Below are 113,340 nucleotides of genomic sequence, written 5' to 3' on the forward strand. Positions count from 1 at the left end.
AACAGACGATGATGGATGAGGATGGCCGCAATCAGGGCCAGTGCCCAGATTAGGCACCAAACGTCCACATTTTGCTTTTAAATACAAGTGGCAGCAAAGACGCTGTGAAGATGCCGGGGCACCTCCTTGTGAGGTAACGGTCTGCGCTTTATAAACTTCAGTATGATTATTATTAAGATGGCGGCTACGCACAGGGACATTATGTACACTGTGAGATTGCTGCTATATACAAGGGAAACATTTTAGGCACGTTTGAATAACTTTCTGAGCCCAATCGCTAGATAACAGAATAATGCACAGCGTGTGAGTCTGGAAGAGATGTGTGCTGCAAACAAGCAGAGAAGACAAAAAAAACCAGCAACCCGTAAAAAACAAAACCAGCCACAAATAACAGAGCAGGGATTCCTTGTAACTGGGGATCCACTATGAAGCAGAGAAAAGAAGAATTAAAAGTGAAATCGGAGCACACCTCAAGGGTTTCTGAAGAACATGGAGGGGCCTGGTCAAATGAAATATAAATAGTTAAGAGTCTCAGGAATGATTCTTGAGGTTGAGAATACTAAAGTATACTGAAGGGAGGCATCCAGAAGTAAACATAAGAGGCAGCAAAATTCAGGTCAGCATACCAAGTAATTAAATGTGAGAAACCGATGGTGTGCGCACAAAATCTAGAGGACAGAGTGTAACAAATGAACAAAATGAAGGAATTCTGAAAATTCTTCCAAGGTGTTACAACTGTTGAAAGCCACATTAACCAGACAGATAAATAAAACAATGACATTGACACCATCTTGCAGCAGCCACTATCATCCCACACTTAAACAAGATACTGAAGTGGGCAAGATGCAAACTTTGAGGATAAGTCCCCAACATGGGATGCTACTCCTACACGTTATCCAGCACATACTCACCTGCCTTTATCCACTGAATTGTAGGCTTTTCTCTGCCTGTGGCCGAGCAGACCACAGTCACCTCTTTATCAAACTCCATGCACTGCAGGGGCTGAGGTGGCGGCGTGAACTTCAGTTTCTCTGAAAGGAACAGGACTCTGGTTAGTCGAAGTCCCACAAGGCAACCTTACATGACATCACAGAAAGATCTTTTTTAAATATAAACCTCTACACGCGGGGATATGAGAAGAGGGTTTGACAAGCTGTGGGGTGGTCATTCATCAACTCTCTGGGGCCCTGATCTTGGCAGGGAGTATGTGCAGGTAGTGTTTCACTTCACTCAGTCATAGGGGACCCCTTATGGCCCCCTTTCACAATTCGAGGCAGGGTCCTGTCCGAGATTGTAGGGTGAATTATGAGTGAGAGAAGCTTTGCAGAAAAGCTTTGTTTATTGACAAGCGGATAAAGCAGTTAAGTATAAGAAAACACTTTGGGACGGAGATAAATGGTCCTTAAACATGGCTAGTAATACAGTCATTATTAAGAGGTGACGTACAGACTTCAACTGTTGCAAATTAACCCTTGTTGGGTGGTCTGCACCCAGTTTTTCTTTTTTTAAGGACTCACCTGAAGAAATCTTGCATTCTTATACTGGGACAGTGCTATCATGTGCCCAGTGTATGTACTGTGACCCCTAAAACATATCAAATATTGCTTAAAACCCAACTGGTACATTAAACTTTTCCTAGTAGGCCACAGTACCTGGTGCAGAAATACACCCACGCCAAAAGTTCAATGCCATTTGTGGACGGCAGCCCCCCTTGTGCCACCCTCTATAAATGTAGAGGGAAGATGGCTTTAGGCCCTGCATGTGCAGCCAGCACCATATTGAATCCTGCGGCACAGCTGTCACAAATCACCCTTTTGACGAGTAGGAGAACCTCATTTTAATTATTAAATAAGTCACACCTAAACTCAACTTGCTGCCCACAAGCTCGGGTGCATGATATTTGAGAGTGGAGCATGTGCGATGTTACAAACATGTTCCACCAGTGACTACATCTACAACAACATGGCCAACGTTCAGACAGGAGCTGGCGCACAGGGAAAGTTCAAGTATACAATATACACTTTAACCTTTGACCTGTACCAGCTACAGACCCCATTAAAATATCAATTTTTTTTACAGTTAATAAAAACATAATCTATTGGTAAAGGCAGACTTTTATTCAATACTAGCTTACCCGTCATGTGTTGCTGCGATCTCAGAAGAAAGGAAATTTAAGGAAACTTGTTATGATAACATTTAATTTACATTGTGTCATTTTTATTTAAACTTATTCATTTTAATCAGGAAAACATTTCAAAGTGTTGTTTTAATTCTGTTTATTTATTAGAGTGCTTGTGGATACACAGTATTTTTTGTTTTTCCGTCTGGTGCGTAGACGAATAAATGAGAAGGTTTTCCGACGCGTGAGCTGGCAACATACAGTTGTCCATGCGAGAAGCACGGATTCTCCAAATGTAGTCCACACGCTTGCAGCGATTGTCCTTGTGCTTTGTTGATGGTCATAGTAAAAGTGAGTCGCACCGGAAACAGTAAACGTTCAGTATTGGAAAGATTATGTGGGCCCTGGGCGGCCGGGGACAATATTTAACACATTATAATTTTTTTGCCAGAAACCTTCACTGGAGTGTACTCAACAACTTTTAACAAATTGTTTTTTTTCAAATGTATTTTTTTTGCCAGAAACCTTCGTGGAAGTGTACTCAACAACTTCTCACAGTTCCATGCCGATCGGATGAATGGTGTAGTAATGCATAAAGGACAAACAGACAGACATACATTCGTTTTTATATATATAGATATGCTAAATGCATCTTTCAGGATGTTACCGTAACCATGCCTGAAGCTTCGTGAGGCTAGGTACCTTAGTTCTCCGGCAACTGTGCAGCCGAGCTTGGTCTGAAAGAGGTGGGATCACTGCTCCCAGAGCAGAGATCACAGGCTGGGAGAGGTCAGGAGTATTCTTCCCATTGCAGACACACATTGCAGTGGCCCAGGAAGTTAGTTTACATTCAAGGGCCCATCCGCCCTACCACAAGCAAATGTTAGCGGCCATCTGGGAAGGCCCAGCTTTTGTCCCCTTCTCAGGCTAGCACAGGGTGTATCCAATCACGGCTCTATCACAGTCGGCCTCAAATTGTTCCTAGGTTTTGGGACCATTCACTATTGTTGGTAATTGCACTTTTTGGCTCTATTATAACTTAAATCTTTAAAAATTGATATTCTCTTTAATGGATTATTGCCATTTTGGTCTTATTTTACTTATACACTGTTTCTTTATTTTAAAATTGGTAGCGGAGGATTGTGTTTTCGGAGACTTTTTCTACTGTGAATGCACAGTCGAGCACGCAACCAGGGATTGAGCACAGGTTTATTTTAGTTGTGTGACATCTAGAAGGTGGTGGTGGTGTCTGTTTGTCCACCACAAATAATCCACTTTCCTATATGAATCGCTTTGAACAAGCCCTGCTCAGACAGTAACATTATAGCTCGTGGCTCCATTTGCACAGTCCTATGGCTGTGGTCCACGATAGGAATCCATATACCACTTCCTGCCTAGGAGAAGGGGAGGGCTCCCCACACAAGGGAATGTCAAGAAGAGGAAATGACGCACCTTGGGGAAGCACCTGCCCAGTGGTCTGCCAGGGAGAGCCCAATGAGACATGAGGTCTGAAGCATAAGCACATCAGACAGAATGACACTTCTCCCAGATGACCCGTCCCTCTGTGCCCCAGATGAAGGACGCTTGTACCTACCAAGGACATGCACCCGGGCCAGCTCCTCGATGCTCCCAGCGACAGTGCTGCTGATACACTTGTAGGAAGTCCCATCATACACCTCGACGCTGTTGATGCGCAACGTGCCATTCTCAAAGATTTCAAAGCGGGAATCCTATAGAAGACAGAGAAGCCATTTTTAAAAGTCTTTTTGTGTCAGTGCAACTTTACTTCAACATAGACCAGAAACACTGGCATGCCCGAGAGTAAGCATTTGAAAATGAGACTACATGTTAAAACCATTTACAGCAGGCAATGAAACAAGTGAAGATGGTTAACCTTGGCATGTGGCATCACAGCACCCTGTAGACCTTAAAGAACTTGGAAGGATTACATAAATTCTCTCCAAGAAGGGGAATAAATGCAGGATCAGCCAAGCAGCAGCGGCAGAGAATTTAAAAAGAGTTCAACACAATATGGAAGAGTATGATCTGCCAGCCAAGTCTATGGTAATCTTTTACAAAGGATTTTCTAGGTACTCACGTCAGAAATGGGATTGCTGTTGCGAAACCACACTATCCGGGGCTTCGAGGAGGCCTTGGTGAGGCAATGAAGATAACCGGGCTTGCCCTCCTCTAGAAAGCTGTCCTTGGGCTTCTCTAGCCACTTGGGGATGGCTGTGGAGAGGAAAGAGGACATTACAGTTCAGGCCTCCTGAAGGTATGCCTATGCCCAGTATGCTGAAGGCGCACTTTAAACACAGTTTAGGACCAGCACAGCTCTGGTTGGGATGGAATTAGATTAGACCCACTGGTGCAGCATCGCAGGCCTTGGGTGCAGCCTTCCTCAGTCAAGGAGGGAGCAAGAATCAAAGACGACTGACAAGCTCTTACAGTCATGGCACATTTGCAGACACGGCCTGCTTGCCACACTCTTTTGTATCTAGGTACTCACCGGTGTTACTTGCTTCATCGCACTGACAGATCTTAGGCTGACCACAGAGCTCCTCCCAGCCAAACTGGCCCCCCTAACTTTGTCTAAAGGTATCCCAAAGCTGTATTTACCTGCATCAGTCTTCTTGTGCACCTTATGCTGATTGATGACTTTTTCACTTACTTGCCACAGTTATGGTCACACTCTGCCTTCGCTCCCCGGCCTTGTTCGAAGCATAGCAAGTGTATGTTCCAGCGTCCTTTTCTTCACTCGGACTAAACACTAAGTACTTTCCATCCTGGTAGACTCTCAGATCACCGTCATCATTGGGGTCTCGCTGGACGATCCGGGTCCCTTCCCGCTCCCACCAGATACTGGGCTCGGGCACTCCCCGAGGCGGATGGCAGGTGATGCGCTCTATGGTGTTTGCCGTAAACACATGGGGTGTGATGGGCATCATGTCCTCGATATCTGAAAGAGAAGCGGCATTTTTGATGAATTAATCGCACGTTCGAAGATCATGTCCATAGTAAAGGGCAGTGGCCTGCCTCCCAAACAGGACACATGGCCTCACCAACAGGAAACACACTAGTAACACCTGACCTGCCAACCCATCATTCAAAAGCAAACCATATTCAAACCAGCTTACACAACCTCCAGAGAAAGGTTTGCTGGAATCAAAACAGTTTCAGAAGTGATAATCAAACAAGACTAAGAAACTAGAAGAAAAGGCACCATACCTCTAGTTTTAGTTCCACATCGTAGGAACATTCCTTTAAGTTTAAACAGCTTGAATAAATCCCAGCTGCGTTCATGGATCTTGAAGCTCCCTTTTGTATCATTTTCTTCTACAGTCACAGCATTAGAGAATGTCTTTGTCAATGATTTCATATTCAGATCTGTGCTAGGGAAGTCTAACTGAGGACTCATTTTTATTAAACAGTAAAATTTGCTCTTCAGATTAATTTCAAATAACTGCAATGCAGCATTCAATGGAGAAACCCCCTTTTCAGCAGAGAACACAAAGGCAAAAAAATTTCCTGCTAGTCTTACACTGAACACAGAAAAAAAGAGCTTGTCCTTTAGGCACCTGGGAGGCATCCCTTCCAAGGATGCATGACACTGGCAGTTGCCTCTCAGATCCAGTTCTTTTTAAACGTAAGGCACAGAGTATGATTATATGTACATAAATAAAATGCCCAGCATTACAGCACCCAAGAAGAATGGTGGTTCGCCTATGTCTTTGTGATAAAGTCCCTCTTTCGACATGGTTAGCCCCACGGTTGGCCCGATATTTGTTGTGGTTTTGATAGTAGTGCACATGGTCCCTGCCAACCAGGTCCCCTGTGTCGGTGCTTCTTCCCTAAATAAAACATATCCACAATTGATACTTCTGCCCCCTGCAAGTCCCTAGTAATTGATGCCCTGGGTAACTAGAGCCTGGGAGTCCCTAGGACCCCCCTCATTGGCACCATGCCACTGCCCTTTCATGTCCTTGCTATAGGAAAAATGACTAAGTCGACATGGTGAACTGCCTGGGTGCCATGCCAGCCAGCACTACCTGTAGGCATAGGTAAGCCACCCCTCTAGCAGGCCTGACAGCCATAAGGCAGGGTGCTCTATACCCCAAGCGAGGGCATATCTTCAGGAGTGTGAGAAAATGCCCTCTTTCTGTATGGTTGCCTCCACTTTTTGCCGAACTGATGATGTGCTTTGACTGAGTGTGCCCTGGGCTCCTTCTAGGGCCTATATTCTTTCCCTAAAACTGCATTGAAAGACAAACCCAGTTGGCAGGTCAGCCCCCAGTAAATGGTACCCCAGGGCACCGTGACCAAGGAAGGCCTCTAAGGGCTATACACTTATTGTGCAACCCTTAGAGGTGAGACAGACAGACAACACACACACCACCACCACCCTTTTGCAGGCTGAGTGTTTTGGTGTAGAACAAAGTGAAGAGTGGACATGGCACAGATCCCTGGGTGCCATGCCTACAACCCACTGCCTGTCATAGGTCAGTCACCCCTCTAGTTGGGAGCCCTGTACCCCTACAGTTTCTAAGTCCATTCTTAAACATTGTAGGTGCAGTGCTGCCATTAAGAGTACATGGTGTTGGGAGTCTGTCATTATGAACTCCACAGCACCATAATGGCTGCACTGAGAACTGGGAAGTTTGGTATCAAACTTCTCAGCACATTAAACCCACACAGATGCCAGGGTGGGATTTATTGAAAAAGGCACACAGCAGGGGGGGAGGGTACTAGCTGAAGCAGCATAGTACAGCTGTTCCAGGGGGGACTGGGGGGGGGGGGGGGGGGAGTGGGAGAGGGTACTGAAGCAGTGCAGTTCTTCTGAGGGAGTACTGGCTGAAGCAGCGCAGCTCTTCGGGGGTTACTGGCTGAAGTAGCGCAGCTCTTTGGGTGGGTACCGGCTGAAGCAGCGCAGCGCAGCTCTTCAGGGGTTACTGGCTGAAGCAGCGCAGCTCCTCGGGGTGGGGGAGGGTACTGGCTGAAGCAGCGCAGCTCTTCGGGGGTTACTGGCTGAAGCAGCGCAGCTCTTTGGGTGGGTACCGGCTGAAGCAGCACAGCGCAGCTCTTCAGGGGTTACTGGCTGAAGCAGCGCAGCTCTTCAGGGGTTACTGGCTGAAGCAGCGCAGCTCCTCGGGGTGGGGGAGGGTACTAGCTGAAGCAGCATAGTACAGCTGTTCCAGGGGGGACTGGGGGGGGAGGGGAGTGGGAGAGGGTACTGAAGCAGTGCAGTTCTTCTGAGGGAGTACTGGCTGAAGCAGCGCAGCTCTTCGGGTGGGTACTGGCTGAAGCAGCGCAGCTCTTCGGGGGTTACTGGCTGAAGCAGCGCAGCTCTTTGGGTGGGTACCGGCTGAAGCAGCGCAGCGCAGCTCTTCAGGGGTTACTGGCTGAAGCAGCGCAGCTCCTCGGGGTGGGGGAGGGTACTGGCTGAAGCAGCGCAGCTCTTCGGGGGTTACTGGCTGAAGCAGCGCAGCTCTCTGGGTGGGTACCGGCTGAAGCAGCACAGCGCAGCTCTTTAGGGGTTACTGGCTGAAGCAGCGCAGCTCCTCGGGGTGGGGGAGGGTACTAGCTGAAGCAGCATAGTACAGCTGTTCCAGGGGGGACTGGGGGGGAGGGGAGTGGGAGAGGGTACTGAAGCAGTGCAGTTCTTCTGAGGGAGTACTGGCTGAAGCAGCGCAGCTCTTCGGGTGGGTACTGGCTGAAGCAGCGCAGCTCTTCGGGTGGGTACTGGCTGAAGCAGCGCAGCTCTTTGGGTGGGTACCGGCTGAAGCAGCGCAGCGCAGCTCTTCAGGGGTTACTGGCTGAAGCAGCGCAGCTTTTCGGGTGGGTACTGGCTGAAGCAGCGCAGCTCTTCGGGTGGGTACTGGCTGAAGCAGCGCAGCTCTTTGGGTGGGTACCGGCTGAAGCAGCGCAGCGCAGCTCTTCAGGGGTTACTGGCTGAAGCAGCGCAGCTTTTCGGGTGGGTACTGGCTGAAGAAGCGCAGTGCAGCTCTTCAGGGGTTACTGGCTGAAGCAGCACAGCTCTTCGGGTGGGTACTGGCTGAAGCAGCACAGCTCTTCGGGTGGGTGCTGGCTGAAGCAGCGCAGCTCTTCGGTGAGTTCTGGCTGAAGCAGCGCAGCTCTTCGGGTGTGTACTGGCTGAAGCAGCGCAGCTCTTCGGGTGTGTACTGGCTGAAGCAGCGCAGCTCTTCAGGGGTTACTGGCTGAAGCAGCACAGCTCTTCGGGTGGGTGCTGGCTGAAGCAGCGCAGCTCTTCGGTGAGTTCTGGCTGAAGCAGCGCAGCTCTTCGGGTGTGTACTGGCTGAAGCAGCGCAGCTCTTCGGGTGTGTACTGGCTGAAGCAGCGCAGCTCTTCAGGGGTTACTGGCTGAAGCAGCGCAGCTCTTCGGGTGGGTACTGGCTGAAGCAGCGCAGCTCTTCGGGTGTGTACTGGCTGAAGCAGCGCAGCTCTTCAGGGGTTACTGGCTGAAGCAGCGCAGCTCTTCGGGTGGGAGGAGGGGAAGACCTCCTTGTCCCCTCACAGTACAGAAGCAGGGGACACTGAAGGTAAACATTTACAATGTACTCACAGGCTCTTTTCCACTCATAAAACGGTCTGAAATTAGGCGAAGGCCCAGTGTGAGAAAGTGCCATCTTTCTTGCATTGGTATGCTCCCATTTTCTTCTGAACTGCTGATGTGTTTTGACTGAGTGTGCCCTGGGTCCCTGCCAATCAGGTACCCAGGGCCTGTGTTCCTTCCCTAGAAAGAAAAGCTATGCTGAAACAAAATACCCAATTGGCATCTCTGGCCACCCGTCAGCCCCTAGTAAATGGTACCCTAGGTACCCAGGGCATGGTGACCAGAGAAGACCCCTGAGAGTTGCAGCACTTATTGTGCCACCCTCAGGGGCCCTGTACCCTGGCACCCCCACACTGCCTTTGCAGGCTGAGTGCCTAAGTGCAGAACTAAAACCAGAGTCAACATGGCACACATCCCTGTGTCCCATGCCCAAAGACCCCACTGCCCTGGCCTACTTCAGTCACCCTCTAGCTGGGTGCCCTATGCCAGAGGTGAGGGTACAGGTGCATGAGCCCTGTGCCCCTACAGTACCAGGGCCATTCCTGGGCCCTGTCAGTGCAGTAATGCCATTAAGAGTATATGGTGCTGGGAGTTTGTCATTACGAACTCCACAGCACCATAATGGCTACACTGAAGACTGACAAGTTTGGTACCAAACTTCTCAGCACATTAGACCCGCACTGATGCCAGCGTGGGATTTAATGTAAAATGCCCAAGATGCCATCTTCGAGATGCCCTTCAAAACCCGAACCTACAATCCACATCTGGGCTGAGTGGCTGCAGAGGCTGCCACACAGCAGACATGTTGCTGGACCCCTGGGTAGGAGAGCCCCCCCGCTCTCCTGGGCCTGCAACAATGCACATCCTGGGCGAGGTGCTATGTCTCCTCCCCCAGGATGGGCAGGGGAAGCTTTAAAGGCATGCCGCCTCAGAGCTTCTCCAGACCATTTGCTGTACCCAGCAACTAGCCCCCTACCCGTTCTATCCCCACTCTGGCGGGAAGACTGGCGGAAAACACTACGTCAGGAGGGAGGGTGTGCCAACCTATGCCAACTCCACCCCTCAGGTGGAGGAGGCGAGGTGAAGCATGACCCCGGTCTCCGGCCATCTTGTAGATGGGGAGCCCTGCTCAATCCCAGCTAGGCTCCTGCCCCCCTCCCACAGGAGAGGAGCAGGCTAGGGGGTGTCCTCACCCAAGGACAGGGACCCATTGGTCCCTGCCTTGCCCTACCTGTAACACCCCTAAATTTAGTATTTAGGGGCTCCCTGAACCTTCCTTCTTCAGATCCCGATATCAAAAGAAGAAAGAAGACCAAGAAGACGACGACCCGCCATGCAGCTGCTAACAGGACAACAACAACTGACTTGGCCCCAGCCCTACCAGCCTGTTGATCCTGGAACCTGCTCCTGCCTAAACCCGGCGACTCCCGCGGACAGCCACCTTGGGACACCCAGAGGACCTGTCTGCCTGGACCCCCTGGACAATTGGAACTCCCACCAGCAGAGGCTCTGCTGCAACAACCCACCTGGTGCCCACCAGGAAGCTCCAGACCAGCCCACTCTGCACCAGCCGAGCCCGGGCCGGGCCAACCCGAACCAAGACCACGAGGACATCCCCCCGGCGACTGGGACCCGAAGTCCAGTGCCCAAAGACTCTCCTCGACGAACCAGCCGACGCCTGCAGACTCAGAACCAGGGGGCACCCCAATCGCGACCAGCAGAGGGTAAGCTTTTCCGACCCCATTGACACCCCTGCACCCGGCGCCCTGCGGTCCTTTGTGCCTCCCTGTTAGACGGACCGGGAGGGTCGGCCGAGGATAAGGGGAGAGGTCTCCGGGGAGAGCCGTCTCCAGCGATCGTACAGACAAGTAACTTCCCCCCCCCCCACAGACGTACACCACACCAGGGTAAGGTTCAACGATACTTTATAAGCAATTCTTTAAGTACGGTAAAATGATACAAGGAGGTCTGGACTCAGGGGTCCCCTCGATTCTGGTCTCTGGATTGGGAAAAGGGTAGCGGGACAGTCTTGTTACCAATAGATGAAATAGCTCTCAATCCTCGAGCTCGGCGTTCTAGATGGACGGGCCGCGGCGGAGCCAGCAGGTCCCGAGATGGATGAAGGAAGCGACGGTCCGCGGCGGAGCCAGCAGGTCCCGATGAAGATGGTGGTTACAAACGGTCCGCGGCCACGCCAGCAGGTCCCGACGACGATGAAGGTTACGAAGGTTGCGGCAGCGCCAGCAGGCAGGACGATAGTACACAAGGCAGGGCTACGGCAGCGCCAGTAGTCCGTCAAGGATGAGTTCTTCTCTGCGTCTCTCGACTCCAGGATACAACTGCCTTCCTGCTCTGGAGCTGCCCCAGTTATAGGGCTGGTGCCCTTTGATGTCCGGACCCTCGCACTTGGAGGTCGGGAGGTCCGGGATGAGGGAGTCCAGACACCCAGCAGGGGGGTGGAGCCAGCGCCCGGGGAGGCTGGGGGCGAGCGGTACCTGGCGGGGGAGAGCCATCGACACCTCGTTCTCCCATTGACCTGCCAAGTAGTCCGCTCACCTCCTGGGTGGATGGTGGTGCCGGGATGTCTGAGGCCTGGCCAGGCCCAGGGTTAGGGTCGATCGGAGGCCACGCGGCCTCGTGGTGCAGTGTCCAAGATGGCGCCTGGGTCGGGCGCGCGGGCCGGTGGTGGATCGGGCCCAAGGGGTCGAGATGTTCAGAGGCAGGGGTCCCGGAGGGGACGGGAAACGTGAAGTGGTGGTGTGTAACACTTGAGGGACCGGGCTCGAGCCTGGTCGGGCAGAGGGGGAGCGGGCCCTTCATGTGGCCTGTCCAACATGCGTCCCCCCCAGCTGAAGGCGGGGAGAGTCACCCACCCTCTTGGGGACTCTCCTCGTCGAGGCGGAAAAAGCGTGACAGGCCATCCGCGTTGGCGTGGTCTTGCCCAGGTCGGTGTTCCACAGTGAAGTCCATCCCCTGTAGGGAGATGGACCAACGTAGTAGTTTTGGGTTCTCCCTCCGCATCTGCATCAGCCACTGCAGGGGTCGATGGTCGGTCTGAACCCGAAAGTGTGTGCCGAAGAGATAGGGCCGGAGCTTTTTGAGGGCCCATACCACGGCGAAGGCCTCCCTCTCGATGGTGCTCCAGCGTTGTTCTCGAGGCAGGAGTCGCCTGCTGATGAAGGCCACTGGCTGATCAAGGCCTTCGGGGTTCAATTGAGACAGGACCGCCCCAATGCCGTGGTCGGAGGCATCCGTCTGGACGACGAATTCCCGGCTGTAGTCGGGGGCCTGGAGCACGGGGGCGGAGCACATGGCGGCCTTCAGTTGTTCGAAGGCTGTTTGACAATCTGGGGTCCAGTTGACCTTCTTTGGTTGATTTTTGGACGTGAGTTCTGTGAGGGGCCCCACTATGCTACCATAGTCCTTCACGAACCGTCGGTAATAGCCCGTGAGTCCCAGAAAGGCGCGCACCTCGGTCTGGGTGATGGGGGGCTGCCAGGACTGGATGGCGGCGATCTTGAGCTGCAGAGGGGCCACCAGGCCGCTTCCCACCTGGTGTCCGAGGTAGGTCACGGACCCCTGACCAATCTGGCATTTGCTGGCCTTGATCGTGAGGCCAGCTCGCTGAAGGGCCTGTAGCACCTCTCGAAGGTGATGGAGGTGGTCGGACCAGTGGTGGCTGTATACAGCGATGTCGTCTAGGTAGGCGGCACTGAATCCTTCGAGTCCGGCCAAGACCTGGTTAACGAGTCGCTGAAATGTTGCTGGGGCATTCTTCATGCCGAAGGGCATGACCTTGAAATGATAATGGCCGTCAGGAGTGGAAAATGCAGATCGTTCTTGGGCCCGGGGTGTGAGGCCGATCTGCCAGTAACCCGCCGTCAGGTCGAAAATGCTGAGGAAGCGGGCAGCTCCCATGCGGTCGATTAGTTCATCTGCCCGGGGGATGGGATGTGCATCTGTTCTGGTGACGGCATTCAGGCCCCGGTAGTCGACGCAGAACCGGAGTTCCGGTGTGGTGCCGGGGGTGGCTGCTTTGGGGACCAGTACTACTGGGCTGGCCCAGGGGCTGTCTGAGGGCTCAATGACCCCGAGCGTGAGCATCTTGGTCACCTCTTCTTGGATGCAGGCCCGTACCCGATCTGGTACGCGGTAGGCCCGGTGGCGGATAGGGGGGCTGTCCCCTGTGTCCACGTCGTGCACACACCAGGAGGTGACACCTGGGGTGAGGGAGAACAGGCTGGCGAACTGCAGCAGAAGGTCTCGACATTCTTGGCGTTGTTCCAGGGTGAGGGCCTCCGAGAGTCGGACCCCGTCCACGGAGCCGTCTTTCTCCCGAGTCCGTAGGAGGTCAGGGAGAGGTTCAGAGTCTTCTTCGGCTCCATTGTCTGTGGCCATCAGGAGGCTGAGTTCTGACCGCACGAAATGGGGTTTCAGTCTATTAGCGTGGAGGACCCGGAGGGGGTTCCGTGAAGATTCCATGTCGATGAGATAGGTGACAGGGCCCTTGCGCTCGACTACTTTGAAGGGCCCCGTCCACTTGTCTTGCAGGGCGCATGGTTCGGTGGGGGACATCACCCATACTTGTTGGCCGGGTTCAAATTCGATGGAGGAGGCATTTTGGTCATACCACTTTTTCATGTCTTCTTGACTGGCCTCCAAGTTTGCTTTTGCCATTTCCCTGAATCGTCGAGTCTGGTTGCGGAGGGTTAGGAGGTATTTGAAGACATCTGGGGGGTTCTTTAGAGGGGGCATTTCCCAGCCTTCCTTGATTAGGCTGAGCGGCCCTCGCACTGGATGTCCATACAAGAGTTCGAACGGGCTGAAGCCGAGGGACTTCTGGGGGACTTCTCGGTAGGCGAAGAGAAGGCACGGTAGTAGCACATCCCACTGGCGACGGAGGGGTTCTTCCAACCCCCCGATCATCCCTTTGAGCGTGCGGTTGAACCGCTCAACGAGTCCATTTCCTTGAGGGTGATAGGGGGTCGTGAATCGGTAGGTGACCCCACACTGTTGCCAGAGGGACTTCATGTATTTTGAAATAAAGTTCGTGCCTCGGTCACTGACGACTTCTCGGGGGAAACCCACACGGGAGAAGATCCCCATCAGGGCCCGGCCGACTACCGGGGCTGTCACAGTTCGCAGGGGAACAGCCTCAGGGTAGCGGGTGGCGTGGTCCACCAGTACCAGGATGAACCGATGTCCTTGTGCTGTACGGGGGTCGAGGGGCCCCACAATGTCTATCCCCACTCTCTCGAACGGGGTGGTGACCACTGGAAATGGTTGCAGGGGGGCTTTCAGTTTGCGGCCGCTCTTCCCACTAGCTTGGCACGTGGGGCAAGATCGGCAATGCTGGAGTACGTCATTCCTCATTTTCGGCCAGAAGAAGTGGGTCACCAGGCGGCTGTAGGTTTTATCTTGGCCCAGGTGGCCAGCCAGGGGGACATCGTGGGCCAGGTTCAGCAAGAAGTCTCTAAAACAGAGAGGCACCACTAGCACTCGACTGGCCCCTAACTCCGCGATTTTTTGTTCACTGTATAGCAAATCATTGTCCCAATAGACCCAATGTGTTCCGGAAGTATCCCCTGCGCTCTGAGCGAGGGCTTGTTGGCGGAGTCCCTCGAGGGAGGGACAGGTCTTCTGTTCTTGGCGAAACTGCTCTTGGGTGGGTCCCCCCTCTTGATGCCACTGATCCAGTCCGGAAAGGTCCGGAGGTTGAGCGAGTCCCTCAGGAGCTGGTTCTGGGGGGACGGCACGGTCGGTGTCTTCTACTGGAGCGACCGGGGGAGGAGGTGCCGGCCATTCAGGTTCTTCGGGTTGGGGATTGGCACGGGCGGCCATGGACCGGGTGGTGACGCACGCCCAGTCCGGGATGCCCAACATCCCCAGGTGTTCTCTTCGTTCTACGGCGGCCCACGGAGAGCTTTCAAGGTCATTCCCCAGGAGACAGTCTACGGGGGCGTCATCTCGGACCGTCACCTTCAACATGCCGGAGACTCCTCCCCACTCGAAGGGGACGCAGGCCATCCGACACAGACTCTCCGAATTATCGGCTGAACGGACAGGGCAGAGAATGTTTGGTAGGATCTGTTCTGGGGTCACCAGGTGACAGCGGACGGCTGTTACACTGGCCCCGGTGTCACGTAGGGCTTCGGCCCGGCGTCCATTGATGCTCACCCATTGGCTGTACTTCCGGGTGTTAGCGGGTAGGGGGACCCGCGGGACCATGTCTCTCCCCCCTAAGCATGCTAAAGCCATGGCGGCTGGCTCCCATTCTTGGTGTTCTTGCTCATATTCTTCCTGCTCCTCGGAGATCTGCTCTTCCCCCAAGGCAGCGGCAGCCACCTGGCGAGGTCTCGGGCTCTGGTTCTGTGGACAATTTGGGTCGTTGGCGTAGTGGCCGACTCGCTGGCATCGGTGGCACGTGACATTGGCTCTATATCCCGGTCGTGCCGGGGCGCCGCCCCGGTTGGCCGGGGGGGTGGTGCTGGTAGTGGGGGTGGCCGGAGCGTTGTCTCTTCCTCGTCCTTGGCCCCCTCCTCCTCCTCGGGGACGGGGCTGACCGTGGTGGTTTCGGTTCTGTTCATAGGACCCATTTCGGCCTACTCTGGTGATTTCCCACCGTCAGCCTCGGCTGCGAGATGCCGTGGATCAGTCAATTTGCTGTCGAGGAGGTGCTGCCGGAGCTCGATGAAGCAATTGTTTGATAGATGCTCCCACACCATGAGATTGAAGAGCTGTTCGTAAGTGGTGACATTGCTCCCCTTGATCCAACCCTCAAAGGCTCGGCTGAAATAGTTCACGTAGTCCACCCAAGTTGTACCCGGGATGCGGGTGCAGTCTCGGAACCTCTGACGGTACATCTCGGGTGTGAGTCCATAGCGGGTGAGGAGGGCAGCTTTCATGTGGTCATAGGAGGTCATCTGATGGTGCGGGAGCTGTAGCAGGGCATCGCGGCCCTCATTGAGGAATCTCCCCCATAGACCGGCTCCCCAGTCGCTTCGATCGATCCGGTGCGCGGTCATAGCGATTTCGTAGGCCTTGAACCATTGCTGGATGTCGTCCTCTCGGAAGTATTCTCGAACGACATCCTTGGGGATGTGTACCTTTTTATCTGTTGCTCCTGGGGTGCGGGGTTGCTCGGGCACCCCTAATTCTTTGTTCTGCTTGCGTAAGTCTATCTCAGCTAAATTGCGCTCGTGTTCATATGCCAGTCTTTTTTCCTCGAGCTCTCTTTGTCTCTGCTTTTCCTCTCTTTCTTCTCGGAGCCGCAGATGTTCTAAGCTCAGTTTCTGTTCGGCCAACTTGAGTTCACCATCCATTTTGAGCCGGGCCATTTCTAGTTCATGTAGTCGTGTTCTTTCTCGTTCCTGGATCTCGTCTTGCGAGAGACCCGTTCTTCGCTCCTCCGGAGCCGTGGTGTCTTTTTCTGCTGCTGCGACATTTTGGTCCGGGGGTCTGACGGCCCCGGTTTCTGCCCAGGACTCCAGGGCATGCTTGAAATCGTCTTTGGTGCTTAGACCGGTGGTAGCGATACCTAGTTCGATGCCGAATTGTTTTAATTCCCGATGGCTGTATTCTTCCAATTTCTCCATCTGAAATTTCTCGGTGGATCCGCTTTCTTTGGTTGTCATCGTGATTTCGTCGTGGGGTGAGCTACTCTCTGTACGATTATGCGGTGATTCGGATCGCGCCGCTGGCCACCAATGTTAGACGGACCGGGAGGGTCGGCCGAGGATAAGGGGAGAGGTCTCCGGGGAGAGCCGTCTCCAGCGATCGTACAGACAAGTAACTTCCCCCCCCCACAGACGTACACCACACCAGGGTAAGGTTCAACGATACTTTATAAGCAATTCTTTAAGTACGGTAAAATGATACAAGGAGGTCTGGACTCAGGGGTCCCCTCGATTCTGGTCTCTGGATTGGGAAAAGGGTAGCGGGACAGTCTTGTTACCAATAGATGAAATAGCTCTCAATCCTCGAGCTCGGCGTTCTAGATGGACGGGCCGCGGCGGAGCCAGCAGGTCCCGAGATGGATGAAGGAAGCGACGGTCCGCGGCGGAGCCAGCAGGTCCCGATGAAGATGGTGGTTACAAACGGTCCGCGGCCACGCCAGCAGGTCCCGACGACGACGAAGGTTGCGGCAGCGCCAGCAGGCAGGACGATAGTACACAAGGCAGGGCTACGGCAGCGCCAGTAGTCCGTCAAGGATGAGTTCTTCTCTGCGTCTCTCGACTCCAGGATACAACTGCCTTCCTGCTCTGGAGCTGCCCCAGTTATAGGGCTGGTGCCCTTTGATGTCCGGACCCTCGCACTTGGAGGTCGGGAGGTCCGGGATGAGGGAGTCCAGACACCCAGCAGGGGGGTGGAGCCAGCGCCCGGGGAGGCTGGGGGCGAGCGGTACCTGGCGGGGGAGAGCCATCGACACCTCGTTCTCCCATTGACCTGCCAAGTAGTCCGCTCACCTCCTGGGTGGATGGTGGTGCCGGGATGTCTGAGGCCTGGCCAGGCCCAGGGTTAGGGTCGATCGGAGGCCACGCGGCCTCGTGGTGCAGTGTCCAAGATGGCGCCTGGGTCGGGCGCGCGGGCCGGTGGTGGATCGGGCCCAAGGGGTCGAGATGTTCAGAGGCAGGGGTCCCGGAGGGGACGGGAAACGTGAAGTGGTGGTGTGTAACACTTGAGGGACCGGGCTCAGGCCTGGTCGGGCAGAGGGGGAGCGGGCCCTTCATGTGGCCTGTCCAACACTCCCTTTGGGGTACCTACCTGTGCTCCATCATCCCAACTTACCTCTCGAAGTGCTGGTCGCCCCTGGAGAATCACCGTCCCCGAGCCTGCAGCTTTTGTTCCTTTTTCAAGATCCTCATTGGATAACATGGAGCGCACCAAGGGCTCAAAAGCACCCTGCACCCAGGCGCCCGAGTGCCGCTGGCTGTAACCCCTTGGCCCTATCCTACTTCCCCCTTGCCCTGAGCAAGTGACCTCCTGGCCCAGCTCCCAGAGCCGCGTGACCTGCTCGCCAGCAGCCACCAACCGAAGGCCCCCTTTCCCTCATTGGATATCATCAGGCCTACCTACCACTGCACCCAGCCGCCGCTGGGACTGAACTAACTGTACTCACCTGACCCTGGGGGACCCCTGAGTCTAGGCCCAGAACCCTAAATTCCTCAACCAAGTACTCACCTGGAAATCGGTAATTCACTTACCTGCCATTGGATAACATTGACCCATTATGACTCGAAAATTTTTTAAGTGTGAAGTTTTGAAAACTGAAAATATTCCTATAAAATCAACCAAAGTCCGAATTCGAGAGTACTCACCTGAGGGGAGAAGCCAGTACTGTACGTTTCAGCCCAGTACTGAACCGCAAAAGTAATCCCTAGTGGGGTTACTAGTAACCTGTATTTTCTCCATAGGAACCCATTGCCTGCTTTTTTATGAAATTTCTTCTAAGTGTCTTCTTTTGAAAACTGCAAATATTCTTTAAAAATCGTACGAAATACTGAAACGCATTTACCTACCTGTTTTGAGTTAAGACCCCAGTGCTGGCCCTGGGAGACTATTGCTGGATTACAAAAGTAACGCGATCGTACTTTACCTGCAACCTGAATTTCCTCCCATTGAATAACATAGTCAGTGACATTTTCTGAAAAGTTTATAAGTGTGAACTTTTTTAGACCCCAGGACTGAATCTAATATCTAGGCCTGGAACTAGCAAAATAATCCATAAAGTAATCAACTGTACTTGGCTATGAAACCCCATTGAGCTCAATGCTAGAGTGTGTTTCAGAACTGTGTTGCTTACTAGCTATCCTGTAAATATTGTGTGCACAAACTTTATTGCTCCTTTGCAAAGTAATTACATGAGAGTACTCACAACTTGAAAAGTATATTTTTATAACTGTTGGTTCTAAAAATAAAACAACTATATCTGTGGATATAAGAACAATTGGCCTGGAGTTCAGTCCTTAAGTGTGTGAAACCCTTTGCTGGCTGAGTGTGCACAACAAATGCTTTACACTGCCCTCTGGTACTGCTCGACCAAGCTACCACTTTAGAGAGTAAGGTCAGTCCTGACTTTAACCTCTGTTATACCTCTGGGGTTGGTGGACTCTATACACACTGTACTTCATTATTGTCCAGTATATAAAGAGCCACTTTCTCACAACCAGGGAAGAAAAAAAACGTTATACAAGATCACACATTGTGATCCCATTGAGAAGGCAGGATTTGAATTCAGATTTTCTGGTTTCAACAGCTATTGTTTGTTTTGCCCTGATATGCCTCTCTCTGCTGTGGAGTTAAAGCAGTGCAATACATTTAGAATTTGACAAGCAGGGTGGGGAATAATTCCCCCAAAAAGTGCTATTTTTTCACCCGTAAAAGTACTCTTATGGACAAGTACAGATTTTCTAGTTTTTCACAAAAATTGGCAGTGTTTCGCCTTGCCTTGCATACTCCACCCTTCTAAGGTGTCCAGGTGTATTACTGAGAAGGTGACGTAAGATAAGTTGCCATTTCCTCAATGTGTAATTATTCAGTTACACATTAACTTTATCTTCTGTAATTTTACGTTTATTTTCTAACACTAATGCTGGCAGGGCTGGTTCTTTAAAGTATTAGCGCATATCTTATGGAACGCCCGGCACCAAAGCGCATACATACTTTGCGCACACCTATTTGGCTCTACAAAAACTAACCTGGTGCAATTTGAAGTAGCAGACAGTGCATTACTGTGTAGCACTGTTTAGAAACATACTTATGCTATAAAAACATTAGCATCACAAATAAGTCTCGCTTTTGGGACATTACAAGTATTTAGTTATGCAACACAATATCCTTAAAGGAACAACATCAAGTGTTGCATGGCTAAACACTTCTAAGTCCCAAAGGCGAGGCCTATTGGCTATGCCAATGCTTGTTACTCTACTTACAGCCTACAGGGGCCACATTTACAACTTGGTGTTTGTTTTTAGGTCGTGGGGCCGCAGGCTTGGCCGTAGGCCAAGCCAGAAGTTCGGAGAATTATTGATTCTTAGAGTGGCTGCTTTATCCCGCTTCTCTTTTCGTGTCTCCTCCATTGGCTGGCTTCCTAAACTGAGGCCAGCCATTGGGGGAGAGAAGCGTCCCTCCAAAGAAGCTCAGTCTATTTCGGATTCGGGGGCGGTCTCGCTCCGTTGGTTTCACTTTTAAGCCACGCCCCCAAATCCGAAATTTGCGGAGCTTTGCGGCCGCCATTTTGCCTGGAAAACAGCGTGAGGACATGAGGTAACTATCCCTTAATGCTCCTGTTTACTATCTGGTTGCCCTTGTTTATGTACACCTTTCAGAACAGATCCCAGAGTCTTATGATCGTTGCTTTGCGTAATTCCAACAAGCAGCCTTTCTGCGATCTAAAGGTTGACATTTTACAGCCCGTGATTTCCGTGTGAGCTCTACAAGCCCCACCTCTCGCTCGGTTTCGGTTTCATTTATGCTGAGACGCTGCAAGCCTGCAATCGAGCAGAACTGAAATCCGATCTAGGGGGGCGTGGTCTGGCCACGCAGGAAGATGGCCGCCTGCTAGGGAAGCTCCGCCGAGGGACGGACCCCTGACGAGCTTCTAGGGCTCACCTGCTCCAGTGGGTCGTCCTTCCAGCGATGCCAGGGCTCCGGAGTCCGTGACTAATGCAGCGGTGGTCTTCTTTCCCGGGTAGCGGCTGTGGTTCCCTTGTTAGCGGAGTGACGGTTAGGTGAACAACGTTGGCTGTGCTCGCCTCGGCTTTCGCGCACTTCCGTGGCCGCGCCTCTCCTCAGCTGAGGCAGCGTCAGAGCTACTCCAGGGCCGCGCCTCCTCAGCTACAAGGCCGCGCCTCCTCAGACGGTGGAGGCGCGCTTTCAGACTGCTGCAGGCTGCCTTTTAGTGAACTCCCTCACTGTTCACGCACTTTTCTTGTCCCTCTACAAGTTGCCAGCAATACAGTTTAATTGGAGGATGCACCATGACAGGAATACAGGCACGGCTCACAGACTATCCCAATTATTATTCTAACGAAGAGTATTTACTCTATTAACTCTGCACATGTGCCCAGTAATCCTATCAGCTATGGCACAGCTAAATATTGCCTGACTTCTTCCTTCTACTATTTATTCTGTCAGTGGAGGCACTTTATAGCTATCATTTGAAGGGGGGAAAAGTTTAACAGTACTAGCAGATTTGCATGCAGTAGTGCTGATCCATTCTCTCCCTTTAACTTCTCACAACTGATTTTTGGTATTTTTGATTCGCTGCTTTTTGTGCCATAAGTAACGTGTCAGATTCACTTGACCTATATGTCTTGCTTCTGAGGTGATTTTGTCGCTAATTGTATGCTGTTCATGTTGGTTATTTACTGAATGCTCATATTTCATTGCCTTTTTGTTCTTTAGTGAATTTCTGTTTCCACCATTGCCTCCAATTCCTATATAACCTATTGTAGACCGCCACTACAACGGTGTGCAGCAATGTCAAATAACAAGAATGGCGGCAGGGGGCCTAAACAGAGTCTTTTCACTGAAGTAGTCAAGCAATCCTCTACTTCCACAGCTAAAGGCAATGGTTCTGCGCCACCTTCTTCTTCACAGGCTACATCACCCCAGAACGGTAAATCACTATCTGTTGGACAGGCCACATGAAAGGCTTGCTCCCTCCCCGCATGACAGGGCCCGAGCCCCGGCCCTTCAGGTGTTACCCACAGAAGCAACCCGCACCCTGTCTCATACGGGACTCTACAGTGCATTTCAACATTCTCTTTATTCATTGGCTGTTTTTTATGATGATACTTAAGATTTTCACACGTTTTGCTCAAATGTTACCTTGCTCTATTTTGGCTCGTATATTCCATATTATCCTTTGCTCTCTAGATCCCCAGTTTTCTTTCCTCAGAGGGGGTCCGATTACCCCTTGGCGCTGCTTTCAGTGCGCCCAGACCCGTAGATAACAGTCTAGGTTCTCTTCTCTTTTTCTATTTTGTTTTCTTTTGTTCATTTCCACCTGATTTGTTTATCTTAGATACTTCCTTTTACCTCTCTAAACTACCTCTGTATTTTCTTTTCCTCTTCTCTTTCTTTCTTTTTCTTCTTTTCCTTTTTCTCGACTTACTTTTTCTATTACTTCCCAGTGCAACATTTTTCTTCTCTAATTTTCGTCCATTTGCTTCCTTTCCTTTCTATTTACCTCTTGACCTTCCCTACCATGTCCTCTCCTAATTCGTTGTCAGTGATTTCCTGGAATGTTAATGGTCTCACCCATTATATTAAGCGTAAAAAAGTACTAACATACTTACGATCTAAACATGTGGACGTTGCTCTATTGCAGGAAACGCACTTAGATGACATTGAATCTAGCAAACTCAGCAGAGATTGGGTCGGTAAGGTGATTCATAGTAGTGTCTCCAAACATGATCCCACCAACCCTAACCCTGTTCGTAAGTGCGGGGTAGCCATACTTCTTCTTAAGTCCCTTCCCTTCACAATTCTCAAAACATGGTCTCACCCAGAAGGTCGGTATGTATTTGCCAAGTTGAAGATTGGAAACTCTTTTATCTGTCTTGGTTCCATTTATGCCCCATTAGGCTCCAAAAAACAGTTTTTTCTTCAACTGAACCGCCTTTTCACCGAAATCGATGCCTCCCAGTTTCTCATCGGAGGAGACTGGAATCTGGCACCAGATCCGACTCTGGACAGAACAGGTTGTTTTGACACTGTTAACGCTCCAGATCGAGCCATTTTCCAGGACATTCTTGCTGATATTGGTCTAGTTGATCATTGGAGATTGAGTCATCCTCAAAGAATATACGTTTTTCTCCCCTTCACATGGTACATTCGCACGTCTCGATTATTTTCTTCTTTCACAACGGGCAGTTCAATTGGTTACACAGTCCCAGATCCTGGAAGCGGCCATTTCCGACCATTCCCCTGTTCTCCTGTCACTTGACTTGGGTCTTTCCAAACCAGGTCGTAAACCATGGCGCTTGAATATTGCTAGGTATAGAACGCCAGCAGGTAAACTCTTTTTGCAATCTCAACTCCAAGATTATCTTATTCTCAACGATACATCAGTCTCTTCTAAGAGAATGGTTTGGGCAGCGGCCAAGGCAACGATTAGAGGTCAACTCATGCGGGACGCTGCCTTTCGCAATAAGGAAAATGCACATAAACACAATGCCCTGGAGGAGGACATCCGTCAACTTTCTCAATCATATATTTTAAATCCAACTCTTCAGGTTCGAAAATCGCTGGAGAAGGCACGAATGTCCCTTAATAGTCTCTTTACTTCTAAAGCTGAATATGCTTTACAAAGAATGAAAGGACGTCATTATGAGCAGGGGGAAAAGGCTGGTCGACTATTGGCTGCTCAATTGCGACAGAGGGAGGCCAGTATGGCTATCCCAGCTATCAAATCAAGTAATGGTGACGTGCTCACTCGGCCACAAGAGATTGTTGAAGAATTCGCTTCATTCTACAGATCTCTTTACTCTCCAAGCACTCATATTGACACAATTGCGATGTCTAATTTTTTAGATACAGTTCATCTCCCAAAACTCTCCGATGAAGGTAGAGCCCTACTGGAGGGTGTTATTACAAAGGATGAAATATCTTCAGCGATAGCGGCATTACCATATCATAAAGCTCCGGGAGATGATGGCTTTCCTCCTGAATTCTTTAAATGGACCGGTCAGAATATGATCGACACCTTACATGCAGCACTTGGGGAGGCAGTAGAGGAATCTTCTCTTGGTCCTATTTCAAACAAGGCTGTCATAGCTGTCTTACCGAAACCTGGCAAAGATCCTTTGCTGTGCAGTAGTTATAGGCCAATATCTCTCTTAAATTCTGATGTCAATATACTTGCCAGCATTCTTGCTTCACGCCTTCGTAAAGTCCTACCTTCTTTAATCCATAATTCGCAGGTAGGTTTTTTTCCGGGTAGGTCATCTCGTAATCATTTACGCACTCTGTCTCATACTTTATGGTCAGCTAAACATCTCACTGATAATGCGTTGCTTCTTTCTCTAGATGCTGAAAAAGCATTTGATCGTATTGAGTGGGAATACCTTTTTTCTGTCATGCAAAGGTTTGGGTTAGGAGATCAGTTTATAGATAAAGTACGGCTGCTTTACGATGACCCATCAGCTCAGGTCAATTGCGGCGGTTTCCTATCCACTCCATTCCCAATCAGACGAGGTACTCGTCAAGGTTGCCCACTTTCACCTCTTCTTTTTCTTCTCGCAATGGAAGCTTTAGCTGCTGCGGTACGACAATCTACTGAGGTAATAGGTGTTCCCCTTCCAATTGGTCACTCAAAAATTTATTTATATGCAGATGATGTCCTCCTCACACTCACTGATCTTCCTCGCTCCCTTCCTGCTCTCCTCCGCATCATTAATGATTTCTCTTCCTTTTCTGGTTACAAGATAAATTGGGATAAGAGTGAGGTATTACCCATGACTATTGGTACAACAAAAGATGTGATTTCTGGTTTCCCTTTTCGTTGGCAACCATCCCGGTTTAAGTACTTAGGAATCCTAATAAATAGAGGATTGAATAATATAGTCACAGACAATTTGTCTCCTCTAATCACACAAATGCAAAGAGACTTTGATAAATGGAAGGCTCTCGGTTTGTCCTTGTGGGGGCGAGTACAGGCGGTCAAAATGGTTACTCTTCCTCGCTTCCTTTATGTCTTGGGTATGCTTCCTTTTCACATCCCCTTAACCACTCTAAGATCCATTGACTCCAATATTAAGCTTTTTGTCTGGGGCACGGCTAAACCGCGTCTTGCATTTGCAAAATTAAAATCTCATCAGCTGCAAGGAGGATTGGGTCTACCTTCTATCGAACATTACTCACTTGCTCTTCATCTGTCGCAACTTGTCTTTTTTCTACCCAAATCTAAAGATATACCTCAATGGGTTCCCCTTGAACGACACTTGTTAGCCTCTGGTCCAGGTTTGTCCCTTCTCTATGGTAAAGGGGTCAGTTCTTTTGATCCTAAAAACCCTATCTTATCTGCAATGTCCAAATCTTGGCAGAGGAGTCATCGTTTACTTAAATCTAACTCACGCGTCCATATCAAAGCTCCTTTATGGGTTAATGCTGCTGTTCGGGTTGGAGGTCGCACTCTGTCCTGGCCCATTTGGCAGGAAGCTGGTATTCAGACAATAGACCAGTTGTTTAACAATAATACTTTTAAATCTTTTTCTCAACTCTGTGAGGAATTCCATCTACCATCCACTCAATCCTACAAATACACCCAGCTCCAACAAGCTCTCACAAAACATTTGGGTCCCCCGCCTGACTTGTTATCTGTATCTCCTTTTTTGTCCTATCTACACGTGTGGGGGAATCTTAAAGGTGTGACTTCTGGTCTTTATAAAACTTTTTTGCATCCTCTATTTTCACAACCTCTTTCACAAGCTCTCCAGTTGAAATGGCAGTCTCGCCTCTCGGTTACATATTCCAATACTCAATGGGATCAAATATTGGAAGGGTTACATAAGGGAGTTCGTGAAGCCCGTCTTAAATTTTGTGTTTTTAAAATTCTACATGAATGGCACTGGTCTCCGGTCAAGTTACACGATGCTAAGTTAATATCACATACTTTGTTTTGGAGGTGTTCAGCCTCTGATTGTGATATTACGCATATTGTTTGTGAATGCCCCCATACGACACCTTTTTGGCTTTTTGTACGGAAGACGTTGGTCGCTACTATGTCACTCCCTCTACCCCTTACCTCTCTGAATATTATCTTGCATGATTTTCGTGGCCTTCCGAAGCTTTCTAGACCACAAACTCGTCTTCTCCATACCGCTCTGGCAACAGCAAAAATCTGCATACTACGACATTGGAAATCTCCTCTCCCTCCTTCGCAGGAAGAGTGGCTGGTGGCGATGATGCAAACAGCTCTACATGAACGTACAATTTATAATTTGCAGGATCAAGCTTCCATTTTTCTCCAGGTGTGGTCTCCTTTCCTGGAAGCCACTGTGCATGAGGATCCTGGCCTTACTCCTTCTCCTTTGATGGTTTCTCCTTCTTAATCCTATTCTTTTGAATCCTTCCTTTCGTATTGCTCAGTTTTATATTTTCTTTCCTTACCTCTTTTTATGTAACTTTGTATTGTGTTGCTCTGGGATTCTTGTCTATTCTTTCTTTTCTTTTTTTCTCTTATTATTATTATTTTTTTCTTTTTTCCATTCTTTTTTCCTTTCCTTCATTCTGCTTTCATCTTATACTTATTTTATAATCTTTTTATAATCTCTCATCATCATTGCATTTAGGATTATGGAATATACGTTATTTTTATATTCTCATATTTATTATATTTTGTGTAGTACTTTTCTTCATCTGTACTATTTTTTACTTACCAAAGATTTTACTATGTATCATTATTTGCATCTGTACTTCTGTCTTCAAATTTCTAATAAAAAATTTCAACACAAAGAAATCCGATCTAGAAGAAAAGGCACTTACAGGTAAAATATCAACTTGAATTAATTGTAATTTAGAAATAAGATGCCTTTATGTGCGACCGGTTGTGTAAGGGTGCTTTTTCTTAAATAATATCTTATATATTTCTAAAGACCTCCTACTCCGTTCCACGAGGAGCAAGGGTTTTTAACCGTGATATATTGTTACCGGAGTCTACTCTGCTAATATTATGGGTTTAATTTTATGCAAGTTCCACCTCGGTTGTGTAAATACGCCTAAAAGGACACGCGCCAGGATATTCATGAGTAGTTGTGCGCGTAATAAATACCCATATAACATAACATAATTTAACATGAGCAATGTAAGACAGTTTGGCGGAAAAGCTAACTAATTTGAGGGGCGTAGCTTCCAATGGTGCGTCTGGTGCTGTGGAGCTGGATTCCAGAGGTTTAGGAGCCCACTGAACCCTGCTTATTGTTGTATTATACGATCTTTTCAGCCTTCACGGGTAGCGCGAACAACTGGTTAGACCAATTTACAGATTTTTTCTTTGCGTTTTGTAGACCTGATCTCACAACGTATTAATGAGCTCTACAATTATGGAATGCATCGAAAAAACAAACTGAACTGGATAGGCTACGCACGCCTCGACATGGGACTCAGAAAGGGAAAATTATGATGTTCCATTTAGTAATTTCATGTCAAGCCTCACTTTGTCGCTGAAAAACGAATAGTTTCTTACCTGTCGGTGTAGTTTTGCAGCTTGATGATCTTTCTGGATTCACTATGCTGTGCATATTCCGCGGTCTTGTGGTTGGGTCCGGATTCGTAGTCTGTTCTCTCTTTTTTTTTTTTTTTTTTGTGGCCCAGGTGGGCGTCGGCGTCACCCTTCCTTGGGTGTATTTCCGGTGACGTCGGCATGCTTCCTGCGGAAGCTCCCATCCCTGGGCGCCATCTTCGGATTCTTTTTTTCGTGTTTCCTTCGTTTCCGAAGTGATGGCAATGTTCTATGTAGGTGATTTTTCCTTAACCGCCTTGTATGTAAAATCCATTTTATCTCTTCATCTTCTTTTTTTTTTTTTTTTTGACCACCCCTTTTCTCTCCAGCCTCATCTTTCTGGCGGAGGTGGGTGGGTTCGCTAGTGAATCCAGAAAGATCATCAAGCTGCAAAACTACACCGACAGGTAAGAAACTATTCGTTTTGCAGCGTGAATCTTTCTGGATTCACTATGCTGTGCATAGATTTTGTAGCGGTTTCTCATTTCCGTGGCGGCTGGGTGGAAGATGAGTTCTGGTGTCTGAATATGTGCTGGAGCACCTTTTGTCCGACTTGCGCTTCCTTGTTCATCTGCACATCCACGCAGTAGTGTTTTGTGAACGTGTGCACTGAAGCCCATGTTGCCGCCAGGCATATGTCTTGTATGGGCGTGTTAGCCAGGAAGGCTATTGTGGCCCCCTTCTTCCTAGTGGAGTGTGCACGCACTCCCTCGTCTAGTTCCTGTCCTGCCCTGTTGTGGCAGAGCTGAATCGTCTGTGCTATCCATCGTGCAATAGTGTTCTTCGTTACTGCTTTGCCCATGTAACTGTTGGCGAATGACACAAAGAACTGCTTCGTTTTTCTGTGCTCCTTTGTCCTTTCAATGTAATGCATGACCGCCCTTCTGGCGTCTAAGGTGTGCAGAGCTCGCTCAGCGCTATTGGTTGGTTTTTGGAAAAAACTCGGTATCTGTATGGACTGGTTCATGTGGAACCTGGAGACCACCTTCGGCATGAAGTGTGGGTCCGTCCTCATCACAACCCTATCACTATGTATTTGTATGTAGGGTTCCTGTAGCGTCAGCGCTTGTAGTTCGCTTACTCTGCGTAATGACGTTATAGCAACTAGGAAGGCTGTTTTCATGGTTAGCATCTTTAAGGAGGCCCTGTGCAGTGGTTCAAAGGGCTCCTTCATGAGTTCCGTGAGAACTACGTTCAAGTTCCATGCTGGTGGTGGCACCCGCTTGGGCGGTGCGATCCTCTTCGCTCCTTCCAGGAACCTCTTGACAACCTGGGATGTGAAGAAGCTCCTGCCCATCTCACCCCTTGTGTAGGCTACTATAGCCGCTAAGTGAACCCTCAAGGAGGATGAACTGAGTTTTTTGTCCAGCAAGTGTGTCAGGTATCGCAGCACTGTGGAGTCTTTCTTCATTTTCTTGTGAAGTTGTTCACGTTTGCACCACATCGTGTATCTTTTCCATTTTGCGACATAGCACCGCCGTGTGCTCGGCCTCCGTGCCTCCCGAAGGACCCTGAGGGTGCTCTCTGGCAGTCTCAAATGTGCAAACTCTATGTCCTCAGGAGCCATGCTACTAGGCTCATGGTCTCTGGCTCTGGGTGCAGCACCTCTCCGTTCTGCATGGAGAGCAGGTCCTTTCTTCTGCCGAATCTGTGGGGTGCACTCTGTGACATCTCCATGATCTGCGAGTACCATGTCTGCCTCGCCCACTGTGGCGCGACCAGTATCAGGGTCATCTTGCTCGCTCTGCACTTGCTCAGTACTCGGTGTATCAGTGGTATCGGGGGAAAAGCGTAGGCAAATGTCCCGGACCAATCTATCCATAGGGCATTCCCAAGGGACCCCTTTTCGGGTAGTCTGGATGCGAAGTACTGGCATTTCGCATTCTGGCGTGTTGCAAACAGGTCCACTGATGGCGTTCCCCACCTGTTGAATAACCACCTCGTTTCCTGAGCATTGAGCTCCCACTCGTGGGATGCCGATGTCTGTCTGCTCAGCCAGTCTGCCTGAATGTTCTCCTTCCCTGGTAGGTGTATGGCTAGCAGGTCTATCTGTAGAGGGATGGCCCATCTCCATATCTCCTGTGCCAGTGTTGAAAGCGTTGTTGACTGTGTTCCACCCTGCTTGTTGATGTAGAACATCGCCGTGGTGTTGTATGTCTGCAGTAACACCCTTTGCTTGTACAGTCTTGTCTGGAAGGCTTTCAGTGCAAGGAAGATTGTCTTCAATTCTAGGTAATTGATATGCTTTGTCGCATCTGCTGGCGTCCACAGTCCTCTCACTTTGAGCTCCTCCATGTGAGCGCCCCATCCCTTCAGGGATGCGTCTGTGGTGATGGTCACTGTCGGAGTTGGGGGTGTTAGAGGCTTTCCCCTTGTTAGGTTCTCCATGGTCCACCATGTCATCTCCCTTTGCACTGCGTGCGTCACCACCACAAGATCCTCCCAACTGCCTGACGCCTGTGACCACTGTTCCTGGAGCCATTCCTGCATGGGTCTCATGTGTAGCCGCACATTCGGCACCAGGTGGATGCATGATGCCATCATCCCCATGATCTTGCTCGCCGTCCTCGCTGTCCGAGCTTGCCCCTTCCGGTAGAGGCGAGTTTCCTTGACCAGCGCCCTTGCTCTCTTCTCGCTGGGGAACACCTTGGCCTGCACGGTGTTGATCACTGCCCCCAGGAAGGTCTTCACTTGCTCCGGTTCCATTGACGATTTTTCCCAATGGACGGAGAACCCCAGGTTTATGAGCGTGCTCGTCACTGTCTGTGCGTGGTGTTTGCACCTTTGGTACGAACTCGCCTTCACCAACTAGTCGTCTAGATAAGGGTATACGTGTATCCCCTGTCTTCGTAGGTGTGCAGCAACTGCTGCGAGGCACTTCGTGAATACCCTTGGTGCTGATTTGAGTCCGAAGGCCAGCGTTGTGAACTGGTAGTGGCCTCCCCCGATTGTGAACCTGAGCATATGTTTGTGCTTTTTGTTCATCGGTATGTGCAAGTAGGCGTCCTTGAGGTCTATCGTGACCATGAAGTCTCCGACCTGCAGTTGCGGTAGCACCTCCTGCAGGGAGGTCATTTTGAATTTCTGTGTTCTTATGAATTTGTTGAGGAACCTCAGGTCTAGGATGGGCCTCATCTTGTCGTCTACCTTTGGTACCAGGAAGTACGTCGAGTAGACTCCCTTGTTCCTTTCCTTGAATGGGACTCGCTCTATGGCCTGCTTTTGCAGAAGTTCCTTTACTTCTTCCTGAAGCCTCGCCAGCTGGTCTCCTGCTGGCGGTCTTCCCCTTGGTTTCCTGCTTGTTGGCCTTTTCTCCAATTCCAGGCAATACCCGAATTGGATGATGTTTAGGATCCATTTGTCTGATGTGATTTCTCTCCATTCCTGGAGGTAAAATTGCAATCTTCCTCCCACTGGTGTCATGTGGTCGTAGGTGTTTTGATTGTCCCGACCCCTTGGTACGTGGTGCCCCCCCGGGTCCTTTCTGTGGCTGGGCACCCAGAGTTCTGTGGAGTCACTTCGAGGAGGGCTGCTGCCCCCCTCTCCTATTCTGGCCACGTCCGTTTCTTCCTCGAAAGGACTGACCTCTTGGTTGGTACTGCCAGGACTGTTTCTGCTGACCTTGCTGTCCCTGTGAGTCTGCCTGGTGCGTTTGCTGGAAAACCTGGTGTGATGTACCTGGTTGGTTTCCACCTCTCCCGCCGGGCCTCCGTGACGGGGTGCCTCTTCTGTTGCCTCTGAACTGCAACGCCCCCATAGACCTTGCCGTCTCATTATCTTTCTTGAGCTGGCTGAGTTTCTCGTCCACAGTTGCCCCGAAGAGCGTGTCGCCGTTGAACGGTGTGTTGAGGATACTGTGTTGCACCTCGGGTTTGAACCCTGAAATCCTGAGCCAGGCGTGTCTCCTTTCCGTGACACCCATCATCATCAGCCTGCTGGCGGTGTCTGCCCCGTCCAGGGCCGTCTTAAGGCAAGAATTTGCCGCATTTTTCCCCTCTTCGACCAACATCTCGGCCTTCTGCCTGGCCTCCTGGGGTAGGTCCTTCACCAAGTGCCCCAGGCCGTCCATGATCTGGTACATGTGCCTGTTTAGAAGAGCGTTGGAGTTAGCCATGCGCCAGTGGGTCGCAGCATTCCGTTCGATCCTTCTGCCCACCAGATCCATCCTCTTGCTCTCCTTATCCGGTGGTGTGCCCGAGGTAGTGGATACGTTGGCCCTCTTCCTAGCCGTGGCCGTGATAATGGAGTCTGCGGAGACCTCGCCTCGAATGTAGGCCGGGTCCTTCGTGGAGTGTTTGTATTTTTTCTCTGTTCTAGGGGTTACCGCCTTGCATGTTGCGGGCTCCTTGAATGCTTCTTGTCCTTGAGCCAAGACGCTCTCGAGCATTGGGAGGAACTGGCTCCTTGTCTGTGTTGGGAGCAAAGTCTCGAGCAGGAAGTCTGCTTTCTGCTTCTCCTCGTCGAGCTTTAACCTAAATGCCGCTGCGGCAGATTGTATCGCCGAATTGTATGCCCCGATGTCGTCAGGCGGCGAGGGCCTCGAGGGGTATGTGTCGACCGCCTCCTCCGGGCTCTCGGTGTCGATATCCAGGTAATCCTCCTCGATGGGGTCAGAGGTGGCCGACTCGGCGTCCAACCTACTGCCCTCCTCCTCGTCATAGCCGTAATCCTCGTAGGGATTCTCCTCATCTCCCTGGTCGTCGACCATCTCGGCGGCCGGGCCATGTCCGTCGCCGAGTTCTTCTTCCTCTTCGACCAGATCTAGCACCACGTGCTTGGTCTTGTGTGGAATTGTAAAGGTACTCATCTCTGCGTCGAAATCCTTCTTCCGCTGCAAGATGCTCGCCATCTCGGCCTCCAAACGCCGTCTTTTCTTTTCCCTTTCGGCCGCGTTCTCGGCCTCGGAACGCTCGGCCCCTCTCTTCGTCACCTGGCTCGGCGGCGAGACTCTCGGCGTCGAAGGTTTGGACGTCGAACTTGGTTTCGGGTCCTTGGACGTCGTCAAAGCTTTCGGGTCTTTCTCCCTCGACGCCGATCGGTCCCTTTCGGAGACGATCTTCGGCGCCTTCTGCTGCTCAACAGCCCGGCCCCTTTCGGAGGCGATCTTCGGAGCCTTCTGCTGTTCTACAGCTCTCGGCGCCAGGGACTCCTTCTCTGAGGATCCGCTGGGCCTGTGTGCGGTCGCGGACTGCAGATGTCGCTGCGTCGGCGCCTTCGGGGTCTGGCCCTCGTTCTTTCGAGACTCAGGGTCTCTCGTGCTCTTGTGGGACGTCGAGTCTCCTACCTTATCAGGCGTCTTCTTGGAATCGGTCTCTACGACCGTGTAGCTGTCGTGTTCGGCGGCAGCGTTGTCCTCTTCCTCTGAGGACATCCCCAGGTCGTACAGCGAAGGCGTCGGGGCTTTTCCTCCGAGGGTGGCGTGTGCTACCCTCTGGCTCTTCCTCACACGAAGGGTCTTCGCGGCGAAGACGGAGCAGGCGTTGCAGTCTTCGGTTCTGTGGTCCACCGGTAGGCAAAGGTTGCACACCGGGTGCTGATCTTTCTGCGCGTACTTGTGTCTGCAATTCGGGCAGAACTTGAACGGCGTGTTGTCCATCCTCGAGCGTTTCAGGCTTCCCTGACCGCGTGGACGTCGATGATCGTCGAAGTTCTCGACGTTCTCTCCTCCTTCTCTCTTCGCCAATGGTCTGCGAAGTCTTCCTTGGTCTTCTTCTTTTAATTTCTTCTCGAACTTCTCGCTTTGCAGTACTTTCTCCAAAAATGTCTGGAGCCCAACGGGAACGATCCAGACCCGACCGCGGAAAAAAGAATCTGAAGATGGCGCCCAGGGATGGGAGCTTCCGCAGGAAGCATGCCGACGTCACCGGAAATACACCCAAGGAAGGGTGACGCCGACGCCCACCTGGGCCACAAAAAAAAAAAAAAAAAAGAGAGAACAGACTACGAATCCGGACCCAACCACAAGACCGCGGAATATGCACAGCATAGTGAATCCAGAAAGATTCACGCTGCAAAACAAGTCCATTCGCAGTTCATGCTTCATGGAGCCTGTCCCCGCGGTCTGACTCCATCCTCGTTATCAAAATCCTCTGATTTTTTCTGATTTTAGTTTTGCTATCAACACAGCATCCCTGTCATGCCTGATACCTTACCTCAGTACAAATATTCCGTCACTTCTGTAAAATGCAACAACAGTCTACAATTTGAGGCACACATGTGAGGGGACGCTGTTCCTCTGCTTATGTCAGATTTGGAAACAGTTTTATTGTTTTATGATGTAGTCTGTCTGAAACACAAAGCACAGGGGACACTATGTTTAACACAATTACCTTTCCCTGTATGTAACTCTGCAGGCTGGCAACAAGCTTGCACTTTGGTGTATTTTAGTCACAAGGCACTGCAGTAGTCACCGCCCACTGTTGGGATGGCTAGATTGCTGACAGTGCTCCCTATTGGTTTATTTTGCCAGGGTTTGCCCATCTGTCAGAGCGCTCTGCCTGGCTCTTTCATAGTTGCGTTGCTGGCTATGATACTGTCGTAGCTCTCCGCAGCGCGGTGGTTAGCACAGACTTTCTTACAGAGGGAGCTGTGGCACTTGACAGCAGGCCCATGTGGCCAGTGCGACAGCTATCCCTTGCGGGGGGCAATGTGTGTGGGGGGGCTGTGTGTGTGGGGTGGGGGGGCTCTGTGTGTGGGGGGGCTCTGTGTGTGGGGGGGGCTCTGTGTGTGGGGGGGGCTCTGTGTGTGGGGGGGCTCTGTGTGTGGGGGGGGGCTCTGTGTGTGGGGGGGGCTCTGTGTGTGGGGGGGGGCTCTGTGTGTGGGGGGGCTCTGTGTGTGGGGGGGGCTCTGTGTGTGTGGGGGGGGCTCTGTGTGTGTGGGGGGGGCTCTGTGTGTGTGGGGGGGGCTCTGTGTGTGTGGGGGGGGCTCTGTGTGTGTGGGGGGGGCTCTGTGTGTGTGGGGGGGCTCTGTGTGTGGGGGGGGGCTCTGTGTGTGTGGGGGGGGCTCTGTGTGTGTGGGGGGGGCTCTGTGTGTGTGGGGGGGCTCTGTGTGTGTGGGGGGGCTCTGTGTGTGTGGGGGGGCTCTGTGTGTGTGGGGGGGGGCTGTGTGTGTGGGGGGGGCTGTGTGTGTGTGGGGGGCTCTGTGTGTGGGGGGGGCTCTGTGTGTGGGGGGGATCTGTGTGTGGGGGGGCTCTGTGTGTGGGGGGGCTCTGTGTGTGGGGGGGCTCTGTGTGGGGGGGGGGGCTCTGTGTGTGGGGGGGCTCTGTGTGGGGGGGGGGGCTCTGTGTGTGGGGGGGCTCTGTGTGTGGGGGGGCTCTGTGTGTGGGGGGGCTCTGTGTGTGGGGGGGCTCTGTGTGGGGGGGCTCTGTGTGGGGGGGCTCTGTGTGGGGGGCTCTGTGTGGGGGGCTGTGTGTGTGGGGGGCTGTGTGTGTGGGGGGCTGTGTGTGTGGGGGGCTGTGTGTGGGGGGGGCTGTGTGTGGGGGGGCTGTGTGTGGGGGGGCTGTGTGTGGGGGGGCTGTGTGTGGGGGCTCTATGTGGATAGCTTTTTTTGTAGGTGGCTGTATGTGTGGGTGGCTCTGTCTGTGTGAGGGTGGCTCTGTGTAGGGGGCTCTATGTGAATGACTGTGTGGGTGGCTTTGTGTTTGTGGCTCTGTGTGTGTGTGGGGCTCTGTGTATGTGTGTGTAGCTCTGTGTGGGTGCCTCTGTCTGTGTGAGGGTGGCTCTATGTGAATGACCCTGTGTGGGTGGCTCTGTATGTGTGTGGGTGGCTTTGTGTGTGTGGCTCTCTGTGGGTGTAAATGCAATAGGTCTTGCATTTGCGAACGATTAAGCTATTGGCACTGTAAATGACAATGCCATTTATTTAACGATTAAGCTATTGGCAATGTTAATGACAATGCCATTTATTTATGATTTAAAAAAAAAAGTCATGAGCAATGCCAATAGCTCTACCTTTAATAATGCAGAGACCATTGCATTGTAAATGCTTGTTCTATTCTTCAGTCCAATGTACATTGTGGAGAGTTTTCTTCGAGAAGCAGTCATTGTAAAATGAGAAACTATAAAGGCAGTGGGCGGTGCCTTCCACAGCCATGCCCTCTTCAGGTTCATTTCATATTGTAGTCTCTTTGCAGGGATCCGGGTGAGGCACAGACACTACACCACTAGATGGCAGCATATCGCAAAGCATGCTAGACATGTAAGAAGCCCACTGAAACAAGCATTGGCAAAGCCAATAGTTGCGTTTGGAGCTTATTGGCTTTGCCAATACTTTTTGGTATTGTTCTGCAGCATGGCCATTATTTTTTCTTCTATATAAAACGTGTTTGAGCGCTCATTTCACCTTTTTTAAATACATTGTTTTTATGGAGGCTGCAGCAATATGCTGCCTGGTAGCCCAAGCGCCCCTTCCCCTTGCTTTAGGGGCAACTGAAGAGCGGGGAACAGAGGCTACTGGACAGGGTAAAGGGGCACATAAGAGTACACCACAACTTCGGGGACAAAAACACGGACAAAAACGCAACCAAGAGTGAGGAGCGAGCAGCACATGGGACCGCTTTCAATGTGACAAGAGAGACAGCAAAACAGTGTACCGAAGAACATTTGTTGAGGGAAGTGAAACCACAAGAGGGCAAGAACTGGAAAACACATGCACTCTGATAGAGTGCTTCAGTAAAAAAGAAAGTAGTTCCCTCGCAGTGAGCAATGGGAGGACAGTAGCCAGTGTATCAAAGAAACAGTAACGAGGCTCTGCGCCAGGAGAGGGACCTACATTTGATGGACAAGCTGGGACAAGGAAAGGCATGGAATAAGAAGCAAGAAAATAAGTGACGGGAAAGCCGACCAATGGTAAGCAACGGGCAAGCTCTGTGCCCCTTGTAAATTCAGAGTAAGCCCACAATAGATCCTGCACTGTCTGGTACGCTCAACGTAAATAATGCGCCATGGAAACTTATCACACTGAAAGACGAGCCTACGAAGAATATGAACATAAGAAAAATAATAAACCAAACAGAGCATCACAAGTATGAACTCACCAGCCAAGCGGAGAGTGGCTTCCAGGACGGTGGGCTTGCCACGCTGCCCTCGGCCAACGCACTGGTATGTGCCAGCACTGCGTGCCTTCACCTGTGTTAGATGGAGTGTCCCGTTGGGATAAACAGTGACACTAAAGAGGAGAAGAGAAGAGACCGGCATGTTTAGACCTAAAATGTCAACCTGTCTTTAACTGTCTCTGACAATAACAAGTGTACGTACCCCAGACATATATAAGCACTGGTATACCCTCACTAGATGCACCAGACATTAACAAGCAATGGATGCACTCACCAGATGTACCAGAGAGACATTAATAAGCACCTGTATAACCTCAATAGATGCACCAGACGTTAACAAGCAACGGATGCACTCACCAGATGTACATGTGGAGAGGAGGACATGTGAACACCACTGAGAGGTAAAGGAAAGCTGCAATGAGCAGGAGAGGCGAGGGGCACATGTGAACACCACAGAGAGGCAAAGGAAAGCTGCAGTGAGCAGGAGAGGCGAGGGGCACATGTGAACACCACAGAGAGGCAACGGAAAGCTGCAATGAGCAGGAGAGGCGAGGGGCACATGTGAACACCACAGAGAGGCAACGGAAAGCTGCAATGAGCAGGAGAGGCCAGGGGCACATGTGAACACCACAGAGAGGCAAAGGAAAGCTGCAATGAGCAGGAGAGGCGAGGGGCACATGTGAACACCACAGAGAGGCAACGGAAAGCTGCAATGAGCAGGAGAGGCGAGGGGCACATGTGAACACCACAGAGAGGCGCAAAGGAAGAAAACAAGTTACTTACCTGTAACTACAGTTATCCAGTATTGGTATCTTTCATAGATGCACATGCCAGAATCATTCCCTGTCGCTGGGAGTCCCACGGTAATAATATATACAAAAGCTGTGCATTAGAAAAATTTTGTAGTTGGCTGACAAGACTATAGGCCTCAAAAGGCCCAAAACGTAGCAGCCTATCTACCTCATTATATGAAAAGAACTGAAAAAGGAGTTCCAATCAGCTGTCAGCACCCTCTAGAACCTTCCCAGCAGAGGCAGTTCACCTCAGATTTTCCCAGCACAAGTGAGAAGTATGTATCCCTAATAAAGAACTGCTCTGCCGGGGAGGAGGGTGGGTGCATGTGAATCTATGAAAGATACCAATACTGGAGAACGAATAGTTTCTTACCTGTCGGTGTAGTTTTGCAGCTTGAAGATCTTTCTGGATTCACTATGCTGTGCATTATTCCGTGGTCTTGTGGTTGGGTCCGGAATCAGTTTTTTTTGTTGTTTTTTTTCGTAGCCCAGGTGGGCGTCTACGTCCCATCTTTTGGTGTCCTTCCTGCGACGTCGGCATGCTTCCTGCTGAAGCTCCCACCATTGGGCGCCATCTTCGGATTTTTTTTCTTCCAGTGTGTGTTCTGTTTCCAAATAGTATGGCAATGTTTCAATATTTGTTTTACCGCTTTTCCCTTCAAAAGTCTGTTCAAGTCTTTCCCCCTTTTTTTACCACCTCTTTCTCCAGTCTCATCTTTCTGGTGGAGATGGGTGGGTTCGCTAATGAATCCAGAAAGATCTTCAAGCTGCAAAACTACACAGACAGTAAGAAACTATTCGTTTTGCAGCGTGAATCTTTCTGGATTCACTATGCTGTCCATAGACTTTGTAGCGGTTTGTTATATTTGTGGCGGCTGGGTGGTAGATTAGCTTTGATTTTTGAATATGTGTTGAAGCACCTTCTGTCCCACTTGTGCTTCTTAGTTAATTTGTATGTCCACACAGTAGTGTTTTGTGAACGTGTGCACTGTAGCCCAAGTAGCCGCCAGGCATATGTCCTGAATGGGAGTGTTAGCCAGGAAGGCTATTGTCGCTCCCTTTTTCCTGGTTGAGTGGGCCCGCGGCCTTTCTGCTAGTTCTTGCCCAGCTTGTTTGTGGCAGAATTGTATTGCTTGCGCGAGCCACCGTGCAATTGTCCCCTTAGCAACTGCTTTTCCCCTGAAACTGTCTGCAAATGACACAAAAAATTGTTTTCTTTTTCTGTGGTCCTTAGTTCTCTCCATGTAGTGCATGACTGCACGTCTGGCGTCCAGAGTGTGCAGTGCCCTTTCTGCGTTTGTCGTTGGCTACTGGAAGAAACTAGGTATTTGGTTAATGTGGAACTTAGACACCACCTTTGGCATAAAGTGTGGGTCCGCTCTCATCACCACCCTATCGCTGTGGATTTGTATGTAGGGTTCTTGTAGCGTTACGCCTGTAGTTCGCTCACCCTGCGCAGCGAGGTGATTGCCACCAGGAAAGTGTTTTTCAAAGTTAGCATTTGTAGGGAGGTCTTACGGATCGGTTCAAAGGGTGCTTTCATGAGTTCCGTCAGTACCAGGTTGAGGTTCCACGCTGGTGCTGGTAACCTCTTTGGTGGTGCGATCCTCTGCACCTTCCAAGAATCTTTTTACAATTTGTGAAGTAAATAAGCTTTTCCCTGTCTCTCCTCTAGTGTAAGCGACTATGGCTGCCAGGTGTACCCTTAGCGAGGATGAGCTCAGATTGGCCTCGAGGAGGTGCGTGAGGTATTTAAGCACTGTAGAGTCTCTTGTCATCTGGTTGTGCAGTTTTTCCTTTCTGCACCATAGTGTGAACCTCTTCCATTTGGCAACGTAGCACTTTCGTGTGCTAGGTCTTCTTGCCTCTCGAAGTACCCTTAGGGTGCTCTCAGGTAATTTAAGGTGTGCGAACTCTATGTCCTCAGGAGCCAGGCTGCCAGGCTGAGACTTTCCGGCTCTGGATGCAACACCTCTCCGTTTTGCATGGAGAGTAGGTCTTTCCTTCACCCAAATCTGTGTGGTGAACTCTATGTCATCTCCATAATCTGCGAGTACCAGGTCTGTCTGGCCCACTGTGGTGCCACCAGTATCAGGGTCATGTTGCTCGTCCTGCACTTGCTGAGTACCTTGTGTATCAGGGGGATCGGCGGAAAAGCGTAAGCAAATGTCTTTGACCAGCTTATCCATAGGGCATTCCCCAGGGACCCTTCCCCTGGTTGCCTGGATGCGAAGTGCTGGCATTTTGCATTCTGACGCGTTGCAAACAGGTCTATCGATGGTGTCCCCCACCTGTCAAACAGTCTCTTTGTCTCTTGGGCATTGAGCTCCCATTCGTGGGAAGCCAATATCGGTCTGCTCAGCCAGTCCGCTTCCACGTTGTCTTTCCCTGGCAGGTGAATCGCCAGTAGATCCATCTTTAGTGGGATGGCCCATCTCCATATTTCCTGCGCTAGCTCTGACAGCGGGGCTGATTGTGTTCCTCCCTGTTTGTTTATGTAGAACATCGCTGTTGTGTTGGCTGTCTGGATCAACACTGTTTGGTTGTACAGCTTTGTCTGGAATGCGTTCAGTGCAAGGAAAACGGTTTTTAGTTCCAAGTAATTGATGTGCCTGATCGCATCCGTTGGTGTCCACAGACCCCTCACTCTGAGTTTTTCCACGTGTGCTCTCCGTCCCTTCTGGGATGCGTCTGTAGTGATGGTCACTGTTGGTGTTGGTGGTGTTAGAAGTTTCCCTTTTGTTATATTTCCTTTGTTCCACCAGGATATCTCCTTGTGCACTGCGTGCGTTACAACCACTAGGTCCTCCCAACACCCTGTCGCTTGTGACCATTGGTCCTGCAGCCACTCCTGGAGTGGTCTCATGTGTAGTCGTACATTTGGTACTATGTGGATGCATGAGGCCATCATGCCCATCATTTTGCTCACCGTCCTCACTGTCAGAGCTTGCCACTTCTGGTAGAGGCGCGCCTCCCTCAACAGCGCCATCGCTCTCTTCTCGCTGGGGAACACCTACCCCTGCACGGTGTTGATCTGTGCACCCAGGAACATTTTTACTTGTTCTGGGTTCATTGAGGATTTTTCCCAGTGGATGGAGAAACCCAGAGCCATCTGTGTGTCTGTCGCTCGCTGTGCGTGCCGTTTGCATGTCTTGTATGACCTTGCCTTTATTAGCCAGTCGTCCAGGTAAGGGTATACGTGGATCCCTTCCCGCCTTAAGTGTGCTGCAACTGCTGCAAGGCACTTTGTGAATACCCGTGGTGCCGATTTCAGTCCGAATGCCAGTGCCGTGAATTGATAGTGATCTGTGTTGACCAATCTTAGCAGATGTTGCCGCCTGTTCATTGGGATGTGCAGGTAGGCATCTTTGAGGTCTATGGTGACCATGAAGTCCCCGCCTTGTATCTGTGGAAGGACCTCTTGAAGGGACGTCATTTTGGGGTTTTTATGTATTTGTTGAGGAACCTTAGGTCCAGGATGGGTCTCCTTGTTTCATCTACCTTTGGTACCAGGAAGTACGTAGAGTACACCCCCTTGTTCCACTCTATGGGAGGCACAAGCTCGATAGCTTCCTTCTGCAGGAGTTCCTGTGCTTCCTTTAGAAGTAGCGCTAGTTCCTTCTTTGGTAGTGCTCTTCTTTTTGGTTTTTTGTTTGGTGGTGTCCTTTCCAACTCTATGCAGTATCCGTACTGTATGGTGTTGAGAATCCATCTGTCTGTAATTATTTTCTTCCACTCCTGGAAGAAAAGGTTCAGTCTTCCTCCCACAGGTGTTACGTGCTCTTGGATGTTTAGTTCGAGCCACTCCTCTTTGTTGTATCTGTGCTCCACCCGTGGAGTTTTTGAAAGGGTGTGCACTGGTAGAGTGGCAGAGTCACTTGGAGGTGGATTGTTGTCCACCTCTTCTGTTTCCACGTCCATTTCCTTTCCCGCGAAAGGACTGGCCCCTCTGTTGGTATTGCCAGTGTTGTTTTTGCTGGCCTTGTTGCGTCTGGGTGTCGCCCTGGTGGGACTGGTGGAAAGTCTAGTGCGACGTTCCAGGCTGGTTGCCTCCTCTCCGACTTGGTCTCCGTAACGGGGTTCCTCTCTTGGTGCCTCGGAATTGCAAGGCCCCCATGGATCTTCCGGTGTCGTTGTCCTTTTTCAGCTGGGTGAGCTTTTCGTCCACTGGTGCTCCGAACAGTGTCTTACCGTTGAACGGGGTGTTCAGGATGTTGTGTTGCACCTCCGGTTTAAAGCCTGATATTCTGATCAAGGCTTGTCTCCTCTCAGTGATGTCTCTAATAAAAGAGAGGGACCCAAAAAACCAAAGGAGTAGGGTACCAAAAGGCAGGTCTGTCAACAAAGTATTCCCCTTTGGGTGAACTTAAGAGTAAACCACAGTTTTATGCTAAATTACTTAAATAAAATGTACAAGATTTTTTGTATGTCTGACTCATGTTAATCATTTATTGCTCCTTATTATGTTTATGTTACTGTATATGTTCGTGTATGTTTAGCATAAAACTGTGGTTTACTCTTAAGTTCACCCAAAGGGGAATACTTTGTTGACAGTCCTCTCCGTGATGCCCAGCATCATAAGTCTGCTGGATGTGTCTGCACTGTCCAGTGCTGTTTTTAGGCAAGAATTTGCCACGTTCTTCCCCTCTTCTACCAGGTGCGTAGCTCTTTGCTGGTATTCTTGTGGGAGGTATTTGACTAACTGGCCCAGTTTGTCCAGGATCTGGTGTTGGTGCCTGTTCAGCAGGGTGTTGGAATTGGCCATGCGCCAGTGCGTTGCGGCATTCCTCTCGATATTTCTCCCCATCTGGTCCATCCATCTGCTCTCTTTGTCTGAAGGTGGTCCTGATGTTGTTGGGACATTGGCCCTTTTCCTTGCTGTTGTCGCAATGATGGAGTCTGCAGTGACTGTTCCCTGGATGTAGGGTGGGTCCTTGGGGGAGTGCTTGTACATTCTCTCCGTCCTGGGTGTGACGGGTTTACAAGTTGCAGGATCTTTGAAGGCCTCTCTCCCTTGTCCTTTGATGCTTCCGAGCATTGGCAGGTACTGGCTCCTGGTTTGTATTGGGAGCAGTGTTTCCACGAGGACATCCGCCTTCGGTATTCCTCCTCGAGTTTTACTCTGAACGCTGATGCTGAGTTCTTGATGACTTCATTGTTAAGTCCAATGTCGTCAGGCGGCGAGGGCCTCGCAGGGTATGTGTCAACCCCCTCTTCTGGACTCTCGGCTTTGAGGTCCTGCCACTCTGTGTCCTGTGAGTCTGAGTATGTCGAGCCCAGAAATGTCCTCTGGTCATCATCTTCCTCCTCCTCGTAGCAGGGGGTCTCTTTGCGATATTCCAGAACTTCCTGGCTTTCCGACTGTTCTTCGACCTCAAACTCTTCTTCTTCCTCGACGAACTCGACCCCGTTGACTTCGGCTTCGAAGAGATTGTATACGCTTTCATCCATTCGTCAAATTCTTTCTTTCGTTGCAGGATGTTCTCCATCTCGAGTCTTCTCTTCTTTCTTTCCATCTCGGCAGCCTGTTCGGCGTAGAGTGGTTGTGCCGGTCTCTTTGTCTGGCAAGATGGCGTCGAGACGGGTTTCGGCGTCGAGACTGGTCTTGTGTCCTTCGTCGACGACGAAGAGGTCTTTGGCATCGAGCGTTCCTTTTCATGGACGCTTTTCGACAACCTTTGCTGGTCGCCGTCCTTCGGCGCCTGGGAGTCCTTCTGTGAGGATCCTTTGGCCCTGGATGTTGCTGTGGATACTGAAGTTTTCGGCATCGGCGCTTTCGGGGTCTTGCCCTCGTTTTTTCGAGAGTCTTGGGCAGACTGTCGAGAGTCTTTCTGGCCTTTTTGGGGCGTCTAGTCTCCTACCTTTTCTGGAGTCTCATTATTATTGGTCTCTACGACTGTGTAACTGTCGTCTTCTTCGGCGAAGTAATCCTCCTTGTCGGTCGATCGTCCCAGGTCTCGAAGGGACGGTGGCTGGCCCTTGCCCTGCATGGCGAATTTAGCTCTCCTTTGCCTCTCTCTCACTCGAAGGGTCTTCGGCGTAAAGGCGGAGCAGGTGTTGCAGTCCCTGCTTTCGTGGTCGAGTGGCAGGCAGAGGTTGCAAACTGGGTGTTGGTCTTTCTACACGTACTTGTGGTGGCAGTTCCGGCAGAATATGAATGGTGTGTTGTCCATCTCTTGCTTTCAGGGGGCCCCCTGAATGCGCATTCTCTTCTGGACGTCGAAGTTCCTCGAAGATCCTCTTCCTTCGTCGTCCCTTTCGATGATGTAGTCTCACTCAGTCTTCTCCACTTTTTTTCTTCCCAAAAACTTGGCTTTTGGCTTCTCTTTTCTCCAAATCTCTGGAGCCCTCTCAAGAACGATCCAACGGCAGAAAAAATAATCTGAAGATGCCGCCCAAGGGTGGGAGCATCCGCAGGAACCATGCCGACGTCACAGGAAGGACACAAAAAGGTGGGACGTCGACGCCCACCTGGGCTACGGAAGAAAAAAAAAACAACTAACAAAAGACTACGATTCCGGACACAACCACTAGACCGCTGAATAATGCACAGCATAGTGAATCCAGAAAGATTCACGCTGCAAAGCAAATATGCTATTTACCAGTATGCATCTGTTCTTGGCATGTAGGGCTGCTGACAGACATATCTGTGCATAGATCGCCGCCTAGTGTTGGGTCCGGATGATCGCACATTGTTGTCCTGGAAGAGTCTTCGAAGTATCACGAGATAGGTGGCTCCTCCCCTAGACTACAGTGCGCATGGGCATCGACTTCATCCCCAGATTGTTTTTAGCCATTGTGGCAAAGATGGAGTGTAACACTGTGAGTGAGGACCATGCTAAGAGTATGTGTGAGTGCTGCAGCCGCTACAGGCGCCGGGGAGGAGGGCGGGCGATATGAAGGTCAGCAGCCCTACATGCCAAGAACAGATGCATACTGGTAAGTAGCATATTCGGTTCGAGGCATGTGGGCTGCTGAATTCATATCTGTGCATAGAATACATAGCAGTCCCTCCATTAGCAGCGGCCGCCTGTGCCAGCTGCAGCAGTTTGAAAAAGTGTTTTTAGAACAGCCTGTCCTACAGCTGCCTGCTGTTTGGAGTGCACATCTACACAGTAGTGTTTCGTAAATCTGTGTGTGGTAGACCATGTGGCTGCCCTACATATGTCTTCTAAAGGAATATTTCCAAGGAAAGCCATGGAGGGCCCCAACTTTCGGGTGGAGTGGGCCCGTGGGGGGACCGTTAAAGTGCGCTTGGCTTTTTGATAGCAAATCTGAATGCACTTAACGATCCACCTGGCTATACCTGCTTTGGAAATGGGGTTGCCTTTGTGTTGTGGCGAAAAGGCAACAAATAGTTGTTTTGTTTTCCGAAAATATTTGGTCCTCTCAATGTAGTACAGCAAGGCTCTCTTCACGTCAAGCGTGTGGAGCATCCTCTCCGCCACTGACTCAGGATTTTGGAAGAACACAGGCAGTTCTATAGTCCGATTGATATGGAACTATGAAACCACCTTAGGAAGAAACTTAGGGTTAGTGCGAAGCACCACCCTGTTGGAATGAATTTGTATGAATGGCTCTTGAATAGTTAGTGCCTGGAGTTCACTAACGCGTCGCAGCGATGTAATCGCTATCAGGAAAGCTACTTACCATGTTAAGAACTGAATCTCGCATGAATGTAGAGGCTCGAAAGGTGGACCCATTAGTCTGGTGAGGTCCACATTTAGGTTCCATTCAGGGGCCGGTGGGGTCCAGGGAGGAATGACTCGTTTGAGTCCTTCCAGAAAAGCTTTGACGGCAGGCACCCTGAAAAGTGAGAGATGCTGCCTGTTTTGCAAATAAGCTGCTATTGCGGACAAATGTATACGAATGGAAGCATAGGCCAGATTACATTTATATAGATGTAACAGATAACAAATGATGTTTTGAGTAGATGCGTCTAGCGGGTTGATGTTGTGGTCTGCACAATAAATGACAAACCGCTTCCATTTTGCTGCATAGCATGCTCTGGTGGTGGGCCTCCTTGCCTCTTATATGATATCCATACAGTCAGGAGGCAAGTTGAGGTAGCCAAATTCTAAGACCTCAGGAACCTGATCGCCAGGTTGAGCTGTTGCGAATCTGGGTGCTGAATGTCGCCATGGCTCTGCGTCAAAAGCCTGGGTGTGAGGTGCAGCCTTTGATGCGGTACCACGGATAGTTCTAGAAACGTGGTGTACCATGGTTGGCGTGCCCACGTCGGAGCAACCAGGATGAGAGTCATCGAGTGTAGCTTTATCTTGCGTGCCACCAGCGGTATTAGAGGTGCTAGGGGAAAAGCGTACGCAAATATGCCTGACCAGTTCATCCATATCGCATTGCCCTGCGACTGTGGGTGTGGGAACCTGGGGGCAAAGCTTTGGCATTTTGCGTTTTCCCTTGTGGCGAACAGGTCTATCTCTGGATGACCCCACTGCTGGAAGTACGGGTGGAGTACTGATGGATGTATCTCCCACTCGTGCATGTGGTGGCTGTACCTGCTGAGCAGATCCGCCATCCGATTGTCTTTGCCCGGGAGGTGTTCCGCCATGAGGAAGATGTTCCTCTGAATGGCCCACTTCCACATGCTCTGAGCCAGATGAGACAACTGTGGAGAGTGTGTTCCTCCCTGCTTCTGTATGTAGTACATGGCCGTCATGTTGTCCGTCCGGATCAACACGACCTTGTTGCACAGATGTACTTTGAATGCTTTCATTGCCATGAAGATTGCCATCAGTTCCAGCAGGTTGATGTGCATCTTCCTTTGCTGTAGTGTCCATAGTCCCTGCACTGTGTAGTGGAGTACATGAGCTCCCCATCCCTGGAGAGAGGCGTCCGTTGTCAGGATAATCTGTGGCACAGGCTCCTGGAACGGTCGGCCCTTGCAAAGGTTTTGTGGATTCCACCAATGCAGAGTTGTATGCACGACCGCTCACCAACATAGGTCCTTCAACTGTCCGTGAGCCTGATTCCATTGACGTGCTAAGCACTCCTGAAGCGGACTCATATGTAGTCTCGCGTGTGGGACAATGGAGATGCAGGAGGCCATCATGCCTATCAACTGCATGAACACTCGTGCCGGAAGCGAGTGTTGCGGTCTGAATTTTTGTATCAGCAATTGAATGCCGTTGATCCTCACTGAATTTGGCTGTGCTGTGGCCGCCAGAGTGTCTATGGTCGCACCCAGATACTGCCGTACGTGGGCGGGCTGAAGGTTGGACTTTGGACCTGATCCAGCACGGTCGCTCCCTGACCCCAGCTCCTGCTCACGTTCTGGCTCGCTGGTGAGACCGAGACTGCTGTTTTGCAACTGCTCTGATTGATGCTTATTTATTTCACTTGACTCGCGCTGTATTAATCACTTATCTAGACTTGCGCTGTGTATTTATTATTTAATTTGAATCGCGCTGTGTATTTATTATTTAATTTGAGTCGCGCTGTATTTATTATTTAATTTGAATCGCGCTGTGTATTTATTATTTAATTTGAGTCGCGCTGTGTATTTATTATTTAATTTGAATCGCGCTGTGTATTTATTATTTAATTTGAGTCGCGCTGTGTATTTATTATTTAATTTGAGTCGCGCTGGCATTTATTTCTGTAACTGAACATCACGCTGGTAACTGATTTGCGCCCCCGGTGCCGTGGTGCATTTGCTGCCCCTGCCTTCGTCTCCCCTTGACCCTCCATCTTGTTGACTTGCTCCCTGGCCCGCCCCTCCTCCCTGCTACCGCCTCCCAACTGCTGCCCCTCCCACGCTCCGCCCCCTCCATCTTCCATTTATGGCCTATGTCCCCACGCGCAGCGTCCACGCGCTACGGCCGCGCCGAAGGTGCGCCAAAGGTAAGCCCGTCTACGCCCGTCCGCGCCTGGACCGCGCCCAGCGCCAGACCCCCTGCCCCTCGCGCTGCCCAACCCTCCCGCATTACCTACGATGCCGCCACCCTCCTAGCCCTTAACCCCGGTCGCGCCCCCACCTGCGTCCAAGCCGCTCCTGGACACACCCATGGACCTTTCTCTTGCTACTCCTGCAAATACAGCGGCACCAACAGCATCTCCGCTACGACCACACCACAGATTCCCGACCCCAACCACCTACAATGCATCCTTCTCAACACCCGATCAGTCCACAGGCATGCCATTGACCTATGGAATCTACTAGACACCATCTCTCCGGACATCGCCTTCCTTACGGAAACATGGATGAATGCTTCCTCCGCACCGGACATCACCATTGCCATCCCTGAAGACTATAAGATCACTCGCAAAGACCGTACCAGCCACACAGGAGGAGGAATCGCTATCGTCCATAAGAAATCTATCCGCATCTCAACCAGCTCTGATGCCAACCTCGCCAACTCCGAACACCTTCACTTCCAGATCCACATCGACCCCAAAACCACACTCAGAGGCACTCTCCTCTACAGACCACCAGGACCCCGCGCAAAATTCAGTGAAGACATCACGGACTTCATCTCTCCACACGCACTCCCCTCCGAAGACTATATTCTTCTGGGAGACCTCAACTTTCACCTTGAAAAGATAAACGACCACAACACCGCCACCCTCGTGGACAACCTCGCCAACCTCGGACTTAAACAACTAGTCACTTCCCCCACCCACATCGCAGGTCACACACTCGACCCCATCTTCACTTCCAGCATTCATGTCTCCTTCAACCACACTACGGATCTCCTATGGACCGACCACAGCTGCGTTCACTTCACCTACAACAAGCCGAAACCCATCAACCATTCCCAACCTACCCTGCAAAGAAACTGGAACAAAATCACCACGGACCAAATCTCCGCATCGCTCCTTCGAAAATCCCCAGCCCTCTCTTCTAACGCCAACGAAGCCGCCGCCAACCTCACCCTATGGTTATCCAACACCGCCGACACCTTAGCACCACTGAAAAAACGTCAAAGCAAACCTGGCAGCAAGAAGACCTCATGGTTCAACGATGACCTCAAGAAATCCAAGAAACTCTGCCGCTCCCTTGAAAAGGCCTGGAAAAAAAAACCCATCCACCAGCACCAAGGACGCCTTCAAAAGCGCCACCCGCACTCACCACCAACTGATCCGAAAAGCCAAGAAAACAGCATTCAAGGATCGACTTGACAACAACGCCCACAACAGCAAGGAACTTTTCAACATAGTCAAGGAATTTTCCAACCCCTCGGCCAACTCCAACGACATCACCCCCTCTCAAACCCTCTGCGACTCCCTAGCCTCTTTTTTCCACAACAAGATTGCAGACATCCACAACAGCTTTGACAACCAACCCGGAAACCAACCCACCCTACCATCTGCTGACCATCTTCCCCCCGTAAACACCCTTTACGCCTGGAACCCAATCTCCACTGAGGAAACCATCCGCCTGATGAATTCCATCCACTCTGGATCCCCCACAGACCCATGCCCTCACCACATCTTCAACAAAGCAGACTCCGTCATAGCACCGCACCTCCGAGACGTCATCAACTGCTCCTTCAACTCCGCCACCTTCCCGGAAGACTGGAAACACGCTGAACTCACCGCCCTTCTGAAAAAACCAACAGCGGACCCCACCGAACTCAAAAATTACCGCCCCATCTCGCTTCTTCCATTCCCGGCCAAAGTCATCGAGAAAGCCGTCAACAACCAGCTCGCCGCCTTCCTCGAAGCCAACAAATCCCTCGACCCCTCACAGTCTGGCTTCCGAGCAAAACACAGCACTGAGACCGCCCTCATCGCAGCAACAGACGACATTCGAACTCTACTGGACAATGGAGACACAGTCGCCCTCATCCTCCTCGACCTCTCTGCAGCATTCGACACAGTCTGCCACAGCACCCTTCTACAACGCCTCAATAACATCGGAATCCAAGGAAAAGCACTTGAATGGATCACCTCGTTCCTCACCGGAAGAACCCAGAGAGTCCGCCTTCCTCCATTCAAGTCCGAGGCCTCTGAATTCATCTGCGGCGTACCTCAAGGATCCTCACTCAGTCCCACCCTCTTCAACGTATACATGAGCCCCCTCGCGGCCATCGCCCGCCAACACAACCTCAACATCATCTCTTACGCGGATGACACTCAACTGATCCTTTCTCTCACCAAGGACCCCAGCACCGCCAAATCTAACCTACACGAAGGAATGAAAGAAGTCGCAGAATGGATGAAACAAAGCCGTCTGAAACTGAACTCAGACAAAACAGAAGTCCTCATCTTAGGTACATCCCCCTCTGCTTGGGACGACTCCTGGTGGCCGGAAGCCCTCGGAAAAGCACCCATCCCGACAGACCACGCACGGAACCTTGGCGTCATCCTGGATTCTTCACTCTCAATGAACAGACAAGTCAGCGCCGTATCCTCTTCCTGCTTCAACATTCTTCGCATGCTCAGAAAAACATTTCGCTGGATCCCCTCCGAAACAAGGAAAACAGTCACCCACGCTCTGGTCACGAGCCGACTGGACTACGGAAACACCCTCTACGCAGGTACCACCGCTAAACTCCAGAAGAAACTCCAACGAATCCAAAACGCCTCAGCCAGGCTCATATTAGACATCCCACGCAACGAACACATCTCTGGTCACCTTAAAGACCTCCACTGGCTACCCGTCAATAAGAGGATCACTTTCCGACTGCTTACCCACGCACACAAATCACTCTACGACATCGGACCAGATTGCCTCAACTCTCGACTGTCCTTCTACACCCCCCCCGCCAACTACGTTCTTCCAGCCAAGCCTTCGCCACTGTACCTCGCATCAACAAGACCACCATGGGAGGCAGATCCTTTTCATACCTGGCTGCTAAAACATGGAACTCACTCCCCGCTTACCTTCGCCTCACCCAGAACCACCTAGCGTTCAGAAAGCAGCTTAAAACGTGGATATTTGACAAATAATCCTCCTCCCCTTCCTAAGCGCCTTGAAACCCTCTGGGTATGTAGTGCGCTATACAAATTCTATGACTTGACTTGACTTGACTTAATTCAGTGAGAATCCCAGATCGTGAAGAAGGTAAATGGTGTGGGACATGTGGGCGGCACACTGCTGGGCCGACTTGGCCTGGATGAGCCAGTTGTCCAGATAAGGGTAGACGTGAATGTTTTGTCTCCTTAGGTGTGCTGCCACCGTCGCACGGCACTTTGTGAACACCCTGGGTGCAGTAGTCACTCCGAAAGGGAGGACCTTGAATTGGTAATGCTGATTCTGAATGGTGAATCTGAGGTATTTTCTGTGTGACGGGTGAAGCGGAATATGAAAGTATGCATCCTTCAGATCTAATGTTGCGAGGAAATCTCCCTGACTGAGCAACGGTAGGACCTGCTGCAGTGTTAGCATGTGAAAGTGTTCTAATAGAATGTACTGGTTTAACGGTCTGAGGTCCAGTATGGGTCTGAGGGACCCGTCCTTTTTTGGGATTAAGAAGTACAGTGAGTACACCCCTGTACCTTTTTCTTCCACAGGCACGAGTTCGATTGCTCCTTTTTGCAGCAAAACGAGTACCTCCTGCTGCAATAATTGTATATGCTCTGTGGACATAGGACGGTGTCTTGGGGGTATGTTGGGTGGAGTGGATGTTAACTCCAGACAATAACCGTACTGGATAAGCTTCCTGACCCACCTGTCTGTGGTGATGGATTTCCAGACCGGCAGGAACTGTTGAAGTCTCCCCCGACCGGTATTGTATGGTCGGGGGGCAGTGACAAGGCGTCACTGTTTGTTAGTGACGGAGGATCTGGAGCTGTTGTTTCCACAACCTCTGCCCTTGGCGCTGTTTCCACGATAGCCACCTCTACTTTGTTTGGTGTAGGTGGTTTGCGCACCACCTTTACCGTACTGTGTTTGCTGGGACAGTTGGCCTCTGGAAACTCCTCTATTGTTTGAGCGACGAAAAGAACCACCCCTGAACTGCTGCGACTGGAGAGCCCCCATAGACTTTGCAGTCTCAGTGTCCCTGATTTTCTCCAAGGTGGTGTCCACCACAGGGCCAAATTAATGGTCAGGGTTTACTGGCTGATTTAGTATGGTGGTCTGTATCTCTGGCTTGAACCCGGAGATTCTGAGCCAGGCATGTCGCCTCAACATCACACTTGTGTTAATGGCTCTGGCCGCGGAGTCTGCTGCGTCCAGTGCACACTTGATAGAAGCATTTGATATGAGCTTCCCTTCCTGTATAAGCATCTCTGCTGCCTCCTTATATTCATCTGGCAAGTATTGTAACAGGGTCTCAAGTGTATCGTAATGGGCCCTGTCATATCTTGCTAAGAGTGCCTGAGTGTTTGAAATGCGCCAGATATTGGCCGCTTGAGCTCCCACCCTTTTCCCTGATGCTTCTAGCACTTTTGATTCTTTGTCAGGGGGAGGAGCATCACCCGTTGTTTGCGAGTTCGCCCTCTTCCGGGCATTGGAAACAACCATAGAGTCCAACGGCAACTGTCCCTTAATGTAGGTAGGGTCCCCAGGCGCTGGTTTGTACTTTTTTTCAATTCTGGGGTTTATCACCCTGGCCCTTGTGGGCTCTTTAAATATGTCCCCAGATTGTTTTAAGACACCTTTTAGCATTGGCAGAGTCTTGACAGTTCTCTCTGAGGTGGAAAAGGTGTCAAACAGAAAATCCACTTCAATAGGGTCAGCATGGAGCTGGACGTCATGATTTTTAGCTGCCCTTTCAATAAGTGCATTAAACGCCGCCGAGTCTTCAGTAGGTGATGTTTTTACAGCATACACATGAGTGTCTGGGACAGTGTGTGGATCCCCTGGGTCAGCAGCGTCCACCCAGGGTTCATTATGATCTTCTGGATCAGTGTCCACAGGATAGCTGTACTCCTCATCGTCACCTTCTCCTGTTTCCACATCCGAATAAGTGGGCGAGACATTTTGGCCACGTGGAGATATAGGTTCTACAAGAACTGGTGTTGTAGTAGAATCCTTCTTTTTCAATGGGATTCTATACGACTCCATAGGCTGTTCCGGGGCGATCTTTCGTTTATAAATAGAAAGTCTGCCTGTGTCGGCATCGATGAATTGTTCCTGTTGCTCTTCAAGCGAGGGTTGTCGATGCTTTGTGGCCGGTACCACAGTTGTGGGCTTCGGCTCCGTTGACAACTTTCTGGGCGCTTCGACGGCCATCTTAGGGACGAAGGCCTGCGGTACCACTTTCGGCGGCAGCGTGAAGTGGATGGGCACCGACCCCTTTTGAGGTTTACCGCAATCTTTGGAGGTGGAGTACCCTGTGGTCCGACAGCCGAAGCCTTCTCCTTAATGCGCTTCAGCGAGTCCGCTATCTGCTACGGGAAGGAAGCGGACGGTTGCGTTGACTCGACGGAATCCGAGCCACTGCTAGGCATGGACTCGAGGGCTGCACCACTTTTAGCCTTGTCGGGTCGACGCGTAGGCTCGAGAACCTTCTGAGCTCCGAGTCCTTTGTCGGTGTAGATGGTCTTCCGCGCCGATTTCTTCGGGTCGACGTCCTTGACCGGTGCTTTCGGTGTGCCAGTCCTTGGCTCGACGCCCTTTAACAGCCTCTTCGGGTCGATAACACCTTTATGCTTCGTCAGTGCCGATAGTTCAGAGGACTTCGAGCCGACCAAAGCAATACGCACTTTTGGTTTCGCCTCTAGTGCTTTGGGTTGCGTAGACACCGAAGCTTTCTCTTTCGGTTTCGATTTGGCAACTTGCAGGTCTTTAGAAATGTCCGAAGCCGGAACCGAAGGCGGGGCTGGAGAACCCATCGGAAGATATTGGGTAAGGCCATGTGGCGATCCCTCGACCTGAGCCTTCTGAAGTGTTTTGGCACCAGTATCAGTTTGTGGGCCTAGCTCCTCGCTTGAGCTATCTTCCATGGCCCCAAAGGCCCCATCGTCGTCTCCTACCTCGTCGACGACGTCTTCAGCATCGAGCATTTCAACATCCGCGTCGTAGCTGGAGTCGACCTCCGATGCGGGATTAGACAGGTTCTCTCGAACCTCCCTCTCTGCTTCCTCATCATCCTCGGCATCGAAGATGTTCACCGGGTCAGGTGCCGTCTGCTGGGTTTCCTTGCGCGCTGCGCGTCAAAGTCGAATCGTCTTCTTGGATCGGAAACGGGAACAAGCAATACAGCTGGCTTCATCGTGATCCGGCGACAGGCACTTGTTGTACACCGGGTGGATATCGATGTGAGGATATTTTGAGTTGCACACGGGACATCTTTTGAACGGGCTCCGTTCCATGATGGTTCGTCGTTAAGGCCTCTGGCGTCGACCGGGCCTTCAGTGCCGAAAAGCCACGCAGCTCCTCTGGATGTCCGGCTCAGGAACTGAGCTGGAACAGAACTGGGCACCGATCGCAAGACAATACCGACGATAAACTAAAGGCCTTTTGGCCAAAAGAAAGTTTTATATCGATTCCGAACTTGAGTGAACCAATATGCATTCGAACCCAATGGCGGAAAAAAACAATCTGGGGATGGAGTTGATGCCCATGCGCACTGTAGTCCAGGGGAGGAGCCACCTATCTTGTGATACTTCGAAGACTCTTCCAGGACAACAATGTGCGATCATCCAGACCCAACACTAGGCGGCGATCTATGCACAGATATGAATTCAGCAGCCCACATGCCTCGAACGGATGGATTCTTGGACCTCTGTTGAGCAGCTTGAGATATTACAGAGTCCGGACGTGGATGGCCCACCAGATAAGATGGAGTTTCTGGCGGTGCTCTATACTTTCTCAATACGAGGAAGGACTGCAGGGATAGAAGCAGGCGTCTTCATTACCTTAAGACCTTCCTTCCAAATGAAATCAATAAAGGGTATAGCCCTGGTGATCTTCCTATACCCCTCTTTGAAGTTGTGTAAAAAGCAGTCCGACTGCTCAATAGTAACTGGCAGTTCAAATCTTGTAGCAGCCCGTTGCATGATATTGTGAAAGCCACCAATGTCCTCCGGTGGGGAATCCGAGGGTTGCGGCAAGGGCGGTGAAGGCATGGGGGTTATGTATTCATCCCATGGATCTTCAGGTGTGTTGTCATTAGGCAGCTTGCCTTCCTCTCTACCATCTTCATCTGAAGAGGAAGTATCCTGATCTTCTTGTGGTGTGGGGTCCACAGTGTGTCTTGGCGACACTAGAGCCTGCGGTGTTGGAGGCATGGGTACGTCTGCTGGTACCGAAGGCACAGCTGGCGTGGACGGTGTAGGAGGGAACCTTTGACGATAGTCTGCCAACATGGCCTGTAAATCCTGAACCAAAGAAGGAGGGAGATGACTTATCTCCTCCGAACGTGGAGCTCTGAATGGTTGCCTATAGAAAGGTGTAGACAAATTCTCCTGATAGGAATGCACCTGCATATCCTCCTCTCCATCCTCTTCCTGATATTTTATTCGTAATTCTGATGGATGGCGTGCAATCCCAAAGGGACCTTCGTCTCCATCCTCATCCGATTCCTCCTCCTCTACATATGTTTCCAAAATGTGTGTTGGTAGTAGCGGGGAAATGTTAGAGTAGTCCTGCCTATAATAGGTCTTCAACTGAAAGTGAGTGTATGCCACTCTTGCAGGTGGCGTCTAGGTAATAACTGGACTCTTCATTGATTCAGGCGTCTTGATTGTAGGAGAGTAGGGTCTGCAATCCTATGATCACCCAGATTTTTTGCTTTTGTTTCACTGGTTTACGACTTTCTCTGGCTGTGGGCCTGCCAATCAGACCCACAGCCTGGCTGTTCTCTTTCTAAATTACCTCATGTACCCTAGGTGCATCTACCAATTGGTACTGGGCCACCTTATCAGACCCTGTAACTCAGGGCATAGGTGTACCCAGGGCTGCCAGGGGCTGCAGCATGTATTATGCCACCCCTGGCTGGCCTCCTAAATCTGACACAACTGGCTGCATGACAGCTGGGGCAAAGTCGTGTAATCACCCTTTGCTGTAGGTGTAGTATCCCTATACCTAACCCTAAAATGGACACACAGATTCCTATCAGTCACTCCTATGGCAGGCCTTGACAATCCTGAAGGCAGAGTGCTTGGAATCGTGTGAGATGGTGCTCTGGCATGAGCTGAGCCTGTCTGCAGCTTGCGGAATCAAGTCCTAATAGCTGTTCCATGATATCGCATACCATATACTCTTAAGTGCATTATAATCCTCGCGGTTAAATGCTATCTTTGGTATTGCTTTATCAAAACATGTCGAGTAAGGTGTCATACGAATTGGAATACTAACCCCTCGCCAATTCTGGCGACGGGGTTAGCATTCCACCCTTCTAGAGGGACACGACATGTATGTAACTGTGAACCCCGGTTAAAGTTAACTGAAGCCTCAGCTCCACAAAATGGATGCTGCCACCACAGACACGAGTCTGACCCCCTGCAGCTGGGAGTCCTTCCAGCGAGGGGAGCCTGGACAAAGGGTTTCCTGTCAGGGGCGGTGCTAGCACCGTCCCAGACATGGTTTTGTGTATCCTGGGTAGGCAGGGCTTTACAGGAAGGTGACTGCTGAGTGGCACCCCGGTGCTCACTACGCATAGGCCGGTCTGAACCAGTTCCAGGGGCACACCGGCCCCTGGCCTGGGGAAGTCCGGCATGGCTGAGGGGTGTAACCACCCCCCACCTAGTCCCACCCATAGGCAGGACCTAGTCACCGGGTCAGCCCCCTTTTTTAGTATAAAGATGGGAGTGGGCCCCCTGTTAAAATTAGATCATCTTTGGAATCAAGATACCACTTTCTTCGAAAGGACTTCACGATTTCTTCTTCAAGATTCTCCCTTGTGGCTAAGGAGTAGTCACCCTGCATCAAGCGGGCACCATCCTAAAGAACACTGCGGTCTGCTGCAAGTCCTTCATCACGAATCCGACGATCCAGCTCGACGAGACCCGGCTTCCCTGGCACCTCTGACCTCTACTCACCTCTACAGCCAAGCTGAGAACCGTGAGTGCGACGAGACCTCAAGGGACCGACGATCGCCAAGACTGCACGACATCTTTACTGCAAGCCCACCGTGTCCTCCACTGGTGAGTGCTTTGGGGTCCGAGAAGCCCCGACCCTGCGCAGCTCCAGCACCCAAGGTCAGCCCCCCTGCATCTCCACGATCTGCGTGGGGCCCTTCTGCTGTTTGCTGTGCACCGCGTTGTTTGGCTACTAGCCGGCTGGCTTGTGGCCTTCTGAACGACGCCCAACGACTTCACGACTGCTGGTCTGGTTGCTCCAGGCTGGCCCTTGCTTCCTTCTTCAAGAGAGGCACCCCGGACCCTCCTGGTCCACTCCAGACGCCATTTTAGGTCCACCGCGTGGGCTTGAATTTGCCAAGGCTTTGTTGCCCAATCCTGGGTCCAGCGACGCCGACAGCTTCTATCTTCGTGGGACAGCTCGATCCTCCATCCTGGTCGCCGACAACGCCTCCTGGTCCGTGAGATCTTCGAGTCAAGCGTCACCCACTCACCTTGTCGAGGTGGCTACCATCCGGTGCCCTCCTGGTGCCCACTGACTACTGGCTAGTAGTCTCGAACTTGGTCCCCTCTGCTTTCAGGTGTCATCTATCTTCGAGATCCAGGCTTGGATCCAACTGAACTTTCTTCACTGGTCACCGGCCAGCATCTTTTCTTCCGGCTCCTGGTCCGTCTACGAGGATTCCCGACGTCTTTTCAGACCTATGCAGCTGCAGCCCCTGGGCTAGGTAACTTCGGCATTTCGGTGCCCCAGCATAGCCTCACTATCCAAGGGTCAGAATCTACTTTTGTTTTCTCCCTACCAGGTCGGGTTCGCCCGAGAACACTAACTTTCTATTTCCTAGCTACCATAGACTTTTGTCCCGCATCTCGCGTGAGAGTGCACACACTGCACCCGAGTCCCCTAGGCCTCCTAGAAGTAATCTAACGATTCCCTAGTCAAGTCCTAGCGATTCCAAAAGCTATTAGTACTGTACTTACCTGCTAGGAATTTCGCATTCCACTTTCAGAGTATATGGTTTTCCGTGCCCCTCGGGCATTTGTATATACTGTGCTAACTTAAGTATTTTTGTAAGAGTTTTGGTTTGTGCTTAGTACCCTGTCCTCATAAAGAGTACAGGGCTGTTGTGATCTTTAAATAAATAACTGTTTATTTTCATAACACTTGTGTGGTGTCCTTTCACTTGGTATTCAAGGGGTATATGTGTGGTAAACAGCTGGCTTAACACGCCCTCTCGAGTCTTTAGCCTTAGACTGCTCGTATCCACGCTACTAGGATAGCTGGTCTATAAGGTTGACTTACAACCAATCATCAATAAGGGTTGCTGGACTGATACATAGTGTTCACTAGAATAGTGAGCACTGCATATCAGGTCACCTTCTCACATTGATAAGATGCGCTGAGGCGGCTGGCTCATTGACGGATTTGCCGTCGACGAGCTAGTCGTCGAGGGGATCGTCGTTGACTGTGGTACTGTCGACGGGACCGCCGTCAACGAGGCAGACGCCGATGGATTCTTCGGTTACAGGGCTGCCGTCGACAGGGCTGCCGTCGACAGGGCTGTCGTCGACAGGGCTGTCGTCAACGAGATCTTCTCTGTTGACGGGCTCTTCGTCGACGATGACTTCGACGTCAATGGGGCTTTGTCGACGAACGCTGATGTCGATGGGGCTTTCGACGACGATAACTTAGTCGACGATGGAGTCGTCGTCGATGGAATAGTCGTCGACGATGTTTTTGAGGAAATTGAATAAATGTCCTTAGCCCCAGAAGATTTCTTTGAGGAAACCTTGGATGACAAAATAGGTGAGGGGATAGAAGACGTAGACACCGTAGCAGAAGAGCTTGAGGTGGTAGAAGTAACAGATACTTTGTGAGAAGACACCAGAGAGACAGTTTTTACCTGGGCTTTACTCACAATTTTAGATGAAGAACCTGAGGGCGGAGAAGATGGAGATCCAAGAGGAGGAGCCGATGACCTCCTTGTGGGTTCTGTAGCTCTATGAGAGGATTTGAGATGTTTTTTCCTCTCAGGAGAAGAGCTATCTCTGGATCTGGCTCTTTTGCTGGAAGTAGAAGCTCTGTCATCATCTGTGGAAGAGGATTTGAGCCATAGAAGAACCCTTACCTCCCTGTCCCTGATGGTCTTGGCTGGTAAGGTGTGGCAAATCCTGCAATCCTTCACAATGTGAGTGGGATGCAGACAGTAGATGCAGTCTGTGCTGATTATCTATATGAACCCTCTTTTAATCACAGGTCCGGCAGCTTTGAAAAGGGCTTTCTTCTCAGACATTCTGAAGAGAAAAGTAGAAAACTGAGTAGGCACTCAGGGAGACTCCCTTCCACACGACGTGCGGTAAAAATCTGAGGCGAACTGCCTCTGCTGGGAAGGTTCTAGAAAGTGCTGACAGCTGAGTGGTTGGAACACATTTTTAAGTTCTTTTCATATATTGAGGTAGATAGGTTGCTAAGTTTGGGGCCTTTTGAGGCCTATAGTCTTGTCAGCCCACTACAAAAATTTTCTAAGGCACTGCTTTTGTATATATTATTACCGTGGGACTCCCGCCTCGGCGACGGGGAATGATTCAGGCATGTGAATCTATGAAAGATACCCCAATACTGGATAATCTGCAGTGAGCAGGAGAGGCGAGGGGGACATGTGAACACCACTGAGAGAGGCAAAGGAAAGCTGCAATGAGCAGAAGAGGCCAGGGGGACATTTGAACACCACTGACAGGCAAAGGAAAGCTGCAATGAGCAGGAGTGGCGAGGGGGACATGTGAACACCACAGAGAGGCGCAAAGGAATCTGCAGTGAGCAGGAGAGGCGAGGGGGACATGTGAACACCACTGAGAGAGGCAAAGGAAAGCTGCAATGAGCAGGAGAGGCGAGGGGACATAAGAACACCACTGAGAGAGGCGGAGGAAAGCTGCAATGGGCAGGAGAGGCGAGGGGGACAAGTGAACACCACAGAGACGCAACGGAAAGCTGCAATGAGCAGGAGAGGCGAAGGATACATGAGAACACCACAGAGGCAAAGGAAAGCTGCAATGAGAAGGAGAGGCGAGGGGATACATGTGAACACCACTGAGAGGCGCAAAGGAAAGCTGCAATGAGCAGGAGAGGCGAGGGGGACATGTGAACACCACTGAGAGAGGCAAAGGAAAGCTGCAATGAGCAGAAGAGGCCAGGGGGACATTTGAACACCACTGAGAGGCAAAGGAAAGCTGCAATGAGCAGGAGTGGCGAGGGGGACATGTGAACTCCACTGAGAGGCGCAAAGGAAAGCTGCAATGAGCAGAAGAGGCGAGGGGGACATGTGAACACCACTGAGAGAGGCAAAGGAAAGCTGCAATGAGCAGAAGAGGCCAGGGGGACATTTGAACACCACTGAGAGGCGCAAAGGAAAGCTGCAATGAGCAGGAGAGGCGAGGGGGACATGTGAACACCACTGAGAGAGGCAAAGGAAAGCTGCAATGAGCAGAAGAGGCCAGGGGGACATTTGAACACCACAAAGAGGCAGAGGAAAGCTGCAATGAGTAGGTGAGGCGAGGGGGACATGTGAACTCCACTGAGAGGCGCAAAGGAAAGCTGCAATGAGCAGAAGAGGCGAGGGGGACATGTGAACACCACTGAGAGAGGCAAAGGAAAGCTGCAATGAGCAGAAGAGGCCAGGGGGACATTTGAACACCACTGAGAGGCAAAGGAAAGCTGCAATGAGCAGGAGTGGCGAGGGGGACATGTGAACACCACAGAGAGGCGCAAAGGAATCTGCAGTGAGCAGGCGAGGGGGACATGTGAACACCACTGAGAGAGGCAAAGGAAAGCTGCAATGAGCAGGAGAGGCGAGGGGGACATAAGAACACCACTGAGAGAGGCAGAGGAAAGCTGCAATGGGCAGGAGAGGCGAGGGGGACAAGTGAACACCACAGAGACGCAACGGAAAGCTGCAATGAGCAGGAGAGGCGAAGGATACATGAGAACACCACAGAGGCAAAGAAAAGCTGCAATGAGAAGGAGAGGCGAGGGGATACATGTGAACACCACTGAGAGGCGCAAAGGAAAGCTGCAATGAGCAGGAGAGGCGAGGGGGACACGTGAACACCACAAAGAGGCAGAGGAAAGCTGCAATGAGTAGGTGAGGCGAGGGGGACATGTGAACTCCACTGAGAGGCGCAAAGGAAAGCTGCAATGAGCAGAAGAGGCCAGGGGGACACGTAAACACCACAAAAAGGCAAAGGAAAGCTGCAATGAGCAGGAGAGGAGAGGGGGACATGTGAACACCAGTGAGAGGCGCAAAGTAAAGCTGCAATGAGCAGAAGAGGCCAGGGGGACATGTGAACACCACTGAGAGGCAAAGGAATCTGCAGTGAGCAGGAGAGGCGAGGGGGACATGTGAACATCACTGAGAGAGGCAAAGGAATCTGCAGTGAGCAGGAGAGGCGAGGGGGACATGTGAACACAACTGAGAGAGGCAAAGGAAAGCTGCAATGAGCAGGAGATGCGAGGGGTATATGTGAACACCACAGAGAGGCAAAGAAAAGCTGCAATGAGCAGAAGAGGCCAGGGGGACATGTGAACACCACTGAGACAGTGAAAGGAAAGCTGCAATGAGCAGGAGAGGCGAGGGGGACATGCGAACACCACAGAGAGGCAAAGGAAAGCTGCAATGAGCCGGCAAGGGGGACATGTGAACACCACACCGAGAGGCAGAGGAAACCTGCAATGAGTAGGCGAGGGGGACATGTGAACACCAAACAGAGAGGCAGAGGAAAGCTGCAATGGGCAGGAGAGGCGAGGGGGACATGTGAACACCACAGAGACGCAACGGAAAGCTGCAATGAGCAGGAGAGGCGAGGGGGACATGTGAACACAGAGAGAGGCAGAGGAAAGCTGCAATGAGCAGAAGAGGCCAGGGGGACATGTGAACACCACTGAGAGGCGCAAAGGAATCTGCAGGAGAGGCGAGGGGGACACGTGAACACCACAAAGAGGCAGAGGAAAGCTGCAATGAGCAGAAGAGGCCAGGGGGACATTTGAACACCACTGAGAGGCGCAAAGGAAAGCTGCAATGAGCAGGAGAGGCGAGGGGGACATGTGAACACCACTGAGAGAGGCAAAGGAAAGCTGCAATGAGCAGAAGAGGCCAGGGGGACATTTGAACACCACAAAGAGGCAGAGGAAAGCTGCAATGAGTAGGTGAGGCGAGGGGGACATGTGAACTCCACTGAGAGGCGCAAAGGAAAGCTGCAATGAGCAGAAGAGGCGAGGGGGACATGTGAACACCACTGAGAGAGGCAAAGGAAAGCTGCAATGAGCAGAAGAGGCCAGGGGGACATTTGAACACCACTGAGAGGCAAAGGAAATCTGCAATGAGCAGGAGTGGCGAGGGGGACATGTGAACACCACAGAGAGGCGCAAAGGAATCTGCAGTGAGCAGGAGAGGCGAGGGGGACATGTGAACACCACTGAGAGAGGCAAAGGAAAGCTGCAATGAGCAGGAGAGGCGAGGGGGACATAAGAACACCACTGAGAGAGGCAGAGGAAAGCTGCAATGGGCAGGAGAGGCGAGGGGGACAAGTGAACACCACAGAGACGCAACGGAAAGCTGCAATGAGCAGGAGAGGCGAAGGATACATGAGAACACCACAGAGGCAAAGAAAAGCTGCAATGAGAAGGAGAGGCGGGGGGATACATGTGAACACCACTGAGAGGCGCAAAGGAAAGCTGCAATGAGCAGGAGAGGCGAGGGGGACACGTGAACACCACAAAGAGGCAGAGGAAAGCTGCAATGAGTAGGTGAGGGGAGGGGGACATGTGAACTCCACTGAGAGGCGCAAAGGAAAGCTGCAATGAGCAGAAGAGGCCAGGGGGACACGTAAACACCACAAAAAGGCAGAGGACAGCTGCAATGAGCAGGAGATGCGAGGGATACATGTGAACACCACTGAGAGAGGCAAAGGAAAGCTGCAATGAGCAGGAGAGGAGAGGGGGACATGTGAACACCAGTGAGAGGCGCAAAGTAAAGCTGCAATGAGCAGAAGAGGCCAGGGGGACATGTGAACACCACTGAGAGGCAAAGGAATCTGCAGTGAGCAGGAGAGGCGAGGGGGACATGTGAACATCACTGAGAGAGGCAAAGGAATCTGCAGTGAGCAGGAGAGGCGAGGGGGACATGTGAACACAACTGAGAGAGGCAAAGGAAAGCTGCAATGAGCAGGAGATGCGAGGGATATATGTGAACACCACAGAGAGGCAAAGAAAAGCTGCAATGAGCAGAAGAGGCCAGGGGGACATGTGAACACCACTGAGACAGTGAAAGGAAAGCTGCAATGAGCAGGAGAGGCGAGGGGGACATGCGAACACCACAGAGAGGCAAAGGAAAGCTGCAATGAGCCGGCAAGGGGGACATGTGAACACCACACCGAGAGGCAGAGGAAACCTGCAATGAGTAGGCGAGGGGGACATGTGAACACCAAACAGAGAGGCAGAGGAAAGCTGCAATGGGCAGGAGAGGCGAGGGGGACATGTGAACACCACAGAGACGCAACGGAAAGCTGCAATGAGCAGGAGAGGCGAGGGGGACATGTGAACACAGAGAGAGGCAGAGGAAAGCTGCAATGAGCAGAAGAGGCCAGGGGGACATGTGAACACCACTGAGAGGCGCAAAGGAATCTGCAGGAGAGGCGAGGGGGACACGTGAACACCACAAAGAGGCAGAGGAAAGCTGCAATGAGTAGGTGAGGCGAGGGGGACATGTGAACTCCACTGAGAGGCAAAGGAAAGCTGCAATGAGCAGGAGAGGCGAGGGGGACATGTGAACACCACAGAGACGCAACGGAAAGCTGCAATGAGCAGGAGAGGCGAGGGGGACATGTGAACACCACAGAGACGCAACGGAAAGCTGCAATGAGCAGGAGAGGCAAGGGGGACATGTGAACACCACAGAGAGGCAAAGGAATCTGCAGTGAGCAGGAGAGGCAAGGGGGACATATGAACACCACAGAGAGAGGCAAAGGAAAGCTGCAATGAGCAGGAGAGGCGAGGGGGACATGTGAACACCACTGAGAGGCAAAGGAAAGCTGCAATGAGCAGGAGAGGCGAGGGGGACATGTGAACACCACTGAGAGAGTGAAAGGAAAGCTGCAATGAGCAGGAGAGGCGAGGGGGACATGTGAACACCACTGAGAGAGTGAAAGGAAAGCTGCAATGAGCAGGAGAGGCGAGTGGGACATGTGAACACCACAGACGCAACGGAAAGCTGCAATGAGCAGGAGAGGCGAGGGGGACATGTGAACACCAATGAGAGGCGCAAAGGAATCTGCAGTGAGCAGGAGAGGCGAGGGGGACATGTGAACACCACAGAGAGGCAAAGGAATCTGCAGTGAGCAGGAGAGGCGAGGGGGACATGTGAACACCAATGAGAGGCGCAAAGGAATCAGCAGTGAGCAGGAGAGGCGAGGGGGACATGTGAACACCACTGAGAGAGGCAAAGGAATCTGCAGTGAGCAGAAGAGGCGAGGGGGACATGTGAACACCACAGAGAGGCAAAGGAATCTGCAGTGAGCAGGAGAGGCGAGGGGGACACGTGAACACCACTGAGAGAGGAAAAGGAAAGCTGCAAAGAGCAGAAGAGGCCAGGGGGACATTTGAACACCACTGAGAGAGGCAAAGGAAAGCTGCAATGAGCAGAAGAGGCGAGGGGGACATTTGAACACCACTGAGAGAGGCAAAGGAAAGCTGCAATGAGCAGGAGAGGCGAGGGGGACATGTGAACACCACTGAGAGAGGCAAAGGAAAGCTGCAATGAGCAGGAGATGCGACGGATACATGTGAACACCACAGAGGCAAAGAAAGCTGCAGTGAGCAGGAGAGGGGGCCATGTGAACACCACAGAGAGAGGCAAAGGAAAGCTGCAATGAGCAGGAGATGCGAGGCGGGCATGTGAACACCATTGAGAGAGGCAAAGGAAAGCTGCAATGAGCAGGAGATGCGACGGATACATGTGAACACCACAGAGGCAAAGAAAGCTGCAGTGAGCAGGAGAGGAGAGGGGGCCATGTGAACACCACAGAGAGAGGCAAAGGAAAGCTGCAATGAGCAGGAGAGGCAAGGGGGCCATGTGAACACCACAGAGACGCAATGGAAAGCTGCAATGAGCAGGAGAGGCGAGGGGGACATGTGAACACCACTAAGAGAGGCAAAGGAAAGCTACAATGAGCAGGAGAGGCGAGGGGGACATGCGAACACCACAAAGAGGCAAAGGAATCCGCAGTGAGCAGGAGAGGCGAGGGGGACATGCGAACACCACAGAGAGAGGCAAAGGAGGGTGAATACACAATGAGTCTACTGAGCACATCCTTAACCCTACCGGCTCTTGTTGGTGACGAGAGAGTTGTCGAAGAACCACTCCTGCACTGGAGGAGGCACCGCCGTGAAAGCGCAGTGAAAGAAGGCCTCCTCGTTCTTGTTTACAATCTGATCTTCTGGGATGACCACTGGAGTCGGGAAGCTCTCATCTAAAGAAAAGCAAAGATCCACAACTCACTAGTAGGAACATTCTCCTGTACTCGCTCTTCACAACCCAGCGCCGTGAAGTTGCTCAAAAGGTATGGAGGGTTTAGCTCATCTTTAATCTCTTCCACCACTCAATGACAGACAGACACACACACACACACACACACACACACACACAAGCACGCACGCACACACACGCACGTCCTGGAACAGGATCATTTTCAGATTTGGATTAGAGGACCATGCATATTTGCTTAACCAATGAACTCTGCCACCTTCATCAACTGCCACTCACCGATGATGTTGAGCGTAAAGTTCTGGCTGCTGCAGAGCTGGCCCACGACGTTCTTGGAGCAGCAGTAGTACACCCCGTTGTCATCCGGGGTGGCACTCTTCAAGGTGAGTGTGCGTTCCTTGCCACTGATTGCATAGGTGCTGCCATCATCCGTGATCAGCGTCCCATCCCGGTACCAGTGGCAGGACGGCCTGTGAAGGGAGGGTGAAGAAGGGGTCACCGTGAGAAATTCAAATTGAGGCTATCTGAATCAGTCAACTCTCTGGGGATCACCCTGGACCCAAATCTGGGGATAAACCAACACATAAAAAACACAGCAGAGAGCACATTATACAACCTAAAACTCCTACACAAATTCAAACCCTGCGCCCCTCAGAACGACACAAAAACTGCCAAACGACCAATGGTACTGTCTAAACTGGACTACGAGAATGCCACTCTCACTGGCATTGCAAAGTTGCATCAAGCCCGCAAAGATCCACACTAAATGCAGAAGCAAGGATGGTCACTAGAGTAAAAACATACGATCACATATTCCCCCCCCACTAAAATCTCATATGGCTCCCGATCTAAGCCATCTGCAGCTTCAAAATGGCCTGCCTCACATAAAGTCCTCCACACTAGGAAACCAGTTTACCTTGTGTCCAAACTCTCTAAGGCAAGCCAGGCAAGAAATCTAATAAGCACCAATACTCTTCTGCTCATCCCACTAAAAACACAAACAAAAAGCCCTTGCACGTTCCTTTTAGGGCCATGCTCCTAAAATCTGGAAGTGCCTCCCAGTCTAGAGCTGGACAAACCCCTCCTACGAGCTTCAAAAGACCATTAAAAGATCTTCTCCTCAATCAACACATCAATTCTCCGGGATTGTTCACCTAGCCTCCTACTTCTGTAGGCCTGCTCCTCTCCAGAACTTAGGTGACCCAACGCTGAAGAAGTCAGTGACTTCTGCACATCACGTTTCCTTAACACTGTTTCGATCATATCTGTAAAGCGCTCGGATACCCCCGGGTCTTGCCAACGCTATATAAAACTCTTTAAATAAATAAAATAAAAATAATAAATACTAGACTATTGAAGGAGCTGCAACACAACCATTGCATGGGCCAGGCTAATAACTGCATGAAAACAGTTTATCACGGTTTTAAGAGTCATTTGCAAACTACACCTTTGAGGTGATGGTTTCAAGGCAGGTAACTAAGCAAGACACCGAAACCAGCAGCAGTTGTCAGGGAGGCAAATGCCCCGTAAAGAAACTCTGGGCGCACGTCAACGAGGTAACAGGGAACACACCAAAGAAAAAATGTACAGATCATAACCATAAGTGACACAGCAAATCAGAATAACCATAGATGGAATATGCACAGTTTGGGACTCCACAATAGATCCAGATTTAAGAGGTCACTGACCTGTAACACAGAGTGTGTGTACAGAGAGTCGTCAGGCTCAAAACTTGCCTCTCCGACCACAAGGATTATCAGGTGCAGGAGAACAAACGCGGCAGAATGGACATAACTAGAAATGTGCTCCAATCTCAAGCGCTGAAGGATACATGGGGAAGAGGTCGCGAGGATGGAGTCTACAAACGCGCCTCCAGGCACCAGCGTAAGACTGTCTGGTTCAGCCCTTCAGGAGTCTGACATTTTTTATCGAGTGCATGGAGCTCACAATGCAGGTAAAAATCTCCAAGCCATAATACCAGAGTGAATGAATGAATGATTCAACCTGATAACGCCCACGATGAACCCCAACTGGGGCATCTCTGCACTGCAGCTTTACAATAAAGCCAGTCAGAGACCAGGTCTAAAATAATGCAGTTTTTAGTGCTTTCCTGAAGGTTTGATATTCTGGCCAGGTTGTAACATCAAGTGGCACTTTGTTTGGTGGGGACCAAATAAGAAAGACCGGCCACCACCTCTAGATTGACCAATGCGCTGGACTGACAGCATCTCTCTCGCACTGGAGCGTGGACTACTGGCTGGATGATCCGGTTTGAGCTTCCGACAGACATTCACAGGCTTTGTAGGTTAAACAGCACAGTTTGAAAGTTATCCTTTCCTTTACTGGCAGCCAGTGAAGAGATTTCGAGAGGGGCGCCGAGGCTGGTCTGAGCGGCCGATTGGATCAGCGGGGCAGCTGTGTTTTGCACGACTTGCAATGTTGAAAATAAGGACTCATTGGCAGATGCCAATAGTGCAGTGCTGTAATCCAGTTGGCTTACAACCAGAGCTTGTACTAAGGTCTCACTGGCCCACAGTGGAAGAAATGGAAATGCCTTAATGAGTAATGAAAACAGGTAAAAAGTGGGTCATTTTACATGTTCCAGGCATAAAAACCCTAAATTGGAGTTGGTCTTGCCAATGGGGCTGCTAGCCTTTTCCCAGTAAAGAGTTACTGGCTGGCATCTCAGTCTAACTTCTGGATGGGACTCAAAATTGCCACTGTGCGGTGTCAAAAGAATCAGTACATTGAATCCACATTAATGGTTACATCAAATTTTGGACGTTGCCACTTGAGTTGCCCAGGGTTTCCAGTGTGTGTTTCCTGTTGTACTCTGAGTCTGTCCTGCAGACAGCTTACTGCCCTCCTGGGAGGCTTGCGAGCATCTCTCAGGAAGGATAACACTAGAGGCCTGCCACTGGAGTTGGAGTTGCCTCCCCCAGGCAGCAAGCCACACGTGTTAGCCCAAAGGGTCAGCTTAATAATAACGCCGAGAGGAGTTCTGCCAGAATGATGCATCTTGGGATATCCAGATACCAACCTTCCCAGGAAGTGGCCATCAAGAGGGCTTATTGAATATCCAACCCAGTGGGCCTTTTCTGTATCTAAATAGTGCACCCCAGCACCTAAAAACAGATCTGTACAAGACATGAAGAAAGAGGACTGCCCTGCTGCACCATGTTCCCAGCAAATAGAGGCTGCACCAACAAGGACTGTGCTTACAGCCCACGGTGGCTAGCAAATGAGATGACCTGTGCCTGCTGTGTCCTACTCAAGAAGAAGTCCTCTCCAGAGCCCAGTCAAAGCAAAGAGACACCAACTTAGTATCAATCTGTTCTCCTCAGCGGAGATAATGCAAAGTATTTGTAGTATACTTAAAAACAAATCATTTGGCCCTGATGGCATACCTGGAGAGGTTTCCCTGAGCGACATCCCGAACTGGACTGACTATATTCCGCTCATTTTCGCATCTGGCCACCAAAACATGGAATGCCTTACCTGTTAGGCTGAAGTTGGAAACTGATCTTGTCAGGTTCCGCAAGGGATTAAAAACTTGGCTTTTTCAGCAGTAATCTTTCAGAACAGTCTCTTTCTAGCTGTCCCATTCTTTAAAGCCTTGTAGTTCTTTCTTCTCGAGTCTATCCCTTGGCGCCGGGAAACTCATTGCGGGTAGCTGTGCGCCTTATAAGTTTAAATAAATAAATAAATATTCTAACTTTAGCAAATGGTATTACTGCAGGGGCCCACTCTTATTTCACTGTTCATAAACTGAGGTGTTCACGCTGATGCCCCCAAATTGCGAGGAGCTACCTTACTGTTTGCGGAGGATAACCTCTTGGTCTCAAAACCCCCCAGTGGCCTTCAATTGCTGCTTGATCACTATGTCCTTCTGTAATCTAGAGGATTAGGGATTAACTGCTCAAAAAACAAGCTCATGCAGTTAAATCCACATAAAGGGGGGGCGGAGCTAGCCGGCGTCGATGGCGGACGCGTGAGCCTTCGGCTCCTCGCATAGCCCCGGAATAATCCTGTTAAACTATCCTTAACTGTGCCGAAAATGTTATAGCGGGCTCTCAAACACCTGCTGGCACCCCCGGCTGCCTTTGGAGAACTTTTGGACCGGCTGTGTGTGAGCCTTCCCGACCATTTGAGGGTCCTGCTCCCGGCGAAGCGGCAGTGGTGGACAAGGTCGGCAGCCGCGCACTATCCTGGAAAGTTGGCCGGGCGACATCATCGGACGTGCGGCCTCAACGCTGAGAGTGATCGGGCTGGGTGCGGACCGGACCGAAAATTGGATTTCTCACTGCTTCAGGAGTTCTCCCCCTCCTATTCGTCGACTGCTCATAAGTGAAGGGCCCGGAGGCTCCGCGACAGGGGGTAGCACACAACTCTGAACTTCTGCGCCACGAGGCGGAGCGCCCATTAACTTGGTGCCATAGCTGATCTGGTTCCCCGCTGCGACGAACCGCTATCCTGCCGCCCCCTGGAGAGAGGTAGACAGGGGCAGGAACTGTGGACTTCCTTCTAAGCCGCGAGGGTGAGAGACTTGCTGCAGCGCAAGGAAGGGCTTCATCCGCCATTGCAGACGCCATCTTGGTCGCGTCGGAAACCCGGTGCCTGGCGGCAGTACTCCGCTTGCTTACGAAGATCCCAGGGTTGCATACGTGGCCTGCTGCCGTAGCGGGGCTCCCCCGCTCTACACCTCAACACATAAGGGACTGCGATGGGGAAGAACGACGCGGCCCAGGGGAGACTCTCCTTCGAACGGCGCCGTCCAAAAGGGTCGGAAGCGGCGGCGCCGGAGACATCGCCGAAGGGAGCCACGGCGACCACCCCGGCACCCACGGAACTCAGAGACATGTTAGCTGCAATGGAGAAAGGCATCCAAGATAGCATTGCATCCGTGGGCACCAAGATAGACGCTCTGTCCTACCGCATGGATCGCATGGCGGAGCGTGTGGATAAACATGCGGAGCGCCTCGACATGGCGGAGCGCCGTCTCACTGAAGCGGAGGAGGCTCAAACAGAGTGGGACAAGGAAAGAAAGCAGTTAGATTGGCTTCTTCATGTTATCCGGGACAAGACCGAGGACTTGGAGGCGCGCTCCCGCAGATCCAACCTCCGCATCACAGGCGTGGCGGAAACTACGCAAACGGGGAAGATGGAGCTGTATGTGGAGAAACTGCTGAAGCTTCTATTGGGTGAGGAAGTGTTCTCCCCCATGTTCATTGTGGAACGCGCGCACCGCGCGTTGGGCCCACAACCTCAGCCTGGCGCGCCTCCTCGCCCCATTATCGCGAAGTTACTTAACTACCGCGACAGAGACACGGCCCTACGAATTGCGAGGGAGAAGGGCAAACTACAACATGAAGGGATGGATATCTCCTTATACCCGGACTTCACAGCCAGGGTGCAGGAAGAGAGGCGACAGTTTGCACCATACAAGAAACTCAGAACTTTGGGCCTGGACTATGCGATGTTGTATCCCGCCAAGCTCCGCATAAACACCGGTGGGAGGTCGTATTACTTCACGGACCCTAAGGAACTTCACAAGTCCCTGAAAACTTGGACACGGGAGCGGAAGGAGGCCCGGCGAGGCCAGGACGACGAAGCCGGCTCGGCATCGAACCTGGAAGAACAGGACTAGAGGTCACCGTAGAGAGGTTTGGTACTCTTCCATGGTGGCGGTCACCGGACCCTGGCACCACAAGGACTCCATGTTTGCTGAGGCCCGAGAGGTCTACATTCGCTACATAGGGGTTGCTCTGTTAGGGTGTGGAGATGCTGATCGGACATAGATACCACGCACTGCTGGTAAGGTAGCGGAAGCTACGGGGGAAGGTTTCATGGACAAATACTGCAGAACTGGGGGGACCAGTACGGGTGGGGGAGGGCGATTATACTCGCTATTAGATGGGCACTGTTACATAGGAGGGGCCGGTCTGAGACGCTGATCACACATTCCTTCGGAACACTTGGTGGTGAACTATTTTGGCGCGCTCTGCCCTGGTGCCTTTGGTTGAGAAACTCTCTGAGGGATTAGTGTTGGACTGTTGAACACTACACTTGTGGAGGGTTGATGGGGGGGGTTTTTGGGTCCTGTCTGACCAGGTTGGGGGAGGTCGGCTGTGGGTGGGTTGGTGCTCGAGGGGTGGGAACTGAGATTTGGTTTGTTGGGGTGAGATGTTGCCAGGGGTTGCTCATGGGGTTTAACTGTACGGAGTGTGTACTGTGGTGTGGAGCTGTCCCTGCTCGGAGAACTGGCTGGCGTTTTTGGAATTGCGTGCACTGCTGTGTCCTTATTCGCCTATCCTTGATACATATGCACGAGTGAATCCTTGTAATGTCTAATGCTGCACCGAATTTGCCTACACATGCCCCGGATACGCTGAAACTTCTGACTTGGAATGTGAGGGGTCTGAACGACTTCCGTAAATTGAGGAAGGTCCTTAGCTATCTCGGTAGACATCACGTTGACCTAGCCCTATTACAGGAAACGCACTTACCACAATCCAGTAGGATGCTACAGGCTAGGGGATTAGCTGGGAACATAGTCGCCGCGGGCTTCACGACACACGCCCGTGGGGTGTTGATTTGGGCCAATCCCTCCTCACAGCTGAAGCTCATCCCAGTGCACTCGGACCCGGAGGGCAGGTACGTCCTGGCTAGATGTGTGGGTAAGGGCCTGGATCTATTGGTAGTAAATGTTTATGGCCCCAATTATGACCACCCTGAATTTTACGCGACTTTGTCAGCTCTCGCCAGGTCTCACACACAGCCTTGGACGCTATGGGGCGGGGATTTTAACTTTGTATTTGACCCAACTATGGACCGTTCCGCGGGCGTTGCTCAACGCCCGGTGGCTTCGGCCTCGTATATGAGGGCCGAAATGACTAAGGCAGACCTGGTGGATGTTTGGAGGGAAAGGCACCCCACGAAGGGCGGTTTTACACATTACTCGGCCTTCCATGATGTCCACACTAGGATAGATTACTGGTTGGTATCCCCCCAGGTACTTGGCAGTACTAGCGCATGCGAGGTCCTTCCACGCACACTTTCGGACCACTCCCCTATCCTACTACACCTCTTAACAGCCAGGAGGGGGATCCCGGCCTTCACCTGGAGGTTCCCCCCTTTCGCGTTGCTAGATGAAGCCTTCAGGGGGGAGATCGCGCAGGATATAGACCAATTCTTTGTGACAAACATAGGTTCGGTAGACGACTTCTTTATGGTCTGGGAAGCTTTTAAGGTGTACATCAGGGGGGTGGCTATGTCAAAGCATTCAAGTGTGTTACGCTCCATTAGACGGGACCTCACCACTTTGGAGAATAGGATAGCGGGATTGGAGGCTAGACGACTGCAATCCGGCGGCGATTCTGAGGGGCCGGAGATCACCCAACTCCTGTCCGAGTTTCAGGCCCTGGCAGACAGGGAGATCCTATATATGGGTAAATATGCCACCGCCAGAGTGTATGGGGAAGGGGAAAGGCCTGGTGCGCTACTGGCACGCATGGTCCGGAGCTCTAGACGCCCACTGGTTGTTGAGGAGCTGAGGACTCCAGGGGGAGACACAGTCACAGACGAGGAGCAGATCCTAGAGACCTTCAGGAGATATTACGCGGAGTTGTACCAATCTAAGACGCAGGGAGTGGAGGAGGAAATGGAGGATTATTTAGATCACATTGCTATGCCGTTTCTCAAGAACTCGGATAGGGAATTCTTAATGGCCCCCTTCCACCAGGACGAAATACTGGAAGCACTAGCGAGTATGAGATCGGGCAGTGCCCCGGGCTCGGATGGCCTCACCGTGAGTTTTTATAAAGCCTTTAAGGACCTACTGCTGCCGCACTTGGTTACCCTCTTTGATGCAGTTTGTGAGAACGGTGAAATGCCGCCCACTATGCGTGAAGCACTGCTCATCACTATCCCTAAACCGGGGAAACCGCCTGACCTTTGCGGCTCGTACAGACCGCTCAGCTTGCTGAATGTCGATGCTAAGATTTATGCTAAGGTCATAGCCACTCGTCTGGCCTTATTGGTCCCTGGGCTGGTCGCCCCGGAGCAGTCCGGGTTTGTCCCGTGCAGAAATTTGACCTACAATATACGCACGGTACTGGGCACTATGCAGCATGTTAAACAGGAGAACAGCGCGCTGGCAATCTTCCTTGACATGGAAAAGGCATTTGACTCGGTTGAGTGGCCCTTCATGGTACGTGTACTGCGGAAGTTGGGTTTGGGCGAGCCGTTCATGCAGCGGATTGGGGCGCTGTACCACCGTCCCGCTGCCAGGCTACGTTTGGGCGATAGAGTGTCGGAGCCAATCTACATTGGAAGGGGCACGCGACAGGGTTGCCCCCTGTCGCCGCTGCTCTATGCACTGGTGGCGGAACCCCTGGCATGTGCCATTCGGGAATACCACAGCCTGGAGGGCATTAGTTTCCCCACCTATAAAATAGGGATATCAACCTATGCAGATGATACACTGCTGTATGTTAGGGACCCGGAGGCTAACTTGGCCGCGGTTCTTCGTGAGGTGGTCCGCTTCGGCTCGCTTTCGGGCCTGAAGGTGAACTGGGATAAGTCAATTGCTTTTGCGCTCACCCCGGTGACACGGCCGTTTGCTATGGAGTACCCGCTTCAGTGGTCCTCCGACTCTGTTCGTTATCTGGGCATTCGCCTTCATACAGATCCCGAGATTCTAATCCGGGACAATTACGGGGTGGCATATAGCAAACTGGTCGATGACATCGACCTGGATCAGGCTTCCGCTCTCCCTCTCGGGCAGAATCGCTATAATGAAAATGGTGGTGCTCCCCCGATTCCTGTTCCTCTTCCTGAATTTGCCTGTGGTATTGTCGAAGGTCTTCTTTAAACAGCTTACCAAAGTCATAAGACTGGCCTGGGGTGGCAAACAGCCCAGAGTTCGATGGACGACCCTGATACTCCCTTGCGAGATGGGAGGACTGGGAGCACCGGACCTAGAACGCTATTACAGGGTGGCGCAGGCATCGCATTTACACTCTTGGATTCATGGTGATGCTCGGACACCGCACCTTCTACTGGAGCGGCTGTTTGCGGACCCACTCCCTCTGCCTGCCACTGTCAGTCTGCCCACGGACCGCACGGTTGGACACATGGACTCGCTGAAGGCGACCAATCATGCCTGGAACCAATTGGTGAGTTCTTGTGGCAGCACATTGCTATACTCTCCACTGATGCCCGTCGAGTGGGCCCTCTGGCTTGACCCGTTGGGTGAAAAAGGAGTGATCAAAGCCCTGCGGACCCTTGGCGTAGAGAGAATGGAGGATCTATTCGCGGATGGCACGCTTAAAACCTGGGACCAACTGACTTCTACGGAGTCAGGCCACACCCTGCTACAGAAATTCCAATATCATAGACTCCGCTCTGCGTTCCGTGAAACACTGGGCCAGGACTTGGAGGAACCGGAGGAGGTCCCGGAACTGACCTATGTTATTAAATCTACCTCGCCGGCGAAGCTCGTTTAGCAGGTTAACAAGTTGGGTGTAGCGCATCAGCGATTGCAACCCTCTAAGGCCAGGGCGGCCTGGCAAGCTGATCTTCAATCACCCATAGACGATCTTATGTGGCGATACTGCTGCTCTAGCATGCGTAAGATTTCGCTGAATAGCAGGCACCGGTTGGTGCATTTTAAATACCTACAGCGGGTGTACTACACACCTGAGCGTCTGCACCGTTATGGCCTTCGCCCCACAGCTGAATGCGAGCGCTGCCGGACAATGGTGGCCGACTTTTTCCATTTGGCATGGTTATGCCATGGGGTGCAGGCATTCTGGGGGGAGGTCTTTGCCGAACTGGATCAGATTCTGGGGGAGACCCTACCCCGCACACCGGCGCTGGCGCTTATTGGTTATTCTAAGCCACTGGCTCCTTCTCTGCGTCGCCTGGTGGACATGGCACTACTATTAGCGAGGAGAGTGGTAGCGGCTTGCTGGATGCGAGGGCCCCTGCCAACCAAAACAAGATGGGTGCGGGACCTACAGTACTGCTGCACTCAGACAGAACTATATAGCGACCTGTTACCGCCCAGGAGTAGGCCCAAGAATTTCTGGGATCTTTATAAAGAACACCTGCAGAAGAGGGAGGAGGAGGACTCTGACACATCTGAGGCGGTTGAACTCCAGGATAGGGTGGAAGAGTAGGCACTGACTGGGTTCTTTGCTACACTGGAGGGGGACGGGCTGGGAGCGCTCCGAGTTAGGTGGGGGATGTTGAGGCTGGGGGCTGCCGGGGGGGGGGGGGGGGGGGGATGGGGACCGTTCACTGAGGGTGGATAGACACTGGACACAGAGTAGGTACACGTAGGTTAACAGGGGGACATGTTGGTTAGGGCTGGGTTGGCGGACACACAGACACACTCTAGAGGGTGGGATGGGAGTTTAGTTGGGGTTGTTTTTTGACCTTGTCTTGGTATCAGATCTGTTGACCGCGATTGCAGTAGTAGATTGCCAGTTGCCACACCGAATCAACACGTGGTTCACGACAAAACGCTTATAATGGCACAGTTATACAGTCGATGCATTACCTCGCCGCCGGGCCCCCGGGATGCCGGCAATAAGGCTGTGTTCGAAATGATCCCTTGCTGCTCATGTGATGATCATACTTTATGTGGAGATGCACTGTGCGCAAGAGTTACATTTGGGGTTGTCAATGGCTTTGCTATCAATAAAGATCTTTTAAAAAAAAAAAAAAATCCACATAAATCATTCAAGGACAAACTACTACTGGATGGGACGCCCCTAGAGAGTGGACATTTTCGATTACTTGGGCGTAACGCTTGAGGAGAAAATGCCCTTGAAACAGTCCCGCCAGCAGAGGAGAACTACAGGGGCATTAATAAAGGAACACAGGGCTTCACAAACTAGGCTGATCCCAGCATTACTGCAAATCTACGATCAGAAAGTGGTAAGCTCTCCTCTTTACGGAGCTGAACTGTGGGGTTTTGATAACCTCGGGGATCTTCTCCACACTGAAAATAAATTCCTGAGGTTCCTTTGCTCCCTTCCGCAGAATACTCCACTGCTCCCTCAGACACGACATGGGTAGATCCACAAAAGTGGACAAAGCCAGATTACGCCCCATTCTTTTTTGGTTACGTCCGGAAAAAACACCTGAGCTTATCCACTATGTGGCTGCCCTTGAAGTTTGTAGCCTAGACTGTTAGAAAAAAATTGGGAGTTTAGTAACATTCAAAAATCCCTTTCTGCAGTTGATCTGGGGAATCTGCGGGCTGAGTCTGATATTAGTTTGCTACCTAGTAGGGACTGCTTCAAGACCTGTTATTGGAATTGGGTAGACCAGAGAAAATGTATCCCTAGCAGGAGGCCGCCTTACAACAGATTTTCTTGAATTCAAGCTATTTAGTACGCATAAGCAGTATATGGAGGTAAACCCCATCCCAAATGATAGAAAGCTATACATACAGTTCAGATTTGGTACTCTCCCACGGAATTCATGTACAGCTGACTGGCAGCGGGGATCTGACAACACACTACGCTGCTGTCCCCACTGCTCAGGGGCTCATGAGACGATTAACCATGTTTTCTTTGAATGCCGACTGTACAAACCCTGAGGCTCACGTGGTTAGCCCTCGTCTGTATGCTGATGGGTACCCAATACCATCAAGAGGCGCTGCGTATTCTAAAAACAGACTCTAGGCCACTGTTAGTTTGTGCAGTGGCCACATTTCTGGTGAAAATGTGACTTATAAGAGGACTTCAAATGAAAAATGCGTAAAGTACTTACTGTAGCTCTCTAACTTCACTCGGCCCTTTTAGTTACTTAGATATAGATAGAGCATGTTACACCATTAGCACTAGTATCTGTAGTTCTGTTATCTTGGCTGTGGTCTCGAAAGTAAATATTCACAAAGTGTACTACGGACTTGAGATGCTATGGAAACGAAGCAGACTTTCCTATTATGTATATATGCCCTATTTATTTGCACATTTGTTTCCCCTTTAAAAGGGGGAAACACTGTAAGCTGCATTTGTACTAGCTAAATAACAAGTATGCACAGTGGTATTCTTGTGTTATAAGCATCATCCTCTCGGATGTTTTGCCTGAGAACACTGTTTGGAGCTCATCTTTGCGCTTAACTTCATCTAAATGAAGCTTTGTTTTATTATGATATTTGTAAGCTTAGTCGACTCAACTAAAGGAGCTACTCATATGAACCAAGGAAACTGCGCCTATTGGACATTATTTGCTTGTATTAATAATGGTTTATTGCTAATGTATGTTTTTTGTCGATAAGTTCTAATTCCTCTTTTCTACTTACAATTTTTATCTATTTCTAACCTACTTATGAAGATGTTTTTATGGTCAGCTAATGTTGTATATAGTAATATCCATAATCATTGTAAGTGTTGGTGAATTTACTATCCTGTACCCATTATACTTTGATGGTCAAATCGACCGACCGAATAAAGTTTCTTGACTGACTCCAAGGGTCAGTCAACTGACCTATTCACAGCAAAGGGACACAACCGCTGAAGAAGCCAGCTAAGGGCGAGTGCTAGCCCAGATCACCACTCCCTGCCATGGTGCAATACCAGGAAAAGGAACCGATACTCAGAAGTTGCACCAGAATCTGCTGGACCTGAGAGAGTCGAAGTGCAGCTTGGTCAGCCAGAAGGCAAGCTACAGCCAGGAGAACAATTTGGCTGTTACCCGGACACCAGGCAACTGGACTTTGGCCAGATGAAAGAGGACATCAAGGGAAGTCACACCCTGACTCCTTGATCCTCCTCATCACCTTTGTGGACCAAGGAGTTCCTGCAGGAAGACCCCCGTCAACTGCGACGCATTCACAGCATCCTTGAGCATCTTCAAGCATCCTGCATAATCAGCATCAGGACCACTTGCATAGGACTTCAACGAACGAGGATAAAGTGACTGGAACTGCTGGAAGACTGCTGCTTCTGTGCAGGTAACTCCTTCTCAGGGCTTTGCTGGTCCACACGACTGGCTCACTACTGGAGTTGGTCGCTCCAAGTAACTAATCAATCACATTAAAACTAGCCCAACTTTTTCGTTAAAAATGTTTTTTACGTTTCAAAGTTGCTGAATTGTTTGTATTAAACAGACTTTGTAAATTCGATGTCTGGAACCCTCCTATGGACTTTTTCATTGTGGTTTACAAAAATAGAGTCTATTTTCATAAACTGGCGTCTGATTTCTGTGGTACGATTTCTTCTTCAATTGTTTAGGTGCTGTTAAGTTTACACAGTTTTTTTTGTGTAAGCCTTACTGCTCACACCCACCTAGGGCTGAGAAAAGGTCTGATCGACTAAACCTAGGGTCCTATAGAGGTTGTTAAATATATTACACAGTGAGGTCGTACAACCATACCATATAATACACCCCATTTCCTCACACCTTTGAAAGCTTGACCAGGCCAAAGAGTATCCCCTGGTTTTGCCATCACTGGGACTTCAGTTTCTACTGCAGAGCCCACATATGCCATTGAGCGTGCTTCACCAGCAAGATGCAAGAAGCCATCAGTCCCAGCAGTCTCAGAGTCAGTCTCACTGCAAGAAGCCATCAGTCCCAGCAGTCTCAGAGTCAGTCTCACTGCAAGGAGCCGTCAGTCCCAGCAGACTCACAGTCAGTCTCACTGAAATCCAGGACAGAGGCTGAATCCTCGGGATCATAGTCCAAATTTCCTGAACTCTATGCGCCTGGTGATAGGACGTAATTGCACAGTTTCCAGAACGGCTCAGATGAAAGGACCATCTGAGAAGGAGTCAGGGGTGACTTCGGCTCATCGACAGTGAACCCCAGCAAAGGTGGGTGGCGACTGCCTGTGGCGAGACTGCCTTCAGCAGCTGTCGTCATTGAGATAGGGAAAGACTGGTACCCCAAATCTCTACGGACGTGACGCAACCCCACTATCACATTCACGATCAGAGGGACACGGATATGACCAGAGGGGAGCACAGTGTACTGGAAATCTCCTGTCCCATGGTGAACCACAGTTAATACCAATGGGCTTGAAGGACGGAGATCTGAAAATAGGCGTCTTGCTGGTCCAACGCTATCTTGACTTCAGGGTCTCACACAGACCGGACCTGAGCAAGTGTTAGCATCTAGAATTTCTCCTTCTTCAGGAAGGCATGGAGAAAGTGCAGCTCTAAGATAGGGCTGAGACCTCCATCCTTCTTTGGCACCAAAAAGTAGCAGGAATAGCAACCACGACCACCTCCTGATGCTGGCACCCTCTCAATGGTACCGTTGGCTAAAAGGGCCTGCCCTTCTTGGTACAACAAGGAGAGGTGGCCCTTCATCAGCGGATTTGAGGAAGGTGGCAGGGGCGGCGGGATCTCTTGGGAGTTGAAGGGCGTTATCCGACAGACAATCTGGAGCACCCACTTATCTGAAGTTATGGCATGCTTGACACGATTCAGGACATAGGTATCCAATGTCTTCTTTACCACATCATTGCACCCCGTGATGTCATCAAGGGGTCATGTCCTAGATTGACATTAATTGACCCCCCCTCCTCTGGCGAGTTTCCAAAGAGGTCTTACCATTCTCCTCTGTAGACTATACTAACTGGGAGGGATCCTGATCGACCAATACTTTTTGGTCCCCGCCTGTGAGTCGGTTTTAACAGGTCACTAAGTTGGTCACCTCTTGCTCTGTGCCTTTCCCTTCTGGAGCCTTTAGAGGGATCTTGTATTTCTTAACCCCTTGGACGCTGATGACTGAACCGCTCCGTCATCAGCTGCGGGTGAGCTGTGCTGACGACGGAGCGGTTCCGTCATGGCTCGCTCGGAACGCCTGCGCGGCGCGGATTCCGCGCCTGCGCTGAATGTTCTATTGAGCGGGGTGGGCCATGACGGAACCGCTCTGTCATGAGCACAGCTCAACCGAGGCTGGTGACGGAGCGGTTCCGTCACCAGCATGCGGCCGCCCCGCCCCCTTAGCACTGCGACGGAATAGCCGCCGCAGTGAAGGGGTTAAAGGAGTTGTCAAACTCTAGTTTTCTTCACATCAAAGCCTCCATTTCGGCTTTAAGTAACTGCCTTTATCCTTGTATGCAGGGGGATTTTTGTTCGGTTTGGGCAGTTTCTGGTCAAAGCCTTCTCCACTGGAGGTTTTTTATGGTTAAATAGAATCAAAATAAACTTTGATAACTTAGACACCGCTTCACATTGTGTGACTTACGAAGACACTATAAAGAGCATGGGTGCTCTTTGATTTGTACTTTTACAGGAAAGTAACTTCACAAAGTGTGTGTTCGAAAAGATTACACAAACCTTTCTTTAAATTAAGATACCTGCATTAGAAAGGACTGACACTTTAAAGACCTCTCAAGCGTAGATTGAATGTCAACTTTCTGAACAAAATTAGGTTTTCTGTACAAAATGCTTTTGAAGGACAGACCCAAGTGCTGAGATCTGACTCGCAAGAGGACAAGCACTGACAAAGCCAGTTGGTCTTGCTCGACAATATTCAGCAGTGGCACGATGAGCTTTGCCCAAGCAGGTATAGAATGTAAGTAAAACACTGCTTTGTATGCCTTCAAGCTTTCTGCTAGGTTGAGTGACAGAACATGTGTTGTGTTGTCATGGGTGTTGCCGCAATGCTACGATGCAACGTGGCCGCCATTTTGAAAGTATTAAAAAACACAGATGTCATTGTTTTCTGTACTTGTAACCTGCGGGGTGCCATGGCAGAGATTAAAGCTAATAACTCCTCTGCCCCTGGAAAAGCCAAAAGCTACTACCATCATGGATCACTGAAGGCACCGCCAAGGTTGCTAATTTGGAAATTGATGAGAGAGCACTTAGAATATCCTAGCCATCACAAAGGCGAGCGCCTAGTGTACAACAGAGGAGCATTGGGAAGGGAGAAGCTGGGGGAGGAGGATGGGTGTGGTTAAAGTAAAGAGCAAATACAAAGAAATTCCCTCCCAAGAGTGCTAAACAAGTAATGACCTGATGAAAGCATAAAGAGGGGAGTTCCACAGCATCAACAGTGAAAACCAGGGAAATGAGATTGACAAGAAAGCCATTTAATCAAAAGTAAGGGTTGACTGTGTTAATTTTTTGCAGTCTCGCTGCCGACAGCATTGTATAAGATACTCCAAGGTTTCAATAGTGACAGGCTCTTAAAGTGCTGTTTCAGGCTGTGGAGGCCACAGCCTAACTTGCTCATCCAGCCTGGAAATAGTATCTTAATTACTGATTTTAGTTTGTATACTCACTATTCCTAATCTATTGATTTTGAAAAGAAAAATCAAACACACTGAGTTGATACTGCTTTTATGAAGAAGTTTCTCTTGGTGCATGTGCGGCTGGACCCTGCACGAGGGTAGACTCATTCAAAGATCTCCAAGATGGAGATGTAAGAGTGTGCAGCAGCCAGCTAGCCTGCAGGGACAGGAGTGAGTGAGACGAGACCAGAGCTGCTGGCACCATGGCCTTACCGTGGATGGCCATCGATGTGACATCGCAGTGTGACGGGGGCAGAAGTCTGGATCTCAGAGGCAGCCGCAGGACTCTTCAGCACCACTCCTCCACTTTCCAGCCCTGCGAGGAGAAAGGACAGTTCAATGGTCAGCCAGCTCGACAAAATCAGGATTATGATTTGAGCTCAAGTTAAAGTTTCTCATATAGACAAAGTGAAAGGCAATGCGAGCACTTTAAGCCATGACATATATTTCACTAAATAGCCAGCTAAAATCAACAGCTGTAGTTCTTGCTCAATAGTAGGTCTGCCCAGAGAAAGATCAGTATTTCTTTAAGACTGCCACATATTTCTTCCATGTCAATAAGGAGTAAGAACAAACCCATTGAGTAGCACAAGGCAGCAGCGAAGCAGATCTCTTGTGCAGTGGAAACATGACGTCGCAATCACATCTCACTTGAAATGGAAAGGGAGTTTGCAATAGGCAATATTTAAGATACCAAGCTCACAGATTTGAGATGAGTTCACTGGAAGATTCTGTAGGCAACATTTGGAAAGCAAGCTCAGGGTCCGCTTTGGATCCATGCCCTCCCAGGATTGCAGCTCTTACTGCTCCCTCTATTAATGATTTAGTGAATGCTCTTTTCAACAGGTCGTTAGGAGAAAGAGGCATGCCCGCAGCACGGATAAAGGCTTTACTGCTGCCTTTACTAAAACAAATCAAATGCAGATCCACCCTGCATCAGCAATTACACACCTATCTTCTTACTTTCATTATTTGGAAAAACTGGGTAGCTGTCAGCTTATGAGGTTCATTGAGGACAAGGGAATTGTGGACACAGCTTGAAGGTGGCTGAAATCCTTGTGGAATAGAATACAGGAGGTGTATGTCTCTCCGTACATAGAGGAATGGGATTCTATGTGCCGGAAGACCCAGCGCTAAGCCCTACGCTAGTCAATATTCATATGGCACACTTGGCGCCAGTACTGGAGCCATGGGGCTTCAATATGTCATATACTGATTAACACCCAATTGATGCTAACCTTTCACTAATCGATCAGCAAACGTTCAAAGATGCCTCACGACTGTGGCTCACTGGATGAACAATGCAGTCTTAAGCTGAACTCTGATAAGGTGGTGGAGATTTTGTTCTTTGGGGAGTCCACCACTCTGGACATTAAACGTTTCTGGCCTGCCCAGTTTACGGAACCACCTACCCCACAATTGTGACAGCAGTGGTTAAAAATGTAGGTGTAAAATTTGATAAGGACTTATCTTTTAACACAAATACAGGGGTGTGGAATGTAATAGAATATCTACTTGTCCATGGGGCAGGTTGCTTCATAAATCTACTTGTCCTGTAAAAAATCTGCTTGTCCCTTTTGTGGCATGTAATGCGGAGACAAATTATGGCAGCAATCTCATTATAACAGGGCACGGATATAACCTCACTGATTATGCCAGGGCTCATATCTCAGGATGTGAATACTAGCAATTCCCTTATGTTGCCACGTTTCCACAGATCTACATACTGGGGCTCAAGGTAATGGCGAGCAAAAGTACCAGGGTTGTAATGCCCTTTTGAGTCTGTGCAAGTCAACTAACTTGCATGTTATAAGGGTTTTCACCAACTCTTCTCTAATCTTTTCCCATACTGAGAAACGTTGGCAATTTACTCCTGACAATTGCAAGCATAAAACTTCTTCCAAGGTTGTTAAAAAAGTGGTTGGAGGGAAAGTTCTCTCATGCTAAAATGCAGTACACAAATATTTTCTAGGAGTACTATTTCTTGGCCTACTTCTGTAAAGTCCTCCGATTTCACGAAAGCCACATATCTGCCCTAAATGAAAGAACATGGGTGCACTTTTGAGATTTTAACAATTGGGCACCTAATTAGGCCTGGAGTTAACAATCGTTTTGTTTTTATTAAAATTCTGTCTTCTCTCTCTCACATATCTGCTAGCTTCATTGAGAGAACAGCATTCTGTTCTTTCAGAAGGAGCATAGCGACAATAGTTTTGTTCAGTGCCAGGAACTACGGTGGCAATTTTTTGTTTTTGCCAAAGTTTGTTACAATGGTGAGGGCCAAGCAGCTCACACACCAATAAGGATTTACAAAAACCATGCTGAAACAAGTCACACACTGACAAAACCAAAAGACGGACCAACAATTTCATAAGTACTGCCTTCTCCAATGCGTGTTTGTTTTTTAGTTTTTCCCATAATCTTATTGAAACTGGTTACACTGATTTTCCATTATGAATATCTTTGTGAAATGCTGGCATACATCAGCACATTTTACTAAATGATGCTGCAAAGAGATGGTACCTAAAATGTTACAGTATTTTAGCTAAATGTTTTTTTCCCACTTGCATTTTTTTGTGAACATTTTACTTTGAAAGTAAAGACTCATCAATCTTGCTTTCAGAGAGCATTCTGGGAGCATTATACATAGCCTCATATTGCTAAACTTTGAAAAGATGTACACATTTTTATACTTGAACCACTCTCAGACGTGCAGTCCGAGCTTACAATATTTACTTGGAGCGCTCACCCTAATAATAGAGGCTTCAATTAATGAACCCTAAATGCAAGTTTGAACAGCATGAACACATGGACACATATTACCTAAATTGCTCGCTTTGCCTTTCCCTGATCCATAATGTGGTGCTGTAAACTGGCAGCCAAAGGGTCTGTGCTGCAAGGGGTTGGGCCTACTTGTCCGAGGGACAAAATACACATGAAAACTGTTGATCTTGACCCCCAACAATATGTCGTGGGCGGCGGGCAATAGGAATTCCACATCCCTGCAAATACAAGCTCTAACAGGATACTTTTTGTCAGTGTTTAAATCTTTTAAAAAGATCAAATGTCTTCCTGTGCAAACACACAAAGACACTGTGCAAGCCCTCATAACGGCTAGACTCCATGATGCTAACGTGCTGCATAGGGGGCCCGATGAATTGCTGAAGAGGCACACACGGGTGCAAAAGGATGCAGCACGGCTAATCCTGAATGTCCCGAAATGAACGGTCCATCTGTAAGGGCTTCAGGGCTTTGCACTGCCTTCCCATCAGGCAACCAGTCACATTTAAAGCCTTAATGAGAACTTTAAAAGATCTACATAAAAAAGGCCCAGTCGGGACACAGTTAAAGTGTACATTCCAAATAGGGCATTTCTGTCTGCTACCCAGCACTTGTTAGGCATTCCTAAGGCGTGCACGGTCAGATTAGGTAGAAGATATTTCACCAAGGCTCTGGAAAGCTGAGACAAAGCAGTTACAGGAGACAAAACTTGAAATGGCTTTTAAAAAGGGACTAAGGCCTTTCTCTTTAAAGAGATTTAGTTAAAAGGCAGTGTAGGGAGCTGGCTCTGTATATACTATAGAACAGTAAGGTACAGTGTGCACAGAGTTCAGGGAGTCTCCGGAGGTATAGCAGAGGCGAAAGTAGGTAAGTACTAACGGCTCTCTTTATGGTTGTGTGCTCGAGAAGTTAGGCTATTGAGAGGGTGTGTTAAGCATTTATTATATTCATTCACTCAAGACTGATAGCACACACTCAGAGACTGAACCCAGACCAATTAGGTAGGTATACAAAAAAAAGGTATACTTCTGTTTTATTTTTAGAACCAAGCACGACTTGGCACAGGTAAGTAAAATATACACTCAAATGCATGGCTTTACAAGAAAGTGCAGGTGTGGTTGAATTTGCAATCGTTACAGGTTTGTACTGGCTTTCAAAACAGTTTTAACTACTCAGTAATTATTTTGGTATACTTTTATATTACTTTTGGATTACATCAACTACACAGGGTGGTATGCCTAGATACCACACCAGGGATCTCACAATACAAGCTAAGTAAGACTTTTGAAGGTTTGCAGTTTCATTACTTTTTCTTTCATACAAAATTCAGCTCAACACAAAGCATTTTCAGGAACAGAACATCACAACATTGGTTCCAATGGGGGAAGTGTTAGCGGTCTCTCAGGTAAGTTCTGGACTTGCAAGTGGGAGTTTTGGGGGTGAGGACCAAGGTTCCCCATGGTCTAGGTAGGCACTCAAATTACACCACCAGCAGCACTGTGGCGGCTGGGTGCAGGGACCTTCAGTCAGGGACTGATTACGATTGGGCTACTCGTGTGTGAAAGCAAAGCTCCTGGGGTTAAGGTCAGCAGTGCAGGGGCCAACAATCACCATAGGAGCTGCATTACCAGCGGCACAGGGACAGGGACAGCTGAGTGCAGTATACCAAGATGATGTTGGAGACCCTGTGGATTCCAATGAAGAACTCCAGTTCGGAAAAGAGGCTGCAGGCTCGGGCAGGGAGACTTCCTGAAGGTGACCACCGGCTGTAGAAGTAAGTTGGGTTCTTGGGGGATGCCTGGACACGGTTGGTTGGGCCACCCAAGGCGGTGGGTGTTGTCGGTGCAGGCGTGTCTTTTGGTGTCAGTTCTTCCTACCAGCTCCAGTCCCGGTTGGGTAGGGCCGTTCAGGTTGAGGCTACAGGTGTCGTGTTGAAGATTGAGGGAGGTCACATCACCAGATCACAGGTCAGGATCGCCGGGGGATCTCCGTTTGCTGTTGGCCCACTCTAATTCGGGCCGTGGGTGTGGTATGCAGAATGGTGCGGAACCGTGGACCCACCTGGGACTGGGTTCTGGTCTTGAGTCTTTATTGAGCAAATTCAGAGCAGACGGGAGAAAGTCTGTAAGGTGAGTGCAGGGCAGGTCACCTGGGCTCTGGGGCGCTGCTGGCTACGCTGGTTTCTTCACTGCAGGCAGTTCGGAGTCGGGACAGGTCGGTAGGGCTGGGGCCAAAGCAGTAGGTGTCCTCTTCTTTCTTGGTCAGCACGGCTCTTTAGACCTTCTTTCTGACTCTATTCTGAAGAGGCAAGGTTCAAGGTTGCTCCTACATACTAAATTTGGATGTGTTACAGGGGTGCTCAGGTCAGAACCAATGGGTCGCTTCCTTGGGGTGAGCACATCATTGATTATGCCACCCTCCAGTGGGAGGGGGGCATGAGCCTCTTCCTGATTGGTTGGGTCCACTCCTCTCCAAGATGGAGGGACAGAGAGGTGTGCTTCACTTCGCCTCCCCCACCTCAGGGGTGGAGCTGGCTAGCTCTGGTTTCTCGCCGATTCTCCCACCCAAAGTGGGGGTCAGAACCGGTGGGAGTCAGTTGCTGGGGACAGCAGAAGGCAGAGAAAGCGTACAAAGACGGCAGGCCTTTGAGGATACCCCTTTTGTGGACACAACCTATTACGGGGGAGGAGGCATGACACCTCTACCCAGGATGGGCTTTGTTTCTGGACCCAGAAAGCGGAGGCTTTCTACCCAGGGGTCTGGGAACCTGTCTGGTGGTGGCAAATGGTGGGCAGCCATTCAGGAACCACATGAGGACTGGTTGTTTTTCAGGGGGCAACTCTAAGATGCCCTCTGTGGGCAATTTTACATTAAATCCTACACTAGCATCAGTGTGGGTCTAACGTGCTGAGAAGTTTGCTACCAAACGTCCCAGGTTTTTAGTAAAGCCATTATGGAGCTGTGGAGTTTGTAATGACCAACTCTCAGACCATATACTCTTTATGGCTTTACTACATTTACAATGTCTAAGAATGGACTTGGACACTGTGGGGCGCAGGGCTCATGCCAGTGTACCATCACCTGGGGGTCAGTGCACCCTGCTAGAGAGGTGACTTACCAAGGTCCCAGGCAGTGTATTGCAGACAGGGCACACAGGGATGTGTGCCGTGTGGACTCTTCACTGTTCTCTTCACCAAAACACGCAGCCTGCAATGGCAGTGTGTGTGTGTGTTATGGTACAAGGCTTCTAAGGGTGGCACAATAGGTGCTGCAGCCCTTAAAGACCTTCCCTGGTCACAGTGCCCTTGGTACGCAAGGTACCTTTTACAAGGGGCTGACCTATGGCCAGAGAGCTGCCAATTGTGGGTATAGAGGTGCAGCTTTGGGAAAGAAGATGTCTTGGGACCTGGATTGGCAGGGACACGGGGCACACCAAGTCAAAATGCATCATGTGACAGGCAGAAGGTGGGGGGTAACCATGCTAAAATGAGCACTTTCCTATAGACAGATACCTTTATTGGCTTAGCGCCGTGAGGCTCCCTTTGGGAGCAGCTGCTCGCATTATATCTATGGATTTCTTTTTCATTCAGAGACATCCATCGTTTTGGGTCATGGCACACGCGAGACAGAGTGGTTCACTCAAAGGCATACAGGTTAGAAACGGGAAGGAACAATGGCTGCCCAGCCAACCACCAGTGTAAAAAAAAGCCACATACTATATCGTCCGCTGAGAAATAGTCATACATCAGTGTGGCCAACTGCACAGTCTCATCAGCCAAAGATGCACCCTGTACTTGGGGAGGCGCTTGCTCTTTCTTGTGCACATCACCAGTCCGGCTTGCATGCACTGCGCTCGCCACAAGGGCCTCCTTAGAAAGGGCTCTACTGCTAAGTGGACATGGTTGTGGTGGAAGCTATCCTGCTCGCTTCATGAATCATCTAATGAAAAGGACTCCACTTGCTGGGCGTCGACCACCGCTGCCGATGAGTAAGCCTTGGAACACCCTGCACCTCTGGCTCGCGTTAATGCATGTATTTATATTTCAGGATACAGAGAACTGGGAATATTACATGCCCTGGGGAGCAGAAGGAGGACGCCTTTGCAGCACAGCTAATGATGCATTCTCCTCCCTAACGGCCTCTCTGCAGCACCAACTACTCAGCAGCCCTCGTCCCTGGCAGCCAATGGAGAGCAGGCGGCACAGGCTCCCATGATGCACAATGCAGCATCTCTGAGGGGTCAGTGACCGCGACACCCCTGGTCTGGCTTGATCATCTGCCTGCTCATCTTCTTGTTGTCCAATGAGAGCTTTTCCCCACAGCAATGGAATACAGCGGAGCGGCTCGCTCTGCTGCCCCGGCAGACACTTCAGCAACACACCAGTCAGTGGCGAGCTGTCCGACAGCCGCCATCTTGACTGTCTCCAAGCCTAGTCCCTATGGACCCGCTGCAGGGGCAGCATGATGCTGGACCTCTCCAGACTTCAATGAGCCCCATGGAAGCAGCAGACAATGAACAAGCAGCCACCATCAGAAGGGCCCTAGCAGAGCAGCAGGCTTTCCCAGGCCCAGCAGCCACACTCCACCCAATGAATGAAGGGCAACAAGGCATGCTGGGATAATAACTGGTGCTCTCAAGACAAGCGCCAGGGCCTGTGGAATCAATAGTGTGGTGCCCATGGGAACAGGGCACGTCCTGCAAAAGAAGGAAAAAGGTTCCCACAAGGGACTAGTACTGCAGCGCATGGTAAAGCTAATTTCAGAGGCTTTACCAAAAAGAAAATTCAAATTAACACCTGTGGACAAGTTTTATGAGAACCACGTTGGACTTTAAAACCAATCTATTTTTAATGTCAGTTAAAAAACGAAATATTTCATATAAAAAGAATGTAATTTCTGCACAAAGATAGAGGTGTAAATGCATGATTTAAAGTGATTTAGTGAAACAGCAAAATATGTGGCCCTACATGCGGCGTGGTGTTTAAAGCGTGCTTTATTTGTAAGAAGTACAATAGTTGTTAAAAAATAAATTAAAGAAATACACTATAAGTGGTTACAGTAAAAACTTGGGTACAAACAACCTTTCTTCAGCAGAATTGTGAAGTACAATGATCAGTTTTGTGTTTTTGCACCAGTTATAAAGTACTTTCTACCCATGTGGGGCGCTGCAGTGCTTGCCTACATGAGTAGCATAGGGTGCGTAGTTGGAAAGATTTGATTTGGTTTTGAACTTAGGTGGGAAGTGTTTCCATGTTGTGCGTGATGACCACCGTGGTGCGGTTGTCGTGTGCTGGGACGCAGCTGTGCTTGATGCGGACGCGCCCTTTGACGGTTTTCACTATGCTGGTAGCTTTGAACATCTCTGCAGGGCCCTTTATAGTAGCTCATATGATAGTCGGCTTATCTGGCCACTGCACTGGGTTGTGCCACCTGAGATGTTGTGACTAGATGTGGTCCTGAGCTGGCATGCGTGGTAGGATCGAGAAGTAGAGAGATAGATCTGTTGGGATGGACAAGTGTTATCATCATCTCGTATCCGAGTGTCTACATGAGAGGTATTGGAGCTTGTGTGGGACTTGCCCAGAGTGGATTAGATTAAAGTGTTCAAAATGGTCCAGTGATGTAAACCATCTCTTCAGTTAGAACTGAAGAGGTTTCCTACACCACTGAACCATTTTGAAGACTTTAATATAATTCCTTTGGTGACGTTTGACTGCACTGTGCTACTGAAGGACGACCCTTGCAGCAAATATGTCTTATGTGAATTTAAAAGGTATAAGTTGCAATTTGTTGCTGACCACTGTGTATTACGGTTTTTGCGCTAATGTGGCCATATCTGCTAGAAATAGAAGTACATAACTATATATTGCCACAGCGACCTGTAGGCCAGTCCTTTCGCTGCTTGCATGCAGAATGGAAGCAGTTTGCTGGTTGAGTGGTTTTCAATTCCTTGCTGTAAGCTGAGGATTGGGTTGAAGTTGGAACTCTTTTCTGGGCTTGGCTGGCAGGTTGCTGGTGCGAGCAGTAAAAGTGTGCAAAATAAATTGACGTTAGTGCAATATCTTTCCAAAATGTGGGGATGGGAACAGGAGCAGGCTTGCACAATCCTAAAAATTTTATATTTCGTTGAATTATATACATCGGTGCTGACTTTTTACACATACGTTTCAGAAGTCAGGTGGATGGCAAATGAAGTGAAATTAGACAGCTGGCAATGAAAGGGGAAGAATACAGAATTAAGGACTTTTATCGGGGTACGTTTTCTTGGGAGAATCTCAGATGAAGGCGGATATTGTTCGGAGTGTGTGTCCACTTGTGTTGTCTTTCCTAGTCGTTGGAGTCTCCAATCGGATCCGTGTTGAGGGTCGGTAGAAGGAGAGGAGGCAGTGAGTGAACCTATCTTTTGGGCAGTGTGGATTGTTGGTGTGCGGGGTCTGTAGATCGTGACGCGGGCTGGGTTTATGCTGGAAGAGGGCTCAACGGGAGAACCTTCAGGGCGGTAGTGGTGAGGCTATGGTTGTGCTGACCAGTACATGGATGTAACGGGTCCATGGAACACAGAATCCAGCCTTGGCTCTCGATATGCCGATCCTTTGGTGGCAGGACTGGACAGAGGCTAAAATGGCAGCACATTCAATCGACATCTCGTCCCGCTTGAACCGAATACAACTCAAGCATTTCCATCAGATATACAACCACCCTAAAAAGGTATGGAATATGTGTTGGTGACAAACACAACTGGCCATGCTTTAGCACAGAAATAGGTTCCTTCATACCTTACAAATAAGGATTGACCTACTGAACCCCCAGAACATTGTGGTACAAGAGTATAGAGGACAGCGTATCGAGGGACAACATATGAAAAGGGGATTCCAGATCGGTTAGTATACATTTACTATTACCAACTCCACATCAGCGTGCCGTGACGATATATGTACTGCGTACGTACATATATGTGGAAGAAGGTACAGAACACCTGGACTCGCATACCAGTTGATCGGCTTTTGCTTGATATTGTGGCCAGTCCACAATCTAGGGTCGAGGTGTAGGGTGCCCACCCTGCACGTGTGTATGTCTCACACTAAGAAAAGGGGTGGGGAGACTCATCAAAATGAACCTACAAAAGGCAACTCTGAGGAGGACTGGGGGGGGTCGAGCTTTAGAGGTCACGGGGATGCTTGTGACAAAAGACAGGCGCCCCACCCCCAATGGAAGAGCTGCTCGAGCTACAATGGAAGAGACATTATACTAAGAAAGAGGCTGCCCAAATCAAGATGAAGATAGGAGGGCACGGGGGACTTATTCCACAAGGTAGGACCAGAACTGGGAAAGTGATCATGGAGTAAAGAATACAATATATGTACGCAGAGGAAAAACTGATGGTACAAATATATACACCAATGTTTCACTGATCAACTCACAACTGTTATGTTCATAAGTAATGGAAAAACAAAAAAAAACAAATTTAAATAAGTTGAATAGCAATTTGCATTGTGAACAGTCTAAAATTTGTCAAGGTTGCTTCGATAGGCTTTTGAGGGTGCTCGATTACATCTGGTTGTTTTAGATTTTTAACTTTCTATACTCATATACATATTTGTTAGGAAATGTCCCTCTGCCATAGAAATAACGTGGCAGCGGAGACCAAGGATTTGCCCTGGACAGAGCCTGGCCGGTCCGGTGGGCCAGAAAAGACACAACTGGTTTATCAGCTGTCGCGAGAACCTTTGCCTGGTCTTACAGTCTGCCCTGATCATCTGATGGGCAATCGGTCTTTGTCAACGGAGGGGCTTTATCTCGTTTCTCAATACGGTTAATTATTGCCCCTAAACAGCCCTTCCGGAGTTTGCATATTAGCAAAATGGCTGAACAGCCAAAGACATTTTAGCACCAATCTTCTCTTCAGAGACTGGCTGAATTCGGCTGAGAGGCTGTTAACGCCTCCATTATTGCTTTTCAATATTTAAAAGCCTGCTTCTGATTTTGCCCAAGTGGAACTTAATTTGATTTCAACTTTAGGATATTATAAAGGGGCTGACCCCATGCATTTCCCTCTTGTTTGATATTTGGCCTGGACTTTAAACAAACCTAACAGATCATTGAAGATCTGGGCTAAGACTTAAAATTAAATGCATCAAACCTATGCCATGCTGCTGCCCCGGAAGACACAATGGAAGCTTGGTAAGGCTTCTTTTACCATAAATTCGTTTGCCTACTAATAATGAAAATGGAAGTCTGGAAGGATATTCTAGAAGGGCGGGAGCACGATTCCTGCAGACTAGATAATGCAATGGCCTCTGGGATCTAATAAAAAGTGTTGGGTTTCCATAGATGTGCGCAACAGAGCACCAATTCATTTAACTCCAGTTAGGGCAGCAAACTGCCACGAGCTTGTCACATGCGCTAGGTGCCAGTCTGGCTAGGGTCTCAGCCACATGTTGAGTAGGGCTCACCTGATTGGTGCCTGTGCCAGGAGGGAGGCACTTGGGGCGCAAACTCATGGTTAAAGTGTTGGCCTTCTTTGCTCTACGACATCCGGGCCATTTCAATATTGTGTGGTTTCTGTTAGGGTGCCAACCTGGATTCCTCTTTCACTTGGTGCCTCATTCAGGAGGTAAATGTACAGCAGTGGGCGGCATCACAGCCCTTAAAAGGGTGAATCAATACCACTGATGTCTGCTAATTCTACTCTACACTGTTTGGTATCACTGTACTCATCTTTGATTTGTAACTTTAGGTGTATGGATTACAGAGTCTTCTCTGAACTCCATTTTTTGTGCACACACCCCTCACCTGCCCCTTTCGGTAGACTGATGTGGTTTTTGCCTATGTGTGGAGAAGTGTGGCTCACTGGTTAGAGCGGCAGACTCTGAAGCAGAGATCAGGCCCAGGACCAGGGTTCAATTCCCGACGCGGCAGGGTCTTGGGCTTAATGTCCGCGGACTCGATAATTCTCTCGCCTCGGCGCCTACTCTAATCATGGGTCCCACGCTGCAACTCTGGGCAATACCTGGATTAATCTCCACAGCGGCCCCCACAATGCCTAAAGCATTTTCAAAGTATTAAAACCTAACTAAGGAGCTGCGGTAGATGATAACCACCAGCTAATTACATGTTGAGTGCCTCTATTCAAAACCTCCTCCGTTACTACCTAGTTAAGGAACCGCGGAAGACTATAACCACCAGCTGATTGCATGTTCATCGCCTCTATCCGAAACTGCTGTGACCCAAGGCACAGTCTCTACAGCACAGACACCACTGCTGTAACCCAAGGCACAGTATCTACAGCACAGACACCACTGCTGTAACCCAGGGCACAGTATCCACAGCACAGACACCACTGCTGTAACCCAGGGCACAGTATCTACAGCACAGACACCACTGCTGTAACCCAGGGCACAGTATCTACAGCACAGACACCACTGCTGTAACCCAAGGCACAGTATCTACAGCACAGACACCACTGCTGTAACCCAAGGCACAGTATCTACAGCACAGACACCACTGCTGTAACCCAGGGCACAGTATCTACAGCACAGACACCACTGCTGTAACCCAAGGCACAGTATCTACAGCACAGACACCACTGCTGTAACCCAAGGCACAGTATCTACAGCACAGACACCACTGCTGTAACCCAGGGCACAGTATCTACAGCACAGACACCACTGCTGTAACCTAGGGCACAGTATCTACAGCACAGACACCACTGCTGTAACCCAAGGCACAGTATCTACAGCACAGACACCACTGCTGTAACCCAGGGCGCAGTATCTACAGCACAGACACCACTGCTGTAACCCAGGGCACAGTATCTACAGCACAGACACCACTGCTGTAACCCAGGGCGCAGTATCTACAGCACAGACACCACTGCTGTAACCCAGGGCACAGTATCTACAGCACAGACACCACTGCTGTAACCCAGGGCACAGTATCTACAGCACAGACACCACTGCTGTAACCCAGGGCACAGTATCTACAGCACAGACACCACTGCTGTAACCCAGGGCACAGTATCTACAGCACAGTCACCACTGCTGTAACCCAGGGCACAGTATCTACAGCACAGACACCACTGCTGTAACCCAGGGCACAGTATCTACAGCACAGACACCACTGCTGTAACCCAGGGCACAGTATCTACAGCACAGACACCACTGCTGTAACCCAAGGCACAGTATCTACAGCACAGACACCACTGCTGTAACCCAGGGCACAGTATCTACAGCACAGACACCACTGATGTAACCCAAGGCACAGTATCTACAGCACAGACACCACTGCTGTAACCCAGGGCACAGTATCTACAGCACAGACACCACTGCTGTAACCCAGGGCGCAGTATCTACAGCACAGACACCACTGCTGTTACCCAGGGCACAGTATCTACAGCACAGACACCACTGCTGTAACCCAGGGCGCAGTATCTACAGCACAGACACCACTGCTGTAACCCAGGGCGCAGTATCTACAGCACAGACACCACTGCTGTAACCCAGGGCGCAGTATCTACAGCACAGACACCACTGCTGTAACCCAGGGCACAGTATCTACAGCACAGACACCACTGCTGTAACCCAGGGCGCAGTATCCACAGCACAGACACCACTGCTGTAACCCAGGGCACAGTATCTACAGCACAGACACCACTGCTGCAACCCAGGGCACAGTATCTACATCACAGACACCACTGCTGCAACCCAGGGCACAGTATCTACAGCACAGACACCACTGCTGCAACCCAAGGCACAGTATCTACAGCACAGACACCACTGCTGTAACCCAGGGCACAGTATCTACAGCACAGACACCACTGCTGTAACCCAGGGCACAGTATCTACAGCACAGACACCACTGCTGTAACTCAGGGCACAGTATCTACAGCACAGACACCACTGCTGTAACCCAGGGCACAGTATCTACAGCACAGACACCACTGCAGTAACCCAGGGCACAGTATCAACAGCACAGACACCACTGCTGTAACCCAGGGCACAGTATCTACAGCACAGACACCACTGCTGTAACCCAGGGCACAGTATCTACAGCACAGTCACCACTGCTGTAACCCAGGGCACAGTATCTACAGCACAGACACCACTGCTGTAACCCAGGGCACAGTATCTACAGCACAGACACCACTGCTGTAACCCAGGGCACAGTATCTACAGCACAGACACCACTGCTGTAACCCAGGGCGCAGTATCTACAGCACAGACACCACTGCTGTAACCCAGGGCACAGTATCTACAGCACAGACACCACTGCTGTAACCCAGGGCACAGTATCTACAGCACAGACACCACTGCTGTAACCCAGGGCACAGTATCTACAGCACAGTCACCACTGCTGTAACCAAGGGCACAGTATCTACAGCACAGACACCACTGCTGTAACCCAGGGCACAGTATCTACAGCACAGACACCACTGCTGTAACCCAGGGCGCAGTATCTACAGCACAGACACCACAGCTGTAACCCAAGGCACAGTATCTACAGCACAGACACCACTGCTGTAACCCAGGGCACAGTATCTACAGCACAGACACCACTGCTGTAACCCAAGGCACAGTATCTACAGCACGGACACCACTGCTGTAACCCAGGGCACAGTATCTACAGCACAGACACCACTGCTGTAACCCAGGGCACAGTATCTACAGCACAGACACCACTGCTGTAACCCAAGGCACAGTATCTACAGCACAGACACCACTGCTGTAACCCAAGGCACAGTATCTACAGCACAGACACCACTGCTGTAACCCAGGGCACAGTATCTACAGCACAGACACCACTGCTGTAACCCAAGGCACAGTATCTACAGCACAGACACCACTGCTGTAACCCAAGGCACAGTATCTACAGCACAGACACCACTGCTGTAACCCAGGGCACAGTATCTACAGCACAGACACCACTGCTGTAACCCAGGGCACAGTATCTACAGCACAGACACCACTGCTGTAACCCAAGGCACAGTATCTACAGCACAGACACCACTGCTGTAACCCAGGGCGCAGTATCTACAGCACAGACACCACTGCTGTAACCCAGGGCACAGTATCTACAGCACAGACACCACTGCTGTAACCCAGGGCACAGTATCTACAGCACAGACACCACTGCTGTAACCCAGGGCACAGTATCTACAGCACAGACACCACTGCTGTAACCCAGGGCACAGTATCTACAGCACAGTCACCACTGCTGTAACCCAGGGCACAGTATCTACAGCACAGACACCACTGCTGTAACCCAGGGCACAGTATCTACAGCTCAGACACCACTGCTGTAACCCAGGGCACAGTATCTACAGCACAGACACCACTGTTGTAACCCAAGGCACAGTATCTACAGCACAGACACCACTGCTGTAACCCAGGGCACAGTATCTACAGCACAGACACCACTGATGTAACCCAAGGCACAGTATCTACAGCACAGACACCACTGCTGTAACCCAGGGCACAGTATCTACAGCACAGACACCACTGCTGTAACCCAGGGCGCAGTATCTACAGCACAGACACCACTGCTGTAACCCAGGGCACAGTATCTACAGCACAGACACCACTGCTGTAACTCAGGGCACAGTATCTACAGCACAGACACCACTGCTGTAACCCAGGGCACAGTATCTACAGCACAGACACCACTGCAGTAACCCAGGGCACAGTATCTACAGCACAGACACCACTGCAGTAACCCAGGGCACAGTATCTACAGCACAGACACCACTGCTGTAACCCAGGGCACAGTATCTACAGCACAGTCACCACTGCTGTAACCCAGGGCACAGTATCTACAGCACAGACACCACTGCTGTAACCCAGGGCACAGTATCTACAGCACAGACACCACTGCTGTAACCCAGGGCACAGTATCTACAGCACAGACACCACTGCTGTAACCCAGGGCGCAGTATCTACAGCACAGACACCACTGCTGTAACCCAGGGCACAGTATCTACAGCACAGACACCACTGCTGTAACCCAGGGCACAGTATCTACAGCACAGACACCACTGCTGTAACCCAGGGCACAGTATCTACAGCACAGTCACCACTGCTGTAACCAAGGGCACAGTATCTACAGCACAGACACCACTGCTGTAACCAAGGGCACAGTATCTACAGCACAGACACCACTGCTGTAACCCAGGGCGCAGTATCTACAGCACAGACACCACAGCTGTAACCCAAGGCACAGTATCTACAGCACAGACACCACTGCTGTAACCCAGGGCACAGTATCTACAGCACAGACACCACTGCTGTAACCCAAGGCACAGTATCTACAGCACAGACACCACTGCTGTAACACAGGGCACAGTATCTACAGCACAGACACCACTGCTGTAACCCAGGGCACAGTATCTACAGCACAGACACCACTGCTGTAACCCAGGGCACAGTATCTACAGCACAGACACCACTGCTGTAACCCAGGGCACAGTATCTACAGCACAGACACCACTGCTGTAACCCAGGGCACAGTATCTACAGCACAGTCACCACTGCTGTAACCCAGGGCACAGTATCTACAGCACAGACACCACTGCTGTAACCCAGGGCACAGTATCTACAGCACAGACACCACTGCTGTAACCCAGGGCACAGTATCTACAGCACAGACACCACTGCTGTAACCCAGGGCACAGTATCTACAGCACAGACACCACTGCTGTAACCCAGGGCACAGTATCTACAGCACAGACACCACTGCTGTGACGTAAATAATTAATTTACTCTCTTAATTTCTATGCAGGTAAGTACTTAATCAATAATAACTCAGATCGGATGAAAAAAGACAGAGTCCGTGGTGTTAGAGTTTCTAAGGGTTTTATTCCTCATAAAGGAATGGTCGTGACCAGGATATCATGTTCTGACCACCACAGGGGTGTCAGAAGGGATAGAGCAAACTTTATTGACATTACATAGCTTATATACTTAATTCACATCATAAGTAATGGTGCAAGAGGCGTAACAGCTGAGAGAAGACAAGATAACAGTATACACGTGGTACTAGTACGTAATCAAGAGGCGTGAACTAGGCGTGAACCAGAGGTGTGTACTAGAAACGTCACTGATAGGTGACGCAAGTGAGTGGCACCAAGGGGTGGTGCTAACAGAATTGTTGCAATGTCAGCAGAAATCGGAAGCTTGGATGCGCGCGCAGCTGCATGACGTGTGATTGACGGGGTGCAGGGGACTTGACATTTACACTGACGGAAAGAGACAGAAGTCTGGCATGTCAGATCAACTTGTACTTCTATCATATCTGATATCTGATGTTTTAGGAACCATACTATCTGGGCGGAAAGGTCTCTAGGGCAGGAGCTATTCTATGCTAACTGTGGATGCGTGTATAAGCGCCTAAGTGTCTGCATGAGAAGCGTGGGGGCACGAGGCCTTCCACGGAAGCATGGTAACAGAGGCTATGAATTACTTGCACTGAGACAGGTCGACCCTTTGGCTCTGCAGCTGGAGAGGATGTTTACTGGAGCTAGTAGGCAGGAATGCATTCTCGAGGAGCGGAACAGATAACTCGAAGGTTATAGTCAGTCTTGGCAGAAAGCAGGCTGAGCTGAGCGCGAGGGGCCGCGCTGAAAGTAAGTCAGAGTTCACGGGTACAGAGGTAGCCTGGGCAGAGACTGTCAGAGTCAGGAGCCCAAAAAGAGGCTCGATGGCAGAAATTCAGGGCCTACTCTGTCAGAGCAGGAAAAACATGTAAAGTGTACTACAAAAGACGGTGGCATAGCATACTTAGGAACGGACTATATAATCCATTCAGGGTGGATCTAAAAGAGGACAAGTTAACGTTGGACGCAAATGTATTTGCGTCTTCATAGCTGGCACAGGAGGGAAGTTACATGCACTTTAAGCTGGTACATGGAGTCGGTGGGGTACGCGCTAGGGAACATAACATGACCAAAAATTTATATTTCCTCATTCCCTCCTTGTTCCCTACGGACCCTTCATGATATATCGATCCTCATAAATCGATCAGATTGTTCTTGTAACATCATTTGTTCTTCTTTCTTTCGTTTACGTTTTGAGAGAAAACTGGAATGTTCAATACATGACGTGGCACACAGTCCACAAATCGCTGGCCCACACTGCAGGCACAGGCAGCAACTAAATACTAGGACTAAGCCAATGCCTAGGAAGGATAGGATCTTCCATCCCCAAGCTGTTAACGTTGTCCAGAACCAACCGGACCAAGTCCAGGTGCCTGGATTCTGATGTATCTGATTTGCAATTTTATGGAGACGGGTGATAGCTTGATATACAGATGGTGCATTTTGTGGTATGAAAACACAGCAACTTGACCCGATGACCTTACAGGCTCCACCTCTATCTGCCAAGATGACGTCAATAACAAGACGGTTCTGAAGGACAACAACCCGCATGGCGGACTGTTCTTCTGTTAAGTTACCTAAGGCGGAGGCAGTTTCATTTACTACTGCTTCAAGTGTTCTAGTTAATCTGCGTATTAATTTACTATTCTGAACAGGTCCTAAAAAGAAAAATAATCCTTTATTAAAATCGGTGTACTGTTCCCATGCCGTCTCTGTGTAGTCGACAAGTGGAATATCTCTTCTGGGTCTATTCTTTACTAGATTGGCATTTCTATGGTAATCAGGGGGAGCTAGGAAAACAGGTGGCAGAAGGAATGCAATGTAACAGGTACCATCCCAATCTGGAGGTAGGCGTATGTATGCGGTATGACCACAAACAAAGTAAGAATGACTAATAGCTTTAAAGGACGATTTTCCATGATCACTGAATTCGACCACGGTAGTGCATTTACTATGACCTAAGTGTACTGAACCTTTCTTCTTGATACATAATTCACTGGTGACTGGCAGTACTGACATAATGGGTAGAACTGGCGTAGCTTCGGACTCAACAGTGAGAATCATAAGGCTAATTGTATAATTACCTAATCCATATACTTCATTTTCTAGATCAGTTCCTATTCTAGTGGGGAGTCCCTCCTTATCAGGGTAACAGACGTCAAGCAGGACTAAGTTCAGGTTTCCCCAAACCCAACCCCCATCGAAAACAGCAATATCAGGATCTAAGGAATTAATTATTTTAAACCATGCACCGCAGGAGCCATTGTGAGTGAACGGGTACGGAAAGAGGGGTAGAGCTCCCTTGTAATTCTGGTAGGGAGGGAGTCGGCCACATATCCAGCAATTTGTAGCATTGTTAGTTTGATGAGAATGGTGTAGCATACTAATGAATGTGTTGTTGCGCAGCGCAAGTCTGTAGGAAAGCTCGTGCGGAGGTAACTCACTAAAAGTGTGTTCAGCAGATACATTATAGACAGATTGTTCACGCTTGAAAATAGGGTAATAGATAGGCAAAAGGATGCTCGCAACAATAATTAAAATACTCAGAATAAACATGATTAATAGTGTCACTATACAGTGACTACGAAGTGATTTACAGTATGTACGTTTCTTTGCTTCTCTCTCTCTCTCTCTCTCTATCTCGATCTAGGGGATACATGTCAGAAACTATTTAACCGATTCACCTAGGGGAGGACTTAAACAATTAAACTGTCTGACTTGCTAGATCGGAGTTTCATGCGATAATTTTCTTGAGGAGTTTTTTCTCGTTCAGATTCTGTAAAGTCTTTTTGTTCGACACAGTCTTTGGTGGGGGTGGACGAGTCTCGATCAGGTTTCAGTCCAAAGAATTTCTTCACATGACTCGTGTGAACCCACCCCTTTCTTCCTTCGATTTTCACGGCCGTCCTTGTGGTGAGAAGAACGGTCTTCGGGGACTTCCAGCGGGGCTCCAGCGGACTCTTTCGGTCGAAGTTGCGAACTAGCACAATGTCGCCAGGACGGACGTCGTGTGGCTTTACATCAGTGTTGTCAGGGAAGGCTGCGGCAACCTGTGAACGACATGATTGGAGTGCAGACATCAAGGAGGCAAGGTAATCTGTCAACATATTACAATCAACATCAGTAATCTTTTTCGGAATGGGCGTCCCCCACATATTCGGTGGTCTGCCAAAGACTACCTCGTACGGAGATAGCCCTGATCTCGAATGGGCGACCATTCTCATGTAGAATAGTGCCACTGGCAGGGCGACTATCCAGTCGACCCCTTTCTCCTGACATATTTTGGCAAGGCGGATCTTTAGTGTCTGGTTATGCCTTTCTACAAGGCCTGCGGCTTCGGGATGTCGGACACAATGGAACTTCCACTGGTATCCTAGTAATAAGGAAACTTCTTTCATTAATGCAGATGAGAATGGCTGACCGTTATCTGAGTACACGACACGAGGCAAGCCGTATCGTGGGAAGAATTCACGAACCAGCTGCTTGGCAGTGGTCGGAGCAGTGTAATCTGGGACTGGGTATGCTTCGGTCCAGCGGGACAGAGCACAGACAACTACGAGAACATATTTAAATCCTCGACAACGGTCCATCTGGATATAATCCATCTGGAGGACTTCAAAAGGGTGATCGGGAGGATGGAATCCACCTTGCTCTACAGGGACGCTTTTACCTGGATTGAACTGACAACAGATCATGCAAGTACGCACTTTCTGTTTTGCGGCTGCTCGTAAGTGTTTATTGTTCCAGAGATTTTGTAAACTGTCTAACATCGCTTTCTCTCCTAGGTGTGCTGGGCTATGTGCTGTATTTATCATGACTTGAACCATTGAGTCAGGGAGAAACCATGTAGATTTTCCCTTCGTCATCCAACCTTGATCTGTCTGGATCCCTCCTAGTTCAATCCATTTCTTTATTTCTTCTGGAGTAGCATGTGTCTGAATGTCGATAACATCTAGTGTGGGATCCCTGACTGTCATACAGTTTGTCTGTTCTGTTGTCTTTGTTGTATCAGTTGTCTGAGTGTGAGTCAGTGCTGTATGTTTGGCTGTCTGGTCTGCCAGGTCGTTACCCTGGGAAACAGAATCTGTGACTTTAGTATGTGCTTTACACTTCATGACGGATATGGCTGAAGGCAGATGTATTGCTTCTAACAGTGCTTGAATGAGGGGACCGTGTTGAATCTTGGCACCATGAGAGGTCAGAAAACCTCGTTCTTGCCATAGCATGCCGAAGTCGTGTACAACTCCGAACGCATAACGGGAATCAGTGTATATGTTAACATTTCTGTTCTTGGCTAGTATACAGGCTCGGGTCAGAGCGATGAGCTCTGCCGCTTGAGCAGACAGTGTATCAATACGATGTGTTTCTTTAACTTCAGTTTCAGTGGTCACGGCATACGCGGCCACTAACTCTCCTGTACTTGTTCTCATGCATGAACCATCCACATAAAGTGTCAGGTCTGGATTTGTTAATGGAACATCTGTTAAATCTCGTCGGGGCTTTGTTACTGCATTAATGATCTCGATGCAATCATGCGGAACTGGATCTGTCATAACTGTAGGTAACAGTGTTGCTGGGTTCAAGATACTGCAGCGTCTAATTTCTATGTGTGGCTGGAATAGTGTCAATTCGTAACCTGTCAGTCGTGCTATAGTCAAGTGTTGAGTCTGGGTTCTGTTTAAAAGAACCTCTACAGAATGTGGGACTTGTACTGTTAACTGATGACCTAAAACAATTGAGTCGCTCTGTCTGATTGCTAGCGCTGTTGCTGCTACTGACTTTAAGCACGCAGGGAGTGCTTGGGCTACTGAATCCAATGTACTTGAAAAATAAGCGCAAGGCTTATGTGAACCTGCTTGGTCTTGAGTGAGGACAGACAATGCTGTACCATCACGTTCTGTAACAAAAAGTGTGAACGGTTTGCTGTAACATGGTGTCGCTAAAACTGGTGCTTGGCATAATGCTTTCTTTAATTCCTCAAAGGCTTGTGTATGTTCCTGAGTCCAAGGGAGGGCAATCGACGTTGCTGCCTCCTGCGTTGTTAACTGGATGAGTGATTTAGCTAGAAATGCATATTGAGGAATCCATTGTCTGCAGTACGAGGTGAGGCCTATAAAGGCCCGCACTTCCTTTTGTGTCTGTGGTCGTGGCATATTTACAATTAACTGAATGCGATCGGGAGTGAGCTGTCTCCCCACTTTGGACAGCAAGTGACCCAAGTACACAACTTGCTGAACACAGAATTGTAGCTTCGAAGGAGACACCTTGTGTCCCTTGTCGGCCAGGAAATGTAAAACTGTCAATGATGCTTGTTCACATTCGGGCTCACTTCGTGCGGTGATCAGTAGATCATCGACGTATTGCAGTAAAGCGGTGTTAACTGGCATTTGAATACAATCTAGTTGTCTTTTCAGTGCTTGACTATAGATGCTGGGGCTTTCTGTGAATCCTTGAGGTGCGCGGGAAAATTTGAAACTTCGTCCATTTAAACTGAATCCGAAGAGATATTGGCTCTCCGGATCAATAGGTACACTGAAGAAAGCGTTCTTGAGGTCAATTACGGTAAAGAACGTTGCTTCTGAATCAATAGCAGTCAATAGGGAAGAGATATCGGGGACCACAGGGTACTGCGGTACAATGCATTTGTTCAGTTCCCGAAGATCAATCACCAGCCGATATACTGGCGGTGCATTGGGGTCGGTACGTTTAAGAATTGGAATGATGGGTGAATTACAGATATTGGAGTCGGTCTCTACGACCACTCCCTGGGCAATAAGCTCTTCAATGATTTTCAGTAAAGCCACTACAGCATCGGGTGGTAACTTGTATTGTCTGATTCTGGGTAGAACCACTCCTGTCTTGAGTGTAACACGATATGGAGTGATATGCATACAACCTACATCAGCTGGGCCTTTTGCCCATAGGTGATCTGGTACATTTTTCAATCTGACATCAAAATCACGTAAAACATAATGACCCTTGAAATCCCGTAGAAAGAGTCTAACTCCCTCCGGGGAACAGCATATTATAGCTCCTAGAGCCTTCAGTGTTTTAATTCCTAACAAGTTTTCTGGGCATGACTTCGTAAGTAACAAGTCTGTAACTCGGGATAATGGACCCACAGCCAACGGTACTGGTTCCGATACTTCATTTACAATAGGCTGTCCTGAAAAACCAAGGGAAACATTCTGTGAGCCTGAGAGGGGTGCCCCTGGGACTTCATTGTGACTGATTGTAGTGCGACTTGCCCCTGTGTCAATTAAAAACTTTCTGTCTTTTCCCAATACGTGACTGTGTACATAAGGACCTTCTTGATCTACAGGAATTTCAATAAGAGGCAAACCACCTTCCCTCTCTAGGCTGTTTCATGTATATCGGGGGTAATCTGGATATGCAGATTGGGCATACTGGTACATCTGTTGTGAAACTTGCTGAGTCGCGGCAATGGGCTGTGGCTGTGGTACTGCTACTGTCTGCGCTGTGTGGGATGGAGCATGCATAGGCTGTGTATTCTGCATTGGCTGTACATTTTGTGAGGTCTGTTGCTGGACCTGATCTTGTCTAGGCGGATGCGGTCTTTCTTTAGTTTTTCCTGTTGAGATGTTATGTTTCAGGACTGGGCATTCATGTACGTAATGACCTGGCTGTTTACAGTAATTACATGTCCCCTTAACGGGAGCTGTAGTATGACTTGTCTGGGTCCCACCTTTTCTCTGACCGTCGGCTGGGACCGTCTGAGCTACTAACATTTTCATCTTTGTGTCTTTCATACGTTTCTGTTCCTGATCTTGTTCTTCTCTAATTCTGTTCTGATGATATTGTAACATTTGTAACATCTGGGATGGCGTATTTGCCTGCCAAGTACTTTCAACTTTGTACACTCTATTTTTAACTAATGGTAGGGAATTCTCGACTAATTTTGATACGAAAAGGTGTGGATATGACTCGCTGCTTGGTTGTAGGCCACTATTTATAATGAAACATTTCTCGAATCTTGAATAGAAGTCACTAGTATCTTCATCTTGTTTCTGTTTACAGGACGAGATTGCGTCCCAATCTTCCTTTCTAGTTGTCAATAATCTTGGCAAAACCTGTACTATTAATCCGGGTAATGCTTTAGTCCTGTCCCCAAGGCCTAACCCTGGGATTCGTTTGCTTTCTTCGTCTTCTATTTCTGCCCATGCTATCTTTGTGTCCCCCACCTCCCAATCCTTTTCCTTTAATTTCTCGTAAATGCCCGTGGGCAACAGTACTTTTAACATTTTCATAATATCATCATACGTGTAATCCCCCATGAGTAACATGTCTTTGAGTTCTCTGTGAAAACCTGCAGGGTCTTTATCGTGACACGGGACTAATTTCTTCATTTCTAACAGTTCTAACTTAGTCAGTGGTGTGTGAACATACACACGCTTCAAGACGTGATCCGTACCCATAACTGGGTGTACTTCTCGTAAGGGGTTCTGACTTTCAATGCCACTCAGGCATTGCATGTGATACGTTTTTCTTTCTGGAGGCGGAGCGGGAACATATTCAGAGCTTATGAAGGTGTTGTATTTATGCCGCTGTTCTAGAATTATTTGTATTAACTTGGTACTGAAACCTCTCCATCTATCCATTAGTAGTGCTTCTAATGTTTCGTGTAAGGGACCTGGGTCGGAATGGTGGTTTCTGTACTTGATGAGGAGGTGCTGAATCATGTATACACCTGCTATTTTCTGCTCGTCTGGGGAAAGGTTCAAGAATGTCTGTGCTAATGTATCATCATGATATATGTCTGGGTTTTCGGCCCATAACACGGCTGACCGGGCTAGTTCCTGTTCATCCATAGAATTGAGTACATGGTACCCCATTCGGTCTCGAAGCCTTTTATCAGTTTCCTGGAACTGATGTTCAGAAGAATTCGGGTTTGTTAAAGCAGAGAGAAAAACTCTCTTGTTTTCCGGACGGATGCCTTTCCTAAGGTAGTTTCCCTTACCTACATACGCTATAGTATCTGTAGACCTTCCTGGTTCTGCAAATTCTTCTTCCTCCTCGGAGGAAGCTTTGTCATTCCCTTTCTGGTGTGCCGTTATCACTGCCCTTCTAATTTTCTGGTACATACTGGCTATGCAAGCCCCCCTGTCATGTTTTCCTTCGGCTATATTTTGACCCCACTTTGTTAGTGCATCTAATTCACTTTGATCTGTCTCAGGCCTGTCTTGTTCTCTTATTAGACAATTTATGAAAAATCGTAATATCTGTGCTTGAATGTCAACTTTCTGTTTATCCATGGCATCCTTGATACTGTCAGGGTCTTTCCCTGTCTGAACAAACTCATATATTCTATCTAGCCGTTCCTTCATTCCTACATAGCATAGCAAGATATCAGTGGCAGATCTTAACCGTAGTGATGCCAATATCATTAGATCGTTTTTTCCGGGTACTGGATCATATCTGCAAACTGACATGTTTTCCTTTAAGGCGTCAAGGCGGGGGGACTGGAACGTAGGGAGACTCTGCGTATCCCTGAAATTGAATCTGCGTGTTAATGGCGGGGTCCGAAGACCCGCAGTCGCACCTCCTGAAGCGGATGCTTGGGCATTATCTCCCTGCGGAGTTTGGATCTGAACTTGAATTTGTCGTTTAGTAGGATCAGGTAGGACTTGTTTCGGTAGGTCAATCTTGGGTGCGGGAAGTGGCGGAGCTGGCGGAACATGAGCTGGGGGCGTAGTGCCACCCCCGTCCCTGTCAGTGGGCAGGGCACGAACAGGCAGATTGGCGTAAGCTGGTGCTACATCCTCTAGATATGAATTTAGGAATATGTCTTTAGTAGTTTTATGCATTACTTTAGTTGGAACTAATGGTGGCGGTAAGTTTTTCGGTATTTCTGAAAGGGCCTCAGGTGTACCTTCGGCCGCGAGATACATTCCGTTTACAAGATTGTTTCGGGCACGGTCTATTTGTTCTGTTTTTACTCGGATTCCTTCAATAACTAATTCATTTTCTTGGGCTTTTTCTGATTCTTTAAGTCTGTCCTCTCTACGGAGTGCTTTCTCAGCACGCTTATGTGATTCCTTACGCCAGAATTCTATGGCGTCTTTCTGGGATTGTCTAGCTTTCTTTTTCCATAATGCTTCTTCTACCTTCATGATGCACTCGGCATCCCATGTTCCGGTAACAGGCCATCTGTGTCTTTCGTCTAGGTGCTTGGTGTAATCGGCCCATAAATCTAGATATAATATGGCGTCTATGCCATGTTTGTTGTACATAAAGTTACCTGGAGTGTCCCTAGGGGGAATAGGAATTTCTTCCTCCAGTATCCCTTTCCTAGTTCCTATCTGCTTTAACTTGTTGAAAAACAGCATTTTGCTTACTTATTACTGAATACTCAATCCTTACTACTTAATACTGGTTACAGCTACTTTATACAAGAAACACAAAAATGCACATTAAACGGTCACATTCATACCACGACATTAATCACATAAGAAGACATTTAAAACATAGATGACTACCCCCCTATACTGGATGTACTGCTCAACAGTACAGATACACTGGTGTAACAGTGCAGAAATTCGGAATACTAGATATACTGCTAAACAGTACAGATACACTGCCTAAAAACAGTGCAGACCGGACTTGTGTACCCAAACCCGTCTAGATACGTCCCAGCAATGGTACTCACCGGGAAGCACGGAAACAGAAGGCCTCGGAAAACTCGACTGGACTCGACTCGGTACTTCGGGAAACTTCGGAAAACTTCGGAAAACTTCGGAAACCTGGTGGGCCTCTTGACACCTCGGACCTTGCTTCTTTCGGCTAGGCTCTGGTCGGGATCCTCCGCACTCCTCACCGCCTCGTCTGGGCACTGATCGCAGTCTTCGTCACCTCCTTGGGTCAGAGGGAGATGCAGGAAATCCTGCCGGTACGCGTAGGTTCCGTCTAACTGACGGCAGGGGACAGAGCTTGCAATGCGCCAACCGGCGCGTGAGGTGGGGGAGGGGTCCCTATTCGGGCGCCAAAATGACGTAAATAATTAATTTACTCTCTTAATTTCTATGCAGGTAAGTACTTAATCAATAATAACTCAGATCGGATGAAAAAAGACAGAGTCCGTGGTGTTAGAGTTTCTAAGGGTTTTATTCCTCATAAAGGAATGGTCGTGACCAGGATATCATGTTCTGACCACCACAGGGGTGTCAGAAGGGATAGAGCAAACTTTATTGACATTACATAGCTTATATACTTAATTCACATCATAAGTAATGGTGCAAGAGGCGTAACAGCTGAGAGAAGACAAGATAACAGTATACACGTGGTACTAGTACGTAATCAAGAGGCGTGAACTAGGCGTGAACCAGAGGTGTGTACTAGAAACGTCACTGATAGGTGACGCAAGTGGGTGGCACCAAGGGGTGGTGCTAACAGAATTGTTGCAATGTCAGCAGAAATCGGAAGCTTGGATGCGCGCGCAGCTGCATGACGTGTGATTGACGGGGTGCAGGGGACTTGACATTTACACTGACGGAAAGAGACAGAAGTCTGGCATGTCAGATCAACTTGTACTTCTATCATATCTGATATCTGATGTTTTAGGAACCATACTATCTGGGCGGAAAGGTCTCTAGGGCAGGAGCTATTCTATGCTAACTGTGGATGCGTGTATAAGCGCCTAAGTGTCTGCATGAGAAGCGTGGGGGCACGAGGCCTTCCACGGAAGCATGGTAACAGAGGCTATGAATTACTTGCACTGAGACAGGTCGACCCTTTGGCTCTGCAGCTGGAGAGGATGTTTACTGGAGCTAGTAGGCAGGAATGCATTCTCGAGGAGCGGAACAGATAACTCGAAGGTTATAGTCAGTCTTGGCAGAAAGCAGGCTGAGCTGAGCGCGAGGGGCCGCGCTGAAAGTAAGTCAGAGTTCACGGGTACAGAGGTAGCCTGGGCAGAGACTGTCAGAGTCAGGAGCCCAAAAAGAGGCTCGATGGCAGAAATTCAGGGCCTACTCTGTCAGAGCAGGAAAAACATGTAAAGTGTACTACAAAAGACGGTGGCATAGCATACTTAGGAACGGACTATAAAATCCATTCAGGGTGGATCTAAAAGAGGACAAGTTAACGTTGGACGCAAATGTATTTGCGTCTTCATAGCTGGCACAGGAGGGAAGTTACATGCACTTTAAGCCGGTACATGGAGTCGGTGGGGTACGCGCTAGGGAACATAACATGACCAAAAATTTATATTTCCTCAGCTGTAACCCAAGGCACAGTATCTACAGCACAGACACCACTGCTGTAACCCAGGGCACAGTATCTACAGCACAGACACCACTGCTGTAACCCAGGGCACAGTATCTACAGCACAGACACCACTGCTGTAACCCAGGGCACAGTATCTACAGCACAGACACCACTGCTGTAACCCAGGGCACAGTATCTACAGCACAGACACCACTGCTGTAACCCAGGGCACAGTATCTACAGCACAGACACCACTGCTGTAACCCAGGGCACAGTATCTACAGCACAGACACCACTGCTGTAACCCAGGGCACAGTATCTACAGCACAGACACCACTGCTGTAACCCAGGGCACAGTATCTACAGCACAGACACCACTGCTGTAACCCAGGGCACAGTATCTACAGCACAGACACCACTGCTGTAACCCAGGGCACAGTATCTACAGCACAGACACCACTGCTGTAACCCAAGGCACAGTATCTACAGCACAGACACCACTGCTGTAACCCAAGGCACAGTATCTACAGCACAGACACCACTGCTGTAACCCAGGGCACAGTATCTACAGCACAGACACCACTGCTGTAACCCAGGGCACAGTATCTACAGCACAGACACCACTGCTGTAACCCAGGGCACAGTATCTACAGCACAGACACCACTGCTGTAACCCAAGGCACAGTATCTACAGCACAGACACCACTGCTGTAACCCAGGGCACAGTATCTACAGCACAGACACCACTGCTGTAACCCAGGGCACAGTATCTACAGCACAGACACCACTGCTGTAACCCAGGGCGCAGTATCTACAGCACAGACACCACTGCTGTAACCCAGGGCGCAGTATCTACAGCACAGACACCACTGCTGTAACCCAGGGCGCAGTATCTACAGCACAGACACCACTGCTGTAACCCAGGGCGCAGTATCTACAGCACAGACACCACTGCTGTAACCCAGGGCGCAGTATCTACAGCACAGACACCACTGCTGTAACCCAGGGCGCAGTATCTACAGCACAGACACCACTGCTGTAACCCAGGGCGCAGTATCTACAGCACAGACACCACTGCTGTAACCCAGGGCGCAGTATCTACAGCACAGACACCACTGCTGTAACCCAGGGCGCAGTATCTACAGCACAGACACCACTGCTGTAACCCAGGGCGCAGTATCTACAGCACAGACACCACTGCTGTAACCCAGGGCGCAGTATCTACAGCACAGACACCACGGCTGTAACCCAGGGCGCAGTATCTACAGCACAGACACCACTGCTGTAACCCAGGGCACAGTATCTACAGCACAGACACCACTGCTGTAACCCAGGGCACAGTATCTACAGCACAGACACCACTGCTGTAACCCAGGGCACAGTATCTACAGCACAGACACCACTGCTGTAACCCAGGGCACAGTATCTACAGCACAGCCACCACTGCTGTAACCCAGGGCACAGTATCTACAGCACAGCCACCACTGCTGTAACCCAAGGCACAGTATCTACAGCACAGCCACCACTGCTGTAACCCAGGGCACAGTATCTACAGCACAGACACCACTGCTGTAACCCAGGGCACAGTATCTACAGCACAGACACCACTGCTGTAACCCAAGGCGCAGTATCTACAGCACAGACACCACTGCTGTAACCCAAGGCGCAGTATCTACAGCACAGACACCACTGCTGTAACCCAGGGCACAGTATCTACAGCACAGACACCACTGCTGTAACCCAGGGCACAGTATCTACAGCACAGACACCACTGCTGTAACCCAGGGCACAGTATCTACAGCACAGACACCACTGCTGTAACCCAGGGCACAGTATCTACAGCACAGACACCACTGCTGTAACCCAAGGCACAGTATCTACAGCACAGACACCACTGCTGTAACCCAGGGCACAGTATCTACAGCACAGACACCACTGCTGTAACCCAGGGCACAGTATCTACAGCACAGTCACCACTGCTGTAACCCAGGGCACAGTATCTACAGCACAGACACCACTGCTGTAACCCAGGGCACAGTATCTACAGCACAGACACCACTGCTGTAACCCATGGCACAGTATCTACAGCACAGACACCACTGCTGTAACCCAGGGCACAGTATCTACAGCACAGACACCACTGCTGTAACCCAAGGCACAGTATCTACAGCACAGACACCACTGCTGTAACCCAGGGCACAGTATCTACAGCACAGACACCACTGCTGTAACCCAGGGCACAGTATCTACAGCACAGACACCACTGCTGTAACCCAGGGCACAGTATCTACAGCACAGACACCACTGCTGTTACCCAGGGCACAGTATCTACAGCACAGACACCACTGCTGTAACCCAGGGCACAGTATCTACAGCACAGACACCACTGCTGTAACCCAAGGCACAGTATCTACAGCACAGACACCACTGCTGTAACCCAGGGCACAGTATCTACAGCACAGACACCACTGCTGTAACCCAGGGCACAGTATCTACAGCACAGACACCACTGCTGTAACCCAGGGCACAGTATCTACAGCACAGACACCACTGCTGTAACCCAGGGTACAGTATCTACAGCACAGACACCACTGCTGTAACCCAGGGCACAGTATCTACAGCACAGACACCACTGCTGTAACCCAGGGCACAGTATCTACAGCACAGACACCACTGCTGTAACCCAAGGCACAGTATCTACAGCACAGACACCACTGCTGTAACCCAGGGCACAGTATCTACAGCACAGACACCACTGCTGTAACCCAAGGGCCAGTATCTACAGCACAGACACCACTGCTGTAACCCAAGGCGCAGTATCTACAGCACAGACACCACTGCTGTAACCCAGGGCAGTATCTACAGCACAGACACCACTGCTGTAACCCAGGGCACAGTATCTACAGCACAGACACCACTGCTGTAACCCAGGGCACAGTATCTACAGCACAGACACCACTGCTGTAACCCAGGGCACAGTATCTACAGCACAGACACCACTGCTGTAACCCAGGGCACAGTATCTACAGCACAGACACCACTGCTGTAACCCAGGGCACAGTATCTACAGCACAGACACCACTGCTGTAACCCAGGGCACAGTATCTACAGCACAGACACCACTGCTGTAACCCAGGGCACAGTATCTACAGCACAGACACCACTGCTGTAACCCAGGGCACAGTATCTACAGCACAGACACCACTGCTGTAACCCAGGGCACAGTATCTACAGCACAGACACCACTGCTGTAACCCAGGGCACAGTATCTACAGCACAGACACCACTGCTGTAACCCAGGGCACAGTATCTACAGCACAGACACCACTGCTGTAACCCAGGGCACAGTATCTACAGCACAGACACCACTGCTGTAACCCAGGGCACAGTATCTACAGCACAGACACCACTGCTGTAACCCAGGGCACAGTATCTACAGCACAGACACCACTGCTGTAACCCAGGGCACAGTATCTACAGCACAGACACCACTGCTGTAACCCAGGGCACAGTATCTACAGCACAGACACCACTGCTGTAACCCAGGGCACAGTATCTACAGCACAGACACCACTGCTGTAACCCAGGGCACAGTATCTACAGCACAGACACCACTGCTGTAACCCAGGGCACAGTATCTACAGCACAGACACCACTGCTGTAACCCAGGGCACAGTATCTACAGCACAGACACCACTGCTGTAACCCAGGGCACAGTATCTACAGCACAGACACCACTGCTGTAACCCAGGGCACAGTATCTACAGCACAGACACCACTGCTGTAACCCAGGGCACAGTATCTACAGCACAGACACCACTGCTGTAACCCAGGGCACAGTATCTACAGCACAGACACCACTGCTGTAACCCAGGGCACAGTATCTACAGCACAGACACCACTGCTGTAACCCAGGGCACAGTATCTACAGCACAGACACCACTGCTGTAACCCAGGGCACAGTATCTACAGCACAGACACCACTGCTGTAACCCAGGGCACAGTATCTACAGCACAGACACCACTGCTGTAACCCAGGGCACAGTATCTACAGCACAGACACCACTGCTGTAACCCAGGGCACAGTATCTACAGCACAGACACCACTGCTGTAACCCAGGGCACAGTATCTACAGCACAGACACCACTGCTGTAACCCAGGGCACAGTATCTACAGCACAGACACCACTGCTGTAACCCAGGGCACAGTATCTACAGCACAGACACCACTGCTGTAACCCAGGGCACAGTATCTACAGCACAGACACCACTGCTGTAACCCAGGGCACAGTATCTACAGCACAGACACCACTGCTGTAACCCAGGGCACAGTATCTACAGCACAGACACCACTGCTGTAACCCAGGGCACAGTATCTACAGCACAGACACCACTGCTGTAACCCAGGGCACAGTATCTACAGCACAGACACCACTGCTGTAACCCAGGGCACAGTATCTACAGCACAGACACCACTGCTGTAACCCAGGGCACAGTATCTACAGCACAGACACCACTGCTGTAACCCAGGGCACAGTATCTACAGCACAGACACCACTGCTGTAACCCAGGGCACAGTATCTACAGCACAGACACCACTGCTGTAACCCAGGGCACAGTATCTACAGCACAGACACCACTGCTGTAACCCAGGGCACAGTATCTACAGCACAGACACCACTGCTGTAACCCAGGGCACAGTATCTACAGCACAGACACCACTGCTGTAACCCAGGGCACAGTATCTACAGCACAGACACCACTGCTGTAACCCAGGGCACAGTATCTACAGCACAGACACCACTGCTGTAACCCAGGGCACAGTATCTACAGCACAGACACCACTGCTGTAACCCAGGGCACAGTATCTACAGCACAGACACCACTGCTGTAACCCAGGGCACGTATCTACAGCACAGACACCACTGCTGGTAACCCAGGGCACAGTATCTACAGCACAGACACCACTGCTGTAACCCAAG

General features: G+C 50.1%; 1 protein-coding gene across 1 annotated transcript; it reads right to left on the bottom strand.

Moving 5' to 3' along the window:
* Positions 1-889: 889 nt before the first annotated feature.
* LOC147660710 (inactive tyrosine-protein kinase 7-like) lies at positions 890-80,806 on the bottom strand (the record flags this gene model as incomplete). Its single annotated transcript, XM_086951517.1, has 8 exons — positions 890-1,031; positions 3,714-3,849; positions 4,218-4,351; positions 4,791-5,078; positions 35,951-36,081; positions 64,068-64,215; positions 64,509-64,699; positions 80,704-80,806. Coding segments are annotated over 8 exons (1,273 nt in total), but the record flags the coding sequence as incomplete, so codon positions are not given.
* Between the last annotated feature and the right edge of the window lie 32,534 nt (positions 80,807-113,340).

The sequence above is a fragment of the Lissotriton vulgaris genome, unplaced genomic scaffold (genome assembly GCF_964263255.1).
Source record: "Lissotriton vulgaris unplaced genomic scaffold, aLisVul1.2 SCAFFOLD_5900, whole genome shotgun sequence".
In the NCBI taxonomy this organism is placed as follows: Eukaryota; Metazoa; Chordata; class Amphibia; order Caudata; family Salamandridae; genus Lissotriton; species Lissotriton vulgaris.